We start from the raw sequence: 144,179 nt of genomic DNA, 5'->3' as shown, positions 1-144,179 counted from the left end.
GTGAAAACGGGGACGGGGCGTGATGGACCCCTAAATCTAGACAAATCTCGGAAAAAATGGAGCTCCTAGGTCGAGCTTCGAGAGGAGAAAGCTTAACTAGTGTCGCTCGGGCATTTCATCGAACACCTCATTTGCATAGGAGGTGAACTAGAGCACCCAAATGCCCTCTCCTCGCCGGATTGAAAAAACAGAGATCTGTGGAGTGCTCTGCCGCGGCGGTGGGTATATATAGGCAAGTTATTTGTCTCGGTTCGTGGCATGAACCGGGCCTAAAGCCACCCCTTCTGTCCCGGTTCATGCCACGAACCGGGACAATGGTTGTGGGCCAGCAGCGAGGACTATTGGTCCCGGTTCGTGGCTCGAACCAGGACAAATGGTTACAGGAACCGGGACCAATGCCCACGAGGCTCCGGCCGGCCCCCTGGGCTCACAAAACGGGTCTAATTCCCCCCATTGGTCCCGGTTCTTGAAGAACCGGGACTAATGGGCTGGCCAGCAGCAAATGGTAGCCCTGTTTTCTACTAGTGTCGTCATCATCAACCATCCTCCATCACCAATTTCATGATGCTCACCGCCGTGCGTGAGTAATTCCATCGTAGGCTTGCTGGACGGTGATGGGTTGGATGAGATTTACCATGTAATCAAGTTACTTTTGTTAGGGTTTGATCCCTAGTATCCACTATGTTCTGAGATTGATGTTGCTATGACTTTGCTATGCTTAATGCTTGTCACTAGGGCCCGAGTGCCATGATTTCAGATCTGAACCTATTATGTTTTCATGAATATATGTGTGTTCTTGATCCTATCTTGCAAGTCTATAGTCACCTATTATGTGTTATGATCCGACAACCCCGAAGTGACAATAATCGGGATACTTCTCGGTGATGACCGTAGTTTGAGGAGTTCATGTATTCACTATGTGCTAATGCTTTGTTCTGGTTCTCTATTAAAAGGAGGCCTTAATATCCCTTAGTTTCCGCTAGGACCCCGCTGCCATGGGAGGGTAGGACAAAAGATGTCATGCAAGTTCTTTTCCATAAGCACGTATGACTATTTACGAAATACATGCCTACATTACATTGATGAATTGGAGCTAGTTCTGTGTCACCCTATGTTATAGCTATTACATGAGGAATCGCATCCGATATAATTATCCATCACTGATCCATTGCCTACGAGCTTTTCACATCTTGTGCTTCGCTTATTTACTTCTCCGTTGCTATTGCTACAATCACTACAAAACCCAAAAACATTACTTTTGCCACTGTTACCTTTATTATCATATTACTTTGCTACTAAATACTTTGCTGCAGATACTAAGTTATCCAGGTGTGGTTGAATTGACAACTCAACTGCTAATACTCAAGAATATTCTTTGGCTCCCCTTGTGTCGAATCAATAAATTTGGGTTGAATACTATACCCTCGAAAGCTGTTGCGATCCCCTACACTTGTGGGTTATCAAGACTAATTTCTGGCGCCGTTGCCGGGGAGCATATCTCTATTCTCTGAGTCACTTGGGATTTATATCTGTTGATCACTATGAAGAACTTGAAAGACGCTAAAACCAAGATTTTGCCCTCAACTATGAGGGAAGGTAAGGAATTGTCATCTAGCTCTGCACTAGATTCTCCTTCTGTTATTAGTAAACTTGCGACACCTAAACCTGCTACTGCTATGAACTCTGATATGTCGCATGTTATTGATGATGCCACTTCTGCTTTGCATGATACTTATGATGAAGCTACTTCTGTGCGTGATACTACTTTGCCATTAGGTGAATTTCTTGATGAACAACTTGCTAGGGCTAGAGAGAATGAAATTATTGAAGATGCTATTATTGATGATAGTGATGATGAAAATTCTCCCAATGATTATGAATTGCCTGTTGTTCCTGAGGGTTATGTTATGAATGAAGAAGCTGCTAGAGCTATCTTTGCTTGCAATGATAGATATGATCTTAAAAAATTATTAGCTAAATGGAAGCAACAGTCTCTTAATGCTAGAATGAAACCTGACCCTGCTTTTGCTACTTCACCTATTTGTGTTACTGATAAGGATTATGAATTCTCTATTGATCCTGAGATTATTACTTTAGTTGAATCTGATCCTTTTTATGGCCTTGAATCTGAAACTGTTGTGGCACATCTCACCAAGTTGAATGATATAGCTACCCTGTTTACCCACGATGATAAATTTCGCTATTATTATATCCTTAAGATATTTCCGTTCTTGTTAAAGGGTGATGCTAAGACTTGGTATAATTCTCTTGCTCCTGGTTGTGTGCGTAGTCCCCGGGATATGATTTATTACTTCTCTGCTAAATATTTCCCTGCTCATAAGAAACAAGCTGCCTTGCGGGAAATATATAATTTTGTGCAAATCAAAGAAGAGAGTCTCCCACAAGCTTGGGGAAGGCTTCTCCGATTACTTAATGCTTTTCCTGATCATCCTCTCAAGAAAAATGAAATACTTGATATCTTTTATAATGGACTAACCGATGCTTCCAAGGACTACTTGGATAGTTGTGCTGGTTGTGTTTTCAGGGAAAGAACAGCCGACGAAGCTAAATTACTATTGAATAATATGTTGACTAATGAAAATAATTGGACTCTTCCTGAGCCAATTCCTGAGCTAATTGAGCCAATTCCTAAACCCACTCTGAAGAAGAGAGGTGTTTTATTTCTCAGTCCTGAAGACATCCAAGAGGCAAATAAATCAATGAAAGAAAAAAGGTATTAAAGCTGAAGTTGTTAAGAATTTACCACCTATTGAAGAAATAAATGGTCTTAATATACCGCCTGTTGAAGAACCACATTGTCTTGATAACCCGACACAGGTAGTAAAGGTAAATTCTCTCTATACATATGATAAAGTTGAAATTTCCTCTACTAAATTTCATAGCCCATGCTTAGATGAATTTGATGACTTTATGGCTAGACAAGAAAGTTTTGATGCTTATGGTGGTAGAGAGTTAAAGAATAATGCTTTCGAGATAGGACGCGTGAGCGATAATATGGCTAGAGTTAAAGGTGAACTTAAACTCATTAGCAAATATACTTCTATGGTTGCTACTCAAGCTGAGCAAGTACTTAAAGCTCAAAATGATTTTTTTGATGAATTAAATAATAAAAATGACTTTGCTGTTAGAGTGGCTACTAGAACTGGTAGAATGACTCAGGAACCTTTGTATCCTGAAGGCCACCCTAAAAGAATCGAGCAAGATTCTCAAAGAAATAATTTAGAGGCACCTAGTTCTTCCAAAAAGAAGAAAAAGAAAAACGATAGGAATTTGCATGCTTCTAGTGAACCTACTATAGATACACCTGAGAATCCTAATGATATTTCTATCTCTGATGCTGAAACACAATCAGGTGATGAACATGAACCTAGTGATAATGTTAATGATAATGTTCATGTTGATGCTCAACCTAGCAAAAATAATGAAGTAGAGATTGAACCTGCTATTGATCTTGATAACCCACAATTAAAGAATCAACGTTATGATAAGAGAGATTTTGTATCTAGCAAGCACGGTAGAGAAAGAGAACCATGGGTTCAGAAACCCATACCCTTTCCTCCTAAACCATCCAAGACAAAGGATGATGAGGATTTTGAGCGCTTTGCTGAAATGATTAGACCTATTTTCTTACGTATGCGTTTAACTGATATGCTCAAAGTAAATCCTTATGCCAAATATATGAAGGATATCATTACAAATAAAAGAAAGATACCGGAAGTTGAAATTTCCACCATGCTTGCTAATTACACTTTTAAGGGTGGAATACCAAAGAAACTTGGAGATCCGGGTGTACCAACTATACCATGCTCCATTAAAAGAAATTATGTTAGAACTGCCTTATGTGATCTTGGAGCCGGTGTTAGTGTTATGCCTCTCTCTTTATATCGTAGACTTGAATTGAATAAGTTGACACCTACTGAAATATCTTTGCAAATGGCTGATAAATCAACTGCTATACCTGTCGATATTTATGAGGATGTGCCTGTTGTGGTTGCAAACGTCACTATCTTAACGGACTTTGTTATTCTTGATATTCCCGAGGACTGATGTCTACTACACAACCTTCTTCTTGTAGACGTTGTTGGGCCTGCAAGGCACAGGTTTGTAGGACAGTAGCAAATTTCCCTCAAGTGGATGACCTAAGGTTTATCAATCCGTAGGAGGCGTAGGATGAAGATGGTCTCTCTCAAACAACCCTGCAACCAAATAACAAAGAGTCTCTTGTGTCCCCAACACACCCAATACAATGGCAAATTGTATAGGTGCACTAATTTGGCTAAGAGATGGTGATACAAGTGCAATATGGATGGTAGATAAAGGTATTTGTAATCTGAAATAATAAAAACAGCAACGTAGCGAGCGATAAAAGTGAGCGTAAACGGTATTGCAATGATAGGAAACAAGGCCTAGGGTTCATACTTTCACTAGTGCAAGTTCTCTCAACAATAATAACATAGATAAATCATATAACAAGCCCTCAACATGCAACAAAGAGTCACTCCAAAGACACCAATAGTGGAGAACAAACATAGAGATTATGGTAGGGTACGAAACCACCTCAAAGTTATTCTTTCGGATCAATCTATAAAAGAGTTCGTACTAGAATAACACCTTAAGACACAAATCAACCACAACCCTAATGTCACCTAGATACTCCATTGTCACCTCAAGTATCCGTGGGGATGATTATACGATATGCATCACACAATCTCAGATTCATCCAACCAACACAAAGTACTTCAAAGAGTGCCCCAAAGTTTCTACCGGAGAGTCAAGAACGTGTGCCAACCCCTATGCATAGGTTCCCAATGTCACGAAACCTGCAAGTTGATCACCAAAACATACATCAAGTGGCACATGATATCCCATTGTCACCACAGATAATCACGGCAAGACATACATCAAGTGTTCTCATAAAACACTCAATCTGATAAGATAACTTCAACGGGGAAACTCAATTCATCACAAGAGAATAGAGGGGGAGAAACATCATAAGATCCAACTACAATAGCAAAGCTCGGGATACATCTAGATCGTGCCATAGAGGGAACACGAGAGAGAACACGAGAGAGAGATCAAACACATAGCTACTGGTACATACCCTCAGCCCGGAGGGTGAACTACTCCCTCCTCGTCATGGATAGCGTCGGGATGATGAAGATGGTCACCGGTGATGGCATCCCCCTCCGGCAGGGTGCCGGAACAGGGTCCCGATTGGTTTTTGGTGGCTACAGAGGCTTGCGGCGGCAGAACTCCCGATCTATCTTCTGTTCTGAAAGTTTTAGGGTACAAGAGTATATATGGGTGCAGGGGGTACGTCGGAGGAGCTACGGGGGCCCCACGAGGCAGGGGGGCGTGCCCGGGGGGGCGCCCCCCACCCTCGTGGCCAGCTCCCGTATCTTCTGACGTAGAGTCCAAGTCTATCCGGTGGCTTTCCTTCCAAAAAATAACTTCTCCTGTTGATTTCATTCCGTTTTGACTCCGTCTGATATTCCTTTTCCTCGAAACACTGAAATAGGCATAAAACAACAAATCTGGGCTGGGCCTCCGGTTAATAGGTTAGTCCCAAAAATAATATAAAAGTGGATAATAAAGCCCAATATAGTCCAAAACAGTAGATAAAGTAGCATAGAGCAATAAAAAATTATAGATACGTTGGAGACGTATCAAGCATCCCCAAGCTTAATTCCTGCTCGTCCTCGAGTAGGTAAATGATAAAAAAGAATTTTTGATGCGGAGTGATACTTTGGCATAATTTCAATGTAAATCTTCTTAATTGTGGTATGAATATTCAGATCCGAAAGATTCAAGACAAAATTTCATATTGACATAAAAGTAATAATACTTCAAGCATACTAATCAAAGCAATCATGTCTTCTCAAAATAACTTGGCCAAAAGAAAGTTATCCCTACAAAATCATATAGTCTGGCTAAGCTCTATCTTCATCACACAAAGTATTTAATCATGCACAACCCCGATGACGAGCCAAGCAATTGTTTCATACTTTAATAATCTCAAACTTTTTCAACTTTCACGCAATACATGAGTGTGAGCCATGGACATAGCACTATAGGTGGAATAGAATGGTGGTTGTGGAGAAGACAAAAAGGAGAAGATAGTCTCACATCAACTAGGCGTATCAACGGGCTATGGAGATGCCCATCAATAGATATCGATGTGAGTGAGTAGGGATTGCCATGCAACGGATGCACTAGAGCTATAAGTATATGAAAGCTCAACAAAAGAAACTAAGTGGGTGTGCATCCAACTTGCTTGCTCATGAAGACCTAGGGCACTTTTGAGGAAGCCCATCATTGGAATATACAAGCCAAGTTCTATAATCAAAAATTCCCACTAGTATATGAAAGTGACAACATATGAGACTCTCTATCATGAAGATCATGGTGCTACTTTGAAGCACAAGTGTGGTAAAAGGATAGTAGCATTGTTCCTTCTCTCTTTTTCTCTCATCTTTTTTAATTTTTTGGGCCTTTTCTTTTTTTTATGGCCACTCTTTTTTTTCGTCTGGAGTCTCATCCCGACTTATGGGGGAATCATAGTCTCCATCATCCTTTCCTCACTGGGACAATGCTCTAATAATGATGATCATCACAATTTTATTTTTTCTTACAACTCAACAATTACAACTCGATACTAGAACAAAATATGACTCTATATGAATGCCTCCGACGGTGTACTGGGATATGCAATGAATCAAGAGTGACATGTATGAAAGAATTATGAACGGTGGCTTTGCCACAAATACAATGTCAACTACATGTTCATGCAAAAAGCAATATGACAAAAGTAATGTGTGTCATATGAACAGAACGATGGAAAGTTGCATGGCAATATTTCTCGGAATGGCTATGGAAATGCCATGATAGGTAGGTATGGTGGCTGTTTTGAGGAAGGTATATGGTGGGTGTATGATACCGGCGAAAAGTGCGCGGTATTAGAGAGCCTAGCAATGGTGGAAGGGTGAGAGTGCGTATAATCCATGGACTCAACATTAATCAAAAGAACTCATGCACTTGTTGCAAAAATTTAGAAGTCATCAAAAACCAAAGCATTACACGCATACTCCTAGGGGGATAGATTGGTACGAAAAGACCATCGCTCGTCCCCGACTGCCACTCATAAGTAAGACAATCAATAAATAAAATTGTGCTCCGACTTCATCACAAAGCGGTTCACCATACGTGCATGCTACGAGAATCACAAACTTCAACAAAAGCATTCTTTAAATTCATAATCACCCCAACTAGCATTGCTTTGATATTATCACCTCCATATCTCAAAACAATTATCAAGCATCAAACTTATCTTAGTATTCAACGCACTCAAAATAAAATTTCACATATCTTGAATACCAAGTATATTAACATTAAGCAAATTACCATGCTATTAACGACTCTCGAAATAATCTAAGTGAAGCATGAGAGATCAATAGTTTCTTTAAAACAAATTCACCTCTGTGCTCTAAAAGATCTAAGTGAAGTACTAGAGCAAAAATTATCACGCTCAAAAGGTATAAGTGAAGCATATAGAGTATTCTAGCAAATTCCAATTTGTGTGTGGCTCTCTCTCATTAAAGAATTTCAGATCTTGGTATCTTATTCAAACAGCAAGAAAAACAAAATAAATGACAATTCAAGGATAGCACAACTCATGTGAAGAAGCAAAAACTTAGGCTCAACCGATACTAACCGATAGTTGTTGAAGAAGAAAGGTGGGATGCCTACCGGGGCATCCCCAAGCTTAGATGCTTGAGACTTCTTGAAATATTATCTTGGGGTGCCTTGGGCATCCCCAAGCTTGAACTTTTGTGTCTCCTTAATTCCTCTCTTATCATGGTTTCTCTTTTTATCAAAAGCTTCATTCACAACAAACTCAACAAGAACTTGTGAGATAGGTTAGTATAAACCAATGCAAAACCTTATCATTTTCTACTGTAACCAATCACTAAAATTATTATTCAACACCCAGAGGGCCATCAAAATAAGGAGGTCATTGAGTTTTGTATTGACTTTATTCCTGACCTTAAGCCGATTGGTGTTCCTGAATCACGGCATAAGGGCAGACTGGATGGAAAAGGCACGCTAGGAGGGGAACAAATAATATGTATGGACGGACATTCTCTCACTGAAGCACATTACACAGTTCTACAGAATTCCGCCTTGGTGGCTCCGTATATGGATGAACACAAGAATTTGCTACGCTCCAAACACCCGGAGCGGTCTGATGACTGGATTACACGTGAACAAACCAGGAGTTTCGCCAGCTGGTTGCAGACACGTACCATGCATGACACCTCTATTGAAGATGACCTGTACTTGCTGTCCCAGTTACCATCTTCGAATATAATGACTTCCAAAGGGTACGAGATAAATGGTAATACATTTTGCACGATCGCCCAAGATAAGAAGAGCACCAACCAAAACAGTGGTGTCCGCTTTGATGCAGAAACCAAGACGGGAAAGGAAACATATTATGGTTATATACAGGACATATGGGAACTTGACTATCGACGTGGTTTAAAGGTCCCTTTGTTTCGGTGCAAATGGGTCAATATGACACGAGGCGGGGTAACGGAAGACCCGCAGTACGGAATGACAACAGTGGATCTCAATAATCTTGCGTATGCAGACGAACCATTCGTCCTAGCCAATAATGTGGCACAGGTTTTCTATGTGAAGGACATGTCTACCAAGCCAAGAAAAAGAAAAGATAAGGAAGCGAATGCATCGTACGATGAGCCAAAGTGGCACATAGTTCTTTCTGGGAAGACAAACATCATGGGAGTGGATGACAAGACAGACAAGTCAGAAGATTATGAAAAGTTTGATGAAATTTCTCCATTCACAGTGAATATTGACCCGAGCAACCCGTTAAATGATGAAGATTTTCCATGGTTACGGCGCAAAGGGACACACGCGAAGAAAAAGTTTCACACCCAAAGATCTGGGATGTGATCGGCTTCACTATCATCACTTTCTTCTGTGTTTCACACCCGGAGGGGAATCTCTGTAATAGTTAGGGTAGTTATGTGTTTTGGCATTTGAAACACGAAGAAATTTTATGTGCAAACAAATTCTTTCATGCCTTTACTGATTTTTAAAGTTAAATTATTCACAAACTAGTGATTCACACTAATTTCAAATAATTCAAAATTTAAACTATTCAAATTTGAAAACTACGGGCACTAACAGAAAGTTTGTAATTTTTTGTACCTAAAGCAAAAATATTCACAAAAAAACTCTAAATACACAAAAAAAACACAAAAATAAATAAAGCAAAAAAAAGCCCGCCTACTCGGCCAAAGCGGCCTGCATAGGACTAGGAACACAACCTTTAGTTGGGCCAGGATGCAGGCCCGCAAAGGCCCAGTAGGCCCACAGGGCAGAAGAGGACAGGTAGGCCTAGTAGGCCTGCTTAGGAGAGGAGCTCGAGAGAGCTACCGCACTGGGGCTTATAAACCAGTGCGGTAGCCCCTCGGGTAGCGAGGTGGGACTAAACTTGCGCACCGCCTGGAGCCAGCGCACCCCCTTTAGTACCGGGTCGTGGCTCCAACCGGTACTAAAGACCCCCCCCCCTTTAGTACCGGTTGGAGCCACCACCCGGTACTAAAGGGGGTGCGCTTCCCGCCGCTTGGCCTAGCCAAAACAGACCTTTAGTACCGGTTGGTGGCTCCAACCGGTACTAAAGGTCCATCCTATATATACAACACTTGAAAAAATTCAGTTTCCCTCTGTTTCTTCCCTCTGTTTCCTCCCTCCGTCGCGCCGCCCTGCCCCGATCGACGCCGTCCCTGTCGACGTCGCCGCCCCCGCCCCTCGTCGCCGACCCCGGTCGTCCCCGCCCCTCGTCGCCGCCCCCGTCGATGTCGCCGCCCCGGCCGTCCCCGTCCCCGTCGTCCCCGTCGTCCGCATCGCCGCGCCGCGCCCCTCCCCGTCGTCGCCGCCCCGTCCCGTCGCCCCGGCCGCCCCGCCCCGTCGTCACCGCCCTGTCCCGTCGCCCCGTCGTCGCCTCGCCGGTGAGCTCGCCCCGGCCGCCATGTCCACACACACACACACACACTACACACACACACACACACACACACACTACACACACACACACACACACTACACACACACACACATTATTAGTTTGTTTGTTATAAAATTTTCTGTTTTTTAGTTATAGAAATGTTAGAAATTATTCTGTTTTTTAGTTATATAAATATTATAAATGTTAGTTATATAGAAATGTTATAAATGTTTTCTGTTTTTTAGTTATAGAAATATTTATAGAAATGTTAGCAATTTTTCTGTTTTTCGCTAGTATATATGTATGAATGCATGTTAGATGGATATAATTAGTGTTTAATTAGTATGGAATTTTTTTATATAATGTTGTTTTTCTGTTTTTTAATGGATGTATAGAAATTGTTTTTTATGTTTTTAGTGTTAGATGCTTAATTAGTATGAAATAGTATATAGATTTTTGAAATAGTAGAAATGTTATAAATTTTAGTTATCAAAATCCAATCATTAAAAAAATATTATTTTTTGCGGGCATATAGCTAGTATTTGTTATCGACGATGCCCGGCCCGCATCCTCGTCGTCGACCTGTCCACGACGACGTCCAGCCGGCCCATGTCCGGGACTGGGCTCCGCCGGGCTGGCACTGGGAGGTACTGCCTGGAGGGGCGCGCCGCTTGATGAGGAACCCGGCCCCGGATCCCGTCGTCGACCCTGATCTCGTTTGGTGGCGTTCGCGTGGGCCAGTCTCAGTGCGGAGGGACCCGGCCCCGCCGGAGGAGGTACGTCGCCGTGTCAGGGAGGAGGACGAGCACGCCCATCGCTACATGGTTGCGTTAGAGGGCGGCAGGTTCTCCAATACCTGGCAGTATCTTCAGGGATCTCACATCAGCTATGATCCTGTGAGGGTTCCTTCTCTTTGGGTGTCCACCGTCCGGGACGCAGGAACCACGAGTGTCCTAGATTCTTCTGTAGTATTCGATCTTTAATAACTAGCCAGTGATGTACTATTCAATATTATATATTATTCGAGATTGTATCTATTATTCTAGACAAAGTATTCGAGATTATATCTATTATTCGAGATGATGTAATTTGAATACTAAATTGTTTTATATTTCTTTTGAATTAGTTAAATAAAAGCTATGGCAGACAATACCGACAGAGAGGGAGAACAGACCATGTTCGATATGATACGCGGGCCAGATGATAATCAGAATGAAGAAGATTATGACGGCTCCGAATTTCTAAACAACACCGAAGAGGGTGATATGATATTCGATCGCGACGACCGAATTGATGAAGTCATGAACTACGATTATGACGATGACGAAGAACATGTTGATCCTGAAACAACAAAGACCGGCGAGGTATATATATTTATATAAGCAGGTTTTTGGTGATCATCACATGTTTTAAATGACTTGAAGATATATTAACGAATCGATCTTTGTTCTTTCAGCCATCCGGGTCGAGCAAATCTTCAGGCAAAAGGACGAAATGAGGCCCGAACAAAAAGTTGAAGGAGGGCGTAAAGTACAATATCGAGGCAGTCAGACCTAATGGCGAACCATTAGCGCCTAAGAAGATTGCGGACAAGTTCATTCGTCAGTGCGGAGTTCTTGTGAAGGACCAACTCCCGATCTCCCTTCAAGAATGGAGAGAGCCAGCAAAAGACAAAGGACAAAAAGGCAAAGAGGACGCTACTCCACGTCCAGATGTTACTTTTGTCAACAAGAATCAAAAAGATCTGCTTTGGGATACTCTCATGGAACATTTCACCCTACCAGATCATTTCACAGAAGCAGATGTGCAGAAAGTCAAGGACGCTGCTCTTAGGAAGATGGCGGTTGCATTCAAGAACCACAAGAATCGTGAATGGGACAAGTACGTCAAGGGAGGAAGGAAGACTCCAGTATTCGAGGGAACACTAGAGAACCAACGTGCTCATTGGGATGATTTCATGAAATTCAAGGATTCAGAATTAGCTAAGGAACGGTCGAGAATAAACAAGAAGAATGCCGAAAAAAAGGATAAGTTCCATAAGCTGGGGCCAGGTGGCTATGCGCTGGCAATGCCTAAGTGGGATAAGTCTGAGAAAGAGATGGAGGATGCAGGTGTCACTCCGGTTACTAAGAGCTGGCCCCCCAGGTGCAGGACTTGGTTCTATGCGCATGGGGGGGAGTTGGACCCGAAGACAGGCAAAGTTTGGACGAAGGCATGTCTGAACGGAGCCGACGATGCGATACTTGTTGCAATAGAAGAGGCACGATCGGGGGTGTTCCAGCCCAACAGAGAGAACGACGAGCTTACGCGTGCCCTGGGAAATCCTGAACACCCGGGAAGAACACGAGGCAAGGGCGCTATTCCGTGGTATGAGGGGTTTTCAGACTGGAACAACGACTATAGAACCCGTGCGAGAAAGAAGATTGCGGAGGAGAAGAAGAGGAAGATGGAGGAGGAGCAGAGGAAGCGGGAATATGAACGCCTTCAATGCCTAGAAGCAAGTCAAGCGGAATTGGCAGTCAAATTCCAGCGGCAGCAGGAGCAGATCGACTCACTTAGCCAGCAAAGGGGGTCTCAACAGCTGCAGCAGCTAGCGGATGTTCCAGCATTGGATAGCACCGCCCCATCCATGCAGAGAAGCAGCGTGGGTTCCGCCCAGGACGACGCAATATTGCTGGGTAGATACCCCGTGGATGACATCACGGAGAACACTAGCTGCGAGCTACACGTCAAAATGAAGAACATATCCATGAAGGTGGCGGACGGAGAAGCTTTTCCAGTTACCCCCAAAGCAACCTACCATTGCATCCCGATTCCAGAGGGCTATGCTCGTGTCATGGTTGACGAGGTGGTGCAGCCATATTCGGGGCTAGAGCTTGACATTCCTGGAGGTGAGGACGAGCGCTTTCTCGGAGACGCCAACCATCGTATCATCCTATGGGAAAAGGATTGCATCATCTTTTGAAGGCCACCGACACCGCGTCATCTGACTCCTCGTCGAAGTCCGCCACCGAGTCAGCAGTCTCCCGCTCCTGCAAGTCCACCAAGTCCGGCAATGTGTCAGGCCACTCCTCCTCCAAGTCCGGCAAAGTGTCAGGCCACTCCTCCTCCAAGTCCGGCAAAGTGTCAGGCCACTCCTCCTCCTCCAAGTCCGCCACAGCGTCAGACGTCCACTCCTCCTCCAAGTCCGGCACAACCTCAGGCCACTCCTCCTCCAAGTCCGGCACATCTTCAGGCGGCCACTCCTCCTCGTCCAACTCAGCCCTGTCAGCCGGCGTCTTCGCCGCGTCAGCAATCGCAGAAGAGACACCCCGCAGCTATGGTGCGTAGCGGTACGAGTCGAGGTAGTACAGGAAATACAGGCGGAGGCAAGCGATATAAATATGGTCCAAGCCTCACGCCTCTTCCACAGAGGGCTTATGACAGGTTCGAGGAGGAAATCGCAGCCATATCGAAGTCCGAGGTGGAAGCCCATTTTGCACCGAAACCGCCACCGCCGCCAAGGGAGAAAGTGCCTGAGGAAACGATTGACCACTTCATTCATATGGCTCAACCACCAGCTCCCAAGCCTGTTGACACAGACTATGAGCGCCACATCAGGAAGTTAAATCGAGCACGTCTACGTAAGGAGGCGAGCTCGGGATCGAGCAAACAAGAAGCAGCTGTCAAAAAATGCGGGAAAACCATTCCCCAGCTGGGAGAACAGGCGGCGCAATCGATCCCCTCGCTTGTTGTGCCAACAACACGTGACAGTACGCGCGCCCAATATTATTGTGGGCAAACAGTTTACGTTCCTGAGGTGGGCAATGTGGTAATAACGGAGGACCATATAATGCAGGCTGAAGTTCTCAAAATCACTGTTGGACAACTCCTCGAGATCGAGCCCATGCCTGTTCTTAGAGAGGATGAAATAAAACGACAGTATGTCCGGGGCAAACCTTTGGTCCATCCAGACAAGGTCAAGAACCTCCCAACGAGAATGTATGAATTGCATCAATGGTACATGAACATTACCAAGATTTCCGATCGATTGTCCCTCATGGTGAATGTCAAGGAGGAGCATTACTACCATGAGAAAGCTTTGTCCGTTGAGTATTCTGAACTGTTTCAGTTATACAATCAAGATGCACTCGACAAATCTATCGTCAGTTGCTATTGTCTGTAAGTGATTTCTTTCTGTAATTTAAGTCTCAAGCTAGCTGTACTGATCCTTTTGATCAATCATTACCTGTAATTATCCTCACTATATTCTTTTCTGTGGTATTATATGCAGGATGAAGATGTATGAAATGAGAAAAGGTGGACGCTTTGGCATTGGGTTCATTGACCCAAACACCGTTAATGAATACACATGGAATATAGATGCACGTCATCAAAAGGCCGTAGAGGACAGGATGCTACAGTTCTTGAAGCGTCTCAAATACAATGAAGATATACTACTTCCTTACAACTTCCAGTGAGTCACACTGTCTTGTACTACAAATTCTCTGTTTTTGCCTACTAGCTAGCTACATGTTTTTGCTTTACATATGCCCGCTTAATTAAGACATGCAAACGTGTGTGCATGCAGATTTCACTGGGTCTTGTGTATCATTAAAGTTGACGCCGGAACAGTTGAAATACTGGACTCACTACTCAAAGAAAAAACTGACTATAACATCTTGTTTGGGATAGTCAACAGGTAATTTCAATCATTATTAACTATATATCTCAGCCTATTTAGTTCGTCATTTTTCATGATATGAACTATATTTAATAACCCCTTTATTCATTTTCTTTGTCGGCGGGCAGGGCTTGGGCAAGGTTCATCAGCGTCATGGAAGGCGAATGAAAAAAAAAGCTTAAATGGTTTCGACCCAAGGTAAGTAATTAAGTAGTACTAGCTAGCTAGCTAGCTGCCATCTCTTTAATTATCATGCTTGATTAATTATTATCTGATCAAATTCCATTCTCGTAAAGGCCCTGAAGCAGGCGCAGGGGACTGATCTGTGTGCATTCTGCGTTTGCGAGAACATTCGCATGATGGCGTCCGAAAGGAGCAGATCTCAAAGACAGGAATGGGTACGCTTGTCAGAACACTATTCACAATTTTTACACCATTATCGATATCTAGTCACACAACTAATACACATGCATATTGATCTCCTTCTTAACAGTTCAAAGAGGTGCGGGAGAAGCTCCTAAAACGGAGCGCGTAGAAGCACTTCAAGAGGAAATAGCGGGATTTTTGCTCGACCAGGTCATAAATCCGAAGGGAGAATACTATTACCCGCTACCGCCCCCATGAAAACCACTTCCAATTGTCATCGTGCTCCGAAGGCACCAATTAGGCTAATGCCACTGGCTCCGAAGGCAACATGCATATGTAGGAGAAATTGTATATAGCTATACATGTGTGTATGTGTGAATTAATTAATATGATGGTTTGTAAGACATTGATGATATATATATATATATATATATATATATATATATATATATATATATATATATATATATGCATGATTGGTTCTATTAGAAATTCTATATATATATATATATATATATATATATATATATATATATATATATATGCATAGCGTGTACAATGTGTAGTATCGTAAAATACCAGCAAACGAAAAAGAATTAAATTGATAACACAAATTTAATTGAAAAATAAAAAATAAAACAAAAACCCACAAACATCTAGTACCGGTTGGTGTTACCAACCGGTACTATAGGGCTCCCGGCCCCCGGAGCTGGCTCGTGCCACGTGGTTGGCCTTTAGCACCGGTTCGTGCTGAACAGGTACTAAAGGGGCGGGGGCCTTTAGTGACCACACTTTAGTGCCAGTTGTGGAACCGGCACTAAAGGGCCTTACGAACCGGTGCTATTGCCCGGTTCTGCACTAGTGAATGCCTCCCCCATTTAGTCCCGGTTCTTACACGAACCGGGACAGATGGGCATCCACGTGGCCGCTGCGGGCAGCCCAGGCAGGGGAGCCTTTGGTCCCGGTTGGTGACATAAACCGAGACCAAAAGGCTTCCATGTGTCAGCAGCTGGCTGGAGCTGAGGTTTTTCTTTTTTTTTAAAGTGGCTGGTTTAGGGGTTTTAGGGGTTAATTTTAGGTTGTTATTAGCTAGCTAATAGAGAGAAGCTAGTGTCCTCTCTTATATCTTCGTTCTTGGTTTACCAACGCTACTGCTATGTTCATTTCACCTGCTGATATATAATAACGCATGCATGCTCGCATCATACATCATCATATATAATAACAAGTTCTACTAATCATGCATCATCATACAACTTCTACTCGTTATTAATAACAAGTCATACGATCATCATCCTCATAGTCATCGAACCCAACCCTACATAATTGTTCTTAGCACATGATCATCAGTATTAGGTAGGACCTAAACACCCTTAAGGTAAAATACCATAAAACAATATAGACCCTGACTCTCCATTATGAAGAATGGAGATCATCTGTCTTCAATTCTTGCGCTTCGCCTCCTTTTGCTTCCAAGAAGCTCCTTACGACTGTCCATACATTTTTTCCATTCTTTGATTATCATGTCTCCACTTCTTTTAGAAATCCGGTATGGACAGTTGAGATTCGTAGGACGACCTGGTTGTATGTTTAAAACATCAAGGCGACCGTGCGGATACATCAGATGAGGCACACAATCATTCGGGATTATCTTTTAAAAAACATAGTAATAACTTCGTAGTTAGCAATGATGTACTAGTTTTACAAGTATGTAAAAAGATGCACGGATGTCGTAATAGTAAAAAATCTTACCACGGTATCTCCATGGTAGTTACCATAGTTCAACACGTGCACTAGTGGCACGTATTGACCATAATGTTGAGGAGTTCGATTGTAGACATTGTAAGTCTCAAGATCAGTACAAAATGCGATCAGATGATTTTTCTCCTTATAAGTTAATTCGGAGCTATCGGTGTAGTGGGTTTTGTCTACCATCTTCCACACATTCTTTGAAGAATGAAAATAAGCTGTCAATGGAAATAAGCTGTCAACTATTTTGAAATAAACAATATAAATTACTTAATAACTATGTTAAGATCACATGGGGGAAGAATTGGAGGTGTATCCACAAGGACCCAAATGTCCACATTGTCTTGCTTGATTGTAGGATCACCAAGATCCATGGTGACAAGCATACCTCATCAAAACCATACATCTTGCAAAGTGCTTCCCAATTTTTGCAACCAAAATGGGTTACACTCTCAGCATTGTACAACTTTACTTTAAAATCCACACCATGATGGGTCCTTAGGAGAATTATTTTGGTTTCCATACTTTCATGGTCTTCAAAACTCATCCTCTCCAAGACATAGTGTCTTGCATAGCATGGGATGAGCTAGTCGAATTAAAAAATATGAAAAATACATGTTAAAATAGTTGAAGTCGTGCTTAATTACGAAAAAAACTATTGTCGTCGTTGCGTACCGTATGAACATCGAAGGTCTCCTCGAGCTTAATGCTGAAGCGCCGATCTTCGTCCAGCTCAATGAACCTGTCGCACATACCTCGGTCGTCGTGGCACCATTCGCACTCCCCCGGGTGGTTTCGTCGTCCGAATACGACATTTCTGGCCTAAGTTCATAATTCAAATATGAGCATTCAATAAGCAAAACCAAATCATGAAATAAAGTAGTATTCAAATTAGCATGCATTCAATTATAACCAAAAGTACATCATCTCTTGTGTCCATACATCGTCGAATATTATCACTAATATTCCTCGAATACTATCATACATATAGCATCGCTAATTAATACAGCTAGAACCGTAGCGCCCGACAGGTATCGTCGCGGGCGGTGGACACCCAAAGATAAGGAACCATCACAGGATCATAGCTCCAGTGAGATCCCTGAAGAACCTGCCAGTTATTGTCGAACCTGCCCTCCAATGCAATCATGTAGCGACGGACATGCTCGTCCTCCTCGCAGACACGGTGACGTACCACCTCCGCGGTGTCCGGAAGCCTCGGCACCGTGACTGGCCCACGCGACCGTCACTGTCGCACATACTCCCTCCTCGTCATGGATAGCGTCGGAATGATGAAGATGGCCACCGGTGATGGCATCCCCCTCCGGCAGGGTGCCGGAACAGGGTCCCGGATGGTTTTTGGTGGCTACAGAGGCTTGCGGCGATGGAACTCCCGATCTATCTTCTGTTTTGGAAGTTTTAGGGTACAAGAGTATATATGGGTGCAGGGGGTACGTCGGAGGAGCTACGGGGGCCCCACGAGGCAGGGGGGCGCGCCCAGGGGGGCACCCTCGTGGCTAGCTCCTGTATCCTCTGACGTAGAGTCCAAGTCTATCTGGTGGCTTTCCTTCCAAAAATAACTTCTCCAGTTAATTTCGTTCCGTTTTGACTCCGTCTGATATTCCTTTTCCTCGAAACACTGAAATAGGCATAAAACAGCAAATCTGGGCTGGGCCTCCGGTTAATAGGTTAGTGCCAAAAATAATATAAAAGTGGATAATAAAGCCCAATATAGTCCAAAACAGTAGATAAAGTAGCATGGAGCAATCAAAAATTATAGATACGTTGGAGACGTATCAAGGACGATAGTATGTCGATTATCCTTGGTAGACCCTTTTTGAATACTGCAGGGGCTGTTATTGATTGCAACAAAGGCAATGTCACTTTTCATGTTAATGGTAATGAGCATACGGTACACTTTTCAAGGAAACAATCTCAAGTTCATAGCATCCATTCTATTGGGAAAGTTCCAACTATCATTATTGGAGGTTTTGAATTTCCTCTTCCTACTGTCAAGAAAAAGTATGATATTCTTATTGTTGGGGATTTTCATATCCCCGTTGAGGTAACTTAGTGTTATTCGAATTTCTCCGGTTCCGTGTTATTCGGAGTGAGTTTGTTAACAAGACTTGATCAACCTTGTTAGTGGATTCATTTTGATGATCACGAGATGGATGAAAGTAGAAGGCACAACCTTCTGTACCCTCTTTTTACTTTCTGTTATTTAGAATAAATAAACCAAAAATAGTATTATCTGTCTGTTTTCTGAGTTATCCGTGCATTAAAAAATATCACAAAAATAAAAGTGCTCCAAATGCCCTGCAAATTTAGTATGATTTTTTATGGAATATTTGAGGATTTTAGGCACTGAAATCACTGCAGGAGGGGCAAGCACCAGGCCAGGAGAGTGGAGGGCGCGCCCACACCCCCTGGGCGCGCCCCCTGTCTCGTGGGCCCCTGGTGGCCCACTCCACTTATGCCAGCACCCACACACTTCATCTTCTACCCAAAAAAATCTCCATCCAGCTCAAGCACAAGTTCTAGCTCATTTTGCTGCGATTTTCGATCTCCTTGCTCAAAGCTCCATTCACAAAACTGCTTTGGGAGATTGTTGCTTGGTATGTGACTCCTCTATTGGTCCAAATAGTTTTTGTTCTAGTGCTTTATTCATTGCAAATTGTTGCTGCATAGGTGACCATGTTCTTGAGCTTGCATGTTGAATATATGAGGTACCAAGCAATTCTAATGCATGATATAGGCTCTAGACACTTGTAGGAGTAGTTGCTACCAATCTTGTTTAGTTTTATTCACTTTTATTTTGAAGTTACTAAATTTTCAGAAATTTTCAGAAAATGTTAAGGAGACTTTTAAGGGGTTCTTCTAGCCAAGGCTCTCAAGAAAAACAAGCTAAGAGAAGGAAAAAGCCAAGTATAATCTTCCTCGCTTAGCGGAAGTACAGTCGTGTGAGTGGCCATGTGATAATTTCTTGAAAGAAGCTGGAATTCATAAAGATTTTTATTCTTTGATCGATAATGCGGACCTCACTGATTTCCTCCACGACCCGGTCGATCAGTATCTCTTACTTACCAATACTTTCGTGCAAATTTTTTATTATTATCCTAAGAAGTCACCGCCTTCACTATCATTTCATTTACATGATGAATTCAGAGAAATGTCTTTACGTGATTTTTGCACGGTATGTAGGATACCCTATAAGGGAGAACTAGAGGAACCCCATCGTAAAGATGTGGAAGGCTTTGTTAACACTATAGCTGTAGAGGAGCCAAAGAAAGGTTCCGAGGCAAAAATCTCTAGCATACACTTTCCTGTTTTACGCTACTTTGCCATATTTGCAAGTAGATGCTTGACTGGTCGTGGAAATAGTGGAAACTTTAGTGTTCCTGATATTATCATTCTTCAACATGCTTTGCTTGGAGATAATAGTTTTAGTATGGGTGCCATCATTGCTAAACGGCTAGGCCTGAATCGTACAAAGGGACCCATATTTGGAGGTATCTATGCTTCACATCTTGCTAGACATTTTCAGATACCTATTTGTTGGAAATATGCCCTAGAGGCAATAATAAAAGGATTATTATTATATTTCCTTGTTCATAATAATTGTCTTTTATTCATGCTATAATTGTATTATCCGGAAATCGTAATACACGTGTGAATACATAGACCACAATATGTCCCTAGTGAGCCTCTAGTTGACTAGCTCGTTGATCAACAGATAGTCATGGTTTCTTGACTATGGACATTGGATGTCATTGATAACGGATCACATCATTAGGAGAATGATGTGATGGACAAGACCCAATCCTAAGCATAGCACAAGATCATGTAGTTCGTTTGCTAGAGCTTTTCCAATGTCAAGTATCTTTTCCTTTTACCATGAGATCGTGTAACTCCCGGATACCGTAGGAGTGCTTTGGGTGTACCAAACGTCGCAACGTAACTGGGTGACTATAAAGGTGCACTACAGGTATCTCTGAAAGTGTCTGTTGGGTTGACACGGATCGAGACTGGGATTTGTCACTCCGTATGACGGAGAGGTATCACTGGGCCCACTCGGTAGTGCATCATCATAATGAGCTCAAAGTGACCAAGTGTTTGGTCATGGGATCATGCGTTACGGTACGAGTAAAGTGACTTGCCGGTAACGAGATTGAACGAGGTATTGGGATACCAACAATCGAATCTCAGGCAAGTAACATACCGATTGACAAAGGGAATTGTATACGGGGTTGCTTAAATCCTCGACATCGTGGTTCATCCAATGAGATCATTGAGGAGCATGTGGGAGCCAACATGGGTATCCAGATCCCGCTGTTGGTTATTGATCGAGAGCTGTCCCGGTCATGTCTGCATGTCTCCCGAACCCGTAGGGTCTACACACTTAAGGTTCGGTGACGCTAGGGTTGTATGAATATGAGTATGCAGCAAAACGAAAGTTGTTCGGAGTCCCGGATGAGATCCCGGACGTCACGAGGAGTTCCGGAATGGTCCGGAGGTAAAGAATTATATATAGGAAGTGTTGTTTCGGCCATTGGGAGAGTTTCGGGGGTCACCGGCATTGTACCGGGACCACCGGAGGGCCCCGTGGGCTGAAGTGGGGAGGGAACCAGCCCCTGGTGGGCTGGTGCACCCCCCCCATGGGCCCCCTCATGCGCCTAGGGTTGGGAACCCTAGGGGAGGGGCGCCCCACTTGCCTTGGGGGGCAAGCCTCCCCTTGGCCGCCGCCCCCCCTAGGAGATCCCATCTCCTAGGGCCGGCGCCCCCCCAGGGGCCTATATAAAGGGGGGGAGGGCAGCCGCACCCTGCATCTTGGCGCCTCCCTCTCCCCTGCTACACCTCTCCCTCTCGCAGAAGCTCGGCGAAGCCCTGCTGCGGTGACTGCTGCATCCACCACCACGCTGTCGTGCTACTGGATCTTCATCAACCTCTCCTTCCCCCTTGCTGGATCAAGAAGGAGGAGACGTCACGCTGACCGTACGTGTGTTGAACACGGAGGTGCCGTCCGTTCGGCGCTAGGATCTTCGGAGATTTGGATCACGACGAGTACGACTCCCTCAACCCCGTTCTCTTGAACGCTTCCGCTCGCGATCTACAAAGGTATGTAGATGCACTATTATCATTCGTTGCTAGATGAACTCATAGATGGATCTTGGTGAAACCATAGGAAAAATTTTATTTTCTGCAACGTTCCCCAACACTATTAGGCACCATGAGGATGAGGAGACAAAATTGCCTCCTCACATTTTAGATTACAAGAGCATGGTAGCCCACACGTTTATTGTTGACAACAAAGAGAAGATGCTATTGTATAACCTTAGATTTAATAAGAAACACAATGAGACTATTATTTTGCCTGCACCTTTGTTGTTTGATTTGCTTGCAGATAATTTTATTGTCACGCCAGAGGGGGTGTATGCTCATCGAGCCCAAGCATCCACTTCAGAACCTGAACCTGAGCCGGAACTTGCACTGGACCCTTATCAAGAATCATCTTTCCAGTGGGATCCAGAGATGACCAGCCAGTGGTACCCTGATTAGACCTCCCAGTACACTGGGGAGAGTAGCGGCAGTCCCTGGTACTAGACTAACTTAGGCCAAAAGCCTAAGCTTGGGGGAGTACGTATTTATCACCGACTTTACATTCATGTTCACACACTAGTCGTCGGTGCTCATACTCTTTCATTGTATTATCCATGTTAGTTTAATTTTCTTTTTCTCTTTCTTCTTGTGTGTTTGATAAATCTTAAGGAAAACCAAAAAAAATTAGTTAGTTTATTTTGATGCTTGTAGTAGAAATCAAAATGAAAACCCAAAAATATTTCTCATTCTTCTTTTATTTGTTAGGAGCTTTCCCGTGTAAATAGTTTTATTTTCTTTTCTTTCCTTTGGGGGTCAAGAAGACCAAATTGAAAATGCTTAGTGGCTCTCATATCCATGATTGTTTATTTAACTTAGAGCCCATATCACCTTGTTTTCTCTTTTGAGTTGAATGCTTGCAGACTCCAGCTTAGTCCAATGCACGTGCACTATTATTATTATACACATCGTTCGGTCGTGCAAGTGAAAGGCAATAATGACGATATATGATGAACTTACTGAGATAAGAAAAGCTGGTATGAACTCGAACTCTCTTGTTTTTGTAAATATGATGAGTTCATCGTTCCTGATTCAGCTTATTATGAGGTAAACATATTTGCAGTAACATTTAGAGATTATAGTTGCTTGTGCCATGCTTGATTAGCTATGAGTTATAATGGTTTACCTTGCGTGCCAACATGCTATTAGAATGATTATGATGTGGTATGATGGGATGGTATCCTCCTTTGAATGAATTGAGTGACTCGACTTGGCACATGTTCACGCATGTAGTTGAAACAAATCAACATAGCCTTCATGATATTTATGTTCATGATAGATTATATCCTACTCATGCTTGTACTCGGTGTGAATTAATTTTAATGCATGTTTATGACTGTTGCCGCTCTCTCAGTTGGTCGCTTCCCAATCTTTTTGTTCTGCAAATTTTGATATATTATATGTATTTTTCTGAATTAGGATGATTTAGTTATGATTTTTCCAAGTTTGAAAATTGCCCTATAGTCCCGGTTTGTGTCTCCAACCGGGACTATAGGTTAGACCCCTTTAGTGCCGATTCGTGGCACGAACCGGTACTAAAGGTTGGCACTTTAGTACCGGTTTGTGCCATAAACTGGGACTAAAGGGGCTCGTGGGGCCCCGGCCTGACGCCAGCCTGCCATCACCCCTTTAGTACCGGTTCGTGGCACGAACCGGTACTAAAGGTTTAACACGAACCGGCACTAATGCATAGCCGTTCGAACCGGTACTAATGGTACCATTTGTACTGGGCTAAAATTGAACTGGGACTAATGTGTCTCACATAAGGTCCTTTTTCTACTAGTGCCAGGGTGCAAACTTTTGCATGGAGGCTTCTTAGGAGGGCTTTATCTACAGGCTTGCGGGCAGGCCGTTTGTCTAATCATATCTCTCCGAACTGTTGTAGGTGTGGCATTCAAGAGGATGAGTTCCATTTATTTTTCCTATGTCCTTTTGCACGAGCTACTTGGTTTGCTTCTCCTTGGTTCATTAGGTCGGATGTTCTAGTCCAAGGCCATGCTACTATGCATTCCATTCTCATTGCCCTTCTTCGTATGGGACATCCTTGCGGTTCTATTTCAAACATTCTAAACATCTTGTGGTGTCTTTGGAAGGCTAGAAATGATTATCTCTTTCATAGGAATAAGGCTCTTCCTCATCATGTGCACCTTGCTGCTAAAGCTTTGTCTTCTGATGCTTATATTGATTTATGGCACTTGTCTCAGATGCAGGTGACGCCACAAGTACAACTTCCTCTAGATCAGCTTCCTATGCAGGGACGAACTCTCCGGTCAGATTTGCTTGTTTCGGGCCCCAAAATTTATTCTGATGCAGCTTTCAGATCTCGGGAAGTTCCTGGTTTACCACAAGGAGAAGTTGCAATGGGAGTGGGTATTTATATTTCCTTGCCTCAAGATCAAGTGAATGTGCAGATTCAAGCTTCTGCTCCACCTACTACTTCTCCTCTACATGCTGAAGCTCTGGCTCTCTCTTTTGCTGCTCAAGTGGCTAGTAAGCTCAATATTCTTCGGCCAACATTTCTCATGGATTGCCTCTCATTATCGTCGGTGGCTGCTATTGGAAGCTAACACTCCTTGGTGCATTAGGAAGCCTTTGGCTACTTTCTTCAAGCATGCTACCAATCTGCAGCCTCAAGTCTTTCATATTTCCAGAGAAATAAATGGCATAGCACATAATGTAGCTCAACAGATTTTACATCAACGTGTTCAACCTAAAGTTTGTTGTTTTGCTTCAACTCATAGGCATGCTTCCTGTCCTGTTGTATCTCTTCTTTCCAACTTTCAGGATCAGGAGTTTGTAATTCACGTTGTACATTGTTACTGAGCTGAAAGAATTTGGCGCTTCCTTCGCCGCTCTCGCTCTGCCAATCTCGAATCCCTCTACACGCGTCCTTCCGCCAGGCGCCTCTTCGCCACGGACCCTGTCCGCACTCTGGTGCCGGTGCCCACCACAGCACCCGCTGCGGCCTGCGTTGCTGCCACCGCCATGGTCACCGAGGCCCCCGCCGCTGCCCCCGCTCCCCGTCTGGCGCCCATCGTCGCCTGCGGTAAGGAGGCGGTTCCCGAGGCCGCCCCTTCTTCCTCCTCGACCGCGGCTCCCGGGCTCCACCTCGCCGCGCCTGCTCCCGTCGTGACTCCTCTTCGCACTGCCAGGAGCGTTCCCATCCCGCGCCCCGCCCACTTCGGACGTCGGCTCATCCTCCTCCGTCAACCTCCCGGCGTCCATCGCGCATCACTTCCACACACCGCTGGAACTGGAGTCCGGTAATTACACCAAGTGGCGCAAACTCTTTTACTGTATCTGTTGCAAATACAACATGCAGACCATCTCGACGAGCACGCCGCGCTGCTCTCCCAGAGCGCGGTCTGGCGCAACGACGACCTCACGGTCATCCTTTGGTTTCACGGGATATTCGCCGGCGAGCTGCTGGACGTGGTCGCCTCCCCGAAGAGCACCGCGTTCGACATCTGGTCCCAACTGCACCTGCTCCTCCGTGACAATCAAGAGGGGCGCGCCGTCATCCTTGGTGCGGAATTTCGCAACTTGGTCCAGGGGGACCTGTCCATCGCCGAGTACTGTCGGCGACTCATGTCCCTCGCCAACGAGCTCGGGGATGTAGGCGACCACATCAACGATCGTGCCCTTACCCTCCAGCTCATCCCCGGGCTCTCCCGCAAGTTCCAGATCATGGCGATGCTTCTTCCGATGCAGACGCCATTCCCCTCGTTCGTGCAGGCGCACTCGCGGCTAACGAGTGTGCTCGCCTTGACGGACGTCCCGAGGTCACTGCCACCGCCCTCACCATCGCCGGCGGCGTGAACTCCTCCATCGACCGGGCTCCCTCGGGCTCCTCCGCCAACCGGGCCTCCAACGACAAGGGCAAAGGGAGCTTTGCCTCCCCCAACGGTGACCCGGGCTCCCGCGGCCGTGGGCGTGGCTCCTACTCCTCTGCTGGTCCCTCGACCCAGCGCGGCGCTGCTACACCAACCCCAGGCCCGCAGGTCTCTGGTTTCTTCGCACCATACGACAGCATGCTCCCGGGCCCGCCTCCGCCTCGTCCTACATAGGCCGCGCCGAAGGTTGCGGGTGTCCTCGGCCCCTGTGTTTTGATTTTCGTTTTGTGTTTTTTTTCGCCCCTGACCGAGATGGCCGAATTTCGGCCATTTCAAATTTTTCGGTAAAATCTCGGACGAAATTGCAGAAACAAAATTTGAATTTTTGGATAAAATTTGACCGAAATTCAGCCGAATTTCGGCCGAAATTTAAGCAAAATCAGAATCAAATAGGGCATAATTATAGCAGCACAACAATCCTTAATCTAAAGCAGCACAAGTAAATCAGAGCCGCATGGCCAAATTGCTGAAGAACCAAAACTGCATGCATACTTCAAATAGGAAGATATAAACGCATCCAGAATTAAGATTCAATCAAGCGGCCGCCCACCATGCTGCTGCCGCTGCTCCATCCTCATGCCTCCGTTGAACTGGTCAGCTCGGGCTCCACCAGCTCCTTTGCCGCAGCCGTCGAGCACCATGCCTCAATCTTGGAGAGGCAGCGCACATGAAGTGGATGGGGTGGAGGCGAGGAGACGTGGATGATGGCAGGAGAGTAGTGAGCGCCTTGGCCGAAGAAGCCGCCATCGCGTGAGATGTGCCCTGTGCGCAGCGGCGGCGCCACACACAGGAGGATCGAGAGGAAAGGGAGATTCTAGGGTTAGGACGTGTGGTCTCGTGGTTTTGTCTCAGTCGAAGCCTAACAGAAACGCTCTAGAAGCTGGGCCGGGCCACAAAATTCAAATTGGGCAAAAATTATTCGGCCGAAAGGGCCATGTACCGGGCCATGGCGAGATGGCCGAAAATCGGCCGAAATCAGTTTTTTCCGGCCGAAAATCAAATCACAGCTCGGCCCGCGCCCGCGCCCGCCGCCGCCACACCAGGCGTATCCAGTGGCCGACGCGCCGCCGACCGGAGGGCCTTCGTGGGAGCAGTACAACCAGCTCTACGCGGCCCTCCAGAACCTGTCCATGCAGCACAACGCCAGCGGCGGCGGCCAGGAGTGGTTCCTCGACACCGGAGCTTCTTCACATGTGACCGGTATGACACACGCTCTCTCCAAGCTTTCTTCCCCATCTTTGTGTCAATCTTCTGGTATTGTTGTTGGAGATGGGTCTCTCTTACCCGTCACTGCTGTTGGCTCTACTACTGTTTCCTCCTTCTCTCTTAACAACGTTCTAGTGTCACCCACTATCATCAAAAACCTCATTTCCATCCGTCGTTTTACCATTGATAAATCTTGCAGTATAGAATTTGATCCGTTCATTTTTCCGTGAAGGACCTAGCCACCCGCAAGATAATCATGAGGTGCAATAGCCACAGGGACCTCTACCTGTTCTTCTCCAACACCGGCATGCAAGCTCTTCTCATTGTCATCGGCGGCGACGTGTGGCACCAGCGCTTGGGGCACCCGAGCAATAAAACTGTTTCCATGTTATCTAGTCATTTCCTTCCAAACTGTAATAAGGGTGTGTCAAACACTTCCGTTCACTAGTGCGCCCTTTCAGTTAATACATTATGATTTGTGGACCTCTCCTATTAGTAGCTTTTCTGGTTTTCAATATTACTTAGTGATATTAGATGACTATTCGCACTACTCTTGGACGTTTCCCTTACGCCACAAATCCGACACCATCGACGTGATTCACCGTTTCCATGCGTACGTCCTCACCGAGTTCCACGTCCCCATACAGTGCATGCAGTGCGATAACGGGGGTGAATTCCTCACCACCTCCCTCCGCGATCTCTTCTCTCTCTATGGCGCATCCTTCCATCTGTCGTGTCCCCACACATCGCCACAAAACGGCAAGGCCGAGCGCCTCATCCGTACCACCAACGACATCTTGCGCGTCCTCCTCATCCACGCCAATCTCCCCGCCGCCTTCTGGGTCGAGGCCCTCCACACTGCCACCTGCATCCTTAACCGGCGACCATGCTCTTCCATTGCCTTCGAGACACCCTATCATCGTCTCCTCGGCAGACATCCCACCTACGATCACATGCGCGTGTTCGGGTGCTTATGTTTTCCTAACACCGTCGCAACCAGCCCACACAAACTCTTTCCTCGCTCCTCCCGGTGTGTTTTTCTTGGATACCCCCTCGAGCATAAAGGGTACCGATGCTTGGACCTCTCTACACACAAGGTGATCATCTCTCGTCACGTTATCCCATATTTTTCTTGAACGCGTCTTCCCATATTTTTCTGGCGACACACCATCTACCCACACGCGTCGTACGTCCACAAAAAATCCCGGCCCAGAATCCTTCCCCGAATCCCGTACCGCACCTACCTCATACTAGCCTCGTCCACTTCCGGTGGCAACCAACCCGTCGATCCCACCCGCTGGACCCGCGCCCTCCACCCCAATCCCACCGGCCGCTCCCAGTTACACCTCCAGTTAATCTTCACCGCGCATGCGTACACGAGCTAAAACCGGGTTTGCTCAGCACAAGGCCCTCACCACCTCCCTTCCAACCACGACCACCGTCAGTCCCATCACATCTTCCTTCCGGGTAGCTCTTAGAGACCCTAATTGGTACTCCCTCCGTCCGAAAATACCTGTCATCAAAATGGATAAAAGGAGATGTATCTAGAACTAATATACGTCTAGATACATCCCCTTTTATTCATTTTGATGACAAGTATTTCCGGACGGAGGGAGTTCAACGCAATGAAAGAAGAATATGATGCACTGATGTGGAATAACACTTGGAGTTTAGTGTCGCTTCCTGCAGGTACCAACATCGTCACGGGCAAGTGGATCTTCCGCAACAAGTTCCATTTCGACGGCTCGCTTGCTCGCTACAAGACGCGATGGGTACTGCGTGGCTTCACTCAGCACGCTGGAGTCGACTATGATGACACTTTCAGCCCCGTCGTCAAGCTGGCGACCATCCGCACGGTTCTCAGTCTCGTCACCGGGAAGGGCTGGCCCATCCACAAACTCGATGTCAAGAACGCTTTTCTTCACGGTCATCTCGCGGAGACAGTCTACAGCGCCCAACCATCCGGCTTCGTCGATGCTTCCTCACCCGCGCACGTCTGCAGGCTGAACCGTTTCCTCTATGGCCTCAAGCAGGCGCCAAGGGCATGGTTCTCGCGCTTCACCACGTACCTGTGCTCCATTGGCTTCGTCGCGTCGCGGGCGGACTCGTCGCTGTTTACTCTCCGCCGTGGCAGAGAACTCGCATACCTCCTGCTGTACGTGGACGACATCATCCTCACCACCAGCACCATCGCCGTCCTCAACACCGTGATCCAGGCGCTCCATTGCGAGTTCGCGATGACTGACCTCGGCACACTCCACCACTTCCTCGGGATCAACGTCACCAGCTCGCCGCGTGGCTTGTTCCTTTCCCAGGAGCAGTACACGTTGGAGATCCTCGACCGTGCCGGGATGCTCAACTGCAAGCCGCTCTCGACGCTGGTGGACACGCTTGCCAAGCTCTCTGCCGACTCGGGGCCTCTCTTCCATGACCCATCGCTCTACCGCAGCCTGGCTGATGCACTCAAGTACCTCACGTTGACACGCCCCGAGCTCTCTTACGCCGTCCAGCAGTGCTGCTTGTTCATGCATGCGCCGCGTGAATGCCACTTTCAGCTCGTCAAACGCGTCCTCCGGTACCTGCGAGGGACGATGCACCTCGGGCTCCAGCTCCATCAGGACACCTCCACCGAGCTCATTGCCTACTCCGACGCCGACTAGGCAGGCTGCCCAGACACACGCAAGTCGACCTCCGGCTTTTGCGTCTTTCTCGGCAGCAACCTTCTCACATGGTCGTCGAAGCGGCAGAGTAACATCTCCCGGTCCAGTGCCGAGGTTGAGTACCACGCCGTGGCAAACGCCGTCGCCGAGGCAGTGTGGCTACGTCAACTCCTAGGCGAACTTCATCAGCCTCCCACGCGAGCTACGGTAGTCTACTGCGACAATGTCAGCGCCGTCTACATGTCCAGCAACCCGGTGCAGCACCAACAAACGAAGCACATTGAGATCGATGTCCATTTTCGTTCGTGAATGCGTCATGTTGGGCGAGCTGCGTGTGCTTCATGTCCCCACGAGCTCCCAGTTTGCGGACATCTTCACCAAGGGGCTGCCGACACGCGTCTTCAATGACTTTCGGTCCAGCCTCAACATCGGCAAACCCCACGTTTCGGCTGCACGCGCGGGGGGGGGGGGGGGGGGGGTCCGACTACACGTCTACAGCAGCTCCCGGGTGGCTAACCCACCTCGCCGGGTCTCTAGCTGGGCCAAACTGCCCACGCTCTTCATGCGCCTACGTGCGCCCGCACGCCTTGCATGGCAGGGGTGCCGTTGTACACTCTCTCCCTCTCTCCCTGTACTCCTCCTATATAAGCCCGTCGTGTAACTAAGCAGAAAAATTTCGAAATGAGCATGAAATGTCTATGAATGAATTTTCTCATTATTCGTTATTTCCGGATCTTTTCGTTGCATTCACTTACAACAAGAAACAACCACCAATGTAAACAGTGTGCGAGAGATATACAACTCAGCTCCTGCTTCTGACCCGCTGCCCCTCCGGTCACTCTTACTAAGCGGCGCGGCTCCATCTACTCCAAAGCTTGGTCACCTCCCCTTTAGTACTTACCACCAACCAAAGGGACTACAAGGTCAAGTACAAGATCTTCCTACGAAAAGTAATTGTCAACGTGTCATTATTAATGAAACACCGCAGCTATATAACTTCCAAATATGAGGCTGTTTCGAGAAGCTATGAGAGAGCAACTTGAAGGTTTTTCTTTTGAGTAGTGCGTCATGCATGGTATGCGTGGAAGTAAACTGAACCTTGTGGATGTGACTAGTTCAAACATCATGTGTTTGAACACACGCTCCCTTTGTTGGAGTTCGAGGATGCTGGCGGATCCATGGTTGGAGGCTTGGTGAGGGCACCGTCGGCGAGGACTCTGGTTGGAGTTGGGGAGGTGGAGCCTGTGGTTGCTTCTATTTCCCTCGCTTTACCTGTGGCCGAGGCTCCGGAGATGATGACTGCGTCCGAGGTGGTGCTTGGGGGAGGGGGTTCGGGGCAGGTGGCCTTGACTTCTCCCCTCCCTATCCAGACATCGGTGACACCGGACATGATGACGTCGGCTGGTTCTGGGAGAGGTGGTCCGATGCAGGTGGCCTCGGCTACTTCTTCTCCGGTCGTGGCGACGGCGCCCTCGCATCCAGTGGCGCTTGGGGGGGGGGGGGGGGGGGCTCTGGGGCAGGTGGCCCTGGCTCCTCCTTCTTCTTCGGCGGTCAGGAGGACCGTGTCTCCTACGACGCCGGCGCTCCACTCTGGGCCGAGGGGTGGGGCGGGAGGAGGGCTCGGGTAGGCGGCCCCCGCACTCCTCTCTCCCGACTTGCCCGTGGCCCAGGGCCTCGGTGTGGATCACTTGTCCGAGGGGCATGGGAGCTTTCTGCTGCCTCCTCCGTTAACCTTGGTTGACCCTTTGTGGGATTCAGCGCGAGGCTTTACTAGGGAGGAGGTCGTTGCTTTTGGCGGGATCGCTGACCCGGTCTTGACGGGGAGACGGATGAGTGCTCGCATTCAGGAGCTTCCGGAGGTTGATGACATGCAGCAGAGGTGCGCTATGAGGGCGGCCAAGCTTCGTGATGCTGAGATCTCTACTGGTATGTCCGTCAACATATCTAATTCTTTATTGCATTTTTCTAATGAGGAGATTATAAATAATGCAAACCAATTAGGAGTTTCACTAGGGGCTAATGATAGTGAAATTTCCAATTCGGTAAATGATCTTTTAGATTTGGAGGCGGAGCGTGCCTTAGAGACTATCCGTAATCTCGCAGCGATAAAACCCATGAATGATGATGAGATTGATGCGTTAGGGGTTAGAGTGATCGATAATCTGTGTGCGGATCTAGCACCATCCAACCGTGAGTCTGAGGATGTTGATGTACCTCTAGATAATGCAGTTGTTAGTACCGCTGAGCCCGGTTATGAGGACCGGGGGGAAGAACCTAGTAAACCAAAGCGCAAGTGGAAACGGAAGATTTATCCCGATTCTGCAGTTCGTAGGAGTGCTAGGATTCGGACTACCAAAAAATTTCATGATGAATTATGAAAGGAATCTTTTGGAATAGCAGAGGTCTGAAAGACTTGGCTAAAAGAAGGTTTCTTGCTCAGGCATCTCTGGAGCATCGTTTAGATTTTATTGCTCTATCGGAAACTGGTCGAGAAAACTTTGCGCCCCAGTTTCTTACCTCTCTTGCGGGTGGTGTTGATTTCGATTGGCATTGTCTTCCTCCGCGAGGAAGATCGGGTGGTATCTTGCTTGGTGTGAGATGTGATTCGCTAGAAGTCCGAAGTGTAGTGATGGGCGACTTCGCGGTTAAGTTTCGAGTCAGGTCTAAAGCTGATGGTTTCAACTGGGCTTTGGTGGCGGTTTATGGTGCCGCACAGCCCGAGCTTAAACCAGAGTTTCTGACAGATCTTGTTCGAATCTGTGGGTCAGAGCAGCTTCCAATTTTAGTTGGGGGTGATTTCAGTATCATTAGGAGGAGAGAGGAGAAGAATAATGATAATTTTGACGGCAGGTGGTCATTTATGTTCAATACCATTATTGAAAGCTTAGATCTGAGGGAGATAGAGCTTTCTGGTCGAAAGCTTACCTGGGCTAATGCTATGCCAAACCCGACATATGAAAAGCTTGATCGAGTTCTCGCGAGCGTTGAGTGGGAACAGAAGTTCCCTCTCGTAACGGTTCAAGCCCTCTCGCATGGAATATCCGATCACACACCCTTGTTCGTGGACCCAGGGGAGCCGAACCATGTGGGAAACAAAAACACATTTTCCTTCGAGATGGCCTGGTCTGAACGCGAAGGTTTCTTGGACCTGATTTCCAGGGAATGGGCTAAGGGTGCAGGAGGTAGGACTTCTGTCGAGCGTTGGCAGAATCAGATTAGGTATTTGAGAAGTTTCTTACGAGGGTGGGCTAAGCACCTTAGTGGGGTGTATAAGATTGAAAAGGACAGGCTCCTTTCTCTTATACAGACCCTAGACATAAAGGCTGAATCCACGATTTTGCAGCCAGCAGAGCTTCAAGTTAAAACTAAGGCAGAGAAGAGGTTGAAAGAACTTCTCCGCGAAGAAGAATTGAAGTGGGCATTGCGGGCTAAGGTACGCAAAGTGGTCCAAGGGGACGCGAATACTCAATTCTTTCACTTGATTGCTAATGGTAAGCACATAAAGAAGAGGATCTTTCAACTTGAACAAGATGAAAGAACTATTTTAGGACAGGACAACCTAAAAACTTATATAACCGAGTATTACAAGCAGTTATTTGGACCTCCGGAGGATAGTTGTGATCCCTCGATGAGTCCAGGACTGAGGATGTGCCTCAACTATCGGCTGCTGATAATGATATTCTGATTGCCCCGTTCTCAGAGAAGGCGGTGTTTGATGCTATTGCACAGATGAAACAATAAGGCTCCCGGACCGGATGGATTCACGGTCAAGTTCTACAAAAAGTGCTGGCACATTATTAAGGGGGATTTGTTACCTATGTTTCATGATCTGTTCTCTGGACAACTTCACTTATTTCACTTGAAGTTTGGAACAATCACACTACTTCCTAAGAAAACGGATACTGTGAGAATTGAGCAGTTCAGGCCAATCTGCCTTCTCAATGTTAGTTTCAAAATCTTCACCAAGGTCGGGACTAATAGGCTCACATAGATTGCGCATTCTGTGGTACAGCAATCCCAAACTGCTTTCATGCCGGACAGAAACATCCTTGAAGGGGTGGTCGTCCTTCATGAAACGCTCCATGAAATCCATTCAAAAAAATTAGATGGAGTAGTTTTTAAGGTGGATTTCGAGAAAGCGTACGATAAAGTCAAATGGCCATTCCTTCAACAGGCATTCCGTATGAAAGGTTTTGATGAAGCCTGGCGCCGCCAGGTTGAATCGTTTACGCAAAAAGGGAGTGTTGGAATTAAAGTGAATGACGATATTGGTCATTACTTCCAGACACATAAAGGCCTAAGACAAGGAGATCCGATGTCCCTTATCCTGTTTAACATTGTGGTTGATATGTTAGCAAATTTGATAGGAAGGGCTAAGGAGAATGGTCAAGTAGGTGGCTTGGTACCTCATCTTGTTGATGAAGGTGTATCCATCCTTCAGTATGCTGATGATACAATCATCTTTATGGAGCATGACTTGGCCAAGGCGAGAAATATGAAGCTGGTGTTATGCCTTTTCGAACAATTGACCGAGTTAAAGATTAACTTTCACAAGAGCGAGTTGTTCTGCTTTGGTAGAGCCAAGGATGAACAGGAGGCTTATAGGCAATTGTTTGGGTGCAATTTGGAGGATTTACCTTTTTCTTACCTAGGTATACCAATCCACCACCGTAAGCTGACAAACAAAGAATGGAAGTGCATCGAAGACCGATTTGAAAAGAAACTGAGTTGCTGGAAGGGCAAGCTCATGTCATACGGAGGCCGATTAATTCTGATAAATTCGGTGCTCACGAGTATGCCTATGTTTCTCTTGTCATTCTTTGAAGTCCCAGTTGGAGTCAGGAAAAGACTGGACTTTTATCGATCGCGTTTCTTTTGGCAGGGTGATGAACTAAAAAGAAAATACTGGCTAGCTAAATGGGATATTATCTGTAGACCGAAAGACCAAGGGGGTCTTGGTATTGAGAATCTTGAAGTTAAGAACAGATGCCTTCTCAGTAAGTGGTTGTGGCAGCTGTTCAGTGAGACTGATGCCACGTGGGCGCAAATCCTTCGTAGCAAGTACCTTCAGACCAAAACTTTGTCCCAGGTGATAGTCAGGCCGACCGACTCGCCTTTCTGGAAAGGACTGATGAAAGTCAAACAATCCTTGTTTAATAGGACAAAGTTTATTATTGGCAACGGTGCTAGTACATGTTTCTGGGAGGATACTTGGCTCGGAGAGACACCCTTGGCCATTCAATACCCGTCTTTGTATCGTATTGTTCAACGACGTGAGGTGTTCATTGCAACGGTATTTCAATCTAACCCCCTTAATATTCAGTTCAGACGGTCGCTAGCGGGCAATCGTTGGGAAGAATGGCTCCGTCTAGTTAGGAGACTGATGGAGGTTCAGCTTTCTCAACAACCCGATGAATTACGCTGGAAGCTTACTAGGTCTGGAGTATTCATAGTCAAATCAATGTATATTGATGTTATCAATTCGAGCTTTATTCCTACCTCCAAGCATGTTTGGGCTGTCAAAGTTCCTTTGAAAATAAAAGTGTTTATGTGGTTTGTCCATAAACAAGTTATTTTAACCAAGGACAACCTGATAAAGCGTAATTGGACAGGACCTACTAGGTGTAGTTTATGTGATCAGGATGAGACGATCAAGCACCTTTTTCTTGATTGCCCGTTAGCCAAAGTTCTTTGGCGGACGGTCCACATTGCTTTTAATATTACTCCACCGAATTCTGTCAACACGTTATTTGGGACATGGCTTAATGGGATTGAGCCTGACTTAGCGAGACATATTCGTGTTGGAGTTTGCGCTTTGCTGTGGACTATCTGGAATTGCAGAAATGATTTAGTTTTTAACAGAACATCACGTATTCATTTTTTGCAGGTTATTTTCTGAGCCACGACATTGATCCATTCGTGGTCGCTAGTCACTCCGATGGAGGCCATGGAGCATTTGGTTACTGGATCTATACGTTGGGAGATGGTAGCTCGGGATATGTTCAACCGGTTTGGATGGCGGTCATGTAATAGGATAGGCAATTAGTTTACCTATCTCTCTTTAGCCAGCCGGTTGTGGCGTTTTTATTTGGCTAGTTTGTGTTTCTAGCCCATTTGGCTATGTGTGAGCTTCTTTTCACTTTTTTAGTTGGAGACTTTGGGACCTTGTTGGAACCTTTTTAATAGGTTAATAAGATGGTTGTATGCATCACTCTGATGCAAAGGCCGGGGAGATCCCCCTTTTCGAAAAAAAAACTAGTTCAAACATCCTTCCACATGGCCTTTTGATCTCACTATCCATATTGGAGCTAGGTCGCTAGGCATGAGAGGCAACCAGGATTTAATGGGCGTTGTTGTCACAGTCGTTGCTCCAAGAAGACACCATCTTATAGCCGAGCATGTTTACCGGTGTACAACATACTGTTTATACACGACAAGAAATATTAACAAAACACAAATCGATACGTGGTAGCTTCTGAGTAGATGTATTTTTGCTAATAATATATGGTTATGGACTTTAAAAAAATTGTAATTTTTATGAAATCTCATATCTATATGATCAAAGAAAAATTTACACAACTATGCAGCTGCTTGGCCTTGCAACTACTCAGTTTCAGCGGTAGATAAGACTTAAGAGCACCCAATATTTCTACCTTCCTGCACCAACAACCTTGAATTTCAGGGAACTGTATCAACATAATTAAGGCTAGATAACTGGAACTGAATTCCATAGCAGCTTCATCAGTATTCATCTAAACTGAATAACTGATACTAGAAGAATAATGCAATCAGATATTTGAACCTACATGAGATTTAAAAGTTGAATTACGCAGTTAACTGGTTCACGACGGTCTCAAGAAGTTCCACCCAACTTACAGCGATGGCACAGATAATTTTTCGCTTTTGCTGCTTGCTAAAAAAATGTTCATGTGGCAATTTCAACAATTGACTCGTTGAAGTAGACAAACACACATAATCCACCGCACACAGCGGTGCCAGCACTGTAGGGCACATATGTGGTAGAACTCAGAGCCGTTCTGCATGGTACCGATGTTTACGATATAGGGGAAAGAAGGGTAACCACGTGCTACTATAAAATTCGAGTTCACATGTAAGATCAGGTGGAAAAGGTTCGTCATGTGGCACTAACAATAATTCAGTCAATGTGCATGTGCTGTCCAAAAAAGAAGAACTCAGTCATCATGAATATCGAATTAAGCTCAGGACTAGACTTGCTGTCAATGCGACCAACTAATGGGTGTGCCTCTGGGGTATCCTTGGTGATAGTGCACATGACATACTGTAATTTGTATAGATAGCAAATAAAGCAAAATGTAAGAACATAAAAGTGAGTGGGTGTCCTCATCCAGATTCCTCTTTTTAAGAAGGTATTTCATGGATCTTGAAATAACAAGAAAAAAATGAGAACTTAGAATTATTTCAGTGGAGAAGTTGAGGGAAGGGGTAAGATACTTTTGTCAGTCTACTATTCCTTCGGAAAGGAATTGAGCCTCAGTCACCATAAGCAAAGAAAGGAATCCTTTGATAGTGAGAAAATTCAGAGTTAGTAGTTGAGTAAGTAAGTATTCACTACGATTACCAAACGGGAAACTTTACAACTGCGCTAAATGGATAATTTCATCCTGGTGATGGGCTATTCTAATGGGCATGCATCTGAGTTATGGCCTTTGAGTGTAGGAACGGCCACCTTTACAAGAGCTCAATTTTCTTTTGTAGCCGAGGGGGAAGAGTTATCACCTATCCAATGTAGTAAAAATATTGGGGTCTCCCAATGATTGTACATCATATTTAAGACTAGTGGTTGGGGCCCATCATTGTGAGCCTCTTGAGAGGAAGTTGTGCGTGTATTTCTCCCTCTCAAAGAAAAAACCTCAACTTCATCTCAAAATTAAAAAGGAAACTTTCTCACAACACGTGAATATCACATCCATCTAAAAAAAGGAGAAGTCTAGAAAACATTTTTAAAATGAAGAAGAAACTAAAGTTTCACTTTCATCTTTCAAAAATAATCTCCAAAAAAATATTTTCTCAAAATAAAAAAAAGGTCTCAATTTCATCTTCCAAAAAATCAAAAAGTTTCTCAATTTCATTTTCCAACAAAAATTCAAAAAGTTTCTTGCCACGGCCAACCAGCATGCGTCACGTGGCCATGCTGGTTGACCACCATTCTCCCGTAGGTTAATGTGTTTGATTTGGGCTCTACATTGCCCAATTGATATTTTCAAGGCACAAGTATGTAGCAGCTTTGACTCTCTTCTAGTGTTGCAATATTTGTTGCCTACTTTGAACCATATTGAGAATACAAAAACTTGATGCTATCGTTGGAATAAGGTTTAATATTGATATACTATTGATGTTTATAGAATCCACGATACTGCTTTCAAAAGAACAGGAATTATTTATGTCAAAACAAATTGAATTTTCTTCTTGCCTCTTGTTAAGCTTAGATTAAATACTAGACATCTACTAGAGAGGAAATAATCCACCTCCAATTCCATAAACGGCGTCACATTTGAGTGCCAATTTGTCATGTCTTTTTAGTCTTTTCTATGTACCTGAATTAATATGGTAGAAAATTTCCATAAAAACATGAAACTTCTGAAGCAAAATTCACATAAACCATTTATCATGGAGATCACCTATTGGCTGCATGGAGTATCTGATCACATTTTTAAGGATGCTAGAACTATGCCCATGCGTTGCAACGAGATATAATTGTCTAGTATGTTAGTTTGTGCCTTACCTGCCCAAATTAATCCGATTGTGTAAATAAATGTTTATCAAATACTGTTGTGACCTAATAGTTTGATGAGAAGTTTGCTAAGTGAACTAAAGGGTATAGATGGTAAGTAAATAAAGATGATTAAATATCATATGGAGAAGGTTTGATGAAGGGGTGGTGGGAAAAAAGTGCAAGATGGAATCTGACATTTTTTGTAAGTACATTGTCTTAATTAAGGGCATTTTTATTGACTCATAATGAAGCATCAAGTGGATACAATCACAATGAATGAACACCCGGCCTCTGCATGGCCAGGATGCACACAACCAACAACAACAAACAAAAACTCACGCCGGCAAAAGCAAAGTCATAGAAGACCGAAGATATGCCTTTATAGAAGAAAAAAGAAAAAGAAAAATCTAAAGCAATCAAACAAATAGACGGTATACAACAACGACCGTGGGCACCCACTGTCACTTGACAACATAATAGCAATGAAAAGATTTTTCAAAAGCAAAGCCTCCAAGAAGAGAACGACACACAAGCGCCGGGTCCAACCTCCAAAAGCCAGATCGTGGGTTTTCACCCTGATGTTCAAGTCCAAGCAAATTCCAAGCAATGCCATCAACTGGGTAATGACGTAAAATCGCCGCCATTGTGAGGTATTACCAAGTAGCACCAGAGGGAGCTCGAGAACGGGTACCCGAGAAGCACCACCAAGTCAAAGTCAATCTATTTTGTCTCCTCCCCTTGCCTCGGTCCCAGCAGCAGCAGCAATCCATCGTCGCACACATGATGAAATCTTTGATGAGGAAGGAATTTCACTAGCAGCGCCAAAATCTCAAGTTTAGAATGCTCTGGCGGTGCCGCACGATGCTCATGAGTGGCAGCCGACGGGTTGTCTGTATAAGACGACAAATGTGTGGCCACTAGCTCCATCATCTTCACCTATGGCAGCAGATCATGACGACGCCGGAATCACGGAAGCAACGCCAACCATCCAGTTATGATCAACACCGCCTAGCAGCGTGCTGTCTAGATCCACAACGCAACCTGCACGGCCAAGCGCGGATGACCGCCATGACATGGGAAAGCGGATGGCTACCAAAGAGAGCTCGCCGCAGGCGCCCGTGACCCAATAGAATACAAAAGTATCGCTAGGACTGCACATTGCCTTGCACCCGCATCCTTCGTACCGGTGGCAAGGCTGACTTCCTGCGGCATCACCGGATGACCACCAACGTATGGGCATCAGCAGGCTCACCACGTAAGCACTTGAGTCTGGGCAGGCTCACCGCGTGGGGTCATGGCGAATGTTGCTCCTTTCCCTCCTCTACTTCATGCGGCCACAGCATGGTGACGCCGAAGCGATCAGAGGAGGGGGAGTCGTGCTCTCGATGTTCAGAGGCCGCCGCGCCACTGCTTGAACCACGCCCATTGCCGCAACTCGTTGCCATCACAACGCCACACGCCATCTGATTAGGAACGGGGATGGAGCCCCGCCTCCGCTGTTAGTCGTGCGGGCAAGCCCGGCGGCCACGGCCGGCAGCAGCGAGGGAAGGGCGCACGGATTGAGGGCTGCCGGGATTATCGTCTCGGGACGCTGCCCGAGTCGCCCATGCGGACGACGCAGGGGCCGTTTCTTGCTTCTTTAATTCACTATCAGAAACTTGTAGTACTCTCTTTGTAAGTACTAGAGATGAACGATTAGTTTTTGTAGATGGAGGAAATTTTATGAGCAGGAGATGAATTTACCTAACAAGTTACTTTTCGCTGTAAGCACGCTTCATACGTGGTCTACGCTGCACGAACGATGTTTCAACTACTGTTCAAAGCGGTATGTATGCGGTTGAAGCAGGTGCCCTGGAAGGTTTTTAACCAACATGGGTGGCGGCAAAATCACCGGATCGGTCCACCGCCTCCTTCGACACAGTGGCGGAGCCAGGAATTTAGTGGTGGTTATTGTAAAAAAATTGGCCAAAGCAATACAATAGAACAATAAGTGTATAGTAAGAAGGCAATATCAATGACTCAATGACCATACATCGATAATAGTAGCAAAATATCATTGTGGCAATATCTCTAACAAGCCACTTGTGCTCCTTAAACCAAGTAGGCCAAAAGCAACGGGGGTGTCCACTAAAAGCTCTGATCTCAAAATTGTGATCCTTTGGTTGACAAACACCCAAGTCAATATATCTCCTTCTAACTCTATCCTGCTAATTGATATGATACGAAGATATGGGAAGTCGCTTGCCGGGATCACATTCTCGAGCTGCGAAATCTGCTTCAAATTGGGGCATGGACTGGTGTACATTGGACAACAATTTCAATTTACATAGTAGGCACCAAAGGAATCACATATTAAGTATCAAATATTTATGATCATAAGCAGCAAAGGAATCACTCAATCACATATCAAGTAGTTCAGTTTCAATTTACAAGCAATCACTGAATAATCTTCAGATTTGTTTAGACACACGCAATGAATAGATGCAATACTGGATGTGGATGAATGCAGAATGGACGGAGGCCGGACTGCCGGTGGGAAGGTGCTCACTGCTTAGGTGTTGCCACTGTGCTGGGGAGCCGAGGAGGCCCGACGCCGGTGGCCGGAGGGCGGTGCCACCGCGCTGGGGACACCGGAGGCGGAATGGCGAAGCCGCAGAGGCCGAGGATAGAGGGAGAGGGCTGGCTCTAGGAGAGGGCCGGCTAGAGGGGAGGGCCAGAGGGGAGGGACCGAGGGAGAAGCAGGAGAGGGCCGGCCGCCGGAGTTCGAATCGCTCGCCGCTGCGCTTCAGCTAGAGCTGGGTTGGGGCTGGCGATCGGCTGCTCGCGCGCCTAACCAGACGCCCAGTCTCTCATGTCTGGTACCGTGCGTGGCTGCCGTCAGCAGTTGGGCTGCACTAAGTTCGTGGGCCAAGTCTTCATATTACCGTAAAATACCGGTAGTAAATTTTTTTGGGCCGAAATTCTTGGGCATTCCAGAGAATTCCCAGGAATACCCCAGCTCAGGCTGGACACGATCCGGGCCGGTCCGGTCCCGGTACGAGCCGACGTTTGGACCGGCCGCCGACGGTCCGGTCCGGACCGGACCGAGCTGTCCAACGAGCTGGTATCCTGGGACCGGACCGTGGGGTGCCAGCTCGATCAGGCCTGAGAGGACCAAATGGACCGGCCAGCTTTGTTTCCAGGTAGTGTATATTTGCTGCTTTTAGGTCCTATTTAGCTGCTGTTTAGGCATCTGCTAGTTTTGGAGAGTAAATTAAGCAAAAGTACAACAACAACACAACTGTTAGCTACTACCTAGCTTGTGTTCTACTATTTAGGCATCACATAGTGACAAGCTTACTAATGGATGTAATATGACAAGTCATCAGTGATCACTACAGTGTTCAGATAAGTTTGGACCGAAACAGCAAAAATATCACAGCCACAAACAACTAATTTGGACAGCAAGCACTGGACTAAATTTGGACAGCATTTCCTTTGTTTTTTGGACATCCACAAACTGATTTTGACAGGAAAGATGGCACAAATCAGGTTAAGCACAAATATCACATCCACAAACATAAGGTCTTATCATCATTGAACGACACGATTACAAACTTGCAATGACAATTCCATGTCCATGTCAATTGACAAGTTGAACATAGTAGAAATGAGAGGTTCATCTCCAAGCTAGCAGTGACAATTCATAGTTCTTGACTTGAAAGGTTCCAACATAACAGAAATGCAAAAGTAGCCTTCACATGAGAAAGATCACTTTGACATTCATCTCCAAAATAGCAAGATCAACATCCACATGATGAACGTCTACAAGTAAGATAAGCAACATTCACATAAATAATATTTGGTATCGTATGACAAGTGAAACATGTAGGAAGAATAGTTACCAATCGTTGATCTCCTCCACAATAGGTAACTTGATGGTCTCAACATCATCCTCTTCATTCTCATCCCTCAGCTACAAGTGTGGAAGTTAGACAAATGCTGATATCACATACAACAAGACCAAAAAAGAAAGAAAGAAAAGGTAAGGAAAAGATGGCAAACATACCACCAGATTCAAGTCAACATGAGCACCCTTGATATAACTTGCACCACAAACTAATGCCTCCACCAACACCGGTTTTAACGAACTCCGATAGTCATCTAATACGACACAAGTTGACAAACTAGTTTGAGGATGAGAAGTTGACAAGTTTATATCCAAAGTCCAATAGTACGAGTTGACATACCTAAAATCCTTCCGGTCGTGCTGAAGGTAGATTCCGAAGACACGTAGGTAGCCGGGGTAGTAAGGAACCTCCTGGTTATCTTGGCCATAATTGGGTACCTAGGAGCATTGTCTTTCCACCAACCAAGAAGATCAAGAGCCTTGTTGTGAGGGGCAACCTCATCCTCTTAAGTTGTTCCTCAACTCACTCTTTGATATTCTTGTTGAACGTGATGATAAGAAGGACTCGTACCCAGCTTGAACCGGGATACTAGGAATGTTTGTAGAGGAAGATGAACTTCCTCAATTTCCAGCTCGCTTATCTTGAGCAACACATTTGTCATACAAGGCCGCCGACTCTTTCTCCGCGATTTTGATCTCAGTCCTAGACCTCGTACTTCCTTTCCCCATATAGTTCTCCAAAGGCCCACTCTATGTAACTCATCTTGTACCTAGGATCAGAGATGATAGCATTGGAATGAATTAGAAAGCATACGAGTAAAAACAACAAGCATATGAGTATAAAAACAGCAACAATTGGAGTAAAAACAGCAACCATATGAGTAAAAAACAACAACCATTGGAGTAAAAACAGCAAGCATATGTACCGTGGATCAAAGACGGTTGCGATCACCATGACATTGTTCTTTTCTTCCCAATATTTGTCAAACTTCTCCAACATTGCTTCACCCATTTCCTTGTAGTGGTCACTATCACTAGTCATTGCATGTTTGATTGCAAGCTTGACGCCAACAATGTATGGGTAGAAGATGTTCGAAGTGGGATATAAACTTCCTGAAAATGCTTTTGTCACCTCAGCCAAACTCTCAAGTAATGGAGAAATAAGGACATACATGTCCCACTCTGCGTTTTTCGGCGCCCAAGCATAGTTGGCATTGGAACCAGCATGAGAGGTTAAGGCTTCCTTATATGCAAGGGCAGTGCTAATCACCTTATAGGTTGAACTCCACCTTGTTTTACAATCCAGGTGTAAATGATTACTAACTTTGACACCCAAGCTTTTGCAAGTGGCAACAAAAAGCATGGAGACGAGAAGTTGACCACTTGAAGTACTTCACCGTCTCTCTCAAGTTGTTTATCAAATTATCTAAGATCTCTGTCCCATCTTGCACGACCAAGTTGAGGATGTGTGCACAACAACGGATATGAAAATATTGGCCTTCGAAGTCCTTACCTACAAAAGACAACTTTCATATGAGAAAAAATAGCAAGCATGTGAGCAAAAACAGCAAGCATATGAGCACAAACATCAAACATATGAGCACAAAGAGCTTCTATATGAGCATAGCAACAAGCATATGAGCAAAAACAGCAAGCATGTGAGCAAAAACAGCAAGCATATGAGCACAAACATCAAACATATGAGCACAAACATCAAACATATGAGCACAAAGAGCTTCTATATGAGCATAGCAACAAGCATATGAGCAAAAACAGCAAGCATGTGAGCAAAAACAGCAAGCATATGAGCACAAACATCAAACATATGAGCACAAAGAGCTTCTATATGAGCATAGCAACAAGCATATGAGCAAAAACAGCAAGCATGTGAGCAAACACAGCAAGCATATGAGCACAAACATAAAACATATGAGCACAAAGAGCTTCTATATGAGCATAGCAACAAGCATATGAGCAAAAACAGCAAGCATATGTCTAAAAACAGAAGGCATACAAGCATACCTCTCCGAAACGAGAACTTGGCCTTCAAAGCATCGACCGCACCATCATTGTTTGAAGCGTTGTCAAGTGTCACGGACATAATTTTGGTCTCAATATTCCATTCTATCACACACGCATAGAGAGCATCCGCAATTACATTTCTAGAGTGAGGAGGATCCAACTCTATGAAAGCAAGAACAGGGTTTTGCATCTTCCAATTGACATCTATATAGTGTGCAACCACACACATGTAAGATAAGGTTTGGTTGCTTGTCCACATATCTGTAGTTAGACATATGGAGCTCACACCCTTTAGGACAGATTTAAGCACCTCTTTTTCTTTCTTGTAGACCCTCATGCACTCGGCTCATATTGCCTTCCTTCCAATGGGTTTATAATTTGGATTCATGCACTTCATTAGGATGTTGAACCACTCATGTCCAACCATTCTAAATGAATACTCATGCACATGTATCATCTTAGCAATGAGCTCCTTGACGATTCCTTGGTCGTACTCAATAGAGGGGTGCATTATTGGACCACTTGTTGTACCATTGATTTTGCACAATTCAAGAGTTCTTTGGATGACATACCTAGCCATCTTGGCCTTGTAACCCTTACATTTTAAATGATGCCTTCCAATAGTTGAGGTGCTGCCACCTTGCGTATACGCATACTTCTTGTTGATACAATAATTACAAACAGCCTTCAACACAATCTCTCCAGTCTTCTCACATGGCTCCACTGACCTTGTGAAAATGGGCCCAAACATCGGATGACATCCTAACAGGAGCATTGGCTCTTGGCCTCTTGTTCTTTTTCCTTTTCCTTTCTCTTGCCTCCTCCTCACTAGAGACAACATGCACAAGTGATTCCTCGGACATAGTGTCACCTTCTAGTTCATCAGCTGAATCCTTATACCCATCTGATGTATCATCATCCGACATATCAGCACCCGCTTGCAATGGAGGAACCACAAACAGATTCTGCTCCTCATATTCCTTATCCTTGTCCTCATCCATGTCCTCGTCCTCGTCATCCTCCTCCTTCTCCTAGTCCTCTACCACCTAACACACATGAGCGCACAAATAAGGAAAACAACACCTATAGGGTTATATGGAAATATGGCTACATCAAGCATGAAGTAAAGCAATCATACAATAGTAGATGCATGAGGTAGCTCGAAGCCGGTTCGGAGCCGGAGGCAGCGGCTTCTGCGGCACGCACGCCGGCACCGGTGCAGTCGGGGAGACGCGGAGGAGGCGTAGGGTGTTTTTTTAACCTATAAATCAACTCTCCCATTGGGGCATTGGGAAAGTCTTTCGCCTTCCTAATCTGCACCTTAGGTTTGCTCTTCTTCCTCGGAACTGGTGGAGGCAATGCCGAATCTTACCTAATTAGGTAATTCAAGCTCTTTTCCTTTGCCTTCGCCTTCCCATTCTCCTTACGAGCACCCTTCGCCTTTCCATTCTCCTTACCAGCACCCTTTCCCTTCTCATTCCCCTTCTCCTTCACCATTCTCTACAAAAAAACAGCACATAATATCCACAGTCATTACATCAACCATCAAGTGCAAATAATTCATCTTCTTCTTGTTGTAGCATAGAAAACTTGTTCGGCACATACTGTTTACTCTCTAGAACTACATCTCCTGACCAAAGATGTTAAATCATCTAGTACTAGTGCAAACAAACATGGTCATCTAGCAATAGTGCGCAATCAAGCATTTTTTCAGAAACTATTGTCACTTGTCAGTATAATCTCCTGACTAAAGTTTGTTGTTGAAACACTACATCTCCTGAAACTCTTACATTTATTCAGAAAAATCAGAAACTCTTAGTGGGACAAAAGTTTCTTGTTCAAACACTAGATCTCCTATCTAAGTCTCTAGCACTGAATCATCTTAGTTCGGCGAGGGTTACAGGTTACATCAAGGTTACCTCTTCTTCGTGGCGCTCGGCGAGGAACCAGGGAAGGCGGGACCGATGGCGTGCTGGCCTTGCTGCGTCCCTGACGTACACGTGCTCCTCCAGCTCGTACTCGTACGAGATGGCGCCGTCAATGAAGGGGAGAGGCTGCGGGCGCCTTAGGGTTAAGGTTAGGATTGGAGAGGAGGAGGCGTTGTGAGGAGAGCGAGAAGGGAATCGACCCAGGAGGAGGGGGAATGGAACGAGGGGAGGGGGGTTGCTCGGTCTGTCTAACCAGATGGCCTTTTCATGGGCCTTGCACCGTCGGTCCGCTCGGTCGGCCCGGTTAAAGACCGGACCGGACCGAACTCTTCACGGTCTATATTTCTGGGCCCGGACCGTCATGTTTTTCTACCGGGCATGGACCGTACGGTCCGGTCCTGAACGGGCCACGAGCGGGCCACAAAGCTTGCTCGTGTCGTCGAGGCTGAACCCCAGCTCTGCCACTGCTTCGACATAGGCATAGGGTCGGTCGTATATGTATCTATTGCTGTCGATATATTGGTCTTTTTATTTATCTTTTATTAGATTGTTTGTGTTTGGCTGTGTGCATCGTAGTTATGCAGAGGCAGAGTGTTGCTCATGATGCTTTGTATCCGCTTGATGCTACCTTTTGAATTACTAAAAGTGCCCTTTATCAAAAAATGACCAGTTGAAACTATGCTGCTGAGGCCTTCCCGATCTTTTCTATGTACCTGAATTAATATGGCAGAACATTTCCATAAAAACTTGAAACTTCTGAAGCAAAATTCACATAAACCATTTTTCATGGTGATCTCCAATTTGGCTGCATGGAGTATCTGATCACATTTTTAGGGATATAAACGTAGTCTACTCGTCTTTGTACATGGCGGAAATTTTTTTGAGCAGGAGATTAATTTAATACTTCATGCATATAGCACAACGAGGAAGTCCAGTAGCGAACTTGGTATGTAGCTGGTTGTCCAGCTCTATGTGATTAGCCCTTTGTGGCATTTGTATGGAACCTACTTTTTAATATATTTATTTACATTAGCCTCCTATATATTTTCCTGTAAATTGAAACTAATTGTTAACTCTGCATGCTATGTCACTTGTCAAATATACATATGTACATTGATTTGGACAACTACTACAACCTATTGCAAACTCCATATATATGGCAGCTGCTGAGATATACAATACATGCAGCTGCTAGCCTATTTATCCTCGTTCTCGTAGGGAGTAATCTACCGGCCATAACCACTAGTCTGTAGGAAAGCCATTGTTTACGCCTACTGACACCATACTTTGGTTGTAGAATCGCCATGACATGGAAGGTATCATGAATCTCAACGTTCCTGAGATGATAGGAATTGCTGAGCAGGCAACACATTGTGCACGCCGGTGTATCTCTTTTGCAACAGACCAGTTTCTTACAAGTATTTGCATCATCTTGTTGCTACTACTTGCGTCAGCAACAATGGTGTTACATTATTGAGCGCATACATGCGTGCCCTTTGTACTTAGTCAGGTTGCTCTATCCCGTGCATTCAGGGTGTGTTTGGTAACAATCTCCCATCAACATAGTTGTTCCCTCCTGAGACATGTTGAATCCAAGCATGCTGAGTGCATACAACTACATCTTGTTTGGCAGGATGTATGTGTGGATACATGCTAACATAAGACTGTGTTTGGTAGGCAAAACATTGCATTGCATGTCTTAAATCTTAATTCTCAGCCAAGAAAATGTCCAGCTACCGCACTCTTTGAATGCCAGCAGAACATCGATTTTTGATATTAGAACACAATGCTTAGCATCGTCATTTTCTACTCATGTCCTGTTGCTCTATAAAAATTTGAAGAACTGTCATGCAAATTAGCAAAATGGTGGAAACAAACTTCAGATCTGGAGAAATTTGATAGAGGGAGGAAGGAGGGGCAGAACCAAGGAAAAAGGAAGGAGCATACAGGGAGGAGGGAGGGGAAGCAGAACGGAGGAAGTGGAAAGGAGGAGGACGGGTGTGCGTTCGACCGGAGGTGGCCAGGGGCGGCCGCGACTTCAGCTGGCGGCGAGCAGGGGCGGCGACCTGCGACAGGGAAGAGGAGGATGACCGGCGACGGCTGTCGGCCTGTCGCCATGGTCGCGCGCGCGAGAGAGAGAGAGGGGGGGGGGGTCGTCGTGGCGGCTAGGTTAGGGGATTTTTTTCGGTCGCAGGAGGGCCATTCGGGCTGACGTGGGTCGGGGAGAGCCACGCTGAGCAGCGAACGGCTGCTCGGCTGTTCTCTTCTCAGCCATCCACTTGCTTGCAAACAGACAAAGACCCAAAATTTTCCAACCACAGCGTGTTAGACTGCCAACCCATATCCTCTGTTGATGAGTAGATGATCAACCAAGATAAAAGTCTACACTTCAGAGGCGCCCCTAATTTCTGAACTATAGGATTTTGGTTGGGGCACAAGTTACCGCCCGTAGTGAATTTCCACTTGATTGTGTTTTGGACTCCAGAAGAGATATGAAAATGGATTGCATTTTCACAAATGGGGACAAATTGCTGGATGTGGTCTAACGTAATACCTGATTGATGATGATTGAGAGATGAAACATCTTCAGTTTCATACCACAAATAGAAGGAACAGTATCAAAACATGCTGATGCAAACAATAGAACATGATTTGTTCAATAGGGCAGAGCTAGTCACCAAGTACTAAGAGATGGCAAGTTATAACCATAAGATAGATGGTGGATGTAGCTTCCAGAACATGAAGTTAGCAAATACCATCGTTAAGAAGTTGCAATGAAGTACAAGCTAATTAAGCTGTCATATAGTGCTTACCTCCTCACTGACAAAATATACGCTGCACACTTTGGATATGGGCATTATGCAGCTCCTTGGCCAAGCAACGACTCAGTTTCAGTCATACTAAGTTCAGCAGTATATGTCAGAACACCCAATATTTCTACTTTGATGCACAGAACATCATGGAGCAAAGTTTCACCGCATTAACAACCTTAAATTTCAGCACCAAAAAATTCTAGAAAAATGTATGTGCGCAACTAGGGCAGCTAGATAACTGGAACTGAATTCCATAACAGCTTCAGTAGAATTCATGTAATCTGATACTTAGAACAATAATGCAATCAGGTAATTTGAACCTACATGAGAAAGATCTGTAAACGAAAATTAAAAGTTGGATGACACAGTTAACTGGTTCAAGTTCAATAAACTTAGGGATGAACGTTCAGTCCAGGATTTCACTCTTGCCGCCCGCAAATAAAAAGTTCATGTGGAAATCTCAACAGTTTAGTCGCTGAAGTGCACAAACCCACATTATCCACCGCAGACAGGGGCTCCGACACTTTAGGACACATACGTGGTGGAACTCCCAGACTGTTTGCATGGCAGCGTAGTTTGAGTCATCATTACGTCCCCAGGATATTAACAATATACAGGGCAAAGAAGGATAACGACGTGCCACTATAAATTTCAAATTCACATGTAAGATCAAGGGGAAAAGGTTAACCATGTGGGACTAATAACAATAAAAAACTCAGTCAATCTGTGATGTCCGAACAAAAAATCAGTCAATAGCACCTAATACCTTCGCTGTAATCATGTAGGGCACCATGAATCTGGACTTGAAGTCATGATGAATAGAATGTTAAGTGGTAATGGACTGATTTTAGTTGAGGACATAATGCTTCCCATATAATGTAAAAGAGAAATGGAATCCAGGAACTAACTTACTGCTACAACTTAAACGAGTGCACGTGCCCTACTTGCCATAGCTTTACTCCAAAGTTTACTCCAAAGTCATGATGATCAGTACAATGGTTGCTGCCAACTGTAACAGCATGGTTAAAGGAGTGCAATGGTTGCCAACTTGCCATAGCTTTACTCCAAAGTTTACTCAAGTTATGAAGGGCTGAATATCTAGCATATGACCATCAGTACAGCAGAAAAGTAAGGCAAAAGATGCCAAGGATAACTTATTAGGACAAATCCAGGACTGACAAAACTAATTAAAAGTTGCAGCTTAGCTGAGGCCAAATGTGCAACTCCCTTGAAGTAGTAGCCATCCATATGTATGAAACACATATAGTGGATCAAAAAAATGCAGAAAGTTTACTACTAGCTTGTTGGAAGAAGTACTGAAAAATCTCTAGAAAAGGTTGACAGTCAGAAAGTTTACTACAGTTTCTCCAATGATTATTACACTTCAGACGTACTAAAAAAAGAAAAGGTTGGAAGAAGTAACCTAAAGAGAAGTTCAGCCCTCGATTAGCACTACAGCATCTAGGCAAAATCTGTAGAAAAGGTTTCAACCAGTGTCCTGTTCCAGAAAAGAGTGGTAGTTTTCAGGGAGTAACTCCTTATATTCTTGGCCTTTCCCCCTGAAGCAAGTGCAGTCAACAAGCTAGCTGTGGAAGCTTCAAGGGTGAACATCCTCTCATCAATTTTAGACAGATAAGTCCCAGCCCTGGGCACCTCCCCTTTCCGAAGTAAGCTTCTAACTATAGCATTTAGCATACGGAATCGGCAACACATCCATTCTTCTCCATAGAAAGGAATAGATCATCAGACTCTTGTAGAGAACCTTCTTCAATAAGTTTTTGTATCATTAAGCTATATGTAATAACATTGGGCACTAATCCGTTGGCCCAGATACCGTCAAACAAATCTTTGGCTTCTGCCTTCCTGCCACATTTAAGCAATGCACCAATCATAATATTAAAAGTGATAACACAAGGCTTAACCTTCCCGGCCAACATTTCCCTGGAAACAACCAATGCATCATCTATCCTTCCATTCTTAGAGTAACCATCAATCAGTATGCTATATGTAATAACATTTGGTTTCAAGCCAATTGAGACCATATTGTCAAGTAACTTCCTCACTTCATCCATCTTACCAATGAACAAGTATCCACCTATCAGTGTGTTATAAGTACACACATCAGGCTTCACACCCATGTGTACCATCAGGTCGAAGAGATCTTGGGCTTCCATAACCCTTTCATTTTTGCAAAGGCCGTCCATAATTGTGTTGAAGAACACTGTGTTGGGACAGATGCCGCGATCCAACATCTCAGAAAATAGTTCATCAACCTTCTCCCATTTGCCACAAGAACAGAAACCCCTAATAAGAGGGTTAAAAACTATGATATCAGGAACTAACCCTTCAGTTATCATTTGATTGAACTGGGACATAGCATCGTCCATTCAGTCAATCCTCGAAAGTAAGTCTATTACTGTTCCGTAGCTCACTGCATCAGGGTTCAATCCTTGCTGCCGCATTTTTGTAAATATATGCATTACTTCATCAACCATTTTTTCTTCAGCATATGCAAATATAAGTATGTTGTATCCATAATGATCTGGTGAAATACCATTATCATCCATCAAATCAATGAGACAATTCATATCATGAAAAGATCTTTCCATAGCATACCCATGAAGCATAATGTTGTAGGTAGTAACAGTCGGTTTTTAGCCCAAACTGATCATGGAATCAAAAATCTTCCTAGCTTCTGTGCATCTTCCATTCTTGCAAAGATAATCCATCTGTATACTATAAGTTATAATATTTGGTTGAACACCATTTCTAGGCATTTCTTTGAAAACCCGATCCACCTCCTCGCACTGTCCTAATGAATAATATCCATGTATTAGACTAGTATATGTGGTAACATCTGGCAGAATTCGTCTATCAAGCATCTGTTGAAGAACCTCCTCAGCCTTGTCCATCGCGTGAAGCTTGCACATGCCAGAGATGATTGAATTACAGGTCACAATATTCGGTGATACCCCCTGACGCAGCATTTCAGAAAATAGCCTGTAAGCTTGGTCCACCTCACCCTCTTTCAACAAGCCATCAATTACAGTGCTATAGGTCACCACATCAGGTCGGCAGCAACCTCCATCCTCAACCATAATTTGAATCAGCTCGAGAGCCTCTTGGCTTCTCTTCTCGTTGCAGAGACCCTTGAAAAGAATGTTATACGAGAAAATGTTCGGAACACAGTTAAACTCGGGCATTATCCGGAGTACAATGTCCATTGCATAACTGGTCTTCTTCTCCGCACAGATGGCCTTGAGTAGGTGGCTGAAATTGACGATAGCTTCTGCTGTAAATCCCAACTTAATGACGTGTCCCATGGCAGCGTGTCCAAGGTCCAGGCGGCCAGCACGGCAGCAGCAGTCAACTAGAATGCCATAGGTGACATTGTGGGGAGGCACCTTGGTTCTTGCGACGCGGTTGAAGAGGGAGACGCCGAGCGCAGGGCAATCAGAGCCAACCACGGTGAGGAGGCAGTTAATGGCGCGGACCGAGGAAGGCCCAGCAACCTGGATCAATTCGTCGAACAGGTTGAGTGCGTCCTCGGTGCCAATGTCTCCGGCGTGGTACCGAGCCTTGATGTTCCGCTCCAAGATGCGTCTGTCGACGGGGACAAAGCGGCGGCTCATAGTTCCACCTGGCCTGAAGAATCCCTCGCCGCCGCCGTTCACCACCTACAGAACCTGGGGTTAAAAGGAAGGAAAGCAGAGGAATAGGGACGAGCTGCAGCTGCTGTAGGAGGTAAAAATGCTCCATGGTCGTCAGGATGCTCACCGTCGAGCTGCAGCTGCCGACTGCCGTAGGAGGTAATGCGATGTACTGCAGGAGATCTCCGCCACAGCGTGTCAGCGTTGAGGGGGGCGAGGACGAGATCTCCGCCGCTGGGCGCCAGCTGCAGCGGCCCTGAGGAGAGGGCCTCCACCGCCGCAGGTCCAGACGCTCACTGGCCTTTGGTTTCCCCTATCCTAACGCGGAGGAGAGGGCCTCAACGCCCGCCGCCACTCCCATATTTCCGCCGCCGCCGCCGCCGCCGGCCTGAGACGACTGTATCTGAAGAAGCGGCTTCGCACACCTGTATCTGTATCGTGAACTAACTGAAAAAAGAAAAAGAAAAAACTTCACACCATATGTCTTTGTTTTATTTTTGGGTAGGAATCGGGAGCACCCACTTACAACTTAATTTTGCCATTTTTTTTCAAATACGCATGAGTGTGTACATATTACACGAACCCAACTCTACCCGTGTACGTTGGCTAATCTAACTCCTCGCCGTAGCCCACAATGATAACGCTCCCACGAAGGAGGCAACATCTCCTTTGATGAGCCCGGCCTGCTTCCACCTCCTTTGATCCTATCGAATACATGGTTTATCGATGGCACTACACCATCAAATACAATCGCATTTCGGTGCTTCCATATTTCGGTGCAGGCCTTGCTTTGGCACCACTCCTGAAGCTTCTCTCAACTTGATGGTATCCAGCCTTGCTTCCCGAGAGCGTGGCAAACAACCGTCCATACCTCGCGCGTGAACACACAATCTAGCAGGAGATGGTTTATCGTCTCCTCTTCCCGGTCGCAGAATAGGCACGCCTCTTGATGACCTAGCCCCCTCCGAGCTAGGTGGTCCGAAGTCCAGCACCTGTTCCGGAGAGCAAGCCAGGCGAAGAATCTACATTATAGGGGGCCCCTGGACTTCCACGAGAACGTCCATGTTGGAGCCACCTCCCAGCTCCAGAACTTTGCCGTGTAAGCTGATCTGGTCGAGAAACATCCTTCCGTCTCCCAGGCCCAAGCAATGGAGTCCTCCCGATCATCATCGTGTAGCACTTCCCTCACAACTGCATTCCAGAGGGCAAAGTACTCCAGTAGCAAGGCTGGCGTGAGAACCGGGCCAATATCTCTCGCCCAGTCATTGTCTGATATTCCTTGTTGCACAAGTGCGCGCGCCACGTACTGTTTGTCTGACTCGCCCGTAGAGGCTCGGTGCAAGCTCTTGTATCCGATGTCCCTGCAACCATCTAGCCTCACAAAATAACGTATTACTTCCATTCCCAGCGTCTGACAGGGCTGCAGCCCTGCACAGCTACAGCGATTCCTTTGGCATCGTAATGTTGAACTCCTCCCATGGCCTAGAGGGGTCAGATCTTTGTAGCCACGGTCATCTTGATTGCATCATGATATTTAGCCATCTGAGGAGGTTCAGGATGCCGAGACCTCCAGCCCACATAGGCGTATAGACCGTCTCCCAAGCCACGAAGCATTCCCCACCATTTACCTCCGCCCTAGCACACCAAAGGAAGCCCCTGCATATCTTGTTCGTTGCAGAGATCGTCTTTTGTGGAATGTCCAGTGCAAGCATGGCGTGAAGTGGGATTGCACACAACACCGATTTAACCTAAAGGAGGCACCCACTATTGGGCATGTTGGCCGCCTTCCATCAGGGCAAAGTGGCAGCGAGTTGATCTACCAGTCCCGAAAGCAGAGCAGCCGATTGTTTGCGGATGTTGAGTGACAAGTCGAGATATTTGCAAGGAAAGGTGCCACTCAGGTAGCCAATTGTAGCCACCACTCTTTCACAAGTATCCAGGGGACAAAAAATTGGGTAGGCCGCGCTTTTGTTGAGATTTACATGCAGCCCCGAAGCTCCACCAAAGATCCGCAAAAGTGATGAGCATGGTTGTAGGTCTTGGTCATATGGTTTTATGAAAATCATGACGCCGTCGGCGAACATTGAGAGGCGGTGCTTCATTCCCCTCCTTGCTAGCAGGGCCATGATTCCACGTGAGGTAGTAGTGGGGCGCCTTGCCTCAAGCCCTTGCGATTGTATATTGGTCATCCCAGAGCATCGTTGACTATAATCCTCGTGGAAGATGTTGATAGCAGTCCACAAATCCATGCAAGCCATCTAGCCCCAAAACCCATGCTTTGCATTACTTCTAGGAGGAAAGGTCAATGCACTGAATCGAACGCCTTTGAGATGTCTAGTTTCAACATTATGGCGGCCTTCTTTAGTGGGTGTAGACGGCGTGCCGTGCATTGCACGAGCATGAAGTTGTCATAGAGTGTTCTACCCTTCACGAAGGTGCATTGATGTATTCCCACAAGCGATGGCAAGTCATGTGCAAGTCTGTTTGACAATGTCTTGTCGAAGATTTTTATCGTACCGTGGACAAGGCTTACTTGCCTGAAATCACGGATGTCCACCGCTCCATCCTGCTTAGGAAGGAGCAATACAATAGCTTTGTTCATACTCGGCAATCCTCTCATGTCCCCACGGTAGAAAGCATCCATCGCATTCGATGTCCCCTTTTATTATATGCCAGCAGGTAGCGTAGAAGTGCCCAGTGAATCCATCCGACCCAGGTGCCTTATCCGGCAGCATGGCCTTGATAACCTTTTCTACTTCCTCCTCAATAAACGGTTCTTCAAGATGAGCTAGGTTGAGCGTTGGGAGCTGAAGTAAGCTCAAGTCAAGAGAGTGGGTCCTTGGTTGCATCTCTCCAAGAGCGTGGGTGTAGTACGAGTCTGCCACCTGAATGATCTCCTCGCAACTTGTGGCTATGACATCGCCGTTCCGAATGGTAGTGTTCTAGTTCCTCCTTTGCTGATGGCGTGCGTGCTGGTGGAAGAACCCAGTACTAGCGTCTCCCTCACGTAGGTAAAGTATCCGCGGTCGCTGTCTTGCTACTGTTCTTTCCAAGGAGCTAAGACCCAAGAGCTTCCTTTTTAGGATCCTGCGGAGCTCATGTTCTTGTGGTGTAAGCGCTCCCATGTCCATTTCTTTTTTCAAGTGAAATATTACTTCCATGGCAATTGATATTTGGAGGTTGACATTGTTGATCTGTCGATCGCTCCACTGTTTGAGCCTTTTGGCTGTCACTCGCAACTTTGAGTCAAGCACCATGAAGGGGTTACCTTCATGTGGTACGGAAGCCCATGCTTCAGCCACCGTGTCCAAGAAGTTCTCCAGTTTAGTCCAGAAAGACTCAAACTTGAAACGCCGCCCCATACATAGGTCCACATTCACATCCATCTGCAACGGGCAATGGTCCAAAACAGAAGAACCTAATGTTGTTAACTGACACGTCGGATATAGATCCTCCCAACATGTGGTACTGAAGATGTGATCAATTTTCTCAAGTGTCGCCTCTGCCTGCTCATTTGACCACGTGTATCTTGGACCATTGAGATATAGATCTTTGAGCTCAAGTGCATTTAACTTTGCCCTGAACTACGCCATCATCCTCCTGTTTATTAGATTGTTGCTCTTGTCTTCTAGGTTAACCAATAGGTTGAAAGCTCCCATGACCACTCGAGGTCCCGCATGGAGTTCCCTAATGTCCACAAGTTCATGTAGGAACTCCACTTTTGGTGGTCTAGTTGAGGTCCATAGACTCCCTAGATCCACCACTCTCTTCCTTCCCCCGGTTTCACCAAGGCTGTCAAGCCGTCAAGGTATTGTCTGTATAGTGAGGTCGTAACAGAGAGACCAGTGTGGCATCCCAAGCTAGCAGAATTCCACCTTGTGTTCCTACCGCCGGCAAGAAATAAAAAGACTCATATTTATTGCCAAGGCAGTGTAACACCACATCTGCCGTTACATCGTTCATTTTAGTTTCTTGGAAGCATAATATGCTAGGTTTGGCCGCATGCACCACCTGAAATATGGACTCCGACGCGCCGGAGAATTGAGTCCACGCACTTAAATTGATGAGTCCAACCACTTGATTTTGCAGCATTAATATAGTGGTTTCATATTTTTTTTGCGGGTAAACAACATAATCCACTAAGATCGATCATGGCCAGCTTATATCACACCAGCTAGAAGAGAGGAATGTTTCTCAAAAAAAAAGGCAGAAGAGATGAATATAATAAATTAGTACACCATGCAAATTATATGTAGATTGTAAACACAATAAAAAAAATACTAATTTTATGAGGTCTCAGGTTTACTATTCTTATTCTAGTTATAATGTCGCTTGATGCTGCCACAACAGTAACATTGAGGGTATCACAGTGAATGTCAAGGTCCTGTCTTACACCGCCGACTGAGATGTTGGGTGTGGCCCATATGTTCCGAGCGTACCGCCAAGACAGAAACAATAGTATTCTCTATAATTTAGAAATTCGGGGGCTTGAGAAGAAAAAAAGCGCATCACAGAGTCCAGATGAATCATGAGCTCTCATGATTCCCTAGGGTAATACATTGATCCCATATCGTTTTAGGACGGCGTGTAGGAAAATCTAACAATGGGCAACGAAAGTCATCGTGGAAGTGCTTGATGAAGACCACCATCCAGACCGTATCTAGGTTGGGCTGGTCATGGCCTACGATCTCCTTGTGTAGGGGACCAAATTTCGTGGATTTGGGATTACAGATGACTCGAGGTTATGAACCATCTTTCCATTCAAGGTGGATTCTAGCCACGGGAGAATCAATGTGTCATGAGCCTCCAGGGAGACATCTTCAAGGTTAGTAAACGCCTAGAATCTTGGTGGTTCTTGCCGGTATCTAATGAGGAAGGAATCTGCAAAATGTGTGTAGGAAGTCGAAGGTAAAACCTTGACGAACAATATGTTTTACTACCCTAAGTTTCCCATTTTACAATTTGGGGAATTTAGCAGGTAGCTTGCAGTCACCCGTTATGAGGTCTACCTGGGGTACCATAAAACACGCCCCCCTCACCACAGATGTGGATGTCTACACGGCAAACGGGGCATGCTATGGAAGGGAAGGCGCACGCGTGAGAGTGATCCCACTGGTGTCGCGGTTAGAAGTCCTCCCATGTGTGTGGTCTAGGAAAACAGATGGCATCTCGGTCATGGCAGGCATTCCGTCAAATAATAGCTGACGAGCACCACACACTACTAGGAAAAATCCTAACAGTAGCATAGGGTTTTGGCATAGCAACAGCGCCAGTGGGAGCGCTACTGCTATGACGCTACAACTAACTTTTAGCAGTAGCGCTGTTCTGACAAGCGCTAGTGCTACCTAAGTTTAGCAATAGCGCGTTACGGAGAACCTCACTACTGCTAAAAGCTATAGCGCTCCTGCTGACCACATGCTATTGCTAATGAAGTGTTGCTGCTACACACAAACCCCACACTAGTGTTACCATTTTCTGTATTATTTTTAAATAGGTTTTATACAATAGCCTCTGTCATATTATACACATAATAGTCTCATCATATCATACACATGCAAATAGTCTCATCAAATCATGTCATCATCATCCAACACAAATGATGTCTCTCATCATCATCGATCTCGAAATAACGATACAAGTTATGATATGTCTCTAATACATGCAACTACATCATCATCCCATACACATGTTTCATCATCCATCTAAACAGTGATATAGACGAGAAGAGCTATCACTATGAGTAAGAGAGGAGTTATGCAGTACATGAGGCGTTGGTTTTGATTCCTCTCTCGTGCTAGCGTGAACCTCAAGTAACTAGGGTCCACTTCTTGTCTGCTATCGAACCCTTTGTGGCTGTCGCCCGAGAACCGTGACACTTAGGCCTGACACTCTGGCCACAAGTCATACACTCCCGGAACCCTCCCTATGTACACGACATGGCACTTCTTCGCCATCAAGGACTTATATACCTGTTAGAGATGCATCTTCATCAAGAGAATTCAACAATAATATGCAACATAATATACTTGAGCAACACGAAAAGGAAGAGTTAGCTAATAGATGCAACATATAGTAAACATAATTAATCAATGCAGATCCATCGTACCCAAACTAATTAACTAGATGTACGCAAGTCATCGTACCCAAACTAACAAACTAGCGTTACTCAAGTTCAGCAGGACTGTTGACATCACAAAGTTTCATCGCTACAGTACAAGTTCAACCGACACATCATAATCGGCATCGTCAATCGCTGGAAGTTCCATCCATGTAGATCCGGGAGGATGCACCCTAGGTATGTGAACGGTGTCAGGTCCAAACATTATAGGTCTATGTGAGTTCGGACGTCAGCTCGCGATATAGGGCTGTGGTGAAACATCCCCTTCTTTTTGACGACTTCTTTCATGATGATCGTTACAATGTCCTTCTGTATGTGAAAGAAGTCATCTCTGAGTTTATAATCCAGTGCGTGTTCTAAGGATGCTGTCCATTTGCGTATATGTTGATCGTTTCTGGTTGTCACGTCGTCTACCACTCTGTCAAATATAGCATGTGTCATTAACACGGGAATTACTATATTGTACTTTAAGCTCAATAATGATGGCTGCCGAGATACTTCATATATAGAAACAGCTGGTAGGTATGCACGTAGATGTGTGCATGTCCTCGTCCATTTGAAGATTGCCCATTATGTGTACAACCACCACTGTCACACGTTATATATAAGTCTAAGCTTGTTTTTTTTCGAAAAGGGGAGATTCCCCTGCCTCTGCATCAGAACGATGTATACGGACATCTTTATAAATAAGCAAATAGATTCAACAAGATCTTACAGTCTGAAACAAAGTAACGGCAAGCTCACAAAGAGCCACAACGCCAAAAATACAAAAGCCAAGAGGCCACAACCGGCTGGCATAACAAGGATAGGAAAACTAATCGCCTATCCTTTGACATGACCGTCATCCAAACCGGTTGAAGATATCCCGTGCTACCATCTCTCACCGGATAGATCCAGTAACCAAACGCTCTCTGGCCTACGTCGGAGTGAGTAACGACCACATACGGGTCAGCGCAATGGCTCGGAATATAACATGCAAAATATGAATATTTGTTGTTCTGTTAAAAGCCAAATCATTTCTACAGTTTCAAATTGCCCACAACAAAGCACATACTCCTACGCGGTAAATCTAAGCTTGTGAGGCATCATGAATTTAAATATTCCAGTAATTAAATGCTCCTGGCTGTGAGCAAGCAACACATTGTGCATCCTCACACTTATCGTTTTCGATAGACCAATAGCTAGTTGGTACGTCGTAGCGGTTGTGTGCGTCAAATTTGGAGCGATCTTTCTTCACATGTATTGCTTGAATGAGATGTAGCAAAAATTTATGTCGAGCAGTGCCGACAAACTATTTAGCACCATCACGTACTTCTCTAGAACACATCCATGGGATCCTCGCGGCTGTACAAAGAGCTGAAGAGGACTTCAGAACAAGTTAGAATAGGCCATCTTCACCGTGTAAAGCTTGTTTTGTGTAATCCCGAGACTAATTAATTTGGCTTTGGTGTCAACCTAATTTTTATCCATTTTTTATGAACACGAAATCATTATTTTTCCATATTCTAGGACTCTAGGTAGCTTTTTTGGGTCAAATAGAAGAAAAGTTCTGCATTATTGTCGAAACATTTTAAGGGAGTCTGTTATTTTGCTCGGAGCTTTTTTTTTGGTTATCCTACAATTCTCGGAATTATACTTCCCTGTTGGTTCATTTCTGATTTATGGTATTGTTCCCAATGACAGATCAATTCCACCCCTTCCGGAAAACCAATATCACCGAGAGGCAATAGTGGTCAACTTAAGTAAAAACTTAGACATGCGTAGGAGTTTGTGACAACCATTTACTATGTCACTTGTCGTGTTAATCTACTCGTACTAGTGCCACAGTTTTCACAAGTAAACATAGAAATCTAGTGTGATTGTGGCCAAAGAAAGCTATCAAGTCACACAAGCTGGAAGGGAGGAGCATAATTGAGTTGCACAACAAACGATAGTGATCTCATGGGGATCGATTGCCTACCGCAATCTCTTTTGTGCACGGCTAGCAGGAAAGCATTTGACAGAACTGGAAAGTTGAAGGATGAGCATTGTTAGGCAACTGAGCGCCTCTCCTCTCTGAGCGCCTCTCCTCTCTCCTTTGTGCCGGCGGCCACTCCGGCGCCGGCGGCCACCCCCCCCCTCCCCCCCCCCTCTCTCTCCCCGCCGGTTGCCGCTCCGGCGCCGGCGTCCACCTGTCCCATGGCCTCGCGGGTGTCTCTTTCGGCGGCGTCCTCCTCGGCGTTGGAAGCTTCGCTATCTCCACCTAGGCCTGCCCCCGCTCCGCCATTGTTGTCCCGGAGGTGCTGGGCACGACGTTTGGCCCCATCGTCCAAGGCGGAGCTGGGGGTACTGGGGGCGCTGGAGGTGGGGCTGCGCCGGTTTTGGAGCCGGCATGGCAGACGAAGACTGGCCGTCGCCCCCGTAGCCTGGGCTCTCCCCCGCCTCGGCCCGCGTCCAGGCGGCGGATCTCGCCCCCGCTGCCCACCTCGAGGCCGCCGAGGACTCGCATCCCGGCCTCCCTGCACGGCTGCTGTTACAACTGTGGTGATGATGGGCATATCTCTCGCTTCTGTATGAACGAGACGCTGTGCGTTCGCTGTGGTGGAACCGAGCACATCGCCCGGGAGTGTGTGGCACGACGGAGTCCTCCGCCGGTGGTGCCGGTGGGGCGCTCTTCTTCGCCGGGGACCGGCACCCGGCTTGCTCCCCCGCATGTGGATTGGAGACCTGCTCCCGCTCCGGAGGTGCTTCCGCCGCCCCCGCCGGGGCCGCCGCCGCCGGGTGCACGCAGGGCGGACAGGCCGTGGAGCCAGGTGGTTCGGGAGGGCTCGGTGGAGAGTGCGGTGGGTCCGAGATTCTCGGTGCCCTTCGAGCCGGTCGGTGAGGTCCGAGCGGCAGTGCCGGAGCGCCGCCCGGTCATGGATGCTGTGGAGTGCTGTTACATGGGGGAGGCAAAGGATCTTTGGTTGATGGAGGAGGAGTTGTCCAAGGCGGTAGTGGTGACTGTCACGGGTACTAGGCCGGCTGTGCACCTCGCGGCAGCGGCGGTCGCGCTGCACGAGGAGTTCCAGCTTGGTCCGGCGGACATGTCGATTCGTGCGTTCTTCCGGAGGATTTTCTGGTGTTATGCAGGGAGCAGAGTGTTCGTGACAGGATGGTGCGGCAAGGAGGTCTTTCGCCGTCGTCGTCGGCAGGGTTCATCTTGTCTCTGCGTCCATGGTTGAGACAGGCGCATGCCACCGGAGCTGCGCTGTCGTATCTGGCGCCGATCATGCTGGTGGGTGTGCCGGCGCATGCGTGGTCGAGGCGGACGGCATCTTCAGTGCTCCAGGGCCTGGGGCTGGTGGTTGGTGTGATGGATAGCACGGCAAGGCGGCATGACATGTCAAGCTTCAAGGTGTGGTTGCGGACTGATCGGCCGGAGTGCATTCCGGAGCAGCGTCGGCTGTACATCGAGGAGCCGCGTCGGAGGAGAGGCAGGATCTGGCCGCGTGCGGCGAGGGCATCCATGATGTGGTACAACATTCGGATCGTCAGGTTGGCTGAGCCTGTGGTGGATGAGGATGATGACCCCGAGTTGTCGCCACCGCCGAGCCCGCCGGCGCCTCCGGATGGGGGTATGGCGGATGGCAGAGGGCATCCGGGGCATGGTGGAGATGCTGGTGGACCGGCTGGGTCGTCGCCGTCGGCGGCAAGCTCCTCGGCGCCATCCCTGGCGGGTCAGCGTGGCATTCAAAATAAAGCTGAGCTGCGTCACCAAAGGGAGCATGACATGCGGATAAGGCAGGGGGATGGGGCCGCGAAATCTGTTGCTGCCGAGCAGTGCTTGTCGGTCGGGGCTGTTGTGCCAACGGTAGGGAGCCAAGTGCCCGGTGTGGTACTGGACAGCCTGGTGGAGGCTTCTGGAGCGGTCCAACCGGTGTCGTCTTGTGCATCGGGTTTGGGTGTGGATAGGCAGGTGGTTGGTTGCTTCGACGTGGGTTCGCCGCCATCAGTTATGCTCCCCCGTTGGCGGACGGGGGGCCCGCAGTCGCAGTTGGGTTCGGTGCGGAGTGTCTCCGTGGTAGGAGAACGCAATGATTGGAATGTGGTGGTTGGCACGGTGGAACTGCCGATTGGGTCGTGGCTGGGGCTTGACTCGTTGTCGGGCCAAGTGGAGTGCAGCATTGGGGATGCGGGACCCAATGACTGCCAGCCGTGGCATACTAGGTCTGTTCGCATGCAGTCCGGCTCCAATGAGTGCCAACCGAGGCAGGATGGGACTGTTGCCATGCAGACGATGGGAGAGCGACAGATGGAAGTTGTGGATTGCCAGCAGGATTTGGAGGTGACGGATCTCATGCAAGCTTTGGGTGACCGTCAATTAATAATGGAGGATTGCGCTGTGCCGGTGGTTAGTTTCTCTGGGGAGGAGACGGAGCTAGTGGAACAAGCTGAGAGGCCCGTTGGCCAGGTGCATGCATGGGATTTTTTCCAGGTTTGTTTATCGGAAGACGACGAGCTGCATGCAGGCGACGTGCCGCCATGCACGCCAGAGGCGGTTGAGCAGGAGGGAGTTGGGCATGAGGATGTAGTGCGGCTGTGTGAGAGCATGTGCAAGTCGTTGGCACCCATCTTGGCGAGGCCAGAGGCACGTACGCAGGATGTGCGTGCTCGGCGGCCCCGGAAGAAAAGGCAGCTGGATATCACCCCGAGGAGGAGTGCTAGGGTTGCAAGGCATGGGGCAAGTAAACCTCAGCAGGTGCTCATTCGAAGGCTCTGCTTGGCACATGAGGGGGAAGTCATTTCAGATGAAGCTCTCAGCATGTACATGGAGTTGTTCTCTCGCCCGCTGTCGGATGTGCACATTGCGGCCGTGCTGGCCCTGTTTGGGTGGGAGTCGCCGGCGGCACCTGGTCTGGAGGCGGCTCCCGTGGAGGCCATGGTGGCTTAGGTAGGGAGCGCGGGTGGATCAGGTAGGACGTTGTGATGTGTGCGCTACCCATGAAAGTTATCATGTGGAACGTGCGAGGGTTGAATGCCCCCACGCGTAGAAATGCAGTGCACCAAGTTGTGGTTGCGGCGAGTCCGGGAATTGTTTGCCTCCAGGAAACAAAGTTGCAGGAGATATCCCTATCGATTGTACAACAATGACTTGGGAATAAATTTGGAAACTTTTTTTATGTTCCGGCGATGGGAACGCGTGGTGGAATTTTATTGGCTTGGGATGAGACCGTGACAAGGTTATCCAATCCACACTTCCAGAGTAACTCGCTCACGGCATTGGTAAAATCACCGGGTGCTGCGGAGTGGTGGATGACATGTGTGTATGGCCCTCAAGAGGATGGGGCAAAGGTGGAGTTCTTACAAGAGCTTGCGGACATCAGGGAGTTGCACGCAGGGCCGTGGCTGATCGCGGGAGACTTCAACTTAATAGCAAAGCAGGAAGACAAGAGCAATGACCGTATTAACAGAAGGATGTTGGCAAGGTTTCGGTCGAGGATGAATAGGCTTGAGATGAAGGAGCTGTATCTCAATGGGCGCCGGTACACGTGGCCTAATGAGAGGCAGAATGCAACCCTCGAGAAGATCGATCATGTCTTTGTTTCCAATGAGTGGGATGCTGCGTTCCCGGCATGTTTCCTTTCTGCCCTTGGGACGGCGATCTCGGACCATTGCCCTCTTATGTTGGATATGAATGTGGAGATTGGTATGCATAAGCGCTTCAAGTTTGAAGCATTCTGGGTCAGAGCGCCGGGTTTTTTGGAGACGGTGCAGAAGGCATGGGACTCAACGCCGGCAGCTACCAATGACTATGTCACGCTGCACAATAAATTGAGAGCCATGGCAAAGGCCCTGCAAAGTTGGAGTGATCGGTGGATTGGCAATGTCAAGCTGCATGTTGCCATTGCCATGGAGGTGATCTTAAGGCTGGATGTGGCAATGGATTCGAGGAATCTTTCGGACGAGGAAAGGGAGCTGAGGAAGACGTTGAAGCAAAAACTCCTGGGGCTATGTTCGTTGGAAAGGTCAATTGCAAGGCAGCGGTCGAGATTGTTACAGCTAAAGGAGGGAGATGGGAACACAAGATTGTTTCATCAGCAGGCGAGTCATAGGCAAAGGAAAAAGTGATGCGCTCGGTTAGATACAATGGGAGGTTGTACACGGGGCAGGAGGAGGTCGCATCCGCGGTGGATGCGTACTACGGGCAGGCCTTTGGGTGTTGTAATCAACGGGAGTATACTTTGAAACTTGATGAGATGGGCTTGCCACAGAGAGATCTGTCGCACCTGGAGGAGCCGTTCACGGCAGAAGAAGTGGAAAACGTGGTAAAGGCCATCCCCTTGGATAAGGCACCAGGGCCGGATGGGTTTACAGGCAGGTTCTACGCCGTATGCTGGCACATTACCAAGGTGGATTTCATGAAGGCTATGGACTGCATGTACCGAGAGGATATGAGGGGTATGGCAGCAATCAATAAATCTCTGGTGTCTCTTCTGCCGAAGAAGGAAGGAGCGTTGGAGGTGGGTGATTTCAGGCCAATAAATCTAGTGCATGGCGCGATCAAGATTTTTGAGAAGGTACTCTCGACTAGACTTGCGGTGGAGCTTCCCAATATGGTGGGAAATCATCAAAGTGCGTTCGTGAAAGGGAGGTCCTTGCATGATAATTTCATGCTCGTACAATGTATGGCACGGCGGTTGCATGCGTTAAAGAGGCCTGCAGTGTTGCTCAAGTTGGATATATCCAAGGCCTTTGATTCAGTTCAGTGGCCGTTTTTGCTGGAGGTCTTGCAACAGCTTGGATTTGGTGCCAAGTGGAGGGCTTGGATCCGTGGAATATTAGCAACTTCAACTACAAAAGTGATGGTGAATGGAGAACCAGGAGAAACAATCTATAATTGCAAGGGGATGAGGCAGGGAGACTCCCTCTCACTGATGTTGTTCATACTCACCATGGACCACTGCAGAGGTTGTTTGAAGTGGCGGTAGACAGAGGTATTTTGGCACCTTTGGCCACGAGAGGAATGAAACAAAGACTGTCAATATATGCGGATGATGTGGTCTTGTTCATCAAGCCGAGGTTGGTGGACTTGCAAGCTTGTAGGGAAATCTTGGCCCTGTTTGGCAAAGCCTCCGGATTACACATTAACATGATAAAATCGGCAGCTCTGCCGATTAGGTGCACGGAGGAGGAGATTGAGTTGGCCGTGAATGAGCTCGGGTGCCCGGTTGGTTCCTTTCCGATCAAGTATCTTGGTCTGCCGCTTGCATTGAGGAAACAGTCCGCGGCGCAGCTGCAATACCTTGTGGACAGCATGGCGAGCCGCTTGCCTAAATGGAAGGCCGCATTAATGCCAAAGAGTGAAAGACTGACGCTTGTCTTGTCAGTGTTATGTGCAATGCCGATACATGCGATGATGGCTTTGGATTTACCTATAAAAACGATTAAGCCATGAACAAAGTTTGCAGAGGATTCCTTTGGTGCAACAAGGAGAAGGCCAACGGTGGCAATTGTTCCGTTGCCTGGGAAACAGTCTGTGCACCCAAGTAGGCGGGTGGCCTGGGCATCCCCAACTTGTGCTGGATGAATCTGGCGATGCAAGCGTGATGGCCGTGGCTGCAACGTGTTGATGGGAGCAGGCCATGGAGCGAATTCAGTATTCAGGTGCCGGACGAGTCACTACAACTATGCCAAGCTGCTTTGAGAGTCAACACAAGGAGTGGGGAATCCACTCTGTTCTGGGAAGACAGATGGTTGGACGGATTGAGAATGCAAGAGCTGGCCCCGGACATATACAGTAGGATCCCAATGCGGGTTCGGCAGTCTATGATGGTTGGGCAGGTGGTAGCCGATGGGCAGTGGGCGTTGGACATCGGCCCAGATATGGATGCGGCAGCTCTACATCAGTTTCTCCAGATTTGGCAGCGGGTCACGGCATGGGAACAAATGCCCGGTGAGCAGGATGAGTTCTTGTGGTCCTGGGATGTGAGTGGGAAGTTCTCGGTGCGCTCAGCGTATGCAGCCAGGTTTTGGGGTCGGGAAGTGGTACCCACAGCAAGGTTAACCTGGAAATGCAGGGCGCCGTCGCAATGCCGCTTCTTTGCATGGTTAGCCCTGAAAAACAGGTGCTGGACTTCTGATAGGCTTGCGAGGAGAGGTTTACCGCACCAATCAGCATGTCCGTTCTGTGATCAAGAACCGGAGACTGTAAACCATGTGCTGCTCACGTGCGTTTTTGCCAGGACAGTGTGGGCAGTGGTGGGAGAGGCCCTGGGTAAAACTGGTTGGGGGCCGAGCAGTGACGATGAGCTTGGGGCCTGGATGTGTGCCAAGAAAGGAAACGGCTACCTAGGCAACAAGGACATACATACCATGTTATTGCTGGTCTTGTGGGAGCTATGGAAACATCGCAATGCAATTGTCTTTGACGGTGCGGCACCCTCAGTGGAGAGGCTCATTGACAAGATCAAAGCTGAAAGCGCGTTGTGCGTAATGGCAGGGCTGTTCAAAGGGAGGTTGGAGGAGTTCCTAAGTGGATTACATAGGTGGAGGATTGGGGAGGGGTAGGATGTGTGGACGTGGGTGGAGTGTGTACGTGTTGTAAGGCCGTGCATGCGTGTAATGTAACTGTGGAGGCAATACTTTGCCTTTCTTCTTTAATATATGATATGCACACTCGTACATATTCGAGAAAAAAAGATAGTGATCTCATGGCGGGTCACTCATGTTGCTAATGTCGCCAGGCGCTTTCGGGGCTGCTGCTATGCCTAGACCATGAAGAGGGTGCTGCAGTTAACAACGGTTTCTTGGAGGCTTAGACCTTGAGGTGATGTAGCGGTGATCTAACGGTTTCATGGTTCCGGCCCAGCTGCCATGGTAGGAGTATGATGATCGTCTCTAACTCCAGTTTCTCGTCAGTGGCTGCATCCTCCACCTCAAGGTTTTTCCATGACACATGCTCCACCTCCAGCTTGTCAATGTCGGTGGTGGTATCCTCAAGCTCCAAATTATCGTGAATGGCAGCATGCCCCACTTCCACGTTGAGGTAATCATCCACGTCTGTTGAGTTCCCACACACTGCAGCATACATGGCCCTCCACCATGCATAGAGAATTAGCAGAAGTTTCAAATTAGTACTAGCAGAACACCAGACATGGTGGCCATCCCGCAGCCTAGTTCCCGGTTGCCTCTCAGACCTAACTAGCTTCTGTGACATGGTGGGAAAAATCAAAAGGCCAGGTCAGTGCTAGGTATGTTCATCATGTGTTCAGTTCAACTCCATTCATGCCATGCATGACGCCTCCCTCCAAAGAGAAGAAAACCTAGTCGCTGTTTGGTCCTAGCTAGCTGCTTACAACTACTACTCGATCATTGCAATTTATCAGCTAGCTATGCATCATCCATGTGAAGAGACAACATAATGCTCGCGAGCTTGAACGGCATGCACAGTAGAGCAATATGTTGCCTAGACCCTACCTTTGGTAGATAGCAACAATAAATCTGTCAGGAAAAAAAATGTAACTGGTCAAGGTGCCGTCATGGTCGTTTGGCTAGTTCCTTTTTTGAAAATTTCTCTTTTCTCCTCAAGCAGGGCATGTGGTCCAAGGCACAAGGAACCATACACTGGTGAAAAAAGGGCCTTTGGTCGCGGTTCGCAACTGCCATTAGTCGCGGTTGCGCAACCGCGACCGAACGGGCGCGACTAAAGGCCCCCCCCCCTTTAGTCGCGGTTGCTTAAGAACCGCGACTAAAGGCCCGTCCACGTGGGCGCCAGGTGGCCGTCGGGGCGGAGGACCTTTAGTCGCGGTTCTTGTGGCTAACCGCGACTAAAGGCCGCCACAGGTTTTTAAAAAAAAAATTGAATTTTTTTTTTCAAATTTCTGAATTATTTTAACCTCTAGTCTCTAATCACCACCCCTCATCACTTCTCAATTTATTCTTTTATCACCCCTCATCATTCCAAATCATCTAACTTCCCAACCGGTCACCCATCCCTCTCACTACTCCAGCCCAAGCACGCTTAACTTCCGGGTTCTATTCTCCCACGCTCCAAGTCTGCACTTGTTGTTTGCCTGACAATAATAAGATGTCAATCCTATTAACCTTCAGGAATTTTGCTTGAGCATGAAGTGACACATTTCACTGTTTGAGTTTGAAACTATTGTTTTAAAAAACAATAATTATTTAGTAACACTAATATTTCTTGAATAATTAGTTTGACCATTGTTTGACCACAGTTTGACCACAGTTGACCACAGTTTGACCAGATTTGACCAAAATTGAAATAATTAAAATAATTATTTAGTAACACTAATATTCTAGAATAATTAGTTTGACCATTGTTTGACCATAGTTTGCCCACTGTTTGAATATTTTTCAATTTTTTCCACTCTAGATCTTACAAGCCCCGTAACTTTTTTTTCTATTAGGTTTTCTATTAGGTTCCCCCTGTTAAATTTGGATGTAACTTTTCGAGTAGATGATTTTTCATATAAAAAACTTTTTCATCCGAGTTAGTATGCAAAAGTTATGCCCATTTTTACAAATTTCAAAGAGATTTTGCAAATAAAGTCAAAATTCACATTTGCAAATTTTCCCAACAACTAGACCACATATCACATGAGAAACTTATTTTCTTTTATTTTTTTGACATTTCCATTATTTTTTTTATTTTTTTTAAAACTGAAAAGGCGATCCGGGGGGGGGGGTTAGAGTTTGAAAATGGGACCTTTAGTACCGGTTCGTGGCACGAACCGCGACTAAAGGTCTCAACCCCATTAGTTCCGGTTCGTGCCACAAATCGGGACTAAAAGGGAGGAGCTTTAGTCGCGGTTGGCCTGGCCAACCGCGACTAAAGGCCTTTGGGCACCTTTAGTCGCGGTTGGCCTGGCCAACCGCGACTAAAGCCCGCGAGCGCCCTGGGCCCAGGCATTTGGTCGCGGTTCATCTACCGAACCGCGACTAAAGACTTCATTAGTCGCGGTTCCTACAGTTTCGCGACTAATGGGGCTGGACGGAAGCCTCTTTTTCTATCAGTGATATAAGCTAGCAGTCCAGGGCATATGTCGCTAGAGCTAGACCACATGGCACGATCTGGTAGCTCGTAGCCCAGTAGTATGCCGAGCACTGTACTCAACATACCACGCGGCCACGCCGTTTCTGAGTTTCTGTTTTCTCCGTCATGTTACTTTATTATGCCAAGTACCTCTATTTTGTTCTTCGCATAGTGTATGCCTAGTCACCTTTGCCTAGTGTAGTACTCAGCATACACTATGCCGAGTACATTTCCACCTTCGGCGAGCTGGCTGGATGCTCTGCATATAATGTTTCTCTCGCGGCGATTTGATATAATTTTTAGAAACAGTTGTTTCTGTTCTTTGCTGAATTGATCCAAATGAAGTGCTAGCGAGTGTACAAAATATTGACGTGTAATTTTCGTAAGAACGAAAAAAAATCATAGGCATGATGCGAGAATGGATGAAGGCTTTGAGAACAACTGACCAATAATTTGATCAATATAATAGTAGTTCCATTCCAAGAAATATAACAGTGCAGTGATTACAAGGTCACCAAAATACATATTATTGGATTCACATTGAAAAGTAGTTGTCACTGGTCATCCACTTTGTTTTGCAGACTGGGGAGGCCATGAGTGTCGTCCATGAACACAGCGTCTCCTGCCATAACTGAATTGCCTTAGTTCAGAAGACTAAGGGCATCTCCAGCCGTTGCCCCCCCCCCCCCCAGGACGCATACAAATCACCCCCTGGGGGCGAGCCGGCGATACACTCGGCGCTGGGGGCGATTTTGCGCCCAGTCGGCGCCTGGGCGCCGAAATTGGCCCACTTTGCAGCCCAATTTCAGCGAATAAACGGCACATATGGGCGAGAATAGGCCCATATTCGGCGTGGTTTCGCCGTGTCTCGGCATTCAATTATCACATATTTCATCACAGAAAAATCAAATACTTCAACAAAATACTACAACAACAAATAGTTCAATACAAATTATATAGTTCAACAAATAAAAACTCGTATTTCATCACGCGGCGTCCCCCTTGAGCCTCCATAGGTGCTCAATCAGATCTTTCTGCAGTTGATGATGCACCTGTGGGTCTCGGATCTCCTGACGCATACTAAGATAGGCAGTCCAAGTTGCCGGTAGCTGGTGATCAACTTCGGTTAGAGGACCCTGCCTGTAGTATGGTTCAGTGTGAAACACTGGGTCTTCTTGCTCGCTCTCGATGATCATGTTGTGCAAGATGACACAGCAAGTCATGATATCCCACATTTGATCTTTCGACCAGGTCTGAGCGGGGTACCGAACAACAGCGAATCGAGATTGGAGCACACCAAATGCCCGCTCGACATCCTTCCTGCAAGCCTCCTGAACCTTCGCAAACTAGGCGTTCTTGCCTCCTGCCACAGGGTTTGAGATCGTCTTTACAAATGTCGACCATCTCGGATAGATGCCGTCAGCTAGATAGTACCCCTTGTTGTATTGGTGCTCATTGATCTCGAAGTTCACCGGAGGAGAATGACCCTCAACGAGCTTGGCAAAAACAGGAGAGCACTGCAACACGTTGATGTCATTGTGAGTTCCTGGCATACCAAAGAAGGAGTGCCAAATCCAGAGGTCCTGTGTGGCTACCGCCTCAAGCACCACACTGCAGCCGCCTTTGGCGCCTTTGTACATCCCCTTCCAACCAAATGGGCAGTTCTTCCATTGCCAATGCATGCAGTCGATGCTTCCAAGCATCCCAGAAAATCCTCTTGCTGCATTCTGGGCTAGGATCCGAGCAGTGTCTTCCGCAATTGGGTGTTCTCAAGTATTGTGGCCCAAACACTGCCACCACTGCCCGACAGAACTTGTAGAAACACTCTATGCTGGTCGTCCATAGTCGTCCATAGTCGTCGAGTGAATCACTAGGAGCTCCATATGCAAGCATCCTCATCGCTGTCGTGCACTTCTGGATGGAGGTGAATCCAAGAGCGCCAGTGCAATCCATCTTGCACTTGAAGTAGTTGTCGAACTCCCGGATGGAATTCACAATCCTGAGGAAGAGCTTTTGGCTCATTCGATAACGGCGCCGAAATGTTCTCTCGCCATGAAGTGGAGCATCGGCGAAGTAGTTGGAGTAGAGCATGCAACATATCATGTTGCAGACTTTTCAGACGACGAGTAAGGTGCCATAGGTCGTTGTCGTTCACTCAACTATGCCGCTGGAGTTGATGGACTCACTTTATCTTCCAAGCCTCCCGTTGTTATCTTATTTAGATGGCCTTCCGCTGTTCTCTTTTGAGACATTTGATGTAATAAGTCTGTGATTGAAACTCTGTTATAAACCATCAAGTACTGTGCGTGTCAGCATTATCGATTCAGAGATGACACTGATGCACAGAGATTGGACTGTTTGAGGTCTGGTCGCTACACGGGGCCCCAAAGGTGACCAGCGCGCGTGCGTAAGGATGGGTGCGACGGCAATTGTCGGGCCGGTGAACGCGCACCGCTCCAGCTCCTACTGCCGCGCGAGCCAACTGGTGCAGGTGAACCGGCGCGCGTACTATACCGATGACGCCGAAGATGCCGGCAGCAACATTGCGTCAAGCATCTCGTCACCACCGAAATGGTCGTCGTGGACGGGAGCAGCTAGTTCGCGCCGATGCTGATGTACACGCTACCGAGCAGAGCAGGCATGATCTCTCCTGTGAAGAAGCCGTGCATCGCCGGGTCAGTGTAGTTGCGTAGCGGCCTCCTCGTGTCGTCGTGGCATTTTAGACTAGTCAAAGTGCCTAGGTGGCCTTTTTTTTGCCAACTCAACTCGTGACGAATGGGGCCCATTTGTCATCCGCGGATTAGTGTTATTTGCAAAAATAATACGCTAGACACGGTGGTTTCTACCAAAAAAACAATGTAGTGTTTTCTGATAACTTAGCGCTCAAAGTGGTGGTTTTTGCAATTTACTCCATAGGGGTCCGACCGCAGCTGAAAGTCTTAGATCGGAGGTCGCACAGAGGGTTTATCTACATTCGGTCATCCGGAGAGTAATATTCTACATCCTGCTTGCTTTTGTTATTCATGGTGAAGAGATACCTCATGTGAGGGGTTACAATGGTGTATGAGATTGCTATCGAGAGTTTGCCTATCTGAGAATAGATGATCTAGAGGGGTCTCCGACCTCCCTTTATATAGGCAGGAAGGTGTAGGGTTTACATTGCAGTAGATGTGATATGGAGGACACAAAGGTCTTTGGCGCTCCCTAGGGCTTTTCCCTTATACTCAACCAAGTGGGCCCCTCGTAGACAACGAGGCCGGGCTCCCTCAAGAGAGCCACCCCCGGTGCAGGGCACCAGACGGCACCAGCCCGCTGGGCCATAGCCTGGTGATGGTGCCACCGCACTCACGCCACCCCCCGCCCCCCGCATCTCCGACCGCCAGACATCGGCCGCTCCTCCATCAAATCGGGCAGGAGGAGAAAGAGAAAGTGGGGGGAGGGGGGGAGGGGTATGTGAAGCTTAAGCGATTGCATGACCACGCAGAAAGGATAAGAGAAATCGTTCGGGAGACTCCAACTTAGACGCGGACGAGCCTTGGTGATGACATGGCAAGGTAAGATCTGTAAGATATGTGTGTCGGCTACGAGTGCTTTCGCGACGAGATGCTTAAAATCTAACGTTGGGGCGTTATGATTTCAAAAAAAAAAAAATTTACGTGTAGTTGCCTCTCGGTGATCTTTTGCCATTATAGATCGGGTTGGTTACACGCCGAAGTTTTATCTAACGGTTGGACGCATCGCTTCCAATTGAACGAGGTAGAAGCTGGTCTGAGGAAAAGAAAGGATCGGACGTCCGGCAAAAATTAGACGGGATAAATACGGATTTTTTTTTGAAAGTACGCCTAAACGTACTATATTTTATAAAAGGCGGAAGTTGAATTATAAGACAGTACAACTTGCCACGAATAACAAGTGTAGCAAGAACACCACGTCCTAGCTAATCAACAAATTAATCACCACGACAAGTACAAACACAACGCAAAAGGGCCTACCCTAAACCAATCATCTAGCCGTGTCACAACAAAAGCTAAACACCACAAGAGCAACAACTACAGCCGGACTTCCTTCGCCAACGCACTACCACCCTCTTGGAGCACCGGCAACTATGTACATAGAGCCCACCAAGATCAACTCGAGCCAACGGCAGCACCGGAGAACCACACCAAAAGACCTCCAAGCCAGATGTAACGACGCCAAGATGCCGCCATCGCCGGTCCTACGACGGACTAAGGCTTTCGCCCGGAGACCACACCCTAATCAAGAAGGGGAGATGCCGATGCTCCTTGGCAACGCCTCCAAGGAGGGAAACGACACACACGGGCACCGTCGTCACTAGCTCCGACCGAAGTCAAGCAGGATTTTCATCCAAACCACCTCCCAACACTACCATTGGATTTGGCTGAACAGTCCGGAGCACACCGCCACTGCCACAACACCTTGTCGTCATGATCAATCCGTCGCGGAACACCACCCCTTGCACACTCGGGAGCACTCAGACCAACACACCACTCCTGCACGGTCAAAGAAGAACTCCAGACCAACCTCCTCCAACACTGCCTAGATCCGCCGGCACGGCGAGCAAGGGCTGGCAACGCCACCGCCTGGCATCCAGCCTTGCCTCGGCAGCGATCCAGCGCCTCGCACATGAGAGGCCAGTGCTGTAAGACTTAGGGTTTTGGGAAACTGCACGACACCCGTTAAGGGTGTGGCTATCTCATATATATAAGGGGTACACCAAGGTGTACGATACAATATACAAGACATATACAGAAGCTATATGTAAATACAGTCTAACACCCTCCCTCAATCTTAACTATGCCCTGAAGTACAAAGTATGTTAAGATTGCGCCTGCAGCCTACAAACTGAGGTTGTGGAAGAGGCTTCGTGAAAATGTCAGCAAGTTGATCTTTGGAGGAGATGAACTTGATGTGGAGTAGCTTCTGTGCAACACGTTCCCGTACAAAATGATAGTCAACTTCTATGTGCTTTGTCCGAGCATGAAACACTGGATTAGATGAGAGATATGTAGCTCCAATATTATCACACCAAAGGACAGGCGGCTGAGTTTGAGGAACTCCCAACTCTCTCAATAAGGACTGTACCCATATGATCTCAGCTGTAGCATTTGCAACGGCTTTATATTCTGCTTCAGTGCTACTCCTGGACACTGTAGCTTGTTTGCGAGCAGCCCAGGCGATCAAGTTAGGACCAAAGAAGACAGCATGTCCCCCCGTGGATCGCCTGTCATCTGGATTACCAGCCCAGTCAGCATCTGAAAAAGCAGAAAGCGTAGGAGACGGTGCTGGCTGAAGGAGCAAACCATATGAGGCAGTAAAGCAAACATAACGAAGAATCCGCTTCACCGCTGTCCAATGAGAAGTCCGAGGAGCATGAAGAAATTGGCAGACACGATTGACTGCATATGAGAGATCTGGCCGAGTGATAGTTAAGTACTGCAGGCCACCAACAATGCTACGATACTCAGTGGCGTCATCAGAGGTGAGAGGATCTCCATCAAACGCAGACAGACGATCAGTAGCAGACATAGGAGTCATGACATGTTTGCATTTAAGCATACCTGCCCGTCGCAACAGGTCCATCGAATACTTATGCTGTGTGAGTGTCAAGCCAGCAGAAGAACGTGAAACTTCCAGCCCAAGGAAGTAATGCAACGTTCCTAAATCCTTCACCGCAAAATCTCCACTCAAGGAAGATATCAGACGGTCAGCAGCAGCATCCGAGGAGCTAATGAGGATGATGTCATCAACATATACCAGAAGATACATCGTCACCTGAGGTCGATGCAGAAGGAAGAGCGAGGTGTCAGCAGTAGAGGGAACAAAACCAAGTGACCGAAGAACAGAGCCCAATCTGGCATGCCAAGCACGAGGAGCCTGCTTCAACCCATAGAGCGCCTTGACCAGGCGACACAGATGATGAGGACGAGCAGGATCAACAAAACCAGGGGGCTGACGCATGTAAACCTCCTCATCCAGAACACCATGAAGAAAGGCATTCTGAACATCCAGCTGACGAAGAAACCAGCCCCGAGTAACAGCCAAGGACAACAGAAGTCGAATAGTTGTTGGTTTGATCACCGGACTGAACGTATCCTCATAGTCAAGACCATACCTTTGCTTGAACCCTTTCGCCACTAACCGTGCCTTATAGCGTTCAATAGAACCATCAGCATGCTTCTTAACCTTGAAGACCCACTTGGAATCAATGACATTGACACCAGAGACCGGAGGAACAAGCTGCCAAGTACCATTTGTCAACAATGCCTGATACTCTTGCTCCATAGCTTGACGCCAATGAGGAATCCCGAGAGCAACCTGGAAGTGACGCGGTTCAGCCGAAGGATCTTCCTTGACATGAGCAACACATGCCGCAAGCCAGGCGACCGTCCCATCTTTGCGTTGCTTGGGACACACAATACCGGATCGACTGCGAGTATGTGGTCGAAGAGGAACGGCCGCAGGTGGTGCAACCAGTGGCAACGGCCCCGGCGATGAAGAAGTATCCGACGCAGCCGGTGACGATGCAGCGGCGACAGGCGAGGACGAGGCCGACCCAGGCGAGGCCGACCCTGGCGACAGACTCGACTGGATGGGCGAGTCAGTCGGCTCAAGGCCAACCGAGGCGCGGCAGCCCAGCCCAGGCGAGCTCACCGGCTCAGGAGAGGCCGGCCCAGATGGGAGCACCAGCTCGGGGGAGGCCGGCCCCGATGGAATCACCGGCTCGGGGGAGGTCGACGCAGGGGAGACCAGCCCGGGCAAGGCCGGCCCAGGCGGAACCGACCCAGCCTCAGAAGAGGCCGGCACAGACGGAGCCGACGCTGAGGCGCCCAGTCCAGGCATGCATGGCGCATGCACAAGGCCATTCGCCACGTCGGGTGCAGTTGATGGCTCCGGCTCCTCCAGCAACTCCAGGCGAACTCCACGACCCGTTCCTGCAGCATGATTAGGCAACAACGCAGGAGAATATGCAATATCAACAAATTGAGCAGGCAGTGGAGAGGTGGATTGCAAGGAGGAGGCTGGAGGGGTGGGAGTTATGGACAAAGACGAGAACGGGAATACACTCTCGTCAAACACAACATCACGCGAGATGTAGACACGGTTGGATGGAATATGAAGACACTTGTACCCTTTGTGAAGAGAGCTATACCCAAGAAATACACAAAGTTTGGACCGAAACTCGAGCTTGTGCTTATTATAAGGGCGAAGATGAGGCCAGCATGCACAACCAAAAACTTTGAGAAAAGTATAATCTGGAACCTCATTAAGCAATAGTTCAAGTGGTGTTTTCATCCCAAGGAGACGTGTAGGAAGCCTATTTATGAGAAAACAGGCAGTAGAAAAAGCATCACTCCAAAAACGAAAAGGTGCTGATGCATGAGCAAGTAAGGTGAGACCGGTTTCGACAATGTGACGATGCTTACGTTCAGCCGTGCCATTCTGCTGATGTGTATGAGGACAAGACACGCGATGCGAAATCCCAAGCTTATTAAAAAAGGAATTGAGGTTGTGATATTCACCCCCCCAATCTGACTGAACATGAATAATCTTATGCTTAAGAAGACGCTCAACATGAGCTTGAAATTGCAGGAACACATCAAACACATCGGATTTACGTTTGATAAGATAAAGCCAAGTGAACCGACTATAAGCATCAATAAAACTGACATAATAATTATGACCGCTCACAGAAGTTTGGGCATGCCCCCATACATCAGAATAAATAAGCTCAAGTGGAGTTTTGACGACACGACTCGAATCAGAAAACGAAAGCTGATGACTCTTGCCTTGTTGACAGGCATCACAGACTGTGGCAACATCTTTATTGGACACAACGGGAAGACTATGACGATGAAGAACACTACGAACTATGGGAGTGGCAGGATGGCCGAGCCGTGCATGCCAATGAGTAGGCGACACACGGACACCAGTGAGTGCTCGAGGGGCAGAAGGCAGATCAAGTGCATATAATCCATCGCGCAGGCGACCTCTAAGCAGAACGTCCCTCGTGGCCCGATCCTTGATAAAAAAATAAAAAGGATGAAACTCAGTGAAAACATTGTTATCACGAGTAAGCTGAGAACAGACAATAGGCTACGAGTAGCAGAAGGAACTCTAAGGACATTACGAAGATGGAGAGATTTCTGTTGATGAGTTAAAAGAGAGGCCTGACCAACATGTGATATGTGCATACCTGCTCCACTGGCGGTGTGAACCTGATCATTACCACGGTATGGCTCCTGAACTGAGAGTTTGCCCATCTCACCCGTCAAATGATTCGTAGCGCCCGTGTCCATATACCATGTTGGATCAATGGGGTATGATGTAGTGTGGCCTGCTTGACGAGCAGGCTCATGAGTGGCCAAGGCAGCTTGTTTCTCGTTGCCTTTGCCATTGTTGCCGACGCCGAGGAAGTCCTGCTTGAAGCGGCGATGACAGCGGGAAGCAACATGACCTGGGATGTTGCATAGTTGACAAGGGAGCTGAACGCCACAAGAAGGGCAACAGGCACACGAACGACCACCCCCGGTCGTGGGGAAAGGAGCTGCGGCAGGCGACCGCGGAGCCGGCAAAGTCAATGGTGCTGTTTTGCCTGCTGCAGTTGACTTGAAGGGCTTCCCTTTTCCATGAGTGGCAGCGTTGGCAGCCATGCAACTCGGATTGGTACGGCGGGACTTGATGCGCTGTTCCGTGGCAAGGAGGCGGGCGTAGAGCTCACGGGGTTCAAGTGGAGTATCACGGCCATTGATGTTCTCAGCAAAATTATCATAGTCGTCATCCAGACCATTCATGACGAAAGTGGTGAAGTCCTCTTTGCGAAGCGGTTGACCAATGGAGGCTAGAGTGTCTGCGAGACGCGTCATCTTGCCGAAGTAGTCGGTAATGCTGAGGTCAAGAAGCTTGGTCTCTCCCTGCTCCGTACGAAGAGTGTGAGCACGAGCCTGCTGCTGAGATGCAAAGCTAGTGTGAAGGGCAGACCACGCCTCCTGGGACGTGGCAGTGAAGAGAACCAAGGAGGACACCGCCTCGGTGAGCGACGACTGGATCGCCGAAAGTATGGCCTGATCCTGAGCCACCCACGCATGGTATGCCAGGTGATGTGGTGGAGGACACGGCAAGGAACCATCGACGTAGCCCTCCAGATAACGACTGCGGAGAAGTGGCAACACCTGTGCACGCCATGACAGATAATTGTCCGTCGTCAGCTTCACTGGGATCAGATGCGCGAAGTAGAACGGCGTGCTGGCCACGGCATGATCAGCAGGAGGAGGCGCCGTGTAGTAGGTCATGTGAGATGATCCACCAGATGCAGCCATTGCCGGAGGGTAGTATCCGCCGTAGGGCAATGGCGGCGGCGGGGCCCTGTCCGGCCCAGCGTTCGCGGCGACAGGTGAAGGCGCGTAGGGCGCCGCTGCAACAGCGGCAGGAGATGCAGCCGCGGCGGGCGCGTAGGGCGGCGCCCCGTAGTGGCCCGTTGATGAAGTAGCGGCCCCGTAGGGGCCATAGGCCGCCGATCCGGCAGGGACGGGCGCCGCCCCGTAGGGGCCTGCGGGCGGGAGTGGAGCAGCCCCGTACGAGCCGTAGGCTGCCGATCCAGCGGGGACGGGCACCGCCCCGTAGGGGCCTGCGGGCGGGAGTGGAGAAGCCCCGTGGGGGGCGTAGGTGGCCGATCCCATCCACGGACCGGTGTACGAAGGATCCCCCAGGGTCGGCGGAGGCGCGGCCGGTGACGACGGCGGTGGCTGATCCGAGGAGGCGCCTACCATCAAAGATTGGCCGGTGTAGACCGAAACCAGGGGACGCGAGGAGAGGAATGGCGACGCAGGCGCCGTGACAGAAGCCGGCGCGACGGCGGCGACGGAGTTGGGCGCGATCGCGGCGGCGGAGGCGGCGGCGGCAGCAGCAGCGGAAGACATAGGATCGGTTAGGGTTGATACCATGTAATACTTAGGGTTTTGGGAAACTGCACGACACCCGTTAAGGGTGTGGCTATCTCATATATATAAGGGGTACACCAAGGTGTACGATACAATATACAAGACATATACAGAAGCTATATGTAAATACAGTCTAACAAGTGCGCCTCGCCTCCCGCACACGACGAGCGCGGCCACAATGACACTTCCCGACGCGAGGCGCTCGATCGAGGTCCCAGATCCACCCCGCAGCCACCAGCACCCCAAGGCGCCGCCTTCCCAGACAACTCCTACGGCAGCAGTAGTCGTCCAGCTCGCCACAGCCTCCGCTGCAAATCCGGTCCGCCGTCCCCGGCCACCGCTCCTGACCGGGTTCCGCAGCCACCAGATGCCGTCTGCACCACGACAGCGGACTCCCGTGCCGGCGCCCCGAGGAGACCGCCACGCTTATCTTCCAGACCCTGCTCCGCCTCTTCCCGTGCTCCCTGTCGTGCGCCGCCACACCAGAGACGCCGTGCTGCCAACTTGCAGAGGTTCCTCCCGCGCGACGGAGTCCCGTCGGGATGCGCACTCCTTGCCCGCCACCTTTGACGGCCGAGCGCCGCCACCGCCGCCAATGGCGGCGACCAGGGGGGTTGCTAAGAGGAGGGGCTCGGGGCAGCTACGGTTTCACCTCCGGAGCCGCCCGCGTGTGCGGCTCGATGGGGAGGAGGGGAATGTAATATTACCACTCCTCCATCTCTCTCACTGTAACCCTTCCACACGGGATTCTTTTCAGAAACCAAATCGGAGATGAATACATATGTTGCAACAAAGCTTATCTTGTAGAAATATTTTGCAACACATGTGATGTTGCAGATTTTTTTTTTCTTCGGAAATGTTAACGCCCACACGTGTGGGCGTTTACATCTCGCCCATACGCGTGGATCCGCGTCCGTTCGTGAGCGCACGAATCTTGGCATGTTTTTAGTGCCATGTAGGACTGGCATGGTGTGTGGGTGTTCATCCGGTCGCCCACACGGCCGTTTCACCACACGGGAGGGGCTGGTGTGTGGGCATTCAGCAGTTCGCCCACACGCCACTTTCCACGCACGTACAAGGGCTAGTGTGTGGGCATTTGTCATCTCGCCCACACGCCCGTCTCCTCTCTCACACCCAAGCTGCTAGTTGCCACATGTTTTGCAGCGCACATGGCAACTGCCCTAGTATGCTTATAAGCAGGTAAGAACTCTCTTTTTACCCGAGTTGCCATGTGTTTCGCAAGGTACACGGCAACTGCCTAGTGTGCACGTAAGCATATGGCAACTCTGTCTTTACCGAGTTGCCATGTGTTTTTGCATGGTACATGACAACTACCATAACGTGCACGCAAGCAGATGGCAACTCTTCCTTTTTACATGGCAACTGCCCTAGCATGCTTGTGAGCACATGGCAACTCTCTCAACTGCCTAATGTTAGTATGTGGCAACTCCTAAAATTTTGAAATCATGGCAACTACAGTAGACCAGACCATACATGGCAACTGCAGTTGAGCAACAGTTGTTCGACATGGCAACCGTAGTTCAGCGACATGGCAAGTGCAGTTAAACGAACATGGACGAGGGTCTGGACCATGGCAACTGCGGGCGCGCGGTGACTGTCACGCGCGGTGATTGTCACACGTGGCATGTGGGACCAGGAGATATGAGGCCTGACATACGGGGCGTGTGGGCGTTATCTACTTCGCCCGGGAGGAAAAAAAGAGGTGTGTGGGCATTACTTGTTTTGCCCACACGAAGGTGTGTGGGCTGTTCCTCTTATGCACCACACAAAATGTATGGGCAGTCTCCCTAACGCAGTAACGCCCACACGTGTGGCACTTATCGACGTCCTTTTTCTTTACTATTTTTGTAACATGGGTTTTGGGGAAGAATCATTTGTAACATGGATGATATTACAGTAAATATTTAAAGTTTTTTTGACTTCATTTATTTTGCAATATGAATGCTGTTGTGGAACGCAATTTTACAACACACATGATCTTGCGAAAAAGATTGTAGAACGACAGACCTAAAGGACAGGCGTCGCACAGAGAAGGCAACGGACCGCTCGTGTGCAATCTGCCGGCTGAACTCAAGCTTTTCCCACGGCATAAATGCCGGACTCTTTTCAGAAACCAAATCGGAGAAGAATGCGTACGTGGTTCCTAACATCTTATTCGTTCAAGGCCCAACAAAACCACGGCCGGCCTGGAGTATCGTGCGGCCGTACGTACTACTACCATATGAGGTGAGGAGGTGATCTGTCTTTTGCCGGCGATACAAGTTTCCCCAGAGCCGCAGTAGATTCGTCCACATGTCTTCCGCCGACGATCCATCGATGTCGGCCTCCACCATCGTCGCGGACACCGCGAGCGGCTGCCACATCCTAAAAATCGATGGTTACTCGCACACCAAGGGGACCCCCACCGGGCAGGCCATCAAATCCGGGCACTTCACCGTGGGCGGCCATCGCTGGTGCACCAACTATTACCCCAACGGCCACACCTCCGACTCAGCGGATCACGTATCCTTTTTCGTTGTGCTCGACGAAAAGGTATTCAAGACGGTCAAGTTCCATGGCCAGATTCGGTTCGCCAGCCTAGTTACGAGGAAACGGCCGCTCACATCGGCAGACCCTTTGAATTGTCTGACAACAGGCCACATGTGGGGCTATGCTAAGTTTGCCAAAAGAGAAGAGCTGGAGCGATCGGAGCACCTCACCAACGACGCTTTCACAGTGAGATGTGACTTGGTTGTCATCAATGAGATCCGTACCGAGGACGTGGCCGCCGTCGGCGTCAACCAGTTTGTCACCGTGCCACAGTCCAACCTCACCCAGCACGTCGGCGACCTCCTAAAGAGCGAGAAGGGTACCAACGTGGTGTTCGAGGTCTGCGGCGAGACTTTCCCCGCGCACCGGTGCGTGCTCGCCGCCCGGTCACCGGTCTTCAGTGCAGAGCTCTTCGGTGCAATGAAGGAGGGCAGCGGCGGCGTCGTGCGTGTAGGCGACATGGAGGCGCGGGTGTTCAAGGCGCTGCTCTCTTTCGTGTACACAGACTCCTTGCCGGAGACAGAGGAGGAAGACGACCAAGCAGGCAGCATGTTCCAGCATCTACTTGTCGCGGCTGACAGATATGACCTGGGGCGGCTGAAGCTGATTTGCGAGGAAAAGCTGTGCGTGTACATCGATGTGTTCACGGCGGCGACCACTCTAGCGATGGCTGAGCAGCACCATTGCCACGGGCTGAAGAAAGCATGCCTCGAGTTCCTCAGCACGCCGGCAAATATGGAAGTTGTATACTACCAGGGGTGGAAGTGGGTGTATCGAGCCATTTTTTTGCTCCCTGTAATCTAATTTTGTACATTTTGCAGATTTTCAGTGAATCAACACCCAAAGCTCTTGCATGTTATGCAAAAAAAAGATCCGGCGGTACGCTCGACGATTCCCCCAAAACGCTGCAAATCCAGATTTTGGGGCAAGGCGGCGTGGATCAACATGGGCCCGCGTGCTTGTCCCACGTCCCTGTTGCCTGGCGCAAGGCTTCTGCCGGGCCTGGGCAGAAGTTTGCAGTGATAGATGATGCTCAGCTCCTTCCTCACAGAGTATTGAACTGAACGTCCCTTGTTTGAACATAGGAGTACAACATAAACACAGTAAAAAAAATCAAGACGAAACTTGTGGAAAATACAATTGGGATGTGTTGTAATTTCCTCAGTTCCATTTTTTACTTTGCCATGAAATATGTTGTTTCACTCATTTTATAGGACCTTGTAGCACATCCCTGCATACCGGTGCATACAAGGGTCTAACGCATCAACTGTGGAAATAACTACACAGAGTTGCCTGATCTAGTTTTTTGAAATAACGTCAATCTAGTTTTTGCCTAAATGGCTCGATATTTTGGAGCCTGACCCTGTGGTTTTAGCTAGTGTTTTTTAGATTTTGTAAAAGGTAGTGTAAAAACCATCTTTAGTGTCAGCTTTGAGTTGGTGTTCCCATCATCCTTCTCCAATATCATGATGCGCGTCCTAGTTCACCTAGCCGAAGAGATTGTCATTCTGGGTTCTGTATTTCTGCACAATATGTTCCCCTTTGAGAGGTTCATGGTAGTATTAAAGAAATATGTTCATAACCGTGCTAGGCCAGAAGAAGCATCTCCAAGGGCCATGAAAATGAGAAGATCATTGAGTTTTGTGTTGACTTTATTCCTAACCTTAAACCGATTGGTGTTTCTGAATCGCGGCATGAGGGCAGACTCGGTGAAAAAGGCACGCTACGACCAAAAGCAATAATATATATGGACGGGCACTCTCTCACTCAAGCACACTACACAGTTCTACAAAATTCCTCCTTGGTGACTCCGTATATCGAGGAACACAAGAATATTCAATGCTCCAAACACCTTGAGCAGTTTGTTGCAGACACATCTCATGCATGACGACGCTATTGAAGATGAGATGTGCTTGCTGTCCAAGTTATCATCTTTGAATATATTGACTTTCAAAAGATAAGAGATAAATGGGAATAATTTGATACGATCGCCCAAGATAAAAAGAGCACCAACCAAAACGGTGGTGTCCGCTTTGATGCAGCAAACACCAATAGGCCAAAGGACACATATTATGGTTACATAGCGGAGATATGAGAATTTGACTATGGACGTGATTTGAAGATCCCTTTATTTCGGTGCAAATGAGTCAATCTGACAGGAGGTGAGGTAACGGAACACCCGCAGTACGGAATGACAATAGTGGATCTCAACAATATTGCGTACACAGATGAACTATTTGTCCTAGTCAATGATGTGGTGCAAGTTTTCTATGTGAAATACATGTCTACCAAGCCGATAAAAAGAAAAAATAAGGAAGCGAATACATCATACGATGAGCCAAAGTGCCACATAGCTCTTTCAGGAAAAAGAAACACCGTGGGAGTGGAGGACAAGACAGACATGTCAGAAGATTATGAAAAGTTTCTTGAAATTGCTCTCTTCAGAGTGAATATTGACACGAGCATCCAGTTAAATGATGAAGATTGTCCATGGTTACGGCGCAAAGGGCACACACGAAGAAAAAATTTATACCCAAAGATCCCACTCTGGGGTGTGACCGGCTTCACTGTCATCACTTTCTTCTTTAGTGAGTTTCCGGACTTATATATCTAGAAAGTGCCACTTCGGACAAACCGGAGGGAATCTTTGTAATAGTTAGGGTACTTATGTGTTTTGGCATTTAAAATGTGAAGAAATATTGTGTACAAACAAATTTTTCAACCCTTTCTGACTTCATTTGCTATTTTTCATGTATTTACTGATTTTTTAAACTAAATGACCCTGAAATTGAAAAGCACTACAAATGAACTCTGAAAAGGTTGAAAGTTGGCATGATATCATCATTTCACCCATATAGCATGTGCTAAAAAGTTGAGAGGGTTACGGCCTAAACTGAATGCACTTCGTGTACAAAATGAACAATCTCTTTCGAAGTATCAGGGTTTCAGACGAAAACTTGTCTGTTACAAAAGCATTTCATTTTTCCAAACTTATTTCAACTCGAGATTTTATGTGTGTTCAGTATGCACCATTCAAATCCACATTTTCTCATGGGGACCGGTTCCCTGCTGGTACAGGAAAGCAGACATTTTTAGGAGATGATCATAAAACTGGGACAAAGACGGGGACAGGTTTGTGGTTTTCTCGCGGGGACAGGTTTGGGTAAGCAAATCCTGGCGGGCTTCATCCTCGTTGCCGTCTTGACTTGTACTACATCTAAAATACAACTTATGAGACCTTCATCAAACAATCATTTATATGTAAGCAGCCCTAAGTGTTGTGACATCAATGGACTTGTCCTCCCTCTTGAGCATAGTCTAGGGTATTTAATACTTCTCATCTGTTATGAATGTCAGTAAAGCAATGGTACATAAGTACAACCACTCCACCGTGCAGTGTGTGCCTTCTATGGAAAATACTGGAAAAAGAAACTAATATATGAATAGCCTTCTTATAATACCAGAAAAATAGTGGCACACCCAAACAGCGTGTTTGTTTGGAGGGAGTTGCCGATGGGAAATGGGAGTTTAAGTCTATGGTAGTTAAATTCCTTTGATTGGCTCAGGTACATGGGAGTTAGGATGGGGAGAGGAAGGGAATTAAGAGGTCCAACTCCCTTCAATCTCTTCCATGGGTGGACCAGGTAATTAAGCGTGGAAGTGGGAATAATTGACGTAAAAGAAAAAAACTATTCGCGCACGTCCTGTTGTTTAACGGCTGATGAAGCGCTCATTTTTTTTCTTATCCAAACTTCCGTATCATCAACAATTCTCAGTCCTATAACTCCCTGTAGAATTCCCACCGATAATTACTGCCATGCACCAAACATGGGACTGGGACTAATAATCTACTTCCCAAGTCTAATTTCTTCACAACCCCCCCCCCCCCCCCCCCCCCCCCTCGTAAACTCCCATGCCAATCCCTCAAGCTGCCAAACACGCTGAGAGTTCCATAGATCACCATACATTTCTCTATGGACTCAACCCATCGCTAACTCATAATAAAGGAGCTACTGGCCCAGATAGGACAAAAGAAAAGAGGAGAAGAAGTCATAAAACTATAAGCGTTTGGGCATATGAGACATCAGGTATAAAGAGAACATTCATCTATCTGAGGGACATGGAGCAAGAGAATGCAGCACGTCGAAAATCAAGAGCTAGAGGACCCACCCAACAGCACTCCTGAAATCATTGGCAACATAGACATTAGTCAGCAGCTTGGGGACATCCTCAGTCACTACAACACCCTCATGTCTCCTGCATGCTAGTAGCCTAGAATTCATTGGTGACATTAACAATATTAGTGACAATATTAGTGACCCTGAGATTTTCATCATATTACTTCCTTCTTGATTGTGTCTTGGCAAATATGACCTATAGACATCCACATCACATGTGTCAACTACAATTCTTTTTACTACATCTTGCATGCCTTAGCTATATTTTTTGACAAACTTTCCGGCTGCATTGCGTGTTCTACCTATATTTTTTAGCTATATTTTTTCAACTATATCTCGTTTCATAACTTCATTGTTTACTAGTTAAGACAATAATTAAAGTTTACGGAGAGTCAGACCCAAACTTAGAGTGTCAAAATACGATTTAGAATTCAAAATGAAGACGGTATAAAGTCCAAATGAGAAACACGTTGCTAATCCATGTTAACTAGCCATGTGTATGTTGTTTGGACTATCGTCTCATTTAAATGTGGATCATGTTAATTAAGTCAGTCTCCTTAACTCTAGTGGACTGAGTGCTATTTTTACATGCTTAGTACAAGAAAAATGGTTCTAATCTGAATACCTACCAGGAAATATCCACTTTAGCTAGTTTAGCACTTCTGATGGAATTGTCAGCTCTGCCAATAATGTAAATTTGAGGCGAATCAATCTTACATGCATAGTGAGCTGCAAGCCAATTCAAAATACTTGTTGACTTGTCTAGTCTGGTCCAGAGGATTATCACCATTGAAGCATGGAAAATCCATCTTAGGCCCTTTTTCAGTACTCTTTAGAAATTGTGCCGCTCTGTCAAATTTATAATGATTTTTGTAGTTTACAAATTGTGAACACCTTCTGACAGAATTTGTCCTTGTTCAAATTTTAACTGAATTAAACTAGCCACTCGTGTCTCTATTTCTTTAACTAGTTCAGACAAATATGGTGATTTTTCTAGTTTACTCTCTCCGTCCTTGAAAGACTGTACTTCCAACTTTGTTGAAGGGTCAAACTATATCAAAGTTTGACCGAGTTTATGCAAAACATGTTTGTAAAACCAAATACGTATATGATGCAAATATATAATTATCATGAATCTAATGCTACTAATTTGCCGACATAAATGTCGGTGTATTATTACATAAATATGGTCAAAGATAAAAAGGTTTGACTTTCCAACAAAGTTGGAAGTACACACTGGGTGTACCGATGTTTGTAGAGACATCAATGGAATATATCTGGGAGCTTCGGCCCTTGTACATGTCGAACTCACAGATCCTGCTTCCTCTAGGCGTTAGCAAGTCGAGAAGCCATGTCCTTGTCGATAGATCTCTTGCAAACTCCTATCGTCATCGCCTCAAATTGCAAAGAACCGATTACGAACATCGAGGAGGGAACTGGTGGAAAGCATGGTCACATCGTGCTTGAAATCAAGATTATGTCTTCTAAGCATGGTTTTCACTTTCAGTGAGATTTCGATAAAATCCACTGAATTTCATTAATTTCAGCAGTATCTGAAATAATTACCTTTCGGCAAACATATTTCAGCAATTTCAGTATGAATTCATATATTTTTCATAAATAATTTTAGAAAATTCAAATATTTAATTACTTTAGCTGGCCTTTTGGCCGAAACACAAGCCACAATCATTTAATTTGAGTAATGTTGGTTTGGTTGGTGCTGAAATTTTTCTCAAACCAAAAACATGAAAACCTTGCTTATGAGTTTCAGCCTCTTTTTTTTTGAAGAATGATCTTCAAAGTTTGAGGCACACAGCCTTGCCAAACAGGAGCTAGGTTTATCTGAAGGATGCATCTTTGGCGCCTACACCCCCGATATCAAATAGTGTTTCTCTAAACATTATGAGCAATAAAAGGTGCTCTAGCCCAAAGAAAATCTAATTAACTCAAGCTTTCAACTGTGCTGTATTGTCGGGCCTGATTTACTATGCATATTTAAGGATAACTCCAACTACATGATTAAATCTAGAAAATGATGAAAGCAATACTCCCTCCTGTCCTTTTACTCTGCACATGGGATTTGTCTAAAGTCAAACTTTGTTAAGTTAGACCAAATTTGTATTAGAAAATATTAAGATCTATAATATCTGATAAATATAATACTTCCTCTGTCCTAAAATTCTTGTCTTAGATTTGTCTAAATACAGATGTTCCAAGTCACGTTTTAGTATTAGATACATCCGTATCTAGACAAATCTAAGACAAGAATTTTAGGGTAGAGGGAGTATGAAAATATATTCCGAGATGTATCTAATGATATTGGTGTCGTTATGTGAATGTTAATACTTTTTTGAATAAACTTGATCAAAGTTGGATGAGATTAAGTTCAGACAAACCTAATATGCAGAGTAAAAAGGACATGAGAGAGTAGATACTACTACCCGCAACACACAACTAGCTAGCTAGCTAGCTAGCACGCAACACCAGGTCGGCCGTTGCATCAACCCGAGTCCGCTTGTTCCCTTTACTGATCAGGGAATTCATCACAGGTGCCACGGACATCCTAATCAGCTCATTAGAAACAGCGGGGCAGCTCCTTCTTAGATGGCTGAAGTCATTGCCTGTCAGCATGGCTGCCACCACATGTGCCGGGGTGCTGAGGAACTCAATGCAAGCTTTCCTCAGCCCAGGGCAGCCGTGCTGCTCAGCAATCGCTAGCATAGTTGGCGCCGACAACACATTGACGTCCGTGCAGAGCTTTTCCTCGAAAATCAGCTTCAGCCGCCCCGGGTCATACCTGTCAGCCGCGACGAGTAGATGCTCGAACATGGTGCCTGCTTGGTCGTCTTCCTCTTCTGTCTCCGGCAAGGAGTCGGTGTACACGTAAGAGATCAGCGCCTTGAACACCCTCCTTCATTGCACCGAAGAGCTTTGCACTGAAGACCGGTGACCGGGCGGCGAGCACGCACCGGTGCGCGGGGAATTTCTCGCCGCCAACCTCAAACACCACATCGGCGCCCTTCTCGCTCTTTAGGTGGTCCCCTAGGTGCTGGATAAGGTTAGATTGTGGCACGACGACGAACTGGCTGCCCGTCGCCGCCACCTCGGTGCGGAACTCGTTGATGACGATGACGTCACACCTGACTGTGAAAGCGTCGTTGGTCAGGTGCTCCGATCTCTCCAGGTCTTCCCTCTTGACGAACTTCTCAAGCCCCCACATCTTGCCTGTTGTCAGGCTGAACACAGGATCTGCCGATGTGAGCGGCCGATTCCTCGGGACGAGGCTGGCGAAACGAATCCTGGCCTGCAACTTGACCTGCTTGGAGACCTTCTCGTCGAGTACAAGGTAAAAGGATACGTGATCCGCGGAGTCGGGGGTGCAGTCGTTGGGGTAATAATTGAAGAGGAGTAGAGATTGGGTTCCATTGCATCGGTCGGGGATAATACCCACAGATTGGATTGCCCATGCCTCCACCAATACTCTAACTCGCCGGAGATGCGAAGGATTGCCGCAAACCTCGTCCCCAATACAGGAACTTCGCAACCGGCTGACATAGTTAACACAAATACCCCCTCTGTGAAGAAATATACGAGCATTTAGATTACTATTTTAGTGATCTAAACACTCTTATATTTCTTTACGGGTGGAGTACTAGCCCAGCTACTTTGAGTCGGCGGCGTGCGGCGAAGCACGATGAAGGAGGACCCCCCGGTCGTGGGATGTGCTACCTCGACCGAGCTGTTTTGCAAAGGCCGGTCACCATGAAAGAAGTGCAGGCCACCCGTTTGATCGAATACCACGTGTATAGATAGAGAAAGAAAGAAAAAAAAAATCTTATTTCGATCCGTTCTTATCGCGGCCTAAAATTTTGAAAAGGAAAGCCGCCCTTCTAATTAAAGAAAGGTTCAAAAGAAAAACAAAAAGGAAAAGGCAGAAGAGAAAACTCCGCAACCCAACCCAAATAAACTCACCTGATTTTCCTAATCGAAACACATCCTTTTGCTGCTATTCAAAAGCTGCGAAGCTGCAGATATAGGAAATATTAAGGAGCTAGCAAGAGGCCTGGATGGGCAGTGAGAAAAGAAGAAGAAAATTGGAAAGTGAAAAACATTTGGGAGTATGAGGCATCAGGTAAATGAGAAGCATTCATCCACGAGAACCGTCATGTTGATCAGTCCCATGTTGTGGCAGACAGGAGCCTGACGGTGTTGAGGCTATGGAAGCTAGCCTGGAGCATGATCACAGGTGGTATAGGGACGGTGGGTGAACATGAGATCTGAAATTGTACTACCAGGGGTGGAAGTGGGTGTATCGAGCCATTTTTTTGCTCCCTGTAATCTAATTTTGTACATTTGTAGATTTTTAGTGAATCAACACAGAAAGCTCTTGCATGTTATGCAAAAAAAGATCCGGCGGTACGCTCGACGACTCCCCGAAACGCTGCAAATCCAGATTTTGGGGCAAGGCGGCGTGGATCAGCATGGGCCCGCGTGCTTGTCCCACATCCTTGTCGCCTAACTCTCAGGGCTTCTGCCGGGCCTGGGCAGAAGTTTGCAGTGATAGATGATGCTAAGCTCCTTCCTCACAAAGTATTGAACTGAACGTCCTTTGTTTGAATATAGGAGTACAAGATAAACACAGTAAAAAAATCAAGACGAAACTTGTGGAAAATATAATTGGGATGTGTTGTAATTTGCTCAGTTCCATTTTTTACTTTGCCATGAAATATGTTGTTTCACTCATTTTATAGGACGTTGTAGCACCCCCCATGCATACAGGGGGCATACAAGGGCCTAACGCATCAACTGTGGGAATAACTTGTTGGCACAGGCCCGACCTCGACGTTGCGATCCGCCGAGTACTTCCCGGCGAGACGCACGTACGAGCAAACTGCGACCGATTACTTTCTGGTCGATCAAGTTGTAGCACACAACAAGCAACTAAACAGGCAAGTCGATTGATCCTACGTGATCTAGCACATGCACGTACGTATACGTAACAATACGCCACCGGCTAGACTGACGGAACTCACGCACGCGAGAACACACGAGTTGATGGCAAACAGGGCCGTGTCGGTCCTGTGATTTGTATTGCTTTGTTTGATCTGATTACAGGCATAGGGTACAGCTATATTTATACTAGTACAAAGCTAGCTAACCCAAACCTACTCGGATGACTGAACGTATCCGTTCCGGACACGACAACGTGGTTAATTCCAACATAACTACACAGAGTTACCTGATCTAGTTTTTTGAAATAACGTCAATCTAGTTTTTGCCTAAATGGCTCGATATTTTGGATCCCTGACCCTGAGACACACCAGGCAGGCACATGTCTCATGGCCATGTGGTTTCAGTTAGTGTTTTTTAGATTTTGTAAAAGCTAGTGTAAAAACCGTAGTGCGGGAAATGCAGTAGCAAGCAAATCATAATTGGCTGTTGGTGTGCCCTTCCTTTGCAGCTGGTAACGCCTCCTTTGGTTCATGGGATAGGAATGTCATAGGAGTAGGAAAATCATAGGAAGTGAGATGGCATGCGTCTAATTTCTGTGGGGGAAGAGATGTCATTTGAAGCATAGGATAGGGATTCTTTCATTGAGTCTAGAAAAATGTTTGAAATATGAAGGTTGGTTCCTATCTTACAAACCAAAGGGCCCCAAAAGAATTTTTCCTATGAAGATCATATCCTACACAATTCCTACAAACCAAAGGAGGCCTAAGAGTGGCCTTCACGTAAATTTCGTCAGCTTCCTGCCCCTGTACTCCACCTTTTCTCAGTGAGAAACTGTCTTAGCGTAATTCAGGAATGCCACTTCACTCACATAACATCACTGAAGCTTGTGGTCAAACAAATATGCCAACACTGTATGCCATTGAGCACGACCAAGTGGTGCAGGGACTACTGATTAAGATCTGATTCACTCCGAATATAGACGTTTAATGCGTTGTTAAAATCTGATCAATTACTGGTTAATCCTTGTGTTGTGAAAGTTGACATGTGCTTGAACTTGTTCATTCCTGGAAAAGGGCAAGTTCACAATGGTGTGCTCATATGTAATGCATATAATACTGCTCAATAAACTGACTACGTAAGATTATATACAACCAACATCAAAATATATTCTATACCGGCTTACTTGTACTACACCCTATATACAACTCACAAGTCCTTCATCAAACAATCATTTAATGTTGTCACAACACCAACTACTTTAACACACATTTAAACTTCCCATCTCTTCTCAGTTTAGCCAGGCTGACCCTTCTTGTGAATGGAAGTAATGCGATGACATAACTCCATCCACTTTAGTGCAAACACGTGTATGCATGTTACAAGCAAAAATAAAAAAAAACACAACAATCGCCTTCTTATAAATAGCGATAAACAATGGCACATCCAAAGTTCTTTAGAGACTAGTAGCATTATCATACATCTCTCTCCATAGACTCGACCCAATATTCACTTCCGAAAATAAACCTACTCCCACTAGTCGAGTCATAATCTTCTGCTGGTATTGGGAATTCGTAGATAAGAAATACAAAGGAGCTAGTGGCTTCGATATAGAAGATGATAAAACAAGAGAAGAAATTGTAAACTATAATCCTCTGGGAGTAGGAGTCATCGGGTACATGAGAACCATTCTTCCATCTCACCAACCTGGAGCTAGAAGACGGCAGTTATGACGTGTATGTCGAGATAGAGGACACATGTGGTAGCATAGCCGATATTTTCACTGAGGACGTGGCTAGTCTTGATAGTCTTCCTTTGGGGGTAAGAAAAACCAAGTTGTGACATGTGTGACACACGTGGCTAGTGTTGTTAGTCTTCCTTATGGACTCAGAAGAACTTGATTGTGCCATGTGTGTGCGATACATGTTGGCCATAATGCACATTTACTGCAGCATCCTCACGTTCATCACGTTGCAGCAGACACAGAAGGGGCCATCAACACTAACAAGATTGGTGCCCCTAAAATAGTTTATTCATCATATCTTTGTTAGTACATGTTGCACTACTCCATTAATATGTTACAATCTTCTAGCTTGTGTGATATGATTGCTGGCCATGAACCCATGATCTAGTAGATTTATTTGTCTGACTACATTAGTTATATTAACCCGACAAATGAACATCTATGCACGTGGAAGTCCTTATAAGTTTGGTTTTCATGAAAATAATAGCATCTTGTATCTGCCATGTTAGAAAACACAGTCAGGATAGCAATTTAATAATTCCTGCAGGCAGACATATATCTCTCACACACATGTCACAAATAAGTTTTTCTCCTCCCTTGACGTAGTAATCTGCTGGTTCATTCAATTGCTTGTAGCCTCTCTAGGATGATGAACATTGCCACGTTTTCGTTTAAAGGCATGGTTTTCTAGGACAATCTTGCCAGCAAGTTTTCTAGTCAACCCCCTGCTTTGGACAACCTGAAGGGAGACCTTTTTGTGTCCAGATGATAAAGAGGGAACTTGAGAGGAAAGGATGTAACTAGCCGTAAAAACTGCAGCGATGACCATGCCAATTGATTAGCCATGTCAATGGCAACGAGGATGATGACTCATTGGCCAAAACCTATTTACGTTTTTTGTGAGTATGAAGTATAATCTCAAGAATCCAATTACTCAAATGTGGACATTCTGCAACCTCGTGAGCTACACCATTCTGTTCACTCTTCGCATGGATAGTTTGCTTCAGATTGAAAACTTCTCCAATTTTTGCTTGGATGCCTTGATATTCGCAGGCACATGTGTCATGTCCTTGTTTCAACTAGTTTTTTTTAATTTTGTGACAAGTAATATCAAAATCATAGCGCGAAGGATGCACTAGTGCTAATTAGTCTTTTTTGACGAAAATGCATGTTCACTGTTTCTCATTGGACTGGGATGAGTAAAGTTTACAAAACAAGAGTCATACAAGAACATGGCGTTTATGTGAGAGAACATTAGTGTGCCATCCACTGGTGGAAGCGTTGCCGATCAAGATCTGACTGATTGCGGTGTTATTTGTGTTACTAAAATCTGATCAATTAGAGGTTGATCCTTGCGTTGTGGAAATCAGCTTGTTCTTTTGCTTGTTCATTCCTGCAAATCGGCAAGCTCATAATAGTGTGCTCATATGTAATGCATATAATATTGCTCAATAAATTGATTGCACTAGTTCATAATTAAGACAACAATTATTCAGCACGTACTTACTTGTACTACAGCCAAAATACAAGTTACGAGACCTTCATCAAACCATCACTTATATATAAGCATTCCTAACTGCTGTGACCTCAATGCACTTGTCCCCCCCCCCCCCCCCTCGAACATAGCTCAGGGTATTTAACACTTTTCATCTGTTATGAATGTCAGTAAAGAAATGGTACATAAGTCCAACCACTCCACCGTACAGTGTGTGCCTTCTATGGCAAAGACTGGGAAAAAACAAACTAACAAATGAATAGCCTTATTATAAATACCAGAAAAATACAACAACAAGAGTTCCAAGGATTACCATACATTTCTCTATGGACTCAACCCAACTCATAATAAAGGAGCTAGTGACCATGATAGGACAGAAGAAAAGAGGAGAAGAAATCATAAAACTATAAGGGTCTTGGAGTAGGAGGCATCAGTTATAAGGAGGATATCCTTCTATCTCAGGGACATGCAGCCAACGAGGACAATGAAGGGGTTGCGGACCCATCCAACACCACTCCTGAAATAAATGGCCACATACACATTAGTTGGCATCTTCGATACATCTTCATTCACTACAACACCCTGGTGTTTCTTGCATGGCAGTAGCCCTAGAATTCGTTGTGACATCAACAATATTAGCGACCTTGAGATTTTCGTCTTATTATTTCCTTTTTGATTGTATCTTTGCTAAATATGACCTATAGACATCTGCATCACATGTGTTAATTGCAATTTTTTACTACATCTTGCATGACTCATTTGTATTTTCTAACATTACTTTCCAAATGCATCTCCTGTTCTACCTGCATATTTTAGCTATATTTTTTCAACTGCATATCTTTTTGTAACTGCATTGTTTAATAATAAAGATAGTAGTTAAAACTTAACGGAGTCAACTTAGATGGTGAGAAAATGATATAGGATTCAAAATAAAGATGCTATAAAGTGCAAATGAGAAACACATCACTAGTATACGTTTAGTTACCCCTATGTATGTTGTTTGGACTATCATCTCACTTAAATGTGGATCATGTTAAGTCATTCTCGCTAAATCTAGTTATAGTTAGACTAAGTGCTATTTGTACATGCATAGTACAAGAAAAAATATTTTTAATCTACTGACATGTTGCAAATGTATTTGTGAATACCTACCAGGAAATGTCCACAAATAGCTAGTTTAGCAGTTTTGATCCTGTTGTCAGCTCTGCCAATAACATAAATATTTACATGAATAAGGAGCTGGGGACAATTGAAAATACTTATTGACTTCTCTAATCCAACCCAGAGGATTATCAACATTGAAGCATGGAAATCCATCTTAGGCACTTTTTCAATGCTCTTTAGAAATTGTGCTACTCTGTGAGACCTATAATGATTTTGTAGATTAAAAATTGGGTACACCTTCTGACAGAGTTTTTCCTAGTCCGAACTTTAACTTAACTAAATTAGCCACTCGTGTCTCTGCACCTAGGCATCCAGATTCCAGAAACTAGTGCGATTCCCTTATGATTGCTAGTATGCTTATATAAAAAATTTGGGCCCAAGCCACACAGTTGGTACACCTATGGGCCCGACCCTATCGACCAACCCATGTGCTCTGAGACTCTAATGTTGCTTAGCATTCGTGACTTCTACCCAACCACCATGGTGCCCTTCCCTTGAAGAGCAGCGGGTTCAATGTGGATCGCGTGATTGGGGCCTTCGGCAAGCCTGATGTTGAGGTTAGTTGTCAAGCTAAGGATGATGTGACAAAGTTTGGTGCAACATCTTCTTGATGGAGATTTTTCTCGGTACAGTTACTCCTGTGATCCCACAACCATTTTGTGCGACTCCAACACCATTACAGATGGACGAAGATGGTGTAACTCTAACACAGAGTGGCACAATGGGCATCTAGGTAAGATGAAGAACCTGTGCTACATTCCGACGGCCAAACACTCATACCATAGGCTAATGGAGGCTTTTAGTGGGTTGCGATAGGTGTACAAATAGGAAGGGGATAAGAACATAATGAAAGTCTGCATGGGCTTGTATAAAATTAGTCACTTTCATCTCAAGTGACTGAGGCGATCCGTAATTTGGCATCAATTATTATCTCAAAGGTGTGCATTACAAAATGTTAGCCCATGTTGCCTGGATGCAGAGGCGATCATGCACCTATTTGGATGCACATGAGTTGTGTCTAGTGCTTTTAGTAATTGGTGTTCTTTTGTCAGGCTCATACGATATTCCTTAATGTTGAGGGAGAGAGATTGTGTGTTCCTCTAAATCATCTTCCCAAGTTCTAGTCTCTTTTGGGACTTTCATGTGTGTGTTAGGTTTTTTACTCTGTTTTCCTTTTTAACCAGGAGATGTATGGTTTTTTATGCTGCTTCACTAATTAACTGGATCAACTCTCTTCTTCTTCAAGTGATTGTGGGAGCTCCCGGACGTCTAACCCCGCAAAAGTATGTGATGAATAGGAGGTTACTTCCATCCTTTTCTATTCTATCTTGCAGATAGTTCTCAGAGTAATGCAGCGGAACAAGAATTTATGTGGTTGCAAAATTTTATGAGGACATTGGCGGTGGTCCTGTAAAAATGCAATATCGTTTGGTGGTTGGGAGGAGGTATTTGCACTTCCGATGTTGGTTGATTCATAGTCATCCAGTGCGGTGACAAGTCAAAAGCTAATGAACATGCTGCACCTGGTCTGGTTTTTCATCCTTGTGAATAAAGCAGGCGTGACTGGGAGCATTGGTAATTTTACATGTGTGTCATCAACTGATTGAAAGGTCATGCTATTCTTGCCGGCTGAAGATCGAGCTACCTAGTTTGGCAGGCTTATAGGTTGTCTTACCATATTTCATTGGAGCATTTCCCCTCCTTCCTCGGTGTCATCCGTTATTCCAGGCTTATCGTAGTATCAATTGGTGAAGTTCCTACTCTTTACTGAACTGACCAAACAATGTGTGCAGAGCTACCCGAAAACGTGGAATTGTTGTTACGACATAACAATTAAGTCAACACGGCAGTGTTGTTGCCCAATATTTCACTGTACTTCTCAGCAATACGATCTAAAACAGGGATTTGGTAAGGGCATAGTGCTCGGCATCCCTTAGATGCAGTCACCCCATACACAACCAACAAGATCAAGTAACAAGCCAGCAGAAACTGAAGCATCAGTAAATTTCAAGACAAAATCACAAAGCGTGGCTAGGTCTTTAACGAATAACCAGCGACGGCTCCTGGATACCCTGAGTTTCTGTTCGGTTCATCCATGCAAAACTACCTATAGCTCCCTGCCTAACTACAGGAGGCGTTTGCACGCATGAAGCACAGTCTAATATAAGCCCAACTCGGAGTCATGTTGGGCAACAACTTGAGATAGGTCACAGGTGTGACTGCATGGCCCCCAATGACCAATCTTCAATGTCACCGTAGGTTCCTTGCATGTGTCCTAATCCTTTCTAGAGCACATAATCCGACCTGATGTTGGTACATGTAACATGTAGCCGACGAGAAACATGATAGGCCACAGCAGCACCGTTCAGTTCAAGAGCAATGCGCAACATAAGACCAGCATACTGTATTGCATCGACGATGAAATAATATAATAGTGTCAGTAGATCGTAGTTAGAGAGGCTTCAGGCATGACTATAGCCCATCTTAGTTCCCGATTGCCTCTCAAACCTATCTAGTTCAAAAATACGGGACAAACCTGCAGGACTAGGAGACTAGGCCATTCAAAAATACGGGACCAACCTGCAGGACTTGGAGACTAGCCCATGGTGGAAATTTTTAATAAATGAAAACACCATGAGGACCACGCACTAAAGCTGAGACTCGAACACTTGTGGGCTGGCTGAGAACTCTTGCACAGCGACGCTCCGTTCTCCTTAAACCTAGCTAGTTACTCTGACATGCATGTTGAGACCAAAAAGATTATTCCCATTACTAGCTATTCATAAGGTCCAGTTTGGTTCCATGCATACCATGCACGATGCATCACCCAAATGAAAAAGACAAATTCCTAGTAGTTTCTATCTGCTGGCTTTCGAAAACTACTCCGACGTTTGCAATCTATGGAGCTGCACTACTGCTCGCGTTTCGGTGATGGAATCCAGTCTCAGAAAAGTTATGTAAATTTGGTATTTGGCCTTTAGTGCTCCTTCTACAATACTTGAAAAGTAGCTGGACCATTCAAACCATGTGCGTCCGGTGGATAATAATACATGGTTGATTGTCATTTACATAAATAGATATTGTTGGAAGATAAGCATTATAAGTAGATTTGATTTTGTATTTTTTTAATATTGGCCATTTAAAATGGCTCTTCCATGTTATAGTCATTGATTGCAAATAATGGTTATAAAGATAATTTAGCCTATCCACCTGAAAGCCAATAGTCAAGTGTCCAATAATATATCCTACCTAATATATGCGGCTCTTAAGAACCTGTGGGATTGTCCTGGCTAGTTTCATGCAGTTCTCGTCTTCTACAGTCCTGACACCATAAAAATATTGATTTCAAAGAATGTAGATGTATCTTTCAGTATATTTGTTATCATCATTTTTGGTGTTTATTTTGCTTCTTCCAATCTATTGTACTATGTAAATGAAGTAGATTGTTGTTTCAAGAAACCATTCCTTATCATTGGTCCACAAGAGATCGCTTCTATGAATTTGTACCCTCCCCTTTGTCCTTTTTGGCAGTAGCATACTTAATAGATTTTGGTGAGGGCTAAGGAGAAAACTACTCTCGAAGAGAAGCAGTCAAAGTGGCACGCCATATGTGCCCAGACATACGGAACCGGCTTTAAGAAAATGTGCATTTCAGAACTCATCCAACATATGCAATTTATAGAGCTCCACGACTGCTGATGCTTAGGTAAATAATCAAAAACATCTCCAATCCTTACCTTCTCATTGATCCTTCCAGTAGGTATTCCATTGTTTTGTCTTACACTACCGCAAGCCACAGAGGCCACATTTGGCATCATTTCTTTGTTGGCTTCTCATAGTCCTCTACTCACCTACTGGACATTTTCTTTCACCGAGAAAATCCAGATCAGAAGAACACGACAACCACCATTAATATTATGGTATCCTGATGCGATGTATCACCATATGGCTCCTCTTGTTCTACTACGCTCGACGAAGAAATTGCAAAATGAGCCCTTCGGCCATGAAGCGGTTGATATTTTTTCTGGACCACGTTTCCTACACTTTGATTTGACGTTGAATAGCTTCTCCCTAATATGTGCATTTCAAGATTGCTACATATGAATTCCAGGGTAAAAACTGATTGGGGCAGCTCTGGATAACAGTGGCAATGGGTTATGACATCAGGGTGTCATATTATTTTGCTATGCCGGGAGTCTGCATAATCCCGTTAGGTGGCGTAAACTTTAAAATCATCGATGTGCAACATATGATTTCGAGGATTTGGCTCCTCCACTATGAACCGGAGAAGAGGATCACGAGACCCCGGCAAAGCTGGTCCAATGCAAGAATTGGCCATTGCTATGGCTGAAGAATCTTCTTTGTGTGGTGTCGGGCGAAAGCACACCAAATACAATAGTACCGATGCAAGGTATGACCACCACCCCACCCACGCAATTACCACCATGTGTCTTGTTGGATGAGAGCGGATGATGCAAGGAAGGGGGTCCAACCATCGACGTCGCCCCCATGGAGGAAGATAAAAATGAGTTAGCTGCCATATGACTCGGCCTATGAGCGTGAAGATGAGTTGCATGATGCACCAGAGCCGGAACATCCTCGGGAGTGCAATAAGTGTTTGTTCATGTCCTCGCAGGACATGCCTCGAGATGCTGCCTCTTCGCAGGGTGAACTACTTGAGGGCCGTGTCGTGCTTAGCCCGACAACACTTGTGGCAGGACTCACGGAGGGTCTACAAGGCTCAATAGCTCAACTCAAGAAGAAGTAGAGGAAGAGACCGCCGAAGAAAGGGTCTGCTGCCGCCAAAGCTGCTTCGAGCAGCCAGTCGCCTCCGGTGACTAGGGTTGCAGATAGTGTATTGGTCAGAGGTGCGTCGTCACTCCATGTCGCAGGCAAGTAGATCCTACCGGCGAAAGCGCTAGAAGGCATAACAGGGGATCTAAGGAGATTGCATGACAATGTGATGACGACAGAGAACGGCCTTATTACCTCGGATGATCCAGGATACCCTCTTTACATGGTCCGTGTGCTCATGGGCATGTTGTACGTCCATACATGCCCCGCGGACATGTTCTTCCTGCGATTTGGTTACATCTTCAAAGTTCTTATGAGGCGGCTAGATTTTACCTTCCTCCGCCTTTATGCACTTCATATGAACTACATCATCAGGAAGGAGAAAATCCCTGGAATCGCGTTCGCAGACCCGTACTACATGCATGAAGGCTTCTTGGCAGAGAACCCAAAGAACTGTGAATATGCGAGGAACTACATTGTACACATTATGGTCGACAATAAGGACAAGGAAACAATTCTCCTGTCTTATAACCCCATGTAAGTCATTCACACATAGCCAATATAACACATACATCATTTCGCACGGAGACTAATTTGAGGTGTACTTATTTTGTGAGGGGCACTCCGTCCTCATCATTCTTTTCCCACAAGTCTCCCACACCATATATTTCGACCCGTCCAAGAACATAAAGAAGAAAGATTATACACATACAAAGAGTGTTCTGGATAGTGCTATCCTGAGCTTCGGCTTGGTGGGGGCCACATGAAGGTCACAAAACAATAGAACGACACGCCATGTTTCAACCATAAGATCGACTTCTGGTGCGTCCAACATCCGGGAAACAAATATATGGATGGATTCTACGTCATCCATCAATGCTAGAGTTCAGGCGGGATCAACAAATACTTTGAATGACATCTTCATCCGATGGCCATATCTGCAAATGGATTGAAAGCTTAGGAGCCGTACTGGATGATCAGCTCCGTATCGCATCCAACAAGAAATTGCGCAGACCTTCATGAAGGAAGTCCTCAACAAGAATGGGTTGTTCCACGACGGCCAAATATCGCGGACTGACATCCAAACTCGCCTAGACCTACAACGTCTGGACAATACGCCTTTCATGAAGCTAGGTTGATCCTTTCAGATTAGGATGGATGAAACATTGAATTAATGACTTTCAGTACGATGCAACTTTGTGTGATGGAACTTTGAATTTGTGTACGCTGAAACTTTGTCTGATGTAAACGTCGCGCCCTAGTTTATTAGTTTGGGTACCATGAACTTCCACTACTAGGGAAAACCTTATACACAGAAGTTTATTAGTAGCGGTTTAAAAATGAGCGCTACTGCTAATTAGTAGTAGCGAGGGATATAAAAACCATGCTACTACTAAGTCGATAGTAGTAGCGAGGGGTATAAACCCGCGCTGCTACTAAATGGTCTCCAACAATGCCCCTGGGATAGGCCATAGTAGTAGCGAGGGGTATAAAACCGGCGCTACTACTAAATAAGTAGTAGTAGCGTAGGTAAGACCCCCACGCTACTACTAAGCGTGTCCACCCCGGCCCGATCCACACTCCCACCCCACCACCACCTCCCACCCCACCAACCGTCCCACACAATCCACCCCCCCGTCTGTCCTAAAAAAAACCACGCAGCCAGATCCAGATCCCCAACCTACTCTCCTCTCCCAACCTACTCGCTGCCGGCCTCCCTTCCACCTCCTCTCCTCCGTTCGACCCTCCCCCCAATGCCCCCCGCCGCGTGTGCCACACCGGCGGCCGCGCGCCCGCCGCTCCCCGTCTCGCGCCGCTGCCCGCCCCTGCCCCCCTCCGCCGCGCACGTGCCCGCCCGTCACGGCGCAAGCTCCTCCTCCGCTACGGCATGCCGCTGCACCGCGGCCTCCTCCCCCGTGGCACTTGCGCCGGCGTGGGACTGGACCTGCTGGAGCCGGCACTTTGCGGAGGCCAAGCGCAGGAGCCCCGATAGCACCACCACCAGCATTGGCTCCTCCACTGCGCCCCCCACGCATCCCCACGCCTCCGCCACCCGTGACCCTCTCCGTCTCCATCTCCGGTGAGTAGGGCAGAGCAGAGCACCCCCTTCCCTTGCTTCCTTTCTTTCTAGGGTTTCGCTGGATTCAGGTGGGGATCACATGCTTGTTCTTCCTAGCCTAGCCTAGGGTTGCTGAATGCTGATTCAGTAAGAGCTTGCTAGTAGCTAGGGTTTTGCTGGACCCCTTAATCTCTCAATTACTTTTGTTCTGGTCCTTACTAATCCCATTATGTAAGAACCCATGCTCGCTTAGTTATCCATCCATTCACTACCTGCTACATCCATTTAATTTGTGCTCCTCTGCTAATTTGATAACAATCCTAGCCCTCTATAGTTTAGTTTCTGCTCAACTGAAGAAACTAGGCAGGCATGATGTACATGCTCTGCTCCAAGGCAATTGCTTCTGTCGCCGGACGTTACCACAAGGAATGCTTTGTAGAAAATATGTTAGCTTCACTAAAAATGTGTTTCCCAGGATCTGATGCGTGTGTGTGTTCGCGTGGTTGTGTGCAAGCAGTTGAAGGAAGGGGGCCGGGCATGGAGAAGCTGCTAGGTGCGGGCTCCGACCCTGAAGCCATGGATGGACGGTACCTCTATTGCCCATCTCCTCTGTCTCTTCTTCTTCTTTTGCTGCTGCAGAGCAACCCATATAGTGATGTGGGTGCTTAATAGCCTCCAACCATGGTTATTCTCTATGTAACAATTCATATAAGTAATTCTATCTATGACATCTATATTATGTTCAGCGTTCATGCTTTGTGGAAGTATGTATTTACTCTATTTTGAAGCTGTTGCAGTAGTTGTTTTTGTAAAATATTTGCTGACTAGGAAATGATGCTCTCATAGACAATAACTAGCTTATCAAATATTTGAGTAGATTTAGTGATTAGATCTTACGCAAGAGTAGGTTCATGTATCTGTGCTGATTCAACTATATTAAAAGGGTTAGCCAAATTTTATTTCGTGGAATGAACACTTGAATTCAGCTCAGCATACTGGATGTTCTATCATCTTATTCCTCAGGTTTACAAACTAGTTGATGATGGTTTCCTTTGTCATGTTGCTCTTGGAAGTCCATAGTCTGAAACGGTTTGTGAATGTACTTAGCATTTTAATCTTATTCATGTGGTACTCAAGAATAAGAAGTTGCAAGTCTGTTACAATCCCCTGCTGTATGTTTACTGAAGGGGTCAGATCCTCGTGAATGTTCCACATGAGACATCCAGCACGCCTCCACGCCATGGACCCTTGACGAACGAAGGTCAAGGAAGGCCACTGCATCTGTGCTCGGCCGCGAGAAGATGACATGGATCTCGTCTGCCCGCTCATCTGCTTGTAAGGTCACATCTATCTTCTCTGCTCCCTACTCTGAAAACTGAACCCCTTTCTTCTCTGTACATTTGATAGGTTGCAATTTGTCATTTCAACTGGATAGATGGTTGTATTCATTTCGTCCTGCACTATATTTCTTGTTCAATTGTTGTTAGTGCTTAGGTTGTACTAGTAGCCGTGGCACAAGTACAAGAAGGGTTTCAGATTTCTCAGTTGTGCAAAGAATAAGTTCAGTCAATCTAATATTGATACTTACAGTGTAAACCCCTATGTAATTTCAGTGAATTCCCTTTGTAATCTTAGTGCTTGCAATGTAAAAGTGCAGTGTAAGATAGACTAATAAAAGACTGAAACTACCACTTCAGTAATTATACTGTAATTTAATGTGCATTTTGCCCAGTATTGTGTATTCCTTCTCTTTATGGTGTCCTGAATTTAAAGTGGTGTTGGACTGTAATTTTCAGTAATGTGTCACTTCTAGTTTACCTAAATATTTTTGCATTCTTGTCAGTTTTGTGCCCCATTCTAAAGAAATTCAGTAAACGCGTACGTCCGATTATGTAAATACAATATTTTACAAACCATTTAGATACAACAACCTGATCCTTGTTTTCTTTTCCACAAGAAGCTAATTTGGCTTACATGAAGGGGTGCATCCTCTTCATCTTGCAGGTATGACTCATGTCCTCGCATTCTTACTTCACCTTTGTTTCCTTCAGCTTCTTGATCCTGAAATTTTAAGATAAATTGCAAGTACTTAGTATTATGTTCTTAAACAAAGCTACCGTTTTTTGCTTGAATGTTAGTGTTTTCTCTGACCTATGTATAGTGTCAACAAAGATCTAAATTACCACATGGACATGCATTTTTTGGCTGCATCTTACATCACAGTAATTTACAACGAAGATAGGTTTACAGTGTCTTTTTTATAGCAACTATAATGCATAGCTGCAAATTTTGTTGAATGCACATCTGTATTTTGTATGCATGACAGATTCTATCTTCGGTAGTGTTATCTATCTAGTCTGATTTATACACTGCATTCCTAAGGTGAAATATATTTTGTAACTTAAATATATAGTCCGAGTTTCATTGAGTTATTGGTCACTTTTTAATTGAATATCTTTTTGTAATTGAAATATCTATGTACTTACAATGCATATCTAATAGGGCCCTTCCCAGCCAGACCTAAGTTTAACCAAATATCTTTTTTGTTGATCCTCGTAGGTTTTTATGCCCCATGTATTTAACTGAATATCTTTTCTGTCCTGATGCCTCATGTATTTATAGTAGTAATGTTCTAATTTAGTGTTTCTTGAACATGCTCAGGGACTCAGGGCAATGGATAAAATCTAGATGCTAAGTTGACTTTTTTCCTGCGGATTTGGTTATCGTGAAGAGATGCACAAAGGGTTAATTGCTACAGATACTGAAAACTTTGAAACTAGTGACGGTGACGACCATGATCGTAATCACAAGCACCGAAGACCACTGCCATGTTCCTGCACTTTAGTGTTATCTCAATCGCTCCAATGAAATAGTATGATCTATTACTTCACATTTTCTGTACCATGAGGACAACTGTCACATTGTGCCAATATATGTGTAGCCTTGAAAGGTGTCCTCTAAGTGTTGTTACTATTGATGATTTGAGTTGCAATTAACGTTCTTCACAATACGCTCCAAAATCGTATCTGAGTATTGGATTTGAGTTCCTTGCCTAGACTATTTTCTGTGCTGCAGCATTTTTTGTTTTTATTTTTTTAATCGCTAATTTGTTACTAGTAGCATGGGAATAAATGGTACGCTACTAGTATCTAGAATGCTAGTAGCGCCTGGTATTCTAGACACGCTACTACTATTTTGTTAGTAGTAGCGCTGGTTTCCAATAGTAGTAGCGCGGGCGGAACCCGTGCTACTACTAAGTTATAGTAGTAGCGCGGGTGGAACCCGCGCTACTACTAACTTTTAGCTGTAGCGCGATAGTAGTAGCGCGATGACCCGTGCTACTACTAACCAAAAAACCCACGCTGCTAGTAGCCTTTTTCCTAGTAGTGTTCGTTAGTTATGTTTAGTATATGTTGGTTCCTTCTATTTGCTAACTCTTTCTATTCGTGTTGCTCGAGTATATTATGTTGCATATTATTGTTGCTAATATTTTGCTTCTATTTGGTAACTCTTTCTCTAAGTGTTGTTCAAGTATATTACACTACTAGGGAAAAGCCTAGTAGTGGCGCTGGTTTAGAGGCTAGCAGTAGCGCAAGTACGATGAACTCCGAGCTGACTGAGATAGCAGTAGCGTGGGTCTCCCCAGCGCTACTGCGTGTCTCGTAACTCCGCGCTACTACTATTCATCCGTATTTCATTCCTTTTGTTTTATACTATATTTATATACCATTGTACAAGTTTTCATATAGTAGCAATTTAGAGATTGTTTTATACTAATCCAACTTGGTCACTTTGGATCCATCCACTACTACAATGGAAGTGTCAGCATCACCCTGTTGATACGTCTCCAACGTATCTACTTTTCCAAACACTTTTGCCCTTGTTTTGGACTCTAACTTGCATGATTTGAATGAAACTAACCCGGACTGACTCTGTTTTCAGCAGAACTGCCATGTTGTTTTATGTGTAGAAAGAAAAGTTCTTGGAATGTCCTGAAAATCCACGGAGTCACTTTTTGGAGTTAATAAGAATTTCTGGGCGAAAGAAATATACCAGGGGGCCCAGGGCCTGTCCACGAGACAGGGGGCGCGCCCCCCTGTAGGGCGCGCTCCCCTATCTCGTGGGCCCCCTGGACCTCCACCAACCTCAACTCCAACTCCATATATTCCGTCTCGGGGAGAAAACAATCAGAGAGAAAGTTTCATCACGTTTTACGACACGGAGCCGCCGCCAAGCCCTAATCTCTCTTGGGAGGGCTGATTTGGAGTCCGTTCGGGGCTCCGGAGAGGGGGATTCGTCGCCGTCGTCATTATCAACCATCCTCCATCACCAATTTCATGATGCTCACCGCCATGCGTGAGTAATTCCATCATAGGCTTGCTGGACGGTGATGGGTTGGATGAGATTTACCATGTAATGAAGTTAGTTTTGTTAGGGTTTGATCCCTAGTATCCTTTATGTTCTGAGATTGATGTTGCTATGACTTTGCTATGCTTAATGCTTATCACTAGGGCCCGAGTGCCATGATTTCAGATCTGAATCTATTATGTTTTCATGAATATATGTGTGTTCTTGATCCTGTCTTGCAAGTCTATAGTCACCTATTATGTGTTATGATCCGACAACCCCGAAATGACAATAATCGGGATACTTCTCGGTGATGAACATAGTTTGAGGAGTTCATGTATTCACTATGTGTTAATGCTTTGGTCCGGTTCTCTGTTAAAAGGAGGCCTTAATATCCCTTAGTTTCCGCTAGGACCCCGCTGCCACGGGAGGGTAGGACAAAAGATGTCATGCAAGTTCTTTTCCATAAGCACGTATGACTATTTACGGAATACATGCCTACATTACATTGATGAACTAGAGCTAGTTCTGTGTCATCCTATGTTATAGCTATTACACGAGGAATTGCATCCGGCATAATTATCCATCATTGATCCATTGCCTACGAGCTTTTCATATATTGTTCTTCGCTTATTTACTTTTCCGTTGCTACTATTACAACTGCTACAAAAACCCAAAAACATTTATCTTTGCTTTTGCTACTGTTACCATTATTATCATACCACTTTGGTACTAAATACTTTGCTGCAGATAGTAAGTTATCCAGGTGTGGTTGAATTGACAACTCAACTGCTAATACTCAAGAATATTCTTTGGCTCCCCTTGTGTCGAATCAATAAATTTGGGTTGTACTTCACCCTCGAAAGCTGTTGCGATCCCCTACACTTGTGGGTTATCAAGACTAATATCTGGCGCCATTGCCGGGGAGCATAGCTCTATTCTCTGAGTCACTTGGGATTTATATCTGTTGATCACTATGAAGAACTTGAAAGACGCTAAAACCAAAATTTTGCCCTCAACTACGAGGGGAGGTAAGGAGCTGCCATCTAGCTCTACACTAGATTCTCCTTCCGTTATGAGTAAGCTTGCGACACCTAAACCTGCTACTGCTATGAATTCTGATATGTCGCATGTTATTGATGATGCCACTTCTGCTATGCATGATGAAACTACTTCTATGCGTGATACTACTTTAACATTAGGTGAATTTCTTGATGAACAACTTGCTAGAGTTAGGGGGAATGAAAATATTGAACATGCTATTATTGATGATAGTGATGATGAAGGTTCTCCCAATGATTATGTATTGCCTGTTGTTCCTAAGGGTTATGTTAGTAATGAAGAAGCTGCTAGGGAAATCTTTGCTTGCAATGATAGATATGATCTTAAGAAATTATTAGCTAAATGGAAGCAGCATTCTCTTAATGCTAGAATGAAACCCGACCCTGCTTTTGCTACTTCACCTATCTGTGTTACTGATAAGGATTATGAATTCTCTGTTGATCCTGAAATTATTACTTTAGTTGAATCTGATCCTTTTTATGGCCTTGAATATGAAACTGTTGTGGCACATCTTACCAAGTTGAATGTTATAGCTACCCTGTTTACTCATGATGAGAAGTCTCGCTATTTTTATATCCTTAAGATATTTCCGTTCTCATTAAAGGGTGATGCTAAGACTTGGTATGCTTCTCTTGCTCCTGGTTGTGTGCGTAGTCCCCAGGATATGATTTATTACTTCTCTGCTAAATATTTCCCTGCTCATAAGAAACAAGCTGCCTTGCGGGAAATATATAATTTTGTACAGGTCAAAGAAGAGAGTCTCCCACAAGCTTGGGGGAGGCTTCTCTGGTTACTTAATTCTTTGCCTGATCATCCTCTTAAGAAAAATGAAATACTTGATATCTTTTATAATGGACTAACCGATGCTTCCAAGGACTACTTGGATAGTGGTGCTGGTTGTCTTTTCAGGGAAAGAACAGTCGATGAAGCTAAAATATTATTGAATAATATGTTGACCAATGAAAATAATTGGACTCTTCCTGAGCCAATTCCTGAATCAATTCCTGAACCAATTGAGCCAATTCCTGAGCCTATTCCTAAACCCACTCTAAAGAAGAGAGGTGTTTTATTTCTCAGTCCTGAAGATATGCAAGAGGCAAAGAAATCAATGAAAGAAAAAGGTATTAAAGCTGAAGATGTTAAGAATTTACCTCCTATTGAAGAAATACATGGTCTTAATATACCACCTGTTGAAGAACCATATTGTCTTGATAACCCGACACAGGTAGTAAAGGTAAATTCTCTCTATAGATATGATAAAGTTGAAATCCCCTCTACTAAATTTTATAGCCCATGCTTAGATGAATTTGATGACTTTATGGCTAGACAAGAAAGTTTTAATGCTTATGTTGGTAGAGAGTTAAAGAATAACCCTTTCGTGATAGGACGTGTAAGTGATAATCTGGCTAGAGTTAGAGATGAACTTCACCTCGTTAGGAAATATGCTTCTATGGTTGGTACTCAAGCTGAGCAAGTACTTAAAGCTCAAAATGATTTGCTTCATGAATTAAATAATAAAAATGACTTTGCTGTTAGAGTGGTTACTAGAACTGGTAGAATGACTCAGGAACCTTTGTATCTTGAAGGCCACCCTAAGAGAATCGAGCAAGATTTTCAGAAAAATAATTTAGAGGCAACTATTTCTTATAAAAAGAAGAAAAAGAAAAATGATAGAACTTTGCATGCTTCTAGTGAACCCACTGTAGACACACATGAGAATCCCAATGATATTTCTATTTCTGATGCTGAAATTCAATCAGGTGATGAACATGAACCTAGTGATAATGTTAATGATAATGTTCATGTTGATGCTCAACCTAGCAAAAACAATGATGTAGAGATTGAACCTGCAGTTGATCTTGATAACCCACAATCAAAGAATGAATGTTATGATAAGAGAGATTTTGTTGCTAGGAAGCACGGTAGAGAAAGAGAACCATGGGTTCAGAAACCCATGCCCTTTCCTCCTAAACCATCCAAGACAAAGGATGATGAGGATTTTGAGCGTTTTGCTGAAATGATTAGACCTATTTTCTTACGTATGCGTTTAACTGATATGCTGAAAGTAAATCCTTATGCTAAGTATATGAAGGATATCATCACGAAAAAAAGAAAGATAACAAAAGCTGAAATTTCCACCATGCTTGCTAATTACACTTTTAAGGGTGGAATACCAAAGAAATTTGGAGATCCGGGGGTACCAACTATACCATGCTCCGTTAAAAGAAATTACGTTAGAACTGCTTTATGTGATCTTGGAGCCGGTGTTAGTGTTATGTCTCTCTCTTTATATCGTAGACTTGAATTGAATAAGTTGACACCTACTGAAATATCTTTGCAAATGGCTGATAAATCAACTGCTATACTTGTCGGTATTTGTGAGGATGTGCCTGTTGTGGTTGCAAATGTCACTATCTTAAGGGACTTTGTTATTCTTGATATTCCCGAGGACGGTAGTATGTCTATTATCCTTGGTAGACCTTTTCTTAATACAGAAGGGGCTGTTATTGATTGCAACAAAGGCAATGTCACTTTTCATGTTAATGGTAATGAGCATACGGTACACTTTCCGAGGAAACTTTTGAGGGGCTCTTCTAGCCAAAGCTCTCAGGAAAAACAAGCCAAAGAGAAGGAAAAAGCCAAGTATAATCTTCCTCGCTTAGCAGAAGTATGGTCATGTGAATGGCCATGCGAGGATTTCTTGAAAGAAGCTGGAATTCATGAAGATTTTTATTCTTTGATCGAGACTGCAGGCCTCACTGGTTTCATCAACGACCGGATCGATCAGTATCTCTTACTCACAAATACTTTCGTGCAAAACTTTTTATTATCCTAAGAAGTAACCACCTGCAGTATCATTTCATTTATATGATGAATTCAGAGAAATGTCCTTACATAATTTTTGCGCGGTGTGTAGGATACCTTATGAGGGAGAATTAGAGGAACCCCATCGTAAAGATGTGGATGGCTTTGTTAATACTATCGCTGTAGAGGAGCCAAAGAAGGGTTCCGAGGCAAAAGTCTCTAGCATACACTTTCCTGTTTTACGCTACTTTGCCATATTTGCTAGTAGATGCTTGATTGGTCGTGGAAATAGTGGAAACTTGAGCGTTCCTGATATTTCCATTCTTCAACATGCCTTGCTTGGAGACAATACTTTTATTATGGGTGCCAACATTGCTAAACGACTAGCCCCGAATCGTACAAAAGGCCCCATATTTTGAGGTGTCTACGATGCACGTCTTGCTAAACATTTTCAGATACCCATTAGGCACCTTGAGAAGGGGGAGATAAAATTGCCCCCTCACATTTTAGATTACAAGAGCATGGTAGCACACAGGTTTATTGTTGACAACGAAGATACGATTCTCTTGTATAAACTTATATTTAATAAGAAACACTTTGAGATTATTATTTTGCCTGCGCCTTTGTTATTTGATTTGCTTGCAGAAAATTTTCTTGTCACACCGGAAGCAGTGAACAATCATCAAGCCCAAGCTTTTACTCCAGAATCTGAACCTGAGCCGGAACCTGAACTGGACCCTTATCGTGCATCATATGTCCAGTGGGATCCGGAGATGACCAGCCAGTGGTATCCCGATTACACATCTCATTACACCAGGGAGAGTAGTGGCGGTCCTTGGTTTTAGACCAACTTAGGCCAAAAGCCTAAGCTTGGGGGAGTACGTTTTTCTCACCGACTTTACATTCATGTTCACACACTAGTTGTCGGTGCTCATACTCTTTCATTGTAATTATCCATGCTAGTTTAAATTTCTTTTTCTTGTTTTCTTCTTGTGTGTTTGATAAACCTTAAGAAAAACCAAAAAAGAATTAGTTGGTTTAATTTCCATGCTTGTAGTAGAATTAAAATGAAAAACCAAAAACATTTCTAGTTCTTCTTCTTACTTGTTGGGAGCTTTCCCGTGTAAATAGTTTTATTTTCTTTTCCTTCCTTTGGGGGTTGAGAAGACCATATTGAAAATGTTTAGTGGCTCTCGTACGCATGATTGTTTATTTAACTTACATCCCATATTACTTGTCTTCTCTTTTGAGTTGAATGCTTGCAGATTCCAGCTTAGTACAATGCACATGCACTCTTATTATTATACACACCGTTCGGTCGTGCGAGTGAAAGGCAATAATGACGATATATGAAGGACTTATTGGGATGAGCAAAGCTGGTATGAACTCGACCTCTCTTGTTTTTGTAAATATGATGAGTTCATCGTTTCTGAGTCAGCTATTATGAAGTTAACATAGTTGCAATGACATTTAGAGATTATAGTTGCTTGTGCCATACTTGATTAGCTGTGAGTTATAATGGTTTACCTTGCGTGCCAACATGCTATTAGAATGATTATGATGTGGTATGATGGGATGGTATCCTCCTTTGAATGAATTGAGTGACTCGACTTGGCACATGTTCACTTATGTAGTTGAATCAAATCAACATAGCCTTCACGATATTTATGTTCATGGTAGATTATATCCTACTCATGCTTGTATTCGGTGTGAATTAATTTTAATGCATGTTTATTACTGTTGTCACTCTCTCATTTGGTCGCTTCCCAGTCTTTTGCTAGCCTTCACCTGTACTAAGCGGGAATACTGCTTGTGCATCCAAACTCCTTAAACCCCAAAGTCGTTCCATATGAGTCCACTATACCTTCCTATATGCGGTATTTACCTGCCACTATTACAAAAAGGGCTATAGATGGAATGGCCACTAATGGCGCACCTGTCATGTGGTGCGCCATTACTATATTCTAATGGCGCACCATGTCTCGGTGCGCCATTAGTAATATATTACTAATGGCGCACCTGGTGCCTGGTGCGCCATTAGTAGTTTTTTAAAAAAACATTAAAAAAATTTTGTTACTAATGGCGCACCGTTGTATAGTGCGCCATTACTAGTTGACATAGTAATGGCGCACCACATCCGCCGTGCGCCATTAGTAGTTTTGAAAAAAAGTAAAAAAATAAATGAAAAATATTTGTTACTAATGGCGCACCATGTCTCAGTGTGCCATTACTAGTTTTAACTAGTAATGGCGCACTGTCCACTGGTGCGCCAGTACTAAGTTTTTTTCAAAAAAAAATCAAAAAAAATATTATTTTTTTCATTTTTTTCCAGAACTAGTAATGGCGCACCGTGGGTGTGGTGCGCCATTACTAGTTTAACTAGTAATGGCGCACCACCCCACGGCGCGCCATTACTAACTTGCCCCAACACCGAATGCACCCCCCCCCCCCCCCGTGGATCGCCTTTTCAGTTTAAAAATAAATAAAAGAAAATGACGCAAATGTCAAAAAATAAAAGAAAATAAATTTCCCATGTGATATGTGGTCTAGTTGTTGGGAAAATTTACAAATATGAATTTTGACTTTATTTGCAAAATCTCTCTGGAAATTTGTAAAATGGGCATAACTTTTGCATACGAACTCGGATTAAACAGCTGGAGAGCACACTGTCATTTGCATTCATTACTATTGGTTTATATTGGGTATGACTTGACTGGATCTCTTTTACGACGAACTACAATGTTTAGTCAGTCCTTGATCTTTAAAGGTGCTCTGCATTTATGTTTTGCGGTCTAAGAAAGGGCTAGCGAGATACCATTTTGTCATATCATGTTATAATTATTTTGAGAAAGTGTTGTCATCCGAGTTTTATTATTATGGCTCACTAGCTGATTATGCTATTGATATGAGTAATTGTGAGACCTAGGTGTTATTGTTAGTATGGTTAGTTCATAATATTTGCTGAACCTGAATGATGGCTTTTTATGTTTACAACAACAAGAGCAAACAGAGTTTGTAAAGGTTTTTCTTTATCACTTTCAGTTTATCAACTGAATTGCTTGAGGACAAGCAAAGGTTTAAGCTTGGGGGAGTTGATACGTCTCCAACGTATCTACTTTTCAAACACTTTTGCCCTTGTTTTGGACTCTAACTTGCATGATTTGAATGAAACTAACCCGGACTGACGCTGTTTTCAGCAGAACTTCCATGATGTTGTTTTATGTGTAGAAAAGAAAAGTTCTCGGAATGTCCTGAAAATCCACGGAGGCACTTTTTGGAATTAATAAGAATTTTTGGGCGAAAGAAATACACAAGGGGCCCAGGGCCTGTCCACGAGACAATGGGGCGCCCCCCTGTAGGGTGCGCCCCTATCTCGTGGGCCCCCTGGACCTCCACCGACCTCAACTCCAACTCCATATATTCCGTCTCGGGGAGAAAAAAAATCAGAGAGAAAGTTTCATCGCGTTTTACGACACGGAGCCGCTGCCAAGCCCTAATCTCTCTTGGGAGGGCTGATCTGGAGTCCGTTCGGGGCTCCGGAGAGGGGGATTCATCGCCGTCGTCATCATCAACCATCCTCCATCACCAATTTCATGATGCTCACCGCCATGTGTGAGTAATTCCATCGTAGGCTTGCTGGACGGTGATGGGTTGGATGAGATTTACCATGTAATCAAGTTAGTTTTGTTAGGGTTTGATCCCTAGTATCCACTATGTTCTGAGATTGATGTTGCTATGACTTTGCTATGCTTAATGCTTGTCACTAGGGCCGGAGTGCCATGATTTCAGATCTAAACCTATTATGTTTTCATGAATATATGTGTGTTCTTGATCCTATCTTGCAATTCTATAGTCACCTATTATGTGTTATGATTCGACAACCCCGAAGTGACAATAATCGGGATACTTCTCGGTGATGACCGTAGTTTGAGGAGTTCATGTATTCACTATGTGTTAATGCTTTGGTCCGGTTCTCTATTAAAAGGTGGCCTTAATATCCCTTAGTTTCCGCTAGGACCCCGCTGCCACGGGAGTGTAGGACAAAAGATGTCATGCAAGTTCTTTTCCATAAGCACGTATGACTATTTACGGAATACATGCCTACATTACATTGATGAACTTGAGCTAGTTCTGTGTCACCCTATGTTATACTCCCTCTGTTCCTAAATATAAGTCTTTGTAGAGCTTCCACTATGAACGACATATGGATGTATATAGATACATTTTAAGTGTAGATTCATTCATTTTGCTCTGTATGTAGTCCATCTAGTGGAATCTCTACAAAGACATACATTTAGGAACGGAGGGAGTAGCTATTACATGAGGAATCACATCCGGCATAATTATCCATCATTGATCCATTGCCTACGAGCTTTTCATATATTTTTCTTCGCTTATTTACTTTTCCGTTGCTATTGTTACAACTGCAACAAAAACCCAAAAACATTTATCTTCACTTTTGCTACTATTACCATTATTATCATACCACTTTTGCTACTAAATACTTTGCTGTAGATACTAAGTAATCCAGGTGTGGTTGAATTCACAACTCAACTGCTAATACTCAAGAATATTCTTTGGCTCCCCTTGTGCCGAATCAATAAATTTGGGTTATCCTTCACCCTCGAAAGCTGTTGCGATCGCCCACACTTGTGGGTTATCACCTGTGCAAGTAGTTTCATCTTCTCCTTGTACCATGTATTATAAAGCTCCCTGCTCCCAAAACCAATCTTAGTATACCACTACTGGAATCAGCTACTTTGCCATCTGCCAGCTCTTTGCCGTCTGCTAGCGGACGGCAAAGAAGCTCTTTGCCATCTTCTACCTAAAAGCAGACGGCAAAGAAACGGCAGACGGCAAAATAGGCCTTTGCCATTGGCCGGCTCTTTGCCGTCAGTTGGCTGACGTCAAAGAGAGAGGTGGCCCCCACCCCCCGCCCGTTTAGAAAAAAACTTACGCCCACCTCTTTGCCGTCTGCTAGCAGACGACAAAGGGAGATAAAGGCGGACGACAAAGATCGGCGGACGGCAAAGAGCAGACTAACTAACGGCCGTCAATCCCCCGCCCGTTAATTACTCTCTCTTCTCTCCCTCTCTCCTCCACGACGCCCCGCCACCAGATCCCCACCCACCGCCGACCCAGCCGCCTGGCGCCGCCCGCCCCCGCCCCCGCCCCCGCCGCCCTGCGCCGCCCCCGCCATCGCCCCTGCCCCCGCCGCCCGACACCGCCCCTGCCACCGCCACCTCCCCCACCCGCTGACGCCCCACCATCCCGCCGCCCCGGTGCCCCGTCGGCCGGCGCTGCCCCCGCCATCGGCCCTGCCACCACCGCCCGACGCCACCCCCACCACCGCCGCCTCCCCCACAGGCCGACGCCCCACCATCCCGCCGGCCAGCGCCGCCCCCGCCCCCGCCGCCTGGCGCCGCCCCCGCCAATGCCCCCGCCCCCGCTGGTCGGCCGTCCCATTGCCCCGGAGCCCCCCCGCCCCCACCTGCCCACCACCCCGGCGCCAGCGTCGCCCTCGGCTCCGGTGAGTATTTTTTTCTGTTTTTTTATGTTTAATTGTTAGTGCTACTGTTAGATTTAGTGTTAGAAAAGAAGAAGATTTAGTGCTAGTGTTAGAAAAAAGAATATGTAGAAGAAAAGAAGAAGAAGAAGAAGAAGAAGAAAAGAAGTAGAAGTAGAAGAAGAAGAAAAGAAGAAAAGAAAAGAAGTAAAAGAAGTAAGAAAAAGATGAAAAAGAAGAAGAAGAAAAGAAGTAGAAGAAGTAGAAGAAGAAGAAAAGAAGAAAAGAAAAGAAGTGATATACATATTTTTCTTTCTTTTTGCTGTTTAATTGTTAGTGTTAGTGTTAGTGTTAGATTTAGTGTTGGAAAAGAAGAAGATTTAGTGTTAGTGTTAGAAAAAAGAATATGTAGAAGAAAAGAAGAAGAAGAAGAAACGAAGTAGTAGAAAAAGAAGAATAAAAGAAGAAAAGAAAAGAAGTAAAATAAGTAGAAAAAAGATGAAAAATAAGAAGAAGAAAAGAAGTAGAAGAAGTAGAAGAAGAAGAAAAGAAGAAAAGAAAAGAAGTAGAAAAAAGGTGAAAAAGAAGAAGAAAAGAAGTAGAAGAAGTAGTAGTAGAAGAAAAGAAGAAAAGAAAAGAAGTGATATACATATTATTATTCATGTCTGTATTTTTTTATGTTGTACTAATTTCGTTTACTCTTTGTCATGGCAGTTGCTGAAAGATGGTGGGTGCTGGTCGGGAGCGCTCCGAGGACCATTCTTTGTCGGTGCGTGGTGCGACGTCTTCCATTCCACACGCAACTCTCCGCCGAGCTTTGCTGGACAGTATGGCGACACCGCCGGGCCCTTCTTCGTCGACCGCGGTGCCAAGCAGGGGACAAGGTAAGAAGAAGAGAGGAGCTGGAGCACGTGGTCGTGGGAGAGGTGGTAGGGTGACTGCGAGGGCGCCTTCCTCGCCGCCACCCCCAACTGTTTCACCCGAGCACGTGACTGCTAGGGTGGACTCGTCCGAGGAGCAGGCTACACAGACTCCGGTCCACGAGCCTCCGGTCCACGGGCCTTCGGCCCATGAGCCTCGGGTTGACGGGCCTTCGGGCCACGAGAGTTCGGCCCACGAGACCCCGGAGGAACACATGTCTGGATGGGGTACCTGGCCGGATCAGCCTGAGGGGCCGAGTGGACATGATGATGAAGGCGGGGAGCCGACTGATATTGAGGAGAAGGGGGGCACCGTCTACCAGTGTGGTTGTACACGGCTCCCAGACGTGCCGGCGACCCACGAGCAGAGGTGGCTGATTTTCCCTGATGGGGAGAGGTAAGTGAATTTAATATTTTTGTACCCTTTTGCATTCACGTTTCTTCAAATCTCTAATGCATTGGCCTTGTCATGCTGCAGGGGTTGGGACCACCATCATAGTGTCCGCCGCCCAACTCCGTCCTTGGAGTTCTTTGTCGGCAAAACATCCCGGGGTTTGTCACGTTGCCTGGTGAGGGTCGGCTTCTAGAGGTTGGATTGATTTGGGATCACTACTTGGGTGCCTCGGCCCCGCGGGTGAGATTATCGATGGTGTCTTGTGCAAGACGAGGGCAGACGTGCTGATTACAAAGTTCTGGGTAATTTCTCCTTTACACAATTAAAAATCTTCAACTAGCTAGTTATTAATTGTACTAATCAATATTGTCTCATTTGATTGCAGACATTCTACAGGTGTGAGGAGGGATACGAGGAGGAGGCGGTAAATGTTATCGATAACGTCTGCAAGCGCCTACTATAGAACTTACGGCACGAGGCTCGGTGCAGGCTGTTCGAGACTACTACGCTGCACGTGGTATCAAGAAGACCAAGCCGGCGTGCCGCGAGAAGTTCTTGAGTAAGGAGGAGTACATGAAGGTAATTCTTAAGGCCTTGTACTTTACTTCCTTCATTTAGTAATTCATAGCCGTAGCACTCAAGTTTCTATTTCCTAACTTAGGCCCCTCCGAGATGGTGTGCGGATCGGATGGATTGTTGGGAGGTATTGGTCAATGAGTGGTGCTCAAAAGAATGGCGAGCCCTCCACAACGAGGCCAAGGACAAATGTGCCCAAATGGAAGGTGTGCCACACCATCAAGGCAGCTCCAACTTATATCAGTACGGGCGGAACTGGGAATGTGGTTTGCTTCATGATTCATGCAATTCGTTCGTCATGCTAGCTTTTAGTCCTTTAATTACTAATTTACTTTGTTTCTCTCTTTCAGACATGCTACAATAAGGCGGATAAGGTGCCAGAGGTGTACGACCTGTATGCCATGGCCCACACTGGCTCTTACAAGAAAGTCAAGGCATTCTTTGTGTCTGACCTCGATGATCCAAAAAACTTCACCAACATCTCCTCCCATGACAAGCTCGTGAAATATAGAGATGAGGGGAAGGCGAGGAAAGGGGAGGACTTTAACCCGAGCCAGGGTACCATTTAAACTGAGCTGCTGATGATATCTGGTGGCGGGAGGTCCCATGGCTCCATAACCATGGGAGATGGACTTATCTGTTGTCCTAGCACTCTGCCGGATATCAAGGCACGCCAGTCGAGCTCCTCTCCTGAGATAAGGCCTCGTGAACAGACAGTCCAACTCGCCTTCAAGGTTAGTTATATGTACTCAGCTATCTTTCTCCATTACATTGTGTGCGCTTCCATCAATGATTACAAATGGTAACGAGGAGTGGTGTTGCAGGCTGCTATACAAAGTGAGAGAGATAGATCGGAGAAACTTCTGGCGAAGGTGACAGAGAGGCAGCGGGAGTTGGAGGAGAGGACGACAAAGATGTTGGAGGAGAGGGCACAGATTGACATGCAGGCAAGGGCCATGTACGAGCTCCTTGTGGTAAGTTTTTTCTACACATTAGCCAAAACATTCATGTAGTGTTTGTCTCATTACTAACTAGTATGACTGAGTCGTCAAAACCAAATGTGCAGTCTGTGTGCGAGAAGTTTAATTTGAATGGACATTACTTGCTAGTCTTAACATTTGAGTGTCATCATGCTAATGCGACATTGGAAATGATCTTTGGTGCAGCGTAACTCCAGACAAGCATTGCACGATCCTTCTCCAGCTACCGGCACGAGCCACCCCGCTACAACACCTCCATGATCACGATAAGTGTCTATAGTGTTTTGCTTAACAAATGCATAAAGACCTAGACTTAGCTTTATTTCTAACAATATGCTTACCATAATGACTTAGAGTTAGCTTCTTTTTCCTCCAAAATGACTGAATAAGCTTACTGACCTCCAAAACCATCCATTTTACCTATGTTAGCTCTAAAACTATATGTACTTAGCTTACTTATGTAAAAAATGGCATAATTAGCTTAGTTAGCTCATAAACGATCCCATTTTACGTAAGTTAGCTCTAAAATGACCCATTTTACCTTACTTAGCTGATAAATGATCCATTTTACCCAAGTTAGCTCTAAAATGGCCTATTTTAACTAGATTAGCTCCTAAATGATCCATTTTACCTATGTTAGCTCTAAAATGACCCATTTTACCTAGGTTAGCTCCAAAATGACCCATCTTACCTAGGTTAGCTCTAAAATGATGCATTTTACCCAAGTTGGCTCTAAAACGACCCATTTTATCTAGATTAGCTCATAAACGATCCATTTCACCTAGGTTAGCTCCAAAATGACCCATCTTACCTAGGTTAGCTCCAAAATGACCCATCACACCTAGGTTAGCTCTAAAATGATGCTTTTTACTAAGTTAGCTCATAAACGATCCTTTTCAACTAAGTTAGCTCATAAATGATCCATTTCACCGAAGTTAGCTCAAAAACGATCCATTCCACCTAAATTAGCTCATAAATGACCCATTTCACCTAAGTTACCATTTGCCATTTTGCAGATTTCATTCACTTCATGGAAGCTAGCTTGCTATGATGGAGTGCTTGTTTTTTCTTTCATTCTCTTCAAGTATTCTTCTAGCTTGCTATCTTGATGAAACTTTGCATTGTAATATGTATGGATGGAACAATGTGTATGCGCAACTTGGTATGTATGAATGGATGGAACTATATATGTATGTACGATGAAACTTATGTGCTAGATATGTCATATGTTGCTGTTAAATAGCCCTGTGAAATATATATATATATATATATATATATATATGTCATATATATTTGCTGCGAAAATTGTTGGATTTAAAAAAAATAGAAAAAAAGAGGCAATGCAGGATCTTTGCCGTCAGCCACTGATGGCAAAGACACCTTTGCCGACAGCCGCAGACGGCAAAGAAGCCACATGGCGGCTACCTATGCTTCCTGGTGGTCTGACCCATTTGGTCAGTTTGCCTACAGCAGCGGACGACAAAGGCTTTGCCTACAGCAGCGGACGACAAAGGCTGCCGTTAGCCACCTAACGGACTAACAGCGTAATTTTTGCCATCTGCTTTCTTTGTCGTCCGTTGCTGATGGCAAAGGCCCATTTCCCGTCAGCCACCAAAAGCAGACGACAAAGTAGCTCTTTACCGGACCTTACTTTGCCGGAGCCTGTTGCCATCTGTGGCGGACGGCAAAGACCTTTGCCGTCCGCCATTCATGCCTTTGCCGTCCGCCGTGGCAGACGGCAAAGTAGCTGATTCCTGTAGTGTACGACTCATATCTGCTAATGAAGTTGTCCATAATTATGTGTTTCTTGATCCCAGCTTATGTCATAGTGAGGATCTCAACTTTGTGAAATTCTTTGATCTGATTATGAGGCCGGAGAAACGGGAGTTCGTACATCATAACGACCTACGTGATCTGGCACAACATGATCTTTGAAAATGAGCGTGTGCAACATTTTGGCAGTGGTGGAGGGGATTGCTAGGCCGGATCCATCTGGCAGCGGCTGCTCGCGGCGCGGGGCGTGTGTGATGATGAGGGTGGTGCACGCCTTGTCAGAGAGGCCGACTAGCCGGTAGGCGGCACGGGCGGAGGTGGCTCTGGCTAGTGGCTATGGCATGTCCTTCTGTGGGCATAGTCTTAACGTTGATGGGCTCTGCCTGTTCTTAGCAAGGCTCCGAGTAGGCAGGGCGGCGATGCATGCTTTGGAGGTCTACCATGGTGCAGCAGCTGTGGAGTTCTGGTTAGAGTGGGGTTGCGGTGGCATCCTCCTTTTTGTGGATCTGTACCGTCGGTAGGTATAGATCTAGGGTTCATGCTCGGGTGGATTAGATCTAGGCCCGGGGTGGATCGAAGCTTGTGCTTCAGGTAGGAGAGGTCGGGCCTGACCCGGGTGAGCTTGCGGGTGGTTCTCATTCTCTCCCCGCGGTCATGGTGGTCAGTGGTGGTGGTCGGGCCTCTGCTATCCCGTCGGACAAAATGGTGTCGTGACCATGGTTTAGGCGTCCCACGAGTGGACTCAGTGGAGGGCATTAGTAGTTACGGGGTTGTGTCTCCCCTGGTCCCTCGGGACTTGCTAGATGCCGTGATTAATGTCGTGATTAATGTGTGCTACGAAAGAAAGGAGACCCCTTTCTTTCCTCCTTCCGAGGTTGGTGCCCCATGAAGTGGACGGATGGTGGTGGCTTGCACGTGGATGCAGGAGCCATGACTTCGGAAGGCACCATATCGTTTGTGGTGTCTCTACCTCAAAGCCGTGTGGGCGGCAGGAGGTTAGTGGTTGGTGGCTCGGGCGTTCTCCCCATTGTTGGCAGTCACGTCGCACCGATCCGGACCTGGGATGCTGAAATCGATGCGCCTGTCCTGAAGACCTCGTGTGGCATGGGGGAGCTACTGAGCAAAAGCTCCACGCTTTGTCGCCGGCGATGGCAACGCTTGTGGGCACTACTATCTTCCTGAGGATGTCGTCATGGTGCTCCTCTTCATGCTAGGGTTCCAGGTGAAGACCCTTGTCCCTTCTGGACTTGGCAGCAGTGATGTTTTGCACATTTTTGCCTCCTGGGGGTGTTTTCATGGAGCTTAGGTGTTTAGGGATGTGTGTGGTGTCATACTCAGTCACTATTGCAGAACCGGGCTATAGCACCAGTTCATAAGGCCTTTTAGTGTCGGCTCTGTAACCGGCACTAAAGGGTGGGGACGAAAGGTCCCCCCCCTTAGTACCGGTTCTGCACGAACCGCCACTAAATGGCCACCACGTGGCAGGAGCCAGGGTCGGGGGTGGGGAGACCTTTAGTACGGGTTTGTACTACCAACCGGTACTAAAAGTTTAGTGGTTTTGGTTTTATTATTTATTTTCCTTTTAGTTTAGTGTTTTCCATTTAATTTAGCGATTGTTTTCCATTTATTTTCCCTTTCATAAATTATATAATAACTCATCATCATCATCATATTAATATAAAAACTCTTGCATCTCATATCATCACCAATAACAACACTAGCTAATAATCATCATATATATATATAGTCATTACCACTATTTTTATCATCATTATGTAATCACCACCAACAGTAGCTTAAAGAAGAAACATTCACTTATACAAAAAGCAAAGATATCATCGAGTTCAACATGGTCATGAGGTTAATATAAGCGTTCATAACTAAGACCACAAAAGCAAATCACTAATAATTAAGTTCATGACGAAGAACACGGACATGAGACGACAAGTGCTAAGAGAAGGAACTAGCTAATCACTCCTGCTGCTCTCTCTCACGTAAAATGGCACAGAAAATGTGTATCTCTCCTGATTCATCATATTGGAGCATGCATATGAACCTGTCTCCTAATCATGGGTCGCGCTTCTGATTGCTGCCCCCTAATACTTCTCTGCGATCATTCACAATTTTGCTCTAGTCTTTCACTATTATGCATTCCTCAGTTTTAGAAATCCTGAATGCACTCATGTAAAATGTAGGATGTCATGGTCGTAAGCTAACCATTGACATGCGACCACTAGTCGAGATCCACTCAGGCACAACTATCATCGGGAGTCCCTATTGAAGAACATCGTATAGTAACATACTTAGCAATGAAGTTTAGCTTAAAAAATAATGTATGCAAAAGATGCACTGAGGGCAAATAGTAAAAATCTTACCATCTTTCCTAAATAGATGTTACCGTAGTTCAATACGAACACTATTGGTCGCACATTTTGAGTACTAAGATTTGCATGTCTAGGAAAATAATTTCTCTTGACAGCATCAAGATCCTCAAGCCATGAAACATATTGACTTATCTCCTCGCATTTTAGTTCAGCCTCGGGACAGTGGACGGTCCTGTCTACCAAGCGCCGGACATGTTTGCTTGAATGAAAATAAGTTGTCAATAGAAATTAGTTGTCAACTATTTTTGAAATAAACAATACCGAAGACATAAATATGGTTGAGGGACTCAAATGATGGTAGAACTGGAGGCGTCTACACATCGACTCAGATATCGGTATTACCTTGAATATCATCTACCGGACGAATATCAAAGGTGATAACCATATCAGGCTCAAATACATAAGCCTTTGCTACCTCTTAAGCACTCCGTTGGATTTCCCCGAAGAGGAGAGGATGATGCAGCAAAGTAGCGTAAGTATTTCCCTCAGGTTTTGAGAACCAAGGTATCAATCCAGTAGGAGACCACACACAAGTCCCTCGTACCTACGCAAAACGATAGCTACTCGCAACCAACGCGATTAGGGGTTGTCAATCCCTTCACGGTCACTGATGAGGGTGAGATCTGATAGAGATGATAAATAATATTTTTGGTATTTTTGGTATATAGATGCAAAGTGAAAAGTAAAAGGCAAAGTAAAAATAAAGCGTGTAATAAAGTAATGGAGATTGATATGATGAGAATAGACCCGGGGGCCATAGATTTCACTAGTGGCTTCTCTCAAGAGCATAGATATTCTACGGTGGGTGAACGAATTACTGTTGAGCAATTGACAGAATTGCGCATAGTTATGAGCATATCTAGGTAATGATCATGTATATAGGCATCACGTCCGAGACAAGTAGATCGAAACGATTCTGCATCTACTTCTATTACTCCACTCATCGACCGCTATCCATCATGCATCTAGAGTATTAAGTTAAAAACAGAGTAACGCCTTAAGCAAGATGACATGATGTAGAGGGATAAATTCATGCAATATGATAAAAACCCCATCTTTTTATCCTTGATGGAAACAATACAATACGTGCCTTGCTGCCCCTTCTGTCACTGGGAAAGGACACCGCAAGATTGAACCCAAAGCTATGCACTTCTCCCATTGCAAGAACTACCAATCTAGTTGGCCAAACCAAATGGATAATTCGAAGAGACTTGCAAATATAACTCAATCATACATAAAAGAATTCAGAGAAGATTCAAATATTGCTCATAGATAAGCTGGATCATAAACCCACAATTCATCGGTCTCAACAAACACACCGCCAAAAGAAGATTACATCAAATAGATCTCCACGAGAGAGGGGGAGAATATTGTATTGAGATCCAAAAAGAGAAGAAGCCATCTAGCTACTAGCTATGGACCCGAAGGTCTGAAGTAAACTACCCACACTTCATCGGAGGGCCTATGGTGTTGATGTAGAGGCCCTCCGTGGTGGATGCCCCCTCTAGTGGAGCTTCGAAACAGGCCCCAAGATGGGATCTCGTGGATACAGAAGGTTGCATCGGTGGAATTAGGTTTTTTTTCTCCTTTTCTGATCATTTGGGATACGTAGGTATATATAGGAGGAAGGAGTACGTCGGTGGAGCAACAGGGGGGCCACAAGGCAGGGGGCGCGCCCTAGGGGGGGGCGCCCCCCACCCTCGTGACCGCCTCTGTTACATCTTGGAGTAGGGTCCAAGTCTCCTGGATCACGTTCGGTGAGAAAATCACGTTCCCGAAGGTTTCATTCCGTTTGGACTCCGTTTGATATTCCGTTTCTTCGAAACACTGAAATAGGCAAAAAACATCAATTCTGGGCTAGGCCTCCGGTTAATAGGTTAGTCCCAAAAATAATATAAAAGTGGAAAATAAAGCCCAATATAGTCCAAAACAGTAGATAAAGTAGCATGGAGCAATCAAAAATTATAGATACGTTGGAGACGTATCAGGCATCCCCAAGCTTAATTCGTGCCCGTCCTCCAGTAGGTAAATGATAAAAAGAGAATTTTTCATGCGGAGTGATACTTTGGCATAATTTCAATGTAAATCTTCTTAATTGTGGCATGAACATTAAGATCCGAAAGATTCAAGACAAAAGTTAATATTGACATAAAAATAATAATACTTTAAGCATACTAATCAAAGCAATCATGTCTTCTCAAAATAACATGGCAAAATAAAGTTCATCCCTACAAAATCATATAGTTAGGCTATGCTTCATTTTCGTCACACAAAGATGTTCCCAACTTCTATACCCCCGATGACAAGCCAAGCAATTGTTTCATACTTAAATAATCTCAAACCTTTTCAACTTTCACGCAATACATGAGCGTGATCCATGGATATAGCACTATGGGTGGAATAGAATATGATGATGGGGATTGTGTGGAGAAGACAAAAAAGGAGAAAGTCTCACATTGACGAGGATAATCAATGGGCTATGGAGATGCCCATTAATTGATGTCAACATGAGGAGTAGGGATTGCCTTGCAACGGATGCACTAGAGCTATGAATGCTCAACAAAAAGAAAACTAGTGGGTGTGCATCCAACTCGCTTGCTGATGAAGATCTAGGGCATTTGAGGAAGCCCATCGTAGGAATATACAAGCCAAGTTCTATAATGAAAAATTCCCACTAGTATAAAAAGACAACTTATGAGACTCACTACATGAAGAACAAGGTGCTACTTTGAAGCACAATATATGAGACTCACTACATGAAGAACAAGGTGCTACTTTGAAGCACTAGTGTGGAAAAAGAGATAGTAGCATTGCCCTTTTTTTCTTTCTTTTTTTCTTCTTTTTTCCTTTTTTCTGGGCCTTTCTTATTTTTTTCTTTTGGACTTTCTTATTTTTTTTCTTTTTCTTTTCTTTTTGGGCAATGCTCTACTAATGATGATCATCACACTTCTATTGATTACAACATAAGGATTACAGCTTGAAACTTAGAACAAGATATGACTCTATATGAATGCCTCCGGCGGTGTACCGGGATGGTGCAATGAATGAAGAGTGACATGTATGAAAAATAACGCATGGTGGCTTTGCCACAAATACGATGTCAACTACATGATCATGCAATGGCAATATGACAAAAGTATTGTATGTCATGATGATGATGATGGAAGTTGCATGGCAATATATCTCGGAATGGCTATGGAAATGCCATGATAGGTAGGTATGGTGGCTGTTTTGAGGAAGATATAAGGAGGTTTATGTGTGATAGAGTGTATCGTATCACGGGGTTTGGATGCACCGGCGAAGTTTTCACCAACTCTCAAGGTGAGAAAGGGCAATGCATGGTACCGAAGAGGCTAGCAAAGGCGGAAAGGTGAGAGTGCGTATAATCCATGGACTCAACATTAGTCAAAAGAACTCATATACTTATTGCAAAAATTTAGAAGTAACAAAAAATCAAGTACTACGCGCATGCTCCTAGGGGGGAGGTTGGTAGGAGTTAACCATCGCGCGCCCCCGACCTTCACTCATAAGGATGCACAAGCCAGGTACACTTCATATTTCAAATTTGTTACACAACTTAAACCATACGTGCATGCTACGAGACTGGCAAACTTCAACACAAGCATTCTTTGAATTCATAATCACTCAACTAGCACGACTTTGATATTATCACCTCCATATCTCAAAACAATTATCAAGCAACAACTTATCTTAGAATTCAATTCACTCAAAAGAAAGTTTCACATATCTTGAATACCAAGTATATTAATATTAAGCAAATTACCATGCTATTAATGACTCACAAAATAATCTAAGTGAACCATGAGAGATCAATAGTTTCTTTAAAATAAATCCACCACCGTGCTCTAAAAGATCTAAGTGAGGTACTAGAGCAATAATTATCACGCTCAAAAGATATAAGTGAAGCACTATGAGCAAAACTATCAAGCTAAAAAGATATAAGTGAAGCACATAGAGTATTCTAATAAATTCCAATTCATGTTTGGCTCTCTCAAAAGGTTTGTACAGCAAGGATGATTGTGGTAAAATAACAAGCAAAGACGCAAATGATACAAGATGCTCCAAGCAAAACACATATCATGTGGTGAATAAAAATATAGCTCCAAGTAAATTACCGATGGAAGTGGACGAAAGGGGGGATGCCTTCCGGGGCATCCCCAAGATTTGACTTCTTGGTGTCCTTGGATTATCTTGGGGGTGCCACGGGCATCCCCAAGCTTAGGCTCTTTCCACTCCTTGTTCCATAATCCATCAAAAGAATTCACCCAAAACTTGAAAACTTCACAACACAAAACTCAATAGAAATCTCGTGAGCTCCGTTAGAGAAAGAAAACAAATAATTACTTAAGGTGCTGTAATGAACTCATTGTTTATTTTTATTGGTGTTAAACCTACTGTATTCGAACTTATCTATGGATTATAAACTATTTTACTAGCCATAGATTCATCAAAATAAGCAAACAACACACGTAAAACAGAATCTGGCAAAAACAGAACAGTCTGTAGCAATATGTAACTAACGCAAACTTCTGGAACTCTAAAAATCCCACCAAAATAGGAAGTCCTGGAAAATTTGTCTATTGAACAGAAGCAAAAATAATCAACGCAAAATCACGTTCCTGTGATTTAACTAAATTATATTCGTGCGTGCAAAGTTTCTGGTTTTTCAGCAGAATCAAATCAACTATCATCGTAGGTTATCCTATAGGTTCTACTTGGCACAAACACTAATTAAAACATAAAACCACATCCAAACAGAACCTAGATGGATTATTCATTCCTAAACAGAAGCAAAAACAAAAAACACAAAATAAAATTGGGTTGCCTCCCAACAAGCGATATCATTTAACGCCCCTAGCTAGGCATAAAAGCAAGGATAGATCTAGGTATTGCCATCTTTGGTAGGCAATTCTTAATGATGGAAAAAAGATTGGGATGAACACTTATAGATTTAAGATCCGCAGTTTCCTTACTAGATGATTCACCCTTATTCTTAGGAACATAAATGATCTTAGTATTTTTAGTAGACGAACTTGGAGTGTTTTGTACGGAAGAAAAAGCGGTTCCCAAGTTGGTAATGATACCCTCAAGTTTATCGATTCTTGTGGAATCTAGATTTATTTTCTCATTAACTATGGGTTCTTTTTCTTTAATATTTTTCAAAGTCATTCCTACCTTAGATCCATATTGGGTAATTTGATTGTGGATCTTTTTATCAAGATTTTCAATTGATTCAATGGTAGCAAGTTTATTCTCAATAATTTCAAGTCTTTGCATAACATGCTCCAAAGTTAACGTAGTTCTATTAATCAAAAGAGGTGGTGAGCCAAATAAATCTATTAAAGCATTATAAGAATCAAAAGTATGGCTACCCAAGAAATTCCCTCCGGTAATGGTATCAAGGATATATCTATACCAAGGATTAGCACCTACGTAAAAATTATGAAGAAGAACTGAAGTAGATTGCTTCCTAGTAGATCTATTTTGAGCATTGCAAATTCTATACCAAGCATCTTTCAGATTTTCTCCCTCCCTTTACTTAAAATTTAGAACTTCATTCTCGGGAGATAACGGAGAAGATATGAGACTAGTCATGACGACAAGCAAGCAAACCAACACACGAGCAAACAGCAAGGCAACGGGAAAAAGGCAAACGGGAAAGAGAGGAGGAGATTGGGAAAGAGAGGGCGAATAAAACGGCAAGGGTGAAGTGGGGGAGAGGAAAATGAGAGGCAAATGGCAAATAATGTAATGCAAGAGATAGGGATTGTGATGGGTACTTGGCATGGTTGACTTGCTTGCGTGAGCCTCCCCGGCAACGGCGCCAGAAATTCTTCTTGCTACCTCTTGAGCACTGCGTTGGATTTCCCCGAAGAGGAGAGGATGATGCAGCAAAGTAGCGTAAGTATTTCCCTCAGTTTTTGAGAACCAAGGTATCAAACCAGTAGGTGACCACGCACAAGTCCCTCATACCTACACAAAACGATAGCTACTCGCAACCAACGCGATTAGGGGTTGTCAATCCCTTCACGGTCACTTACGAGGGTGAGATCTGATAGAGATGATAAATAATATTTTTGGTATTTTTGGTATATAGATGCAAAGTGAAAATTAAAAGGCAAAGTAAAAATAAAGCAAGTAATAAAGTAATGGAGATTGATATGATGAGAATAGACCCGGGGGCCATAGGTTTCACTAGTGGCTTCTCTCAAGAGCATAGATATTCTACGGTGGGTGAACAAATTACTATTGAGCAATTGACAGGATTGCGCATAGTTATGAGCATATCTAGGTAATGATCATGTATATAGGAATCACGTCCGAGACAAGTAGATCGAAACGATTCTGCATCTACTACTATTACTCCACTCATCGACCGCTGTCCAACACGCATCTAGAGTATTAAGTTAAAAATAGAGTAACACCTTAAGCAAGATGACATGATGTAGAGGGATAAATTCATGCAATATTATAAAAAACCCATATTGTTATCCTCGATGGCAACAATACAATACGTGCCTTGATGACCCTTCTGTCACTGGGAAAGGACACCGCAAGATTGAACCCAAAGCTAAGCACTTCTCCCATTGCAAGAACTACCAATCTAGTTGGCCAAACCAAACGGATAATTCGAAGAGACTTTCAAAGATAACTCAATCATACATAAAAGAATTCAGAGAAGATTCAAATATTGCTCATAGATAAGCTGGATCATAAACCCACAATTCATCGGTCTCAACAAACACACCGCCAAAAGAAGATTGCATCGAATAAATATCCACGAGAGAGGGGGAGAACATGGTATTGTGATCCAAAAAGAGAGAAGAAGGCATCTAGCTACTAGCTATGGACCCGAAGGTCTGAAGTAAACTACTCACACTTCATCAGAGGGGCTATGGTGTTGATGTAGAGGCCCTCCGTGGTGGATGCCCCCTCCGGCGGAGCTCCGAAACAGGCCCCAAGATGGGATCTTGTGGATGCAGAAGGTTGCGGTGGTGGAATTAGGTTTTTTTGCTCCTTTTCTGATCGTTTGGGGATACGTTGGTATATATAGGAGGAAGGAGTACGTCGGTGGAGCAACAGAGGGACCACGAGGCAGGGGGCGCTCCCTAGGGGGGGCGCCCCCCACCCTCGTGACCGCCTCTGTTACATCTTGGAGTAGGGTCCAAGTCTCCTGGATCACGTTCGGTGAGAAAATCACATTCCCAAAGGTTTCATTCCGTTTGGACTCCGTTTGATATTCTGTTTCTTTGAAACACTGAAATAGGCAAAACACAGCAATTCTGGGCTGGGCCTCCGGTTAATAGGTTAGTCCCAAAAATAATATAAAAGTGGAATATAAAGCCCAATATAGTCCAAAACAGTAGAAAAAGTAGCATGGAGCAATCAAAAATTATAGATACGTTGGAGACGTATCAGCCTTGCATAGTGCTTGCCAAGTTTTGCATTCAAAATAGGTGTAAGTGTCTACATTGTATAATTTTGCGTGGAAAGCATAACCATGCTCGGTCTTAAAGTAAACTCTCTTTACCTCCATAGTTTTCATAGTACTGAAACCTATCTTATCTAAGACAAAAATTCTTGCATGATAGGGGATACGCTAGTAGAATAGTAAAAATTAAAATTATAAGTTGAAGCATCTGCTTAATTACAAAAAAAGACTTGTCGTTGTGACTTACTGCATTCACTTCGAAGGTCTCATCCAGCTTGTTGCCGAAGTGCCTACCATCAATTAGGAAATTTCTATCGCACGTGCCGTGCTTGTCTTCGCAGTATTTGCACATAACGAAATCATTCTCGTCGTCAGACATTTCCTATAAACACTTACTAGCAGTTCTATTAATTCAACTAGCCAGTTCTATTAATTCAACTAGTTTTATTAATTCAACTAAGCACTTACTAAAAATAAACTAGTTCTATTAAGCTTCTTACTAAAATCTCATATATAGTAAACACATAAATCTTTTAGTTAATCATTAGATCAACTAGTTCTACAGTAAAATTTTAATTAATTATTACATCATCAAATCTCATATATATACCTAAATTTATCTAGCTAATTCATCTAATTCATCTAACATTTGACAATAATATATCTACATTCTTTTCTATCTAATTCATCTATCACATTAATATCTAATATTTCTATATAATCATCTAACAATTGCCATTAATCTAACATTTATATAAACTAAAAGTAAAAAAAATAAAAAACAGAAAAAAGAAAATATTTACAGCGGGGCGACAGCCGGTGATGCGAGGCAATGGGGGGCGGCGACGTACGAGGACAGGCCGGGGGCGCGCGACGGCCGGGGGCGGCGACGGGGAACAGGGACGTACGACGACGGCGATGGCGACGGGGACGTACGGTGACGGGCGCGCGCGACGGGGGCGGCGATGGGGCGACGGGGCGACAGGGACGGGCGCGGCGAGGGTGGCGACGGGGCGACGGGCGTGGTGTCGATGGGGACGGGCACGACGACGAAGAAGTGATACATCTCCAACATATCTATAATTTTTTATTGTTCCATGCTATTATATTACCCCTTTTGGATGTTTATGGGCTTTATTTTGCATATTTATATCATTTTTGGGACTAACCTACTAACCGGAGGCCCAGCCCGTATTGCTGTTTTTTTGCCTATTTCAGTATTTCGAAGAAAAGAAATATCAAATGGAGTCCAAACGGAATGAAACCTTCGGGAGCGTGATTTTTGGAACGAACGTGATCCAGAGGACTTGGAGTGCAAGTCAAGAAGCGATCAAGGCGGCCAGGAGATAGGTGGGCATGCCCCCCTGTCTCGTGGGCCCCTCGGGCGGACAACGACGTACTTCTTCCTCCTATATATACCCACGTACCCCGAAAACATCCAGGGAGCCAACAAAAAACAATTTCCACCATCGTAACCTTCTGTATCCCTGCGATCCCTTCTTGGAGCCTTCGCCGACGCTCCACCAGAGGGGGGAATCGACCACGGAGGGTGAGGGAGTCCTGGATTAGGGGGTGTCCAGATAGCCGAACTATCACCGTTGGCCGGACTCCTAGACTATGAAGATACAAGATTGAAGACTTCATCCCATGTCCGGATGGGACTTTCCTAGGCATGGAAGACAAGCTTGGCGATACGGATATGTAGATCTCCTACCATTGTAACCGACTCTGTGTAACCCTAACCCTCTCCGCTGTCTATATAAATCGGAGGCTTTTAGTCCGTAGGACGAACAACAATCATACCATAGGCTAGCTTCTAGGGTTTAGACTCCTTGATCTCTTGGTAGATCTACTCTTGTACTACCCATATCATCAATATTAATCAAGCAGGACTAGGGTTTTACCTCCATCGAGAGGGCCCGAACCTGGGTAAAAACATCGTGTCCCTTCCTTGTCTCCTGTTACCATCCGCCTAGACGCACAGTTCGGGAACCCCTACCCGAGATCCGCCGGTTTTGACATCGACATTGGTGCTTTCATTGAGAGTTCCTCTGTGTCGTCACCTTGAGGCCCGATGGCTCCTTCGATCATCAACAACGACGCGGTCCAGGGTGAGACTTTTCCCCCCGGACAGATCTTCGTATTCGGCGGCTTTGCACTGCGGGCCAATTCACTTGGCCATCTGGAGCAGATCGAAAGCTACGCCCCTGGCCATCAGGTCAGATTTGGGAGTTTGAACTAAACGGCTGACATCCGCGGAGATTTGATCTTCGACGGATTTGATCCACAACCAAGCGCGCCGCACTGTCTCGATGGGTATGATCTAGCTCTGCCGCTGAACAGTGCCCTGGAGGCCGCACCAGCGTCCGCTCCGACCCTTAGCTCGGAGCCGACTTCGCCGATCGAGGACGAGTGGCTGGACACCGCCTCGGGGGCTACGATATCTACGGCGATTGAGCCGAACACCATCCCTGTCCTTTGCAAGGCCCGTGACTCCGAGGTGTCGGACTCCTCTCCGGACTCCGAACCTCCCACGCCCCTGCCAATCAAATCCGATTGGGTGCCGGTTATGGAGTTCACTGCCGTGGACATCTTTCAGCATTCGCCCTTTGGCGACATCCTGAGTTTACTAAAGTCTCTCTCTTTATCAGGAGAGCCCTGGCCGGACTGTGGCCAGGAAGGTTGGGATGCAGACGACAAAGAAATTTAACGCCCACCCACCACCCACTTTGTAGCCACTGTCGATGATTTAACCGACATGCTCGACTTCGACTCCGAAGACATCGATGGTATGGACGACGATGCAAGAGACATCCAAGAACCAGCGTCTATAGGGCACTGGAAGACCACCTCGTCATACAACATATACATGGTGCACACCCCAAAAGATGGGAATGGCAATGGAACAGCAGAGGATGACCCCTCCAAGAAACAGCCCAAGCGCCGGCGTCAGCGGCGCCGCTCTAAATCCCGCCACAGCAAAAATGGTGATTCCGGCATGGGAGATAATAACACCCCGGACAGTGCCGAAGATAACCCCCTCCAGCAGGATTCAGCACAGGAGGAGGGAGAAGCCAGCCCTCAGGATAGAGCGGCAGACAGAGAGGTAGAGGACGATAATTATATGCCTCCCTCCGAAGATGAAGCAAGCCTCGGCGACGACGAGAACTCTTCCGATAACACCTGACGCCGAGAACTCTTTCGGATGATGAATTCGTCGTCGTCGAGGCTTCCTTCATCTTCGGAGGGAGGCATATAATTATCGTCCTCTACCTCTCTGTCTGCCGCTCTATCCCGAGGGCTGGCTTCTCCCTCCTCCTGTGCTGAATCCTGCTGGAGGGGGTTATCTTCGGCACTGTCCGGGGTGTTATTATCTCCCATGCCGGAATCACCATTTTTGCTGTGGCGGGATTTAGAGCGGCGCCGCTGACGCCGGCGCTTGGGCTGTTTCTTGGAGGGGTCATCCTCCGCTGTTCCATTGCCATTCCCATCTTTTGGGGTGTCCACCATGTATATGTCATATGACGAGGTGGTCTTCCAGTGCCCTGTAGACGCTGGTTCTTGGATGTCTCCTGCATCGTCGTCCATACCGTCGATGTCTTCGGAGTCGAAGTCGAGCATGTCGGTTAAATCATCGACAGTGGCTACAAAGTGGGTGGTGGGTGGGCGTTGAATTTCTTTGTCGTCCGCATCCCAAACTTCTTGGCCACAGTCCAGCCAGGGCTCTCCTGATAAAGAGAGAGACTTTAGTAAACTCAGGATGTCGCCAAAGGGCGAGTGCTGAAAGATGTCCGCGGCAGTGAACTCCATAACCGGCACCCAATCGGATTTGATTGGCAGGGGCGCGGGAGGTTCGGAGTCCGGAGAGGAGTCCGGCACCTCGGAGTCATGGGCCTTGCAAAGGACAGGGATGGTGTTTGGCTCAATCGCCGTAGATATCGTAGCCCCCGAGGCGGTGTCCAGCCACTCGTCCTCGATCGGCGAAGTCGGCTCCGAGCTAAGGGTCGGAGCGGACGCTGGTGCGGCCTCCAGGGCACTGTTCAGCGGCAGAGCTAGATCATACCCATCGAGACAGTGCGGCGCGCTTGGTTGTGGATCGAATCCGTCGAAGATCAAATCTCCGCGGATGTCAGCCGTTTAGTTCAAACTCCCAAATCTGACCTGATGGCCAGGGGCGTAGCTTTCGATCTGCTCCAGATGGCCAAGTGAATTGGCCCGCAGTGCAAAGCCGCCGAATACGAAGATCTGTCCGGGGAGAAAAGTCTCACCCTGGACCGCGTCGTTGTTGATGATCGAAGGAGCCATCGGGCCTAAAGATGACGACACAGAGGAACTCTCAATGAAAGCACCAATGTCGATGTCAAAACCGGCGGATCTCGGGTAGGGGTTCCCGAACTGTGCGTCTAGGCGGATGGTAACAGGAGACAAGGAAGGGACACGATGTTTTTACCCAGGTTCGGGCCCTCTCGATGGAGGTAAAACCCTAGTCCTGCTTGATTAATATTGATGATATGGGTAGTACAAGAGTAGATCTACCAAGAGATCAAGGAGGCTAAACCCTAGAAGCTAGCCTATGGTATGATTGTTGTTCGTCCTACGGACTAAAAGCCTCCGATTTATATAGACAGCGGAGAGGGTTAGGGTTACACAGAGTCGGTTACAATGGTAGGAGATCTACATATCCGTATCGCCAAGCTTGTTTTCCACGCCAAGGAAAGTCCCATCCGGACATGGGACGAAGTCTTCAATCTTGTATCTTCATAGTCTAGGAGTCCGGCCAACGGTGATAGTTCGGCTATCCGGACACCCCCTAATCCAGGACTCCCTCACCCTCCGTGGTCGATTCCCCCCTCCGGTGGAGCGCCGGCGAAGGCTCCAAGAAGGGATCTCAGGGATATAGAAGGTTACGATGGTGGAAATTGTTTTTCGTTGGCTCCCTGGATGTTTTCGGGGTACGTGGGTATATATAGGAGGAAGAAGTACGTCGTTGGCGGACCGAGGTGCCCACGAGACAGGGGGCGCACCCTCCTATCTCCTGGCCGCCTCGATCGCTTCTTGACTTGCACTCCAAGTCCTCTGGATCACGTTCTTTCCAAAAATCATGCTCCCGAAGGTTTCATTCCGTTTGGACTCCGTTTGATATTTCTTTTCTTCGAAATACTGAAATAGGCAAAAAAACAGCAATACGGGCTGGGCCTCCGGTTAGTAAGTTAGTCCCAAAAATGATATAAATGTGCAAAATAAAGCCCATAAACATCCAAAAGGGGTAATATAATAGCATGGAACAATCAAAAATTATAGATATGTTGGAGACGTATCACTTCTTCGTCGTCGTGCCCGTCCCCATCGACACCACGCCCGTCGCCCCGTCGCCACCCCCGCCGCGCCCGTCCCCGTCGCCCCATCGCCCCATCGCCACCCCCGTTGCGCGCGCCCGTCACCGTATGTCCCCGTCGCCGTCGCCGTCGTCGTACGTCCCCGTTCCCCGTCGCCGCCCCCAGCCGTCGCGTGCCCCCGGCCTGTCCTCATACGTCGCTGGCCCCCGTTGCCTCGCATCGCCGGCTGTCTCCCCGCTGTAAATATTTTGTTTTTTCGGTTTTTTATTTTTTTTACTTTTAGTTTATATAATTGTTAGATTAATGGCAATTGTTAGATGATTATATAGAAATGTTAGATATTAATGTCATAGATGAATTAGATAGAAAAGAATGTAGATATATTATTGTCAAATGTTAGATGAATTAGATGAATTAGCTAGATAAATTTAGGTATATATATGAGATTTGATGATGTAATAATTAATTAAAATTTTACTATAGAACTAGTTGATCTAATGATTAACTAAAAGATTTATGTGTTTACTATATATGAGATTTTAGTAAGAAGCTTAATAGAACTAGTTTATTTTTAGTAAGTGCTTAGTTGAATTAATAAAACTAGTTGAATTAATAGAACTAGCTAGTTGAATTAATAGAACTGCTAGTAAGTGTTTATAGGAAATGTCTGACGATGAGAATGATTTCATTATGTGCAAATACTGTGAAGACAAGCACGGCACGTGCGATGGAAATTTCCTAATTGATGGTAGGCACTTCAGCATCAAGCTGGATGAGACCTTCGAAGTGAATGCAGTAAGTCACAATGACAAGTCTTTTTTTGTAATTAAGCAGATGCTTCAACTTATAATTTTAATTTTTACTATTCTACTAGCGTATCCCCTGTCATGCAAGAATTTTTGTCTTCGATAAGATAGGTTTCAGTACTATGAAAACTATGGAGGTAAAGAGAGTTTACTTTAAGACCGAGCATGGTTATACTTTCCACATAAAATTATACAATGCAGACACTTACACCTATTTTGAATGCAAAACTTGGCAAGCACTATGCAAGGCTGATACGTCTCCAACGTATCTATAATTTTTGATTGCTCCATGCTACTTTTTCTACTGTTTTGGACTATATTGGGCTTTATTTTCCACTTTTATATTATTTTTGGGACTAACCTATTAACCGGAGGCCCAGCCCAGAATTGCTGTTTTTTGCCTATTTCAGTGTTTCAAAGAAACGGAATATCAAACGGAGTCCAAACGGAATGAAACCTTCGGGAATGTGATTTTCTCACCGAACGTGATCCAGGAGACTTGGACCCTACTCCAAGATGTAAAAGAGGCGGTCACGAGGGTGGGGGCGCCCCCCCCTAGGGAGCGCCCCCTGCCTCGTGGCCCCCCTGTTCCTCCACCGACGTACTCCTTCCTCCTATATATACCAACGTATCCCCAAATGATCAGAAAAGGAGCAAAAAACCTAATTCCACCACCGCAACCTTCTGCATCCACAAGATCCCATCTTGGGGCCTGTTTCGGAGCTCCGCTGGAGGGGGCATCCACCACGGAGGGCCTCTACATCAACACCATAGCCCCTCTGATGAAGTGTGAGTAGTTTACTTCAGACCTTCGGGTCCATAGCTAGTAGCTAGATGGATTCTTCTCTCTTTTTGGATCACAATACAATGTTCTCCCCCTCTCTCGTGGATATTTATTTGATGTAATCTTCTTTTTTCGGTGTGTTTGTTGAGACCGATGAATTGTGGGTTTATGATCCAGCTTATCTATGAGCAATATTTGAATCTTCTCTGAATTCTTTTATGTATGATTGAGTTATCTTTGAAAGTCTCTTCGAATTATCCATTTGGTTTGGCCAACTAGATTGGTAGTTCTTGCAATGGGAGAAGTGCTTAGCTTTGGGTTCAATCTTGCGGTGTCCTTTCCCAGTGACAGAAGGGGCAGCAAGGCACGTATTGTATTGTTGCCATCGAGGATAACAATATGGGGTTTTTATAATATTGCATGAATTTATCCCTCTACATCATGTCATCTTGCTTAAGGCGTTACTCTATTTTTAACTTAATACTCTAGATGCATGCTGGACAGCGGTCGATGAGTGGAGTAATAGTAGTAGATGCAGAATCATTTCGATCTACTTGTCTCGGACGTGATTCCTATATACATGATCATTACCTAGATATGCTCATAACTATGCGCAATCCTGTCAATTGCTCAACAGTAATTTGTTCACCCACCGTAGAATATCTATGCTCTTGAGAGAAGCCACTAGTGAAACCTACGGCCCCCGGGTCTATTCTCATCATATAAATCTCCATTACTTTATAACTTCCTTTATTTTTACTTTGCCTTTTACTTTTCACTTTGCATCTATATACCAAAAATACCAAAAATATTATTTATCATCTCTATCAGATCTCATCCTCATAAGTGACTGTGAAGGGATTGACAACCCCTAATCGCGTTGGTTGCAAGTAGCTATCATTTTGTGTAGGTACGAGGGACTTGTGCGTGGTCACCTACTGGTTTGATACCTTGGTTCTCAAAAACTGAGGGAAATACTTACGCTACTTTGCTGCATCATCCTTTCCTCTTCGGGGAAATCCAACACAGTGCTCAAGAGGTAGCAAGAAGAATTTCTGGCGCTGTTGCCGGGGAGGCTCACGCAAGCAAGTCAACCATGCCAATTACCCATCACAATCCCTATCTCTTGCATTACATTATTTGCCATTTGCCTCTCGTTTTCCTCTCCCCCACTTCACCCTTGCCGTTTTATTCTCCCTCTCTTTCCCAATCTCCTCCTCTCTTTCCCGTTTGCCTTTTTCCCGTTGCCTTGCTGTTTGCTCGTGTGTTGGTTTGCTTGCTTGTCGTCATGACTAGTCTCATATCTTCTCCGTTATCTCCCGAGAATGAAGTTCTAAATTTTAAGCAAAGGGAGGGAGAAAATCTGAAAGACGCTTGGTATAGAATTTGCAATGGTCAAAATAGATCTACCAGGAAGCAATCTACTTCAGTTCTTCTTCGTAATTTTTACGTACGTGCTAATCCTTGGTATAGATATATCCTTGATACCATTACCGGAGGGAATTTCTTGGGTAGCCATACTTTTGATTCTTATAATGCTTTAATAGATTTATTTGGCTCACCACCTCTTTTGATTAATAGAACTACGTTAACTTTGGAGCATGTTATGCAAAGACTTGAAATTATTGAGAATAAACTTGCTACCATTGAATCAATTGAAAATCTTGATATAAAGATCCACAATCAAATTACCCAATATGGATCTAAGGAAGGGATGACTTTGAAAAATATTAAAGAAAAAGAACCCATAGTTAATGAGAAAATAAATCTAGATTCCACAAGAATCGATAAACTTGAGGGTATCATTACCAACTTGGGAACCGCTTTTTCTTCCGTACAAAACACTCCAAGTTCGTCTACTAAAAAATACTAAGATCATTTATGTTCCTAAGAATAAGGGTGAATCATCTAGTAAGGAAAATGCGGATCTTAAATCTGTAAGTGTTCATCCCAATCTTTTTTCCACCATTAAGAATTGCCTACCAAAGATGGCAATACCTAGATCTATCCTTGCTTTTATGCCTAGCTAGGGGCGTTAAATGATAGCGCTTGTTGGGAGGCAACCCAATTTTATTTTGTGTTTTTTGTTTTTGCTTCTGTTTAGGAATAAGTAATCCACCTAGCTTCTGTTTGGATGTGGTTTTATGTTTTAATTAGTGTTTGGGCCAAGTAGAACCTATAGGATAACCTACGATGATAGTTGATTTGATTCTGCTGAAAAACAGAAACTTTGCACGCACAAATATAATTTTGTTAAATCACAAGAACGTGATTTTGCGTTGATTCTTTTTGCTTCTGTTCAATAGACAAATTTTCCAGGACTTCCTATTTTGGTGGGATTTTTAGAGTTCCAGAAGTTTGCGTTAGTTACATATTGCTACAGACTGTTCTGTTTTTGACAGATTCTGTTTTACGTGTGTTGTTTGCTTATTTTGATGAATCTATGGCTAGTAAAATAGTTTATAATCCATAGAGAAGTTGGAATACAGTAGGTTTAACACCAATAAAAATAAACAATGAGTTCATTACAGCACCTTAAGTAATTCTTTGTTTTCTTTCTCTAACGGAGCTCACGAGATTTCTATTGAGTTTTGTGTTGTGAAGTTTTCAAGTTTTGGGTGAATTCTTTTGATGGATTATGGAACAAGGAGTGGAAAGAGCCTAAGCTTGGGGATGCCCATGGCACCCCCAAGATAATCCAAGGACACCAAGAAGTCAAAGCTTGGGGATTCCCCGGAAGGCATCCCCCCTTTCGTCCACTTCCATCGGTAATTTACTTGGAGCTATATTTTTATTCACCACATGATATGTGTTTTGCTTGGAGCGTCTTGTATCATTTGCGTCTTTGCTTGTTATTTTACCACAATCATCCTTGCTGTACAAACCTTTTGAGAGAGCCATACATGAATTGGAATTTATTAGAATACTCTATGTGCTTCACTTATATCTTTTGAGCTGGATAGTTTTGCTCATAGTGCTTCACTTATATCTTTTGAGCGTGATAATTTTTGCTCTAGTACCTCACTTAGATCTTTTAGAGCACGATGGTGGATTTGTTTTAAAGAAACTATTGATCTCTCATGCTTCACTTAGATTATTTTGAGAGTCATTAATAGCATGGTAATTTGCTTAATATTAATATACTTGGTATTCAAGATATGCGAAACTTTCTTTTGAGTGAATTGAATTCTAAGATAAGTTGTTGCTTGATAATTGTTTTGAGATATGGAGGTGATAATATCAAAGTCGTGCTAGTTGAGTGATTATGAATTCAAAGAATGCTTGTGTTGAAGTTTGCCAGTCTCGTAGCATGCACGTATGGTTTAAGTTGTGTAACAAATTTGAAATATGAAGTGTACCTGGCTTGTGCATCCTTATGAGTGAAGGTCGGGCGCGCACGATGGTTAACTCCTACCAACCTCCCCCCGAGGAGCATGCACGTAGTACTTGACTTTTTGTTACTTCTAAATTTTTGCAATAAGTATATGAGTTCTTTTGACTAATGTTGAGTCCATGGATTATACGCACTCTCACCTTTCCGCCTTTGCTAGCCTCTTCGGTACCATGCATTGCCCTTTCTCACCTTGAGAGTTGGTGAAAACTTCGCCGGTGCACCCAAACCCCGTGATACGATACACTCTATCACACATAAACCTCCTTATATCTTCCTAAAAACAGCCACCATACCTACCTATCGTGGCATTTTCATAGCCATTCCGAGATATATTGCCATGCAACTTCCATCATCATCATCATGACATACAATACTTTTGTCATATTGTCATTGCATGATCATGTAGTTGACATCGTATTTGTGGAAAAGCCACCATGCGTTATTTTTTATACATGTCACTCTTCATTCATTGCACCATCCCGGTATACCGCCGGAGGCATTCATATAGAGTCATATCTTGTTCTAAGTTTCAAGTTGTAATCCTTATGTTGTAATCAATAGAAGTGTGATGATCATCATTAGTAGAGCATTGCCCAAAAAAGAAAAAAAAAGAAAAAATAAGAAAGGCCCAAAAAAGGGAAAAAGAAGAAAAAAAGAAAGAAAAAAAGGGCAATGCTACTATCTCTTTTTCCACACTTGTGCTTCAAAGTAGCACCTTGTTCTTCATGTAGTGAGTCTCATATATTGTGCTTCAAAGTAGCACCTTGTTCTTCATGTAGTGAGTCTCATAAGTTGTCTTTTTATACTAGTGGGAATTTTTCATTATAGAACTTGGCTTGTATATTCCTACGATGGGCTTCCTCAAATGCCCTAGGTCTTCATCAGCAAGCGAGTTGGATGCACACCCACTAGTTTTCTTTTTGTTGAGCATTCATAGCTCTAGTGCATCCGTTGCAAGGCAATCCCTACTCATGTTGACATCAATTAATGGGCATCTCCATAGCCCATTGATTATCCTCGTCAATGTGAGACTTTCTCCTTTTTTGTCTTCTCCACACAATCCCCATCATCATATTCTATCCCACCCATAGTGCTATATCCATGGCTCATGCTCATGTATTGCGTGAAAGTTGAAAAGGTTTGAGATTATTTAAGTATGAAACAATTGCTTGGCTTGTCATCGGGGGTATAGAAGTTGGGAACATCTTTGTGTGACGAAAATGAAGCATAGCCTAACTATATGATTTTGTAGGGATGAACTTTCTTTTGCCATGTTATTTTGAGAAGACATGATTGCTTTGATTAGTATGCTTAAAATATTATTATTTTTATGTCAATATTAACTTTGTCTTGAATCTTTCGGATCTTAATGTTCATGCCACAATTAAGAAGATTTACATTGAAATTATGCCAAAGTATCACTCCGCATGAAAAATTCTCTTTTTATCATTTACCTACTGGAGGACGAGCAGGAATTAAGCTTGGGGATGCCTGATACGTCTCCAACGTATCTATAATTTTTGATTGCTCCATGCTACTTTATCTACTGTTTTGGACTATATTGGGCTTTATTTTCCACTTTTATATTATTTTTAGGACTAATCTATTAACCGGAGGCCCAGCCGAGAATTGCTGTTTTTTGCCTATTTCAGTGTTTCGAAGAAACGGAATATCAAACAGAGTCCAAACGGAATGAAACCTTCGGGAACGTGATTTTCTCACCGAACGTGATCCAGGAGACTCGGACCCTACTCCAAGATGTAATAGAGGCGGTCATGAGGGTGGGGGGCGCCCCCCCTAGGGCACGCCCCCTGCCTCGTGGCCCCCCTGTTGCTCCACCGATGTACTCCTTCCTCCTATATATACCTACGTATCCCCAAACGATCAGAAAAGGAGAAAAAAACCTAATTCCACCGCTGCAACCTTATGTATCCACGAGATCCCACCTTGGGGCCTGTTTCGGAGCTCCACTGGAGGGGGCATCGACCATGGAGGGCCTCTACATCAACACCACAGGCCCTCCGATGAAGTGTGAGTAGTTTACTTCAGACCTTCGGGTCCATAGCTAGTAGCTAGATGGCTTCTTCTCTCTTTTTGATCTCAATACAATATTCTCCCCCTCTCTCGTGGAGATCTATTCGATGTAATCTTCTTTTTGCGGTGTGTTTGTTGAGACCGATGAATTGTGGGTTTATGATCCAGCTTATCTATGAGCAATATTTTAATCTTCTCTGATTCTTTTATGTATGATTGAGTTATATTTGCAACTCTATTCGAATTATCCATTTGGTTTGGCCAACTAGATTGGTAGTTCTTGCAATGGGAGAAGTGCTTAGCTTTGGGTTCAATCTTGCGGTGTCCTTTCCCAGTGACAAAAGGGGCAGCAAGGCACGTATTGTATTGTTTCCATCGAGGATAACAAGATGGGGTTTTTATCATATTCATGAATTTATCCCTCTACATCATGTCATCCTGCTTAAGGCGTTACTCTGTTTTTAACTTAATACTCTAGAAGCATGTTGGATAGCGGTCGATGAGTGGAGTGATAGTAGTAGATGCAGAATCGTTTCGATCTACTTGTCTCGGACGTGATGCCTATATACATGATCATTACCTAGATATGCTCATAACTATGCGCAATTCTGTCAATTGCTCAACAGTAATTTGTTCACCCACCGTAGAATATCTATGCTCTTGAGAGAAGCCACTAGTGAAATCTATGGCCCCCGGGTCTATTCTCATCATATCAATCTCCATTACTTTATTACATGCTTTATTTTTACTTTGCCTTTTACTTTTCACTTTGCATCTATATACCAAAAATACCAA

General features: G+C 45.3%; 2 protein-coding genes and 1 pseudogene across 2 annotated transcripts; 1 reads left to right on the top strand and 2 right to left on the bottom strand.

Annotated features, from left to right (window-relative positions):
* Positions 1-50,358: 50,358 nt before the first annotated feature.
* Positions 50,359-53,218, bottom strand: LOC123133150 (protein Rf1, mitochondrial). The gene is made up of 2 exons (XM_044552689.1): positions 52,930-53,218; positions 50,359-52,829 (listed from the first exon to the last, which is right to left on the bottom strand). The coding sequence occupies exon 2, from the start codon at positions 52,782-52,784 to the stop codon at positions 51,807-51,809; it is 978 nt and encodes a 325-aa protein (XP_044408624.1). The 5' UTR covers positions 52,785-52,829; positions 52,930-53,218; the 3' UTR covers positions 50,359-51,806.
* Positions 53,219-82,218: 29,000 nt separating this feature from the next.
* Positions 82,219-83,510, top strand: LOC123138623 (BTB/POZ and MATH domain-containing protein 1-like). The gene is made up of 2 exons (XM_044558573.1): positions 82,219-83,190; positions 83,268-83,510. Exons 1-2 carry the CDS (start codon positions 82,234-82,236, stop codon positions 83,508-83,510), a joined length of 1,200 nt encoding a protein of 399 aa, XP_044414508.1. The 5' UTR covers positions 82,219-82,233.
* Positions 83,511-89,090: 5,580 nt separating this feature from the next.
* On the bottom strand, positions 89,091-89,844 carry LOC123138622 (BTB/POZ and MATH domain-containing protein 1-like; annotated as a pseudogene).
* Positions 89,845-144,179: the final 54,335 nt, after the last annotated feature.

This window comes from Triticum aestivum, chromosome 6B (assembly GCF_018294505.1).
Source record: "Triticum aestivum cultivar Chinese Spring chromosome 6B, IWGSC CS RefSeq v2.1, whole genome shotgun sequence".
Taxonomy (NCBI): domain Eukaryota; kingdom Viridiplantae; phylum Streptophyta; class Magnoliopsida; order Poales; family Poaceae; genus Triticum; species Triticum aestivum.
Note: the sequence above shows the minus strand (reverse complement) of the source record. Positions and strands in the feature narration are given on the sequence as shown.

Coding starts and splice junctions, on each gene's coding strand:
- LOC123138623 (XM_044558573.1), top strand. CDS start 82,234: ATGTCGGCCTCCACCATCGTCGCGGACACCGCGAGCGGCTGCCACATC. Junction 83,191..83,267: donor CGCCGGCAAATATGGAAGTT/GTATACTACCAG, acceptor TACATTTTGCAG/ATTTTCAGTGAATCAACACC.
- LOC123133150 (XM_044552689.1), bottom strand. CDS start 52,784: ATGAGCCGCCGCTTTGTCCCCGTCGACAGACGCATCTTGGAGCGGAAC.